General features: G+C 45.3%; 2 protein-coding genes across 6 annotated transcripts; one reads left to right on the top strand and one right to left on the bottom strand.

Annotated features, from left to right (window-relative positions):
* Window positions 1-1,663: 1,663 nt before the first annotated feature.
* On the top strand, window positions 1,664-69,948 carry CLTCL1 (clathrin heavy chain like 1). Of its 2 annotated transcripts, none has more exons than XM_032229347.1 (32): window positions 1,664-1,863; window positions 7,105-7,312; window positions 16,233-16,501; window positions 17,328-17,489; window positions 17,620-17,733; window positions 19,663-19,836; window positions 21,340-21,537; window positions 23,392-23,592; window positions 25,515-25,667; window positions 27,153-27,275; window positions 29,140-29,277; window positions 30,879-31,043; window positions 32,091-32,271; window positions 33,328-33,491; window positions 34,934-35,059; window positions 37,298-37,440; window positions 38,161-38,395; window positions 39,547-39,669; window positions 39,900-40,045; window positions 42,103-42,286; window positions 43,038-43,230; window positions 43,989-44,146; window positions 45,096-45,260; window positions 48,189-48,296; window positions 49,600-49,767; window positions 50,862-51,011; window positions 52,410-52,541; window positions 53,838-53,948; window positions 56,088-56,258; window positions 57,254-57,475; window positions 64,270-64,345; window positions 69,744-69,948. In XM_032229347.1, exons 1-32 carry the CDS (start codon window positions 1,822-1,824, stop codon window positions 69,860-69,862), a joined length of 5,022 nt encoding a protein of 1,673 aa, XP_032085238.1. In that variant the 5' UTR covers window positions 1,664-1,821; the 3' UTR covers window positions 69,863-69,948. The 2 variants fall into 2 exon arrangements, with proteins under 2 accessions (XP_032085238.1, XP_032085239.1); XM_032229348.1 differs by lacking the exon at window positions 69,744-69,948 and adding an exon at window positions 65,610-65,645.
* Window positions 69,949-70,317: 369 nt separating this feature from the next.
* On the bottom strand, window positions 70,318-79,234 carry LOC116516702. Of its 4 annotated transcripts, none has more exons than XM_032229349.1 (3): window positions 78,164-79,234; window positions 77,406-77,454; window positions 70,318-70,512 (listed from the first exon to the last, which is right to left on the bottom strand). In XM_032229349.1, exons 1-3 carry the CDS (start codon window positions 79,072-79,074, stop codon window positions 70,423-70,425), a joined length of 1,050 nt encoding a protein of 349 aa, XP_032085240.1. In that variant the 5' UTR covers window positions 79,075-79,234; the 3' UTR covers window positions 70,318-70,422. The 4 variants fall into 4 exon arrangements, 1 of the variants encoding a protein (XP_032085240.1); XR_004256391.1 differs by lacking the exon at window positions 70,318-70,512 and adding an exon at window positions 72,302-72,336 and having other exon boundaries at window positions 78,164-78,929; XR_004256390.1 differs by lacking the exon at window positions 70,318-70,512 and adding an exon at window positions 72,515-72,549 and having other exon boundaries at window positions 78,164-78,929.
* Window positions 79,235-101,122: the final 21,888 nt, after the last annotated feature.

Raw genomic sequence — 101,122 nt, 5'->3', positions numbered from 1 at the left:
CTCCACAACAATCCTGTGAGGTGGGCTGGTTTCAGAGGGAAGAACTGGCCCAAAGTCACCCAGCCACTTCCATGCATAAGGTGGGACTAGAACTACAAACCTGAAGTCAAATCTAAGCAGAGTTTTGGTTTCACTTAGCCACAAGTTCCTAGGCCCTCTTGTGGTTGCCGATTGTGGACTCCCTGCATAAACTCAACACAGCCAATAAAACACAAACCAGCCACCCACGTAGCCATAAGGTAAGTGACTGCAATTCCGAGGTCAATCATGTGTGATAGTTGTTGGCACACAGCCACAGCAGCTGCGCTCCACTCTGGATAAACAACACACGTTTCCCAAATATTGATTTTAGAGCCGATGGATGCTTTCACAAAAGATGCAGAAGATGCAATGCTGCCTGTTTCAGCCCCCCACACGTCTCCCACGGCAGACCTAAAACAGCCGTTTGCTGAAGGACCCAAGTTTTGGGTGCTTTCACACATGGCACCCTGCATGTTTCAAAGCTTGAGAGGTGTTGAAAAAAAAAAAGGAAAAAAAAAAGCATCTTTGGGACATAAAAACACTAGGACAGGTCCGGTTGCCTGTGCTTTTGCAATTGAGATAATCATCACTGGAGGTTTTCAAGAAGAGATGGGACAGTCTCTCTCTCTTTTTTTTTTTGGTCCAGAATGGTGTAGGGTTTCCGGCTTGAGGAGGGGGTAGAAGACCTCCAAGGTGCCTTCCCATTCTGTCATTCTGTTAGTTGAGATTAGGTGACTGTGGGCACCAATCTGCCCAGGCTTGGAGGAGGAGGAAGAATGGAAAAGGAAGGAAAAGGAAGAGGAGGAGGAAGAAGAGGAGGGAAGGAAAAGGAAAAGGAGGAAGAAAGGAAAAGGAAGGAAAAAAGGAAAAGGAAGAGGAGGAAAAGGAAGGAAAAGGAGGAGGAGGAAGAAGAGGAGGGAAGGAAAAGGAAAAGGAGGAGGAAGAAAGGAAAAGGAAGGAAAAAAGGAAAAGGAAAAGGAAGGAAAAGGAGGAGGAGGAAGAAGAGGAGGGAAGGAAAAGGAGGAGGAAGAAAGGAAAAAGAAGGAAAAAAGGAAAAGGAAGAGGAGGAAAAGGAAGGAAAAGGAGGAAGAGGAGGGAAGGAAAAGGAAAAGAAGGAGGAGGAAGAAAGGAAAAGAAGGAAAAGGAAGGAAAAGGAGGAGGAGGAGGAGGAAAGAAAAAGGAGGAGGAGGAGGAAAAGAAGGAGGAGGAGGAGGAAAGGAAAAAGAAGGAAAAGGAAAGAAGAAGAAGAAGAAGGAAGGAGGGGAGGAGGAAAAAGGAAAGAAAAGAAAGAAAGACAATAGCAGATCAAAACCTTTGGACTTTACCATCCTCTTGACTCAGGATGTTAGCAATTGGCGTGGGGGGATGTAAGAGGCCCCTCACACATTTCCCCCCCTCCCCTTCAGAGAGAGGGAGAGGGAGAGAGAGAGTCGGGGGGCCAAGGGAAAAAAGACGCCTCCCCCAAAGCCGGCTGGCTCAGGAACTATTTCTTCCTTCGGAGGACCCCTTTGCTTCTCGCGGGAAGGGGTGGGTGGGTCGGCGGGCAGGCGCGGAGGGATCTTCGAATCCTTGAAAAGGAGGAGGGGGGGAGGAAAGAAGAGGGGGGGGGGAGAAGAGAGAGCTCCGCGCCTGCGCAGTGCCGTCCCCACCGGAGAGCGGCTCCCTACCCCTCGCTGCCGGGCCCGCGTGTGGGGCAGCGAAGCGGCAGCCGTTCCCGGACCCCCCCAACCCGGTCTCTCGCCCCCCCTCACGCTTCTCAGCCTCTGGGACCGCAGAGGGCGGCCCCCTTCTCCCACCACCATGGCTCAAATCCTACCCATAAGATTCCAGGAGCATTTTCAGGTGAGGATGGAAATGGGGCTGGGGGCGGCATGGGGAGGGGGTTGCGAGAAGGAGAAGAACCATAGAGATGGGGAGGGGGCTTCCTCTTCCTTTCCTTTCCCCTTCAAGCCCCCCTCTGTAGGAAAAAAGGGGGGATGAGGCCTAGTAAGAGTGGGTGGGGGGCTGGAGAGACCCCTCCTCTTTGGGGTCTTCGGGGTGTGTGTGATTCCCCCTCTTCTTACAAAGGGGGGGTCTGTATCTTTGGGGGAGGGGGCTTCCTCTTTCTGTTCTTCCCCCCAATCCCCCCTTTGGGGGAAAAAAGGGGAATGAGGCCTAGTAAGGGTGGGTAGGGGGCTGGAGAGACAGAGAGACCCCCCTCTGGGGTCTTCAGGGGGGGCTAATTCCCTCCTCTTCTTGCAAAGGAGGTTCTGTCTCTTTGGGGGGCTTCCTCTTTCCTTCCCCCCCCACCAGCCCCCCTCCTTTGAGGAGAAAGGGAGAAAGTTGGGGGGGAATGAGGCCTAGTAAGGGGGAGACTGGAGAGACCCCCCACTCTTTGGGGTCTTCAGGGAGGCTCTTCTTCCAAAGGGGGTCTGTCTCTTTGTGGGGAGGGGTCTTCCTCTTTCCTTTCACCCCCAAGCCACCCTCCTTTGGGGGGGAATGGGGGAAAGTTGTGGGGGCTGGAGAGACCCCCCTCTTTGGGGTCTTCAGGGAGAGCTGACCCCCACTTCTTCCAAAGGGGAGGTCTGTTTTGAGATGGTGATGCAAAGGAAGGGGAAGCACCCCTTAGTTTTGAAGGGAAAGGCGAGGGCTACCCCCTTTTTGGGGGGGTCTCCCTCCTCTTTTTGCCTTGCTTAAAGAAAGGGAGAGCAGAGAGGGATGGGGCAGGGAGATGTGAGTCCTTTTACATCCATGCACCCCTGCCCTTCTTTGCAAAACGGCGGGGGGGGGGGGAGAGAAGGACTTGGGGACCTTGTTAAACATTTTATGGCTTCTCTTAGGGAGGGAAGAGGGGTAGATGAGTGGGGGGGGCGAGCTGTAGTCGGAGAGAACGTCTGCTGACCCGAGATGGGTTTTTTGGGGTGTGGGGGAGTGGGTTTCCTTTAGTTTGGATTGCAGTGATTTGTGCAGAGTCACTGGATGACTGGATCCCTCCCTCTCCTCCTCCTCCTCCTCCCCCCTCTCTTTTTTGGGTGGGGGAGGGAGGAGAGCAGCTCTGGCCTGCATTACTACACCACCAAGAATGATGGGGGGGGGGGAGAAAAGCTAGAGGGAGAGAGAGAGAGAGAGGGAGGAAGAGAGAGAGAGAGGGGGGGTGAGGTGAGGTTCAGTCTGCATGCCCCATCAGTGCCCTTCTGTTTTCTGGATCTGCAAAATGGGGAGGGGTGGTGATGCAGGAGCTCCCTCCCACATCCCTATCCACCCCCCCACCCAGACATGCAAGACCGGGCACTGCCCAGCTCAATCGTGTCCCGTCCCTCCCCCCCTTCCTTGGTGCAGGGCATAATTGGAGGAAGGGGCAGATTATAAAGACTCCTCCTCTCTCTTTCCTCCTAGATGGGTTGGGGGTCTCCCCATGAGCGTTAAAGCAGCCTGGGTTGTCAAAGGAAAGGAAAGGAAATAAAAAATAAAAGAGTTTGTGGCAGGAGTTAAAAAGAATTTGCTGAAATGAATGAGGGAACTGGAAGTGCCTTTCCCAATGACTTTCAGCCTGCCCCTCCCTTGGCCACTGAGTCCATCCATTTCCAACTACACAAACACACACATACAACACACAGCCCTCATGTTTAGGCCATTTTTCTCCTTGATCCTGGCCCGAGTTTTATTTCACCTGTTTTAGGGGGGTCCGTCATGAGATGTTAGCATCGGCAGATGTGGGGGAATCCAGGCGCAGGGGCCTGGGGAATGCTCTGGTTGAGAAGCTGCGTGTTTTAAATGTGAAATTGTTAAGGTGTGATGCACAACCCCCAATCTCTGCTTTTTCGTCCTGAGACTAAAGCTCCTTGATTTGCAAAGAATTGTCCCACCGGGTTCAGAAATGTAGACTTCGTGTTGCAGCCTTAATTCAGTTTATTTTTTTATTGTTTTCTCTTGCAAATTTCTATAGAGTCTAATTTACACAGGGGGAGATTCCGATGGCATACAAAATTCAAAACAGTTTTGAATTTCAGCCAGCTTCAAAGCGTAAACCAGAATTCTAGAAATGTTGCCCCGATCTAGGTTTTTTTTCAGTCTAAAATTCTAGTAAGATTGTGGAACATATCCGTCTTTTGGGATGAAAGCACCAAGCCAAAGTAATTATTTTGTGAAAGAATCATGGCAAGTTTTAATTACAGTTACCCCGTATTTTCTTTTGGGAATATTTGGCTTCTGTGTCATTTTTTCCTATCTCTCTTCCTAAACATTTCCTGCTATGTCAGTTCCAGTTTCTTTTCCCTTAAATATTTTTTTTTATTTGCCTTTTCCCTTGTTTACACAATAATGCAGGGATGATGGACCCCAAATTTATCTGGTGGTTATTTATTTGGTATAGCTGGGGTTGTCCTGCTTGAGCAGGAGGTTGGACTAGAAGACCTCCAAGGTCCCTTCCAACTCTATTCTGATTGATCTCAATAGAGATTCTCCTTACTCTTCATTTGTTAAGGACACACAGAAGGTTGTCCCTTACAGGTAGTCACGACCACAATTGAGCCCAAAATTTCTGTTGTTATGTGAAATGTTTATTAAGTGAATCCTCCCCCCCATTTTACCACCTTTCTTGCCACAGTTGTTAAGTGAAACATTGCGGTTGACAAGTTAGTCATCTGGTTGTTAAGTAAATCTGGCTTCCTCATTGCCTAAGCAGGGGGTTGGACTGGAAGATCTCCAAGGTCCCTTCCAACTTTGTTATTTTGTTCTGTTCTATTCTATTCTATTCTTATTCCTTTTGCTTCTACTTTCATTCTTCTCCTTCCCCTATTTAATTTTATTCTATTTGTATTCTATTCCATTTTATTCTAATTCCATTCCATTCCTTATTCTATTTTCTATTCTATTCTCTATTCTATTCTATTTGCTATTCTATTCTATTCTATTCTATTGATTTTCCTGGTCAGAAGGGCACAAAAGGGGATTGTATGAACCTGGGACACAGTAACAGTCGTAAGTACGAACCAATTGCTAAGCATCTGAATTTGGATCGCGTGACCATGGGGATGCTACAAAGGTCGTAACTGTGAAAAACGGCCCTAAGTCACTTTTTGCAGTGCCATTGTAACTTTCAACAGTCACTAAATGAACTGTTGTAAACCGAGGACTATCTGTACCCTTCATCAATTTAGCTAGGGCTGAATCGGCATTTGTGTATAAGATCGTTACGATGCTGCTATTGCCATATTGTGTTATTTTGGGGGTGCCACTCTGTAATCACTATTTTATAGGTGGCTCAGTGGTTAAGATGCTGAGCTTGTCGATCAGAAAGATTGGCGGTTCGAATCCCTAGCGCCACGTAACGGAGTGAGCTCTGTGACTTGTCCCAGCTTCAGCCAACCTAGTAGTTCGAAAGCACGTAAAAAATGCAAGTAGAAAAATAGGGGCCACCTTTGGTGGGAAGGTAACAGCGTTCCGTGTGACTTCGGCATTGAGTCATGACGGCCACATGACGGCAGAGACATCTTCGGACAGCGCTGGCTCTTCGGCTTTGAAACGGAGATGAGCACCACCCCCTAGAGTTGGAAATGACTAGCACATATGTGTGAGGGCAACCTTCACCTTATGCTTTTGGTAAATCATTGGGTGTTTACAGAGCACTTAATCATTCATGCCTTTTTTTAAAAAAAGCTAAGGGAAGGACCTGATTAGCAAGACATTTGAATGTGAGGCTTCTAGATTAGACTGGGACATTGAAAGACATTCATACAAGAAGTCACTGGCAAGAAAGAGCCAATTTGGTCTAGTGGTTAAGGTGCCAGGCTAAAAAGGAGCCCATGAGTTCAAGTCCCAGCTTAGCCGGTTGGATGACTTTGAGCCGATCACCAGGAGATGGTGAATTCTAGTCCCACCTTAGGCATGAAAGTCAGTTGGGTGACTTTGGGTCAATGACCAGGAGACTGTGAATTCTAGTCCTACCTTAGGCATGAAAGCTAGTTAGGTGTCTTTGGACCAATCACCAGGAGACTGAATTCTAGTCCCACCTTAGGCGTGAAAGCCAGTTGGGTGACTTTGGGCCAATCACCAGGAGAGAGTGAGTTCTAGTCCCGCTTTAGGCATGAAAACTCACGGGGTAACTTGGGGCCAATTGATCTTCCTGAACCCAGCGCAGCTCACAAGGCAGTTGTTGTGGGGAAAATAGGAGGAGGAAGGTATGTTGGATATATCTGCCGCCTTGAATTAGTTGTAAAAATAATAAAGGATATAAAATAAATCTTATCTAAATAAAAACACCTGTGTGTGTGTATGTTCCAGCATAACTCTGGAACGCCTCGAGCAATTTCAACCAAATCTGGTACGCAACTGACTTACTCCCTGGAAACAAATACTGTGGTTGTAAGACACCCCTAACATCTCTCGGGGATGTGTGTGTGCGTGTGTGTGTTCCAGTGTGTTCCAACTCTAGAATGCCTGGCCCGCTGAAATGAAAAGGAATGAATTATATCTATAGTGTTAAATCACAGTACTTTGACAGTGATAGTGTGCTTTTTGGATTCAAGTTTGTGTGTGTGTCTGTCTGTGTCCTCCAGCATAACTCTGGAAGGCCTGGGCTGCTGAAATCAAAAGGAATCAATTATATTTGTAGTGAATTACTTTGACTTGACACTATATATACAATTCATTCCTTTTCCTGTCTAATTCAGGAGTAGGATAAATCGGCTAGTAAATAATAAAAATACACGGACGTGTCCAATAGCTATCAAGAACTTGGCATGAGGGAGCCAAGTTTTTCTTTCTTTTTGGTATATCTGCCGACATTGAACCATTGTAGAAAGAATTGAACTCTTGAAGGATTTCTGCAAGGCATTCATTCTTTCTGAATTCGGCAGCTCCCTGGAATATCACTGAAATCGCCACAATTCCCACCTAGCTTCTCCCCCCCCCCACCCCCCAGTTTGGAATTCATATCTGGCAGAGATCGAGTCTGACATTCCCTTCGCATTAGCTCAGAGGGTTGTTTTCTTCTTCTCCACTCTTCCCCCCCCCACTCAAAAAAAAAAAAAGGTCAAGAAATGAATGGACAGAGGAGGGGAAGTCTTTTAACGAAATGGCTCTTGGTGTGCATTTGTTTTTTAGCTCCAAAATCTCGGAATAAATCCAGCCAACATTGGGTTCAGCACCTTAACGATGGAATCGGACAAATTCATTTGCATCCGGGAAAAAGTTGGGGAGCAAGCGCAGGTGGTTATTGTCGACTTGAGCGACCCAACCACGCCTATCCGGCGTCCCATCTCGGCAGAAAGCGCCATCATGAATCCCGCTTCCAAGGTCATCGCTCTGAAAGGTACGCTGGCTGACTTGTTTTCACCCGAGAGGGAACAAGAGTCACACGAAAGGGAAACTTTGCCTGTTCGTGGTTTTTTTCAATCACAATTTAAAAAAAAATATCCACAGCATTATTTATTCACCTTTGTTTTTGGGAGTTTGTACAGGTACTTCTCGACTTACGACCACAGTTCTGTTGCTAAGCAAGATGTTAAGTGTGCGTTGACACGTTCTCCATCTAGGTGGAGACAGCATCCGAAATGGGTTGACCTCGTCTGCTCGCTAATTGGACTGAGTCTGCCAAAGCTGTTGTTTAGACACGCATTTGTTGCTAGCTTCCTCCAGCGAGGGAGCATACTGCTTCCCTTTTCTGTCTTTCGGCTCACCCTAGGAGCCATCCAGGCAGAAAAACATTTTTTTATGTTGCCTTGTTATATTTGTGTTGCATTTCTGTGTATTTGTGGTTTAGTGGTTAATACAACTGCCTAATACGTAATACAGCCCAGGTTCAATTTCCAGTAAGGGTATGGCTAGCTGATGAGAGCTAAATAGCTTGAAATAGATCTATACTAGTCTCCCTTTATTTATCAGCACAAATGCAACACAAATGCAACAAGGCAACATAAAATATGGCTTTCTGCCTGGATGGCTCCTAGGGTGATCCGAAAGACAGAAAAGGGAAGCAGTATGCTTCCTCCCATATTTGGGCATACCAGGAGTTGTGACACAATGCATACCTATTTCCCTGGCTTAGCTGATAAAGGAGGAGAGCCTGTGGCTTAGTGGCTAGTACAACCGCCTAATATGTAATACAGCCCAGGTTCAATTCCCAGTAAGGGTATGGCTAGGTGATGAGAGCTAAATAGCTTGAAATAGATCTATACTAGTCTCCCTTTATTTATCAGCACAAATGCAACACACACACACACACACACACACACAAATATGAATGAATGACAGACATCAAATTTAGTTAAATATTGTAAGTGATACCAGTTGACTCCCTCTCCTAGGTAGAGTCATTGGGTTGGACTGCCTTTGTGGCACAGCCGACCACAATTCTGTTGCTAAGCAAGATGTTAAGTGAGCATTGATGTGTTTTATGACTTTTCAAGCCACTGTTGCTAAGTGAATCACTGCAGCTGTTCAATTAGTAGCACGGCTGTTAAGTCCGGCTTCCCCCATTGATTTTGCTTGTCAGAAAGTCGCAAAAGGAGTTCATGTGACCCTGCCGTCATAAATGAGAGTCAGTTGCCAAGCGCCTCCGTTTTGATCCCTCAACCATGGGGATGCTGCGACTGTCATAAGTGTGATCATGTCATTGTTTTCAGGGCTGTGGTCACTAAACAAATGTACTACCTGTATAAACTCCCCCCCCCCCCAAATAAAAGGGAAAAGAAAAAAATATAAGAACACAACGACACTAAACAAGACATTTCTAAAAAGTGCACAGGGAGAAGAAACACACACGGAGATCTCTTTAAAAAATGAAACTTAAGCCTGTTAATTGTTGACAGTAAATGGCAAGGCTGAAAACGGCAGCAATTTAATTTGAATTGCGAGGAAAGGATTGCGGCCGTCTGCGCAAAATAGCTTTCCAAAGGGAATGATAAGAAATTAATTTTGAGATTAGAAAATCGATATTCCAGGCCACTGAGAATTTCAGATACTGCCATTTCCATGTTCCCAGAAAGTTTTGCCCTGTCAATAATCACTTCTGTAGCTTAATCTTCCTCGACAGCAATGATGACCTAGTTGGACAAATCTTAAGATTTGGTTAATGAAAATGTACCGTATTTTTCGGACTATAAGATGCACCGGAGTATAAAACGCACCAAGATTTTGAAGAAGTAAACAAGAACAAAATGTTTTTGCCTCCCCAGCCGCCAGGAGCACTCTGCAGGCCTCCCAAATCTTTTGCGTGCCCCATTTTTGCGAAAAACAACCCTGTTTTTGGTGAAAACAGGATGTGCGGGGCAGGTTTTCTGGAGGCAAAAAAAAAAAAGGCTGTATTCAGTGTATAAGACGCACCAACATTTCCACCCTCTTTTGTGGTGGGGGGAGTGCGTCTTATACTCCGAAAAGTACGGTACTTGGTTTATTAAAGAAATTTAGATTATGCAGTAGTTCTAGCTATAGCAAATAAAAGTGATATTTCTGTGGGAGTGCAGTTTTAGCTCTCACAGCAATCTGTAATCTAGAGGTTACCTGATCAGTACATTTAAATGCCCTTCCGCAGATAGGCACACAAACTCTTTAGATTTAAAATAATTCCACTGTCAACTGACTGTATACTTTTCTTCCTGCATTCTTGTCTTAATACAGACGGTGAGTTCATTTTATCCTAGCAAACTTGTATGTTTAACAGTATGGAATGGTCTAATCTCATAAAAAGTACTGAAATCTGGAAAATAAATATGTATATCTAAGCAATTGGGCATCTCAATGGAGAATTCCATTAAATTCAGTGGAATTAATTGAGATCTAGACGAAATGGTTTGAATTTTGCGGGGGGAAAATTGTCGTCTTCCTTTGTGATATTACACCGATTCACGACTTGCTGGTTATAACTGTACCAAGGGAATGGCTCCTGAGCAAATCCATCCCATCGCCGTACAGTTAATGAATAGCAAGGAACTGAGCCACACATACTTTTATGAGAGACCTTTGCTAGCATGGTGTTTTGTGCGCTAGTCATCGACTTGATTCTAAATGTGGTTAATACTATCCAGAAAGTCATGACAAAACTCGCAGGGGTCCACGATTGTATACATAATCAGTTATATTGGGAATTGATGAGCCTGAGCCTGCTGTTTGCAGGGCTTGCTAAAAATTGCTTGGTATAAGTAAGAATACATGGCATGGGCAAATAGCCCTACTAAAAGCCGTGATCAAAAGATTCAGCATTCATCAAGATCGAACTGCTGGCAGTTGGCAGAATTATCCGGCAATTCTTCATTCTAACCACTGCGCCACCACAGCTCTTAATAGCAACAGCGCTTCGATTTATATACCGCTTCACAGTGCTTTGCAGCCCTGTCTAAGCGGTTTTCAGAGTCGGCCTCTTGCCCTCAACAATCTGGGTCCTCCTTTTACCGACCTCGGAAAGGATGGAAGCCTGAGTCAACCTTGAGCCACTCGGGATCGAACTCCTGGAGTGAGCAGTGAGTTAACCTGCAATGCTGCGTTCTAACCACTGCGCCACCACGGCTCTTATTGCACTTTAGTTCCAGTTATCTTGGCCCCCTGCGAATCGGTGCATTGACCAAGAAAGCTAACACTGATTGACAACCTGAAATGCAGCTCGAACTAACATATTAGTTTGTAGGTACACTGCAGTAACTAAGCGGAGAAATGTAAGTGCTGTCTGTGCGCCCCCACCACTTAAAGCAGGAGCAACTTTAAGACAATTTTTAAGACTTGTGGACTTCAATTCCCAGAATTCCCTAGCCAGCACAGTTTAGGGCCGACAGAGGAATTCTGGGAGTTGAAGTCCACAGGTCTGAAAATGGCCCAGTTTAGAAACCCCTGACTTATAATACTATCATATCCTCTCTGGGGTTTTTTTTTTTTTTTTGGTCTCTTTTCTTAAATATACAAAGCCCTGGGAAATAGGTATGATAGCTTTTCGGTAGTCGCAGAATGTAGTTTGTCCCAAACCATTAAAGTCGGAGAGACCCATAGCAATAGCAGTTAGACTTATATACCACTTCATAGGACTTTCAGCCCTCTCTAAGTGGTTTACAGAGTCAGCATATTGCCCCCAACAACAATCCGGATCCTCATTTTACCCACCTCGGAAGGATGGAAGGCTGAGTCAACCCTGAGCCGGTGAGATTTGAACAGCCGAACTGCAGTCAGCTGAAGTAGCCTGCAGTGCTGCATTTAACCACTGCAGCACCTCGGCTCAAAGTCTGTTCTAAAAATTTCCCCAAAATAAGACCTCCCCGGATAATGAGCCCATTTGGGCTTTTGAGCGCATGTGCTGAAATAAGCCCTCCCCAAAAATATTGCAACACAGCAGCAGCCATGAGGTGGCCATGCTCGCCGCCTCCTGCACCCCCAAAATAATAATAAGACCACCCCAAAAATAGGGCCAGGTGCTTATTTCAGGGGGTCAAAAGAAAATAAGACCCTGTCTTATTTTTGGGGAAACATGGTAATGAACTGCAGATGTTCCTCGGTTGCTAAGAGACTGGGGTGAGCTCACCTTTCGTGTTTTGCTCGAAGCTTTGCCCCCCCCCCCCTACAAGCAACGGGGTAATAAATGTCAGAAAGGTAACGGCTTCCCTGAACAGGAAACTACCGGACGACTGCATGTGACATTTCCCATTCTCCCCATATTTATCTCCCCTACTTTGTGCCGTAGCCCCAGCAGCACTTCCTGGTCTCTGTACCGTCTTGTAAAAGCGCCTCTGTGTGTTAATGCAAAAACGGGGAAACGTAGCACTTCACGCGAGCCATTTCCATACACACAGCATGGGAATGCAGCAGCCACCGTTTTTGCGCTCTCTGTTGCGCAGACGTAAAGTGTTCAGAGCTTTTCTTGTCCCCAATCACCCCACCCCCCACCCCCACCTTTCTTGGATGTGACCCACCAGTTCAGGCTTGTATATGTGTCGGTGTTGCTTTTGTTTTAAATTTTATTTTTAGTTCACCTGAATGGAGAACAGATGCCTGCCTGCCGAAGATAAGTGGTTATTGTTCAATTGTGTTACTCGCAGCTTTAGGTTAATCCTGGTTAGAGGCTAGAATCAATTGTGGTCTAAGCTCCCGTGATGTGACGGCCACTGGAACAGCACAATCTGCTGGAGGGGACCTTGCCGAAAGGCTGGGTAAAATTGCCTCGCTTTGCTGACCCTTAAATTCGGTTGAAACACTCTGGTCCTTGACTTAACCAAATCTCAGGGCTGCTTTGCTTGTGGGAAGGATTTCTATCGCTAGCCCAAAAGTTGAACAGGTGATGGATATAAATACGGTCACATCTATTTCATGGTATCTTGGCCTCTGCCAGTTATCTATCTATCTATCTATCTATCTATCTATCTATCTATCTATCTATCTATCTATCTATCTATCTATCTATCTATCATCTATCATCCATCCATCCATCCATCCATCCATCATATCTACCTAATGTAAGTATCTCCATCCACCATTTGTCCCCCTTCTCCATCTATCATCTATCTTTTTATCTATCCAGCCATCCATCTATCATACTTATCTATCTACTGAATCTATCTCCATCCACCATTCGTTCTCTCCTCTCTCTCCATCCATCCATCCATTCTATCTATCTATCTATCTATCTATCTATCTATCTATCTATCTATCTATCTATCTATCTACCTACCTACCTACCTACCTACCTACCTACCTACCTACCTACCTACCTAATCTAAGTATCTCCATCCACCATTCATCCCTGTCTCCCTCCATCCATTATCTATCTATCTATCTATCTATCTATCTATCTATCTATCATCCGTCCCTCCCTCCCTCCATCCATCCATCCATCTATCATATCTACCTACCTAATGTATCTCCATCCACCATTTGTTCCCCCTCCATCTATCATCTATCTATCTTTTTATCTATCCATCCATCTTCTATCATACCTATCTATCTACTGAATAAGTATCTCCATCCACCATTCGTTCTCTCCCTCTCTCTCTATCCATCCATCCAACCATCCTTCCATCCAACCATCCATTCATCATATCTGCCTATCTACCTAATCTATGTATCTCCATCCACCATTCATCCCCCCTATCTATCTATCTATCTATCTATCTATCTATCTATCTATCATCTATCTATGTCCAATTATTGATCAGTTATCTCTCTCTAGGTTAGCTATCATCCATCCATCCATCCACCCATCTGACAAATGTATATAGCCACCCAATTCATTTTGTGATTCTTATGGAGCAAAAAAGTTTAGGTAAAAAGGTGGGCTGAAGGAGAGGGTCCCCCCCCCCCCCCCACAATTGATCCTCAGCTGGGGATTTCCTCTTAAAATCTTCTCTCCTGAATAAAAACCTTCCAAGCTTGGAAGTTGCACCTTCTATTATTTTTTTCCTACTTTTAAGAAAGCCCCGTTAGCTTTTACAACTGGCCGTTTTTCCATTCTGATCTGATTTGCCTGCTTTATCTTGTAAATAACCCAATGCAGAAATGGATGGGGATTTGAAATTCAGTCATAACCGCTTCATTTATGGGTTAAGGCCTTGGGGAATTGCTTTTCACGAGGCCTTTGTTTTTTCTTTTTCTCGAGGCGTTAAAGCAATCTGCAATCTGTCTCCCCCGATTCCTGCTCTTGCCTGTTTCTTTCTCTTGCTGTCCCAGTCTTTCCCACTGCTTTGCAGTCTTAACAGAGAGAAAGCAGGGAGCTCATAGCATGGAGATTATTTCATTGAGATCTCTTTTTCTTACGGAAGCGGACACTTTTATACCGCAAAGCGGTTTCGCTTAGAAGCGGTCAGGCCACAGAACTGAAGCAAGCATCATTCACGAACTTCCATTCTTGCAGCATGCAGACCAAAGAGGGTCTGCGTGAAAAGACCACAGAGGCATCAAGCTAAATGTGTGTGTGTGGGGAGGGGGGGGGGAGATGGACGGAGACGAAGCCGAAGGATGAAAACAACTGCTAGTAACCTTCCAGCTACTCAGCCAGTTGGCCTGCTACAGCTCTTTCTGCCTTGCAGCCACTGGGTTGCCTAACTTAGTGTTTTTCAACCTTTTTTGTGCAAAGGCACATTTTTTTCATGAAAAAAATCACGAGGCACACCACCATTAGAAAATGTTAAAAAAATTTAACTCTGTGCCTATATTGACTATATATAAAGTAATTCTCCCACGGCACACTTTACACTATGTCACGGCACACTAGTGTGCCGCGGCACAGTGGTTGAAAAACACTGGCCTAATTAATTAATTAACTAATTAAACACTTTTCAGACCATTTATGGATGTTGCTTAATAAATGCGTTCCATTTGGGGGGAGTTTACAGCTAGAGAGAAATGGAAGAAGAAAATCGAGGTGAAAAGAAGGCGTTTTAAAATTGTTGGAAGAAATCTGTTTTAAGCCACTGATACATTACAAAAAATATTCCCCCCCCCCCTAGTGTTCATTCCCCAGAAGGCTTTGTGAAAAGGGCAGAGTTGGTAGTTAAAGAGGTCTATTATCTTTCCCTAAAGCTCTTTCTTTCAAAAGTTTGGAAGTAGGTCCCTTCACCAGGTTACAGAATTACAGAATAATAACAGAGTTGGAAGGGACCTTGGAGGTCCTCTAGTCCACCCCCCCCTGCTCAGGCGGGAAGCCCTATACCATTTCAGACAAATGGTTGTCCAATCTCTTCTTAAAAGCCTCCATTGATGGAGCGCCCACAACTTCTTGGAGGCAAGACTCTCCACTGATTGATTGTTCTCACCATCAGAAAATATTCTCCTTAATGCTAAATTGATTATTTTTCACCTGTTACTTCTTGTCCTGCCTAACTGGAGAATAGTTCTCCCCTCCTCACGCCCACCCTTCCCTCTGTGACAACCTCCTCAAATATTGGATCGGATATTGGAAATAATTGTTTATATATTCCTCTTAACCGCCTGTCCTTGACTTTCTCTCTTTGAGCCCTGAAATATATCTACTTGTTGTTAGTTGCAAAGTTGTGTCCAACCCATCGCAGCCCCATGGACAATGTTCCTCCAGGCCTTCCTGTCCTCTACCATCCTCTGGAGTCCATTGAAGCTCACGCCAACTGCTTCGGTGACTCCATCCAGCCACCTCCTTCTCTGCCGTCCCATTCCTCTTTTGCCCTCAATCGTTCCCAGCATGAGGCTCCAGGGAGTCCTTCCTTCTCATTAGGTGGCCAAAGTACTTGAGTTCCCTCTTCAGGATCTGGCCTTCTAAAGAGCAGTCAGGGTTGATCTCCTCTAGGACTGACCGGTTGGATAGCCTTGCAATCCAAGGGGCTTGCAGGAGTCTTCTCCAGCACCAGAGTTCAAAGGCCTCCATTCTTTGGTGCTCAGCCTTCCTTATGGTCCAACCTTCACATCCATAGAAGCAGACAGCTCCATATACAAATCTTAAGCCCACCGACGGAGATGATCTTGGGGTTGAAGTACTTTCCCATTAGGAAGGGTTGATCATCCCAATTCATGTTTTGAATCGTGTGAGCTCTGCACATTGAGTAGTAAGATGAACTGATCCGTTTAACACTGTGCGGCGAGAGCATTCATCCTTGTTTCAAGCTGCTGTCTGAAGTGAGTTGACTTCCTTTTTCTCAATATTTCGTTTTTTCTGCCTCTGTGGCCAAGACTGTTGAGCAATCTTAACCCTCTTTAGATGGGACAAAGAGGGCCGAGGTGCAGGAGAATTAAATCATCATCATCATCATCATCATCTTTTAACAACCCCATAATTCCTTGTTGGGTGGAGTCCGGCAAACTGAATGGAGCTGAGTGTATACTGGTCGGATGCCCTTCCTGTTGCCAATGCAGAGTTTTGTTCGGCAGAGAGAGAGAAATAACTGCCTCTACCAAGGATCGAACTCAGCCTCCCGAATGTGGGGTGAGAGCTTTACCTCTAGGTCCCGCATCACTCAGCCATAGAAACTAATCATCTTCTTTTAATGCCCCCATAATTCCTTGCAGGGTGGAGTATGGGCAACTGAATGGAGCTGAGTATTTACTGGCCGGATTCCCTTCCTGTCACCAGGGTGGAGTTTTGTTCGGCAGATACATTCTCAGTGTGCCTAGAGAGAGAGAAAAATCTGCCTCTGCCTAGGATTGAACTCACAGACCTCCTGATTGTGAGGCGGGAGCTCCACCCCTAGGCCACCACACCACTCCTATGCCGGAGAATTAAATCCGGGTGGGATATTTGGGAGATCTGTGATTCTTCTTTTTGTTGTTGTCTTTTCTGTCTTGCCAACCAGCGGGGAAAACCCTCCAGATCTTTAACATTGAGATGAAAAGTAAAGTGAAAGCACACACCATGGCTGAAGAGGTCATTTTCTGGAAGTGGATCTCGGTGAACACCGTGGCTTTAGTGACGGAGACGGCCGTCTATCACTGGAGCATGGAAGGAGATTCTTCACCCCAAAAAATGTTCGACCGACACGCCAGCCTTGCCGGCTGCCAAATCATCAACTACCGGACGGATGAGAATCAGAAATGGTTACTCTTAATTGGCATCTCTGCCCAGGTAGGGCAAAACCTCTGGAATTCTGTTTTATTTCTTAGATGTTTATTCCACCTTTATTATTTTATAATTAATTCAGGGAGGGGTGAACATACACGATACTCCTCCCTCCTTTCCCCTCCAAAAAACAACCTTCCCGCGGACTATGAATACGATCTGCCTAATGACCGGCTGGGTGGCCGTGGCTAGGTGGTCATGTGACTGAGTGGGCGTGGCCAACTCGATATCACTCACGCCAAGGGGCGCCTCACCAACCTTTACTCGCCCCTCCCCTCCCAGCCACTCCTTGTCTGCCCGCCTGGGCTCCTTAGGGCCCCAATAGGAAGCAGTGGTTGGAGCTAAGCAGCCACCATGAGAAAGAGTTGGCAAAACAGCTCAGTTCAAATTGGATCTGGCTGAGAAGGAGGCTCAGCAGAAGCACCTCACTGAGGACTACGAGCATAGGCTTTCCAAGCAGAGGGAAGGCCTGCGGGAGTGCAAGGCCAAGTGCCGGCGCCTGGAGGCTCAGTGGGCTGAGATGGTCAGCCAGTTCCAGGCCATGATGCAGTCCCACTGGAACGAGGCCCTCCCGCTCTTTGCCACCAGCGGTGTTTCCCTCCAGCCTTCGCCCAAAGCCCCCCACCAGGAGGCCGAAGCAGACCCCAAGTCGGAATTTCTGCCCCCCTCCGCCCCACACAAAAAGACCCCGAAGGGGAAGACTCTCTCCAGCAACACAAGCGTTCATTGCATGTAACTGTCCCAGGGGCCGTAGTTTGAGGAACCCCTGATTTAGCACTATGTAAAAAATGCAAATAACCTTTGTCCCATGACGCGTCTGGCTTTGTTCTAGCAAAACCGGGTGGTGGGCGCCATGCAGCTGTACTCCGTGGATCGCAAAGTCTCCCAGCCCATCGAGGGCCACGCGGCAGCCTTTGCCGAGTTCAAAGTCGAAGGAAACGCCAAACCGTCCACCCTCTTCTGCTTCGCTGTCCGCGGCCCCGCAGGAGGCAAGGTAATGAAAGAGAAGCCAGGCCTTACATAAATTTAGCAAGGCCCCCCTTCTCCCCCCCCCCCGCAAGTTTTCCCTCGGCTTTCCTGCTTTGAGCCAAATGGCGGATTGTCCTTTCACGGTTCCTTTTCAGCTTCATATCATCGAAGTGGGTCAGCCTGCGGCGGGGAACCAGCCCTTCGTCAAAAAAGCGGTGGATGTCTTTTTCCCTCCGGAAGCCCAGACGGATTTCCCAGTTGCAATGCAGGTAAATGAACAGGGGGAAGCAGGTTTGCGCCCTCTCCAGCCAGTGGTGGGTTGCAGGCGGTACGCCCCGAAGAGCTTAAAAACAGGTAAGGAGCTCGGGCGTACCGGTGCCTGCCGGGAACCCTGGGTACCGTTCTGGTACGGTGCTCCGGAGGGCCCACACGCCCGCCCAAGCTCCTTACCTGTATTTGAGCTCTTTGGCATTTCCGCTCACACGCACGGAGTGTATGGTGCCTCTACCAAGCAGATGGAGCGTCGCGGAGGCGTCACGGAGATAAGGATGCATGCGTACACTGCGCGTGTGCATGTGGGAGACGCCGGGCCCCGTTGCACTGTACCAGTTGCCCCGGGATCCGGAACCCACCACTGTCTCCAGCCCTTTATACCAGGGGTGGGTTCCAGCCACCATTACTACCAGTTTGGCAGCTGAAAAATTGTGTGCGTATGCACTTGCTTCGTTTGCGTGTGCGCCAGCCAGGCACGCGCGCATTTTCATTAAAACGATCTGTGCATACACACCACATTAAAATCATGTTTTTCCAATGAAGATGTTCTGCACATGCGCAGAACAGAAAATCAAGATTAGCACCACCGAGGATAAAACCGGTACGGTCACGTGTCCACTGGAGTTACTACCTATTCTGCCGAACTGGACAGAATAGGTGGGAACTCACCTCTGCTTTATACCTCCCTGGGCAGGTAGAGAGTTATTCCTTGACTTGACTTAACAGTAAGAAGAGAGTGGAAGTCACTTGTCTGAGATTGTCTTGAGAGATAGATAGATAGATAGATAGATAGATAGATAGATAGATAGATAGATAGATAGATAGATAGATAGATAGATAGATAGATAGATGATAGATAGATACAGAGATAGATAGATAATGATAGATGATAGATAGATAGATGATAGATAGATAGATATATGATTGATAGATAGATGATAGATAGATATAGATAGAAAGATAGCTAGATATATGATATATAGATAGATGATAGATAGATACAAGATAGATAGAAGATAGATATATATAGACGATAGATAGATAGATAGATAGATAGATGATATATAGATAGATGATAGATAGATAGATAGATGATAGATAGATGATATAGATAGATAGAAGATAGAGATGATAGATAGATAGATAGATAGATAGATAGATAGATAGATAGATAGATAGATAGATAGATAGATAGATAAGTTTAATTGGGCCTTCCCATGTGGATCTGATCTTTGAGGTCTGATTTCCAATAAGTACCTCTGGCTGCTGTTCTGATCAAGGTTTCCCAAGATCGTGAAGCTGACTCCTTGTCTCGATAAAACCCCTTTTATTTAGTTGAAAGGGAATTCCTCTCCAGCAAAGTCCCGGCCAACAGTCTTTCATGAGATTTCACCTTGGTCAGGCTTGGAGAGCTGCCAGGCCGATATCTTCTAAACACCATGCTGTAGCAGCAATTCTGGAGTCAGGAACAGATCTTCACCCTAATGAATTGAACTCATTGTCTCCTGCAAACTCCACTCCCCTTTTGTTCCTCTTTTATTTCCTCTGGGAGGGGCCATTCACCCTCTACCCGTGCCTTTACTCCCGAGTCGGCCCTTGTTCCTTAAATGTTCCCTTCTCCTGGCAGCTCTGTGCATATGCACACCGGGAACAGGCTCCAGCTGTTCTTCTGCCCCTCTGATCTCTGACTCCGATGGCAGCTGATAACTGGCATACAGCTCTGACCCCCTCTCTGCCTCTGACACAGAGCCCTCATCAGAGCCTTCCCCAGACTCCAGGACTGGCCCACGTTCCTTCCCAACCTCCTCCTTGTCTTGAGTCTGCCACCAGCTCCACTGGCGGGCCACAACAGGACTGGACTAGAAGACCTCGAAGGTCCCTTTCCTGCTCCGTTCTGATTAATATCGATTAATCCGTTTTCACAGATTGGAACAAAGCACGGCGTGATCTACTTGATCACAAAATACGGCTACATACACATGTACGATCTGGAATCCGGGGTCTGCATCTACATGAACCGAATCAGCGCCGAAACGATATTTGTAACATCGCCGCACGAACCCACCTCTGGAATTATTGGAGTGAATAAGAAGGGGCAGGTAAGACGGTTGCTGGAAGTTTAGAAATGCATGGAAGTCCGTGTAGCGGGATCCAGAAGCGGGGCCTTTTCCGTGGTGGCTCCCTCCCTGCAGAACATCATCCCTGCAGAGGTATAGGTTGGTCCCCACTTGGAGACTCTTTTGCAAGTCACCGAAGGCCTGGTTTTACCAACGGGCCCGCAGACTCCAGAGTTGTATGGAGCCCATGAAATGGCTCATTTGATTGTTGTCAATAGGGAGTGGTAGCATGTCATTGCCTGATAAAAGGAAGATAGATGAGAAAGGAAAGAAGGAAAATATGTGATAAAGGAAGGAAGATCATGGAAGGAAGGAAAGAAGGAAGATGATAAAGGGAAGGAGGGAGGGAAGGAAGGAAGGGCAATAGCACTTAGATTTATATACCGCTTCACAGTGCTTTATACCCTTCTCTAAGTGGTTCATAGAGTCAGCCTCTGTTGGGCTTTTATCCTTGTAAGCTGCCTAGAGTCACAGAGTAAATTTTCATAAAAGATGGATGGATGGATGGAAGGATGGAAGGAAGGAAGGACATTATGTGCTGCTTCACGGTGCTTTAGGGCCCTCTCTAAGCGGTTTACAGAGTCAACCTCTTGACCCCCAACAATCGGGCTCCTCATTTTACCCACCTCGGAAGGATGGAAGGCTGAGTCAACCTTGAGCCTGGTGAGAATCGAACTGCCAAAGTGAAGGCAGCTGGCAGTCAACAGAAGTAGCCTGCAGTACTGCACTCTAACCACTGCACCACCGTGGCTCTTATGATGCAACCAGATTTTGTTCTTTCCCTGCAGTTTGCTAGTTGTTAAACATTTTAACAATCTGTAAATCGCCCGGATTCTCTTGGGAGTCAGGCGACTGATGCATATAATCATTTATTATCATGATGAACTGCTACACCATGTCATTTCTTAGAAATGATGTTTAATGAATTGTGTTCGAAGTTTAAACTCCCTAATAAAATTAAAGATAGATAGATAGATAGATAGATAGATAGATAGATTGATAGATAGATAGATAGATAGATAGATAGATAGATAGATAGATAGATAGATAGATAGATAGATAGAGGAAATAGGGAATGAATGGAGAAAAAGAGATACATATTGATGGATGGATGGATGGATGGATGGAGATAGATAGATAGATAGATAGATAGATAGATAGATAGATAGATAGATGGATGGATGGATGGATGATAGATGATGAGAAGAAAAAGAAGAGAGAGATAAGGTAGGTAGCAGGGAGGGGGCAGGACAGAGGGAGAGAGCTGATGGATCTATCCATCCATCCATCCATTTTCTATCTGTCTACAGTATCTATCTATCTATCATCTATCTATCTATCTATCTATCTATCTATCTATCTATCTATCTATCTATCTATCTATCTATCTATCTATCTATCTATCTATCATCTATCAGGAATATATCTGTTGGCCGTAGCTGTCACGTTTCATCACATGCTCTCTCTCTCTCTCTCTCTCAATAGGTCCTCTCGGTTTGCGTGGAAGAAGACAATATTGTAAACTACGCCACCAACGTCCTTCAGAATCCGGATCTGGGTCTGCGGATGGCCATCCGGAGCAACTTAGCCGGGGCGGAAGAGCTTTTTGCCAGAAAATTCAATACCCTTTTTGCCCAGGGAAGCTACGCGGAGGCGGCTAAAGTGGCCGCGTCTGCACCTAAGGTAAACCATTTTTGAAGATATCTATGCCTTCAGAATATTTATCTACTAAATTCCCGTTCAATTCCTGGGAGTTCCCACAACTTCCGAAAGCAACTTCTATTCCATGGGTTGATTGTTCTCACTGTCAGAAAGTTCCTCTTTATTTCCAGGTTGAATCTCTCCTTGGTCAGTTTCCATCTATTATTCCTTGTCTGGCCTTCGGGTGCTTTGGAGAATACCTTGACCCCCCTCCTCTCTATGGCAGCCCCTCAAATATTGGAAGACTGCTATCCTGTCTCCCCTGGTTCTTCTCTTCACTAGTCTAGCCATGCCCAGTTCCTGCAACCGTTCATTGTATGTTTTAGCCTCCAGGCCTTTGACCATCTTAGATAGATTCAGATTAACAGAGTTGGAAGGGACCTTGGAGGTCATCTAGTCTAACCCTCTGCCCAATGCCTACACCATTTCTGACCGATGGCAGTCCAAACTCTTCTTGAAAGCCTCCAGTGAAGAAGTTCCCATAACTTCTGAAGGCAACTTCTGTTCCGTGGGTTGATTGTTCTCACTGTCAGAAAATTTCTCCTTATTTCTAGGTTGAATCTCCTTGTTCAGTTTCCATCCATTGTTCCTTGTCTGGCCTTTGGGTGCTTTGGAAAATAACTTGACCCCCTCCTCTCTGTGGCAGCCCCTCAAATATTGGAAGACTGCTGTCATGTCTCCCATGGTCCTTCTCTTCACTAGACTAGCCAGGCCCAGTTTCTGCAACCATTCTTCGTATGTTTTAGTCTCCAGATCTTTGATCATGTTGGATAGATTCAGATTAAGAGAGTTTGAAAGGAGCTTATAAGAAGCCCGGGCTTTAGTTAACAACGTATTGACAGTGGCGCAAATAATCTGTGTGCAGCATTGGGAAAAAGAAAGTATCCCGTTAGAGTTAGACACAATTAGAAAAATTTTGGCCTGGGAGGAAGCAGATAGGCTCACCCTAGAATTAAAAAATAAAGGGGAGTCGGAATATTATGCAGTTTGGAACAGATTTTATTATTGGTATCAGACAAGGTGACAAGACTGGAACAAACTTTAAATAATGTGATTGGACAGAAGGATAGATAATATACTAAGTAGACTGACAATTAATGGATGAGATTATGTGTGCCGTATTTTTTGGAGTATAAGACACACCCTCAAAAAAGAGGCTGAGAATCTGGGTGCATCTTGTGCACTGAATACAGCATTTTTGGCCTCCCAAAACCCCGCTGCCTTTGCCAAAATGGCCATGCATAGCCTCTAGGAGGCTTCCAGAGGGTTCCTGGGGGCTGGGGAGGGCAGAAATAAGTGAAAAACTGGCCTCAATTTTGCCCCAGCTCCCAGGAGCATTCTATAAGCCTCCTAAAGGCTATACATGCCCTTTTTTTGACAAAAAGCAGGCCCATTTTTGTGAAAAACGGGCCATGTTTTGCACGCTTTTGGTCCCTCCCATCCTCCAGGAGCACTCTACAAGCCTCCTAAAGGCTATTCATGCCCTTTTTTTGGGGGAAAAAAGTGGCTTCACAAAAAACTGGCCGTTTTTGGGAGGTCTGCAGAGTGCAAAAACTTTTTTTTTTAAAATTTGCCTCTTCAAAATCTTGGTGCATCTTATACTCCAGTGCATCTTATGCTCCAAAAAATACGGTATATACTGTGGTCGTATCATAACGGCTTCCCTGGGCTGCACTATTTTAAATGCAAAAACAATAAAAAATATATTTTTTAAAAAAAGAATTGGAAAGGAGCTTGTAGGTCATTTAGTCCAAGCAGGAGACCCTACACCTCTTCTGACAGATGGCAGTCCAGTCTCTCCATGAAAGCATTTAACCATCCGGTTCTGACATCCAGGGCATCCTGCGTACCAGCGATACCATCCGGAAGTTCCAGAGTGTCCCGGCTCAACCCGGGCAAGCTTCGCCCTTACTACAGTACTTCGGTATCCTCCTGGACCAAGGGCAGCTCAACAGATTTGAATCTCTGGAACTCTGCCGTCCCGTCCTTCAGCAGGGCCGCAAGCAGCTGCTTGAGAAATGGCTGAAAGAAGACAAGGTGAGCCTCCCATCGCCATTCGTTAGGGCGGTCCTGCTATACCGTAAAGCCACAAGCGAGAATGCCTCGTTGAGGCCTAACCATGACCTGTGGTGAGGTCCCCCTGAGACTCAGAATAACTTTATTGTCACTTGGGATGCACACGAATCGGCATACATTGAAATGAAATTTCGTTGGCATACAGCTTTCAAAGGGTCTCCACTTCTAATATGCACTACATAAACATGACAACATAGATAGACTGACAGACAGACAGAAAGAGAGAGGAGGGGGGAGATAGATAGATAGATAGATAGATAGATAGATAGATAGATAGATAGATAGATAGATAGATAGATAGAAGGATAAAGGCGATGGATGGATGGATGGATGGATGGATGGATGGATGGATGGATGGATAGAGATGGATGGATGGATGGACGGACATAGAGAGAGGGGGGAGATAGATTGGTAGGTAGATAGATGAGATGGATGGATCGAGAGAGAGAGAGTGATGAGATGGGTGGATGGATGGATAGATCAAGAGAGAGATGGATGGATGGACGGACAGATGGGGGAGATAGGTAGGTAGATAGATGAGATGGATGGATGGATTGAGAGAGTGATGAGATGAGTGGATGGATGGATAGATCAAGAGAGAGATGGATGGACTGATAGATGGACGGACACATAAAGAGGGGGGGAGATAGGTAGGTAGATAGATGAGATGGATAGATAGATCGAGAGAGAGAGAGAGTGATGAGATGGGTGGATGAATGAAGATAGAGATAGATGAGATGGATGGATAGACAACAGACAGACAGATACTATACATACATACATACATAGAAAATTATGCATATACCCACATATATTATATCACATGAAGAAACAAGACAGTTTAGTTTGAATGTACACATGTACATGGCGAGAGAAACAAATCTTGCCAATTTGTCTCCTGTCTGCGCATAGGTGAGATTCATTCTTCTCTCTCTTCAGGTCTCACTCTCCATTTGCGACTGGAAGTCCGGTTTCCCCTCCCCCCCCCAAGAGTCTCCTCCTAGTGCGGTGTCCTTTTTCCTCTGCCGGTCCTAACCGAAAGCCCTATCAATTGTGGAGCCAACCGGCAACAGGGAGCCGCAGCAGAGGGATGAAAGAGCCACATGCGGCTCCAGAGCCGTGGTTTGCCGATCCCTGATGTAGTGTATATTGGAGGCAGTGATCCTTTTGAGACCTGTATGCAATGAAATTTCATATTAATGTGTGCCGATTAGGGTACGTTTAAAGTGACAATAAAGTTAGCCGTAAGTTCGTACAGGTAAAATTCAGCTTGAAAGCAGAGTGGCTTCACCCAAGGCTTTGGATACGTCAGACTCGGAGCACTGAGAAGGATCACATGGAATTACTTCTGAGTAGTTCCTATATTGTTCTGAACTTAGAGACAGAATCTTGCCAGACTAAAGCAATTATCTGCCATAACAATAGATAAATTTCATGAATTGCTAGGGAGGGTCCAACCTTTGCCCTCTTCCTGCCCACCAGACATTCTAAGCTCTTTGCCTTCTGGGGGGGAGGAAACCCCCTCCATCCTCCTACCTACATCCCACCACACTGTGTGTGTGTGTGTGTGTGTGTGCGCGCGCGCGCGTGCGTGCGTGCGCACGTGTCCTGCTTTAGATGAAGTTGGCACAGTTGTCCAGCTCACAGTAGCAATCATCTTTTCCTTGGGCAGCATAGTCGGCCCCTGAAATTCAAGTCGCCCTCTCGTGCCAAACAGTAACAGTTGTGGTATTTGGACGTGGCTGGGGCGTGAAAGTATTTTCGGAGGCCGGCACGATGTCAGTAAACTGCTGATCCAGTTGCCCCCGTCTGTCAAGCAGCCGGGAGTTTTTTAAACCCTTGGGTTGGCGTTGATTTCCGAAACCGAACTTTTTTTGTTTCAGCTGGAGTGCTCCGAAGAGCTGGGAGACTTGGTGAAGGCGGCTGACCCAACCCTCGCCTTGAGTGTTTATCTCCGGGCAAACGTCCCCAATAAAGTCATCCAGTGTTTTGCAGAAACGAGTCAATTCCAGAAAATTGTTCTTTATGCCAAAAAGGTAATCTTATCTCTTCTGAAAAATGCCTGCTTGGGCAATGCTCACCTTCTAACTTAACACATTTTTTTTTAAAAAAAAACAACAAACCTCTGCTAAGGTAACGCAAAGTCTTGGAACATTCCAAGTATGTTAGAAGTGTGAGTTGGGATTGTCTCAACTGGCTGAATTTCTGTTTGGCTTACAGCAGGGGTGTCAAACTCGATGTCAAGGTTTCCAAGTGACACCCCCAACGAAAGAAGACTCCGAGGCTTGAGTTTCTTCAAAGTTCCATTTTATTAGAGATGTCCTATTGGCACATCTGGGAAAACCCGAATCTGAAAGCTTCCAGGTTTTCCCCACCCAAATGAAAGTCCCAAGTCCCTGCCCAGCACCCACATGTCCATCCCATGGCCCAATCAGGCTCCATCCAAAGCTGGAGATGCCTCCCAATCACACCAATCCAGGTGCAGGGCAAGATGTCCTTGACACTCTGAGAAAGGAATGTTATTTTGACTATATCTCACACGTATTCCATATAATCCCCCCTTCCCAGTTTCCCACAGTAGAAAACGTGGCAGGCTGGAAAGGGCTAATGTAAAAGATGTCATCCAGGCCTCACACTCGATTTCATTGAAGGCCGCATCAGGGTTAGGTTTGACCTTGGAGGGGGGGCAGGGGGCATGGCCAGTTTGCCATTGCTTGTGTCAGGGGCATCTGTGGTGGGCTGAGCCCTCTGCCAGCGAAAATGGGTTCCCGAGCTCTGTTTTCACTGGCAGAGGGCAGCAGGAGGCCCTCGCAGCCGAAAACAGAGTCTGATTTTCACTGGCAGAGGCACCGCAGGCTGGCCCTTTGCTGTGTCAGGATTCCAAATAGCATCCAAAATAAATCAGAGTCCAAGGGAAGGTATTGCTCAAAGTTCCAATTTATGAAGAGAGCCATGTTGGCACAGCTGGAAAAGCTTCCCGGTTTTCCCCACCCAGTTGAAAGTTCCAAGATCTTGCCCCCCCACCCCCACCAGCCCATCACATGGTCCAATATTCCTCTGCCATCCTGGCAGTTCCACCCCTCCAGTTCTGGTCAGGTGCAGAAGTGCAGACACAAAGGATGACCTTGGCTTTTTAGAAAGAATGTTGTTATGGCTACATAGCATCTAACTCCGTACAATTCCCCCCTCCCATTTTCCCACAATAGAAAAAGGCATAGTAGAATAATAGAAAGTGTAGTAGGCCTGACATGCTGTTTTTTGGGCGGCCCCACAGGCTAGACCTAACCACCCCGCAGGCCAGATCTGGCCTCCGGGCCTTGAATTTGACACCCTTGGCTTACGAGCTAGAACAGGACTACTCAATACTTATTTTGCCGTATAGGGAATCCTCGACTTACGATCACAATGGAGCAAAAAATTCTGTCGCTAAGCAAGGCAAGTCAATTAAAGACCCAACTAGGTAGCCATCCTCAATGCTAGTGATTTATCACTGCTTAGTAACTTGATCTCTTCTTTTAAAGGTGGGCTATACCCCTGACTGGATTTTCTTATTGAGAAGCGTAATGAGAGTCAACCCAGATCAAGGTCTTCAGTTTGCTCAAATGCTGATTCAGGATGAAGAGCCTTTGGCCAACATCAACCAGGTAAAGGGCCCTCTAAAGGCTCCGGTGGTTCTAGAAAACGGGGGAATCCTGGGAGTTGAAGTCCACCAGTCTTAAAGTTGTGTTCTGACCTAGGCTTCCCAAAAGCCCCGAAGCCAACTCCTCGTCCCAATAAAACCCCTTTTATTTAGGTTAAAGGGAATTCCTCTCCAGCAAAGTCCCGGCCAACAGTCTTTCATGAGATTTCACAACTACAGACCTTTATCAGACTTGGAGAGCTGCCAGGCTGATATTTTCCAAACTTCACGCTGTAGCAGCAATTCCTTGGCAAGAAGTCAGGAACAGATCTTCACTCTAATGAATTGAATTTATTGTCTCCCGCAAAGTTTTTCAAAGGAGGATTTATAGTCACAGACCTTATCTGGCTTGGAGAGCTGCCAGGCCGAGATCTGCAGAACTTGGCAAGGAGTCTCAGAGAGTCACGAACCAATGAAGCGAACTAATTGTCTCCTGCAAACTCCACTTCCTTTTCGCTCCTCTTTTATTTCCTCTGGGAGGGGCCATCCACTGTTCACCTGTGGCCTTACTCCCAAGTCGACCCCTGTTCTTTAGCTGTTCCCTTCGTCTGGCAACTCTGCACATGTGCACACTGGGAAGAGGCTCCAGCTGTTCGTCTGCCTCACTGATGTCTGACTCTGAAGGCAGCTGATAACTGGCATATGGCCCTGGCCTCCTCTCTGCCTCCGACACAGAGCCCTCATCAGCCTTCCCCAGACTCCAAGACTGGCCCAGGTTCCTCCCCAACCTCCTCGTTGTCCAAATCTGTTGCCAGATTTGCTGGCGGGCCACAAGTTGCCCAGTTTGGAGATCCCTGTTCTAGTGGATAACTTGAAATCTAACATGGTGTCATCAGAGACGTGTTGAACTGTAACGTTTGTGTATCTTGTATCTGAAGCAAGCAAACCTAGGGTCTTCTATAATTGTCGTTAAGAAGGGATAGATCTTAGTGGAAAGTGCAGTGAAGTAATAAAGATGCCGGCACTTTCATAGGAAAATCTCATCTCAGTGGTTCAACTCTGAAGGGAGAGAGAACTGTTTTTAATCATACATCTTTCTGACAATGGAAGCAGGGTCATTTCCAGGATGCAGAAGACGAAAGTAATGTAATTGTAACCTTTGGTGGTGTGATGGTTGCCATAACTGAAAGATAGGTGCTATGTGCTTAGAATGCAGTATTGTAGGCTAATTCTGCCGACTGCCAGCAGTTCGATCCTGAGCGGCTCAAGGTTGACTCAGCCTTCCATCCTTCCGAGGTGGGTAAAATGACCCAGATTGTTGGGGGTCAAGAGGCTGACTCTGTAAACCGCTTAGAGAGGGCTCTAAAGCACTGTGAAGCAGCACATAATGTCCATCCATCCATCCATCCATCCATCTTTTATGCAAAATTACTCTGTGACTCTAGACAGCTTACAAGGATAAAAGCCCAACAGAGAATGACTCTGTGAACCACTTAAAGAAGGGTGTAAAGCACTGTGAAGTGGTATATAAATCTAAGTGCTATTGCCCTTCCTTCCTTCCTTCCTTCCTTCATCATCTTCCTTCTTTCATTCCTTCCATGATCTTCCTTCCTCTATCATATATTTTCCTTCTTTCCTTTCTCATCTATCTTCCTTCTATCACTTTCCTCCCTCCTTTCCTCCCTCTCTCCCTCCTTCTCTCCCTTCCTTCCCAATGGTTAGAATGCAGTATTGCAGGATAATTCTGACTGCCAGCAGTCTTATGAGGTCAGTAAAACGAAAGCCCAGATATGCAATATGCTGACTCTAAACCCCTTAGAGAAGGTTGTAAAAGCATTATGAAGCGGTATATAAGTCTTCAGTGCCCTTGATATGTTCTTCTGCTGCAGATTGTCGACGTGTTCATGGAGAACAGTTTAATTCAGCAGTGTACTTCCTTCTTGCTGGATGCCTTGAAGAACAATCGTCCCGCTGAAGGCCACCTTCAGACCCGTCTGCTCGAGATGAATCTCATTCATGCTCCCCAGGTAACTACTTCCCCTTCCCGCCACGGTTTCCTCTTGAGAAGAACAGTTGTCCCTCTTCTAGATACAACGTCAACTTCTCACGGCCGGTCCGAACGGGCACAAACTCGACACGTGGGGACAATTCCACGCTGGATGACAACGCGAAAAAATGTTGTCCACCACGATTTCTTCAACCTTATTTCCATTGACAAAAATTGTTTGGAGAAACAGTGGCGGATAATGCTGATTGCATTGATGTCAGAGTTCCAAGTAATAGACCCACTGGTTCCCAAGAGAAAGTACATTGTTTTGAGTACACAGCCTCAGCTATCTCTAATCCCCTCTCCCTATCCCTCTGCTCCAGTGCAGCACTGAAGCACCAAGATGGTTTCAGCCAGGCCAGCTTCAGGATTGACAGTTGAGTTATCACCCATGGAATTCTTCCGCGGCAAGTTGATCGCGGCGAGATAGGCGTGAAGAATTGTCCTAGACACCGGCCGGTCAATTTCTCTCTCTCTGTTTTTTTTTTAAATAAAATTTTTATTTTCAGCCAAACACAAACACACAACACATATAACATAAAAGCCTCCTCAGTCTCCGAAGTGGGGCATGGGAGGAGTCACAGCTGGGTATTGTCATGGCCCATCTGCCTGGAGACTGAGGTAAATCTTGAGGCCACACCTCTACCCCTCCTCTGACTCTCCAGATTAAACTCAGTCTCTGGTCCAGAAGGAGCTAAATACCTGGCTCTCCTAGGCGTGAGATTTTTTTTTTCTCTTTTTCTTTTTCTCTCTTTTGTGTTTTACCTTCGGAAAATTTTCCCTTTGGACGGACCTTTTAGCATTGATAACATTCTCTAATAGTTTCCGATTCCATTTTTTTTACCCATTATTAGTATCATCAATCTAATATACATGTATACAAATAGTTATATTTATTAAACATCCATTAAGCCCAGCTATTATTACATCCTTTCAACATAAGGCATATTAAATTTGAAGTAAATTTATATTATAACATTTTATTACATTATCCTGAAATCATCCAATGATATTACATCTTTCTAATCTATTCTATATAGAATTGTTTATCTTTTATAAAAAGGCTTTTCAACATCACCTCCATAATCCTCACTTACAGTTTGTATAAGATTTCATATTATCAATCTAGTATATATAAATGCTTTGTTATCATTATTAATCATTTATTTGACTACAGCTGTTATTACGTTGTGCATTGCACTCAAAATTTAACTATATTTAACTAAATTTATTGTGACATCATTCTATTATTTTAGCATTGGTAACATTGTCTAGTAATTTTCAATTCCATGTTTTTTCCCCATTTTTAGTATCTAATAATGGGGAAATCTAATATACTTGTATACAAATCTAATTGTATACTTGTATACAAATCTAATTGTATACTTGTATACAGTCTAATATACTTGTATACAAATTGATATAATTATTAAACATCCATTAAGCCTAGCTATTGCATCCTTTCAACTTAAAGCATATTAAATGTAAATTTATATTATGAATATATTATTTTTTAAAGGTTCCTTATAGAATCCGTATGTGATGTTGTAAGACGTGCTGCTTTTGTTAATTTTCTTTTAGGTTGCCGATGCCATCTTGGGAAACCAGATGTTCACCCACTACGACCGAGCCCACATTGCTCAGCTGTGTGAAAAGGCCGGCCTGCTGCAGAGAGCTTTGGAACACTACACGGATCTCTACGATATCAAGCGTGCTGTCGTGCATACTCACCTTCTGAATCCAGAGGTAAAACAAATGATGATGTTAGTTGCGAAGCTGTGTCTGACCCATCGCGACCCCATGGACAACGTTCCTCCAGGCCTTCCTGTCCTCTACCATCCTCTGGAGTCCATTTAAGCTCACGCCGACTGCTTCAGTGACTCCATCCAGCCACCTCCTTCTCTGCCGTCCCCTTCTTCTTCTTTTGCCCTCCATCGTTCCCAGCATGAGGCTCTTCTCCAGGGAGTCCTTCCTTCTCATCAGGTGGCCAAAGTCTTTGAGTGTCCTCTTCAGGATCTGGCCTTCTAAAGAGCAGTCAGGGTTGATCTCCTCTAGGACTGACCGGTTGGATGGCCTTGCAGTCCAAGGGACTCGCAGGAGTCTTCTCCAGCACCAGAGTTCAAAGGCCTCCATTCTTTGGCACTCAGCCTTTCTTATGATCCACAGCCATCCATTGCCACTGGGAAAACCACAGCCTTGACTATACACACTTTTGTTGGCAGGATGATGTCTCTGCTTTTTAGTATGCTGTCTAGATTTGCTATAGCTTTCCTCCCCAGGAGCAGATGTCTTCTAATTTCTTGGCTGCAGTCAGATTTTAGTTCTTTAATTATTAAGGTAAAGGTAAGGGTTCCCTTCGCACATATGTGCTAATCGTACCTGACTCTAGGGGGAGGTGCTCATCGTTTCAAAGCCAAAGAGCCAGCGCTGTCTGAAGACGTCTCCATGACTGGCATGACTAAACGTCGAAGGCGCACGTAACGCTGTTACCTTCTGTTGTGGTCCTTATTGTTCTACTTGCATTTTTTTTAAACCTGCTTTCCAACTGCTAGGTTGGCGGAAGCTGGAAGAAGTTAACAGGAGCTCACTCCGTTATGTGGCACTAGGGATTCGAACTTCCGGCTTTTCCGATCAACCAGCTCAGCGTCATAGCCAATGAGCCATCGCGTCCCTTTATTAATCCTTACTTGTTCCTAATGCAGTTTGGTCGGGTTGCCAGCTATAGATTATATATGCATCTATTTACATATTTAACTTTGGTGGGATTTCTCTCTCTCTCCCCCTCCTCCCCAGTGGCTGGTGAATTTCTTTGGCTCCCTGTCTGTTGAAGATTCCGTTGAGTGCCTGCGAGCAATGTTGTCTGCCAACATCCGCCAAAATCTTCAGCTGTGCGTCCAGGTGGCTTCCAAGTATCACGAACAGTTGGGCACACAGTCTCTTGTGGAACTGTTCGAGTCCTTCAAAAGCTACGAAGGTACGTTTAGGACACGGGCGGCCCCAACACACACACACGCGCACACACACACATACACAACACACACACACACACGGTCCGTGGACTTGACACTGGCATGGCAGAGTGTAAAGTCATTGAGTTGAAAACTGGTGGACAGATTAAAGAGGATGAGTGGAATCCCATGATTAACCTGATAGGATTAATTTACTCCATATTACGTGGAGAGCAATTATCCTATCCTCGGCTTAATGGAATCAGAATCAAAGTCTTGTATTTAATGCTGTTGTCTAAACTGCTGAAATGCCCGTGTTGAGTTTTGAAAAATGTTTTCGATGTATTTGGTTTATTTTTCTTTTTTTTTATTTTCTTTTATTTAGTTATCTGATTGATTGATTGATTAGCCCTTGGGCCATATCAAAGTGCAGAGTTCCAGGAACAAATTATTACCGATAAAGGCAATTTAAACTGGGAATTGGATAAAATATGATTTCAAATGAAATTGAGGTTTGTTTTTGTAACCCAAATGTAAAGCCATCAACAACGGAAAGGACTTGATGCAGAGTATTTGATGAAAGGGTTCCTGTCAAGAGTTTGTTGCAAAAATCAAATCCAGAAAGCACAGACAGATGACTGATTCAGCAGGATTCATTAACTTCTTTATATACATAATAACACATGAATAAATGTACAATACCAACAGCAGATTCTTCCAACGTGGTAGAGAGGTTTCCAGTTTCAATTGAGAGAGCAGACTAGATTAGTTCTCTTGCACAGACTCAGAGTTGCATAGGTAAGCCACACCCAGGCTCCAAGTTGTCTGGCATGGCTCTCATTCACCAAATAGTTCCCATTGGCGACCCAGTTGCCATGCCTATACATTGGCTGACCTCGTTACCATGTCCTATTCCAGCCAGTCCCCAGTGGCTGACCTGTTGCTATGTCCTATTGCAGTTCATGAATATTCTGACAGTTCCTAATAATTTTCTGACTCGTGCCAAAAAAAAAGGACTTTTAACTCTTTGAATTAATTCATCCCCACACCTCCTCTAACCTCTTGTTTCTCTGCCTGTCTAGGACTCTTCTATTTCTTGGGTTCTATTGTCAACTTCAGCCAAGACCCGGATGTCCATTTTAAATACATCCAGGCGGCCTGCAAGACCGGCCAAATCAAAGAGGTCGAAAGGATCTGCCGCGAAAGCAACTGTTACAATCCAGAACGAGTGAAAAATTTCCTGAAGGTAGAATTTCTGGGCGCAGCAGCTTTTAGACTGCTGTTTCTCAGCCTCATCCCGTTTTAAGATGGGTGGACTCCAACTCCCAGAATTCCTGGGATGCTGGCTGGAGAATTCTGGGAGTTGAAGTCCCCCCATCTCCAAACCACTGAAGTTGAGAAACACTGTTTTAGGCTGTTTGTTTGTATCTTACCCTTATTATTTTTACAAATAACTCTGACAGTGAACATATCCAACACACCTTCCTCATCCTATTTTCCCCAGAACAACCCTGTGAGGTGGGATGAGCCGACAGAGAAGGACTGGCCCAAAGTCACCCAGCTGGCTTTCATGTCTAAGGCAGGGCAAGAATCCCCAGTCACCTGAAGATTGGCCCAAAGTCACCCTGCCAGCTTATATCTCTAAAGTGGGACTACAACTCCCAGTCTCCTGGAGGTTGGCCCAATGTCACCCAATTACTTTTCACGCCTAAGGTGGACCTAGAATTCACCGTCTCCTGGTGAATGGCTCAAAGTCAATCAACTGGCTTTCATGCCTAAAGTGGGACTAGAACTCCCACCTATACATTCGGTGTATAAGGCACACCCAAATTTTCACCCTCTTTTAGGGGTGGAAAGTATGTCTTATACTCTGGAAAATATGGTAAATATACGTCGCAAACCGTAACCCTAAAATTAGGAGCAAGTCTTGTTTTTCCACAAATTAAAATATATTTCCTTCTGGTGTGTCACTATCGCAAAAAGCTTGGTGGTTAAAAAGAGTTTTCTTGGGAATTGAATCGAGTCTGCTTCAAATGATGGCCTCTTTCCAGCTTGAATTCAGGACAGAATAACAGAGTTGGAAGGGACCTTGGAGGTCTTCTAGTCCAACCCCATGCTCTGACAGGAAACCCTACACCATTTCAGACAAATGGATATCCAACATCATCTTAAAACCTTCCAGTGTTGGAGCATTCACAACCTCTGGAGGCAAGCTGTTCCACTGATTAATTGTTCTCACTGTCAGGAAATTTCTCCTTAGTTCTAAGTTGCTTCTCTCCTTGGTTAATTTCCATCTGTTGCTTCTTGTTCTGCCTTCAGGTGCTTTGGGGAATAGGTTGAGCCCCTCTTCTCCTGTGCGCTGCTTGGAGAGTCCAAGCATGGGTTAAATTAGTCTGGTTGCCCTAGGACTGAATTAAATTCTTTAGCCACGCCTCCTGTTCCTCCTTAAGACCAGTTTTTAAATTCCGTCTGGCCCATAAAGACGCAATTTCTGGGTACCACCTGCATCCCAACATTCAGTCCCCGCTTACATAATTCATGTTACCCTCTTGATATGGCAAATTACAGCTTTCCTCACCCCATTCAGTGGGGTTCACAAGTAAAAGAAGAAGAAAACGTATTAGTGTACTTCTCTCCTTAATAATCTCTGATTTATGTTTTGTCTCTTTCTTTTTTCTGCCGATGTAGGAAGCCAAGCTCACAGACCAGCTTCCCTTGATCATCGTCTGTGACAGATTTGACTTTGTTCACGACTTGGTTCTTTACTTGTACCGCAACAACTTACAGAAGTACATTGAGATCTATGTTCAGAAGGTACATTGTGCATTGCCTTTCCATTTAAGGCTATTTTAAGAGCCATTTAAAGTATCGTATTTTTCTTTTTCTTTTTTTTAGCAGATTTTTTTAAAATTATTTTTTCCCTTCTACAACACCTTATAGTCATTATATCAATATTGTTATGTCATCATACCTGTACATGTATATAAGATTTCGCTTCTGTATTTACACACCTTTATACACAGTTATATATATATATATATATATATATATATATATATATATATATATATATATATATATATATATATATATATATATATATATAGTTTTTTTGGCTGAATTAATTTTATTCTTGTTTTGCAGCCATTTGTACCAATTGTTCCAAATTTCATAATTTCCGACTCTTCTTTATCTTTTAATTTCAGTGTTAATTTGTCCATCTCTGCACAATCCAAAGGTTTTTTTTATGACTAATTTGTCCGAGGGGGTATTATTTTGCTTCCAGCATTGGGCAAATGCTATTCTAGCTGTAGTTAGCAGATGTGTTAATATGTACTTAATTTTCTTTGTATATTTCCCTTTGATTATTCCCAGTAGAAAGATTTCGGGTTTGTATTTTATCTGTTCTCCTGTAATTTTTTGCACCCATTTCCAAATTTTTGTCCAATATTTTTGCATTTCCGGGCATGTCCACCATATGTGATAATAAGTCCCTTGTACTTTTTTACACTTCCAGCAGGTCGGCTTCATGTTTGGGTACAATATATAAATAAATAAAGTATCGTATTTTTCAGTGTATAAGACGCACCACACACACACACACACACACACACACACACACACACATATCAAAAGAAGGTGAAAATTTGGGTGCATCTTACACACCGGATGTAGCCCCACCCCACCAGAGGCCAAAAACGCGAAGCATGGAGGCAGCAATGGTCTGTGGCAATCCCTGCAGCATGGAACAGCTGATTGGGGGGGTATTCCGGCAGTCCCATCCACCCGCCAATCAGCTGTGCTGAATCAGGCTGTAATAAGTGCTGCAACTTTAAAAAAAGTGCTAAAGCTGACGTGGCTGGTCAGAGTTTGCAGCAACAATCACATTCAGAAGGCACCGTAACTAATTCAGCAGGAGTCAAAGTCATAATATACAATACATTACCAAAAGCAGGTGTTCCAAGGCAGCAGTAAATGCAAGCAAAACACAAGCAGTTTCACTTTCAGTTCTGGGCTAAGCCAGGCTCCTTCCTGTCTCCTTGTTGCTCACATAGCAAAGACTGTTTCAGAGTCCAAATAGCCCTCCTTGGCTGACTTAGTTGCTACACCTATTCATTGGCTGACCTTGTTACCATGTGTCATGTGAATACCATGGATGCTAGTAGGCAGAGGCAGAATTTTTCTTATTATTATTTCCCTCCCCAAAAACCAAGGTGCGTTTTATACTCCGGAAAATACGGTAGATCCTTCTAGTAGCAGTGCATCTCAACTGTAGCAACTTTAAGATAACTGTATTTTTCGGAGTATAAGACACACCGGAGTATAAGATGCACCAAGATTTTGAAGAGGCATTTTTTTAAAAAAAAAGTTTTTGCACTCTGCAGACATTCCAAAAAGGCCCTTTTAAAAAAAGGTATGAATAGCCTTTAGGAGGCTAGTAGAGTGCTCTTGGGGGGGGGGTGTCCCCCCAATGAGCAAAAAACGGTCCATTTTTTGTCCAAAACAAGGGGCATGAATAGCTTTTAAGAGGCTTGTAGAGTGCTCCTGGGGGCTGGGCTGGGACCAAAAATGAGCAAAAAACAGCTTGTTTTTCGTGAAAACAGGCCTGGGTTTTTCCCCCCAAAAAAGGGCATGCATAGTCTTTAGGAGGCTTATAGAGTGCTCCTGGGGACTGGGGAGGCAAAATTGAGCAATAAATGTGCCCTTTTTTTACTTATTTCTACCCTCTCCAGCCCCCAGGAGCACTCTGGAAGCCTCCTAAAGGCTATGCATGGCCGTTTTTGCAAAGGGGGTGGGGTTTTGGGAGACCAAAAATGCTTTATTCAGTGTATAAGACGCACCCAGATTTTCACCCCCTTTTTTAAGGGAAAATGGTGCGTCCTATACTCTATAAAAATACAGTGTGGACTTCAACTCCCAGAATTCCTGGAGCATGGGTATAGAGCAGGAGTGTCAAACTCAAGGTTGGTTGGAAGTTTGCCTTCCTAAGACTGGCTTGTGCGATGGTAGGATTGCAAGCCCTTGAAACGCAACAATTTTGTCCCATTTCAGGTCAATCCCAGCCGCATCCCTGCCGTCGTGGGAGGTCTCTTAGACGTGGACTGCTCGGAAGATGTCATTAAGAACTTGATCATGGTGGTGAGAGGTCAGTTCTCGACCGACGAATTGGTGGCCGAAGTTGAGAAGAGGAACAGGTGAGACCCACAGGGACCTTCAGAATATTTTATTCCCCAAGAAGGATTAAATTAGCTTCCCCCTACATCAGCACGGGATGCGGTGGCTAAGACGCTGAGCTTGTCCTTCAGGAAGGTCAGCAGTTCGGCGGTTCGAATCCCTAGCGCAGCATAACGGAGGGAGCTCCCATGACTTGTCCCAGCTTCTGCCAACCTAGTGGTTTGAAAGCATGTAAAAATGCAAGTAGAAAAATAGGAGCCACCTTTGGTGGGAAGGGAACAGCGTTCCGTGCGCCTTCGACGTTGAGTCATGCCGGCCATATGACCACGGAGACGTCTTCGGACAGCACTGGCTCTTCGGCTTTGAAACGGAGATGGGAACCAGGAATGACTAGCACATATGTGCGAGGAGAACCTTTACCTTTACTTACACCAGCAAGTCTGCAGCCTTTGCAGCTTGGTAGCCTGACTGGGTCTAAGTACTATTGCTATTGTTTCCCACAAGAAGCGGTATATAAGTCTTAAGTGCTATTGCTATCTCAGCCATTGCAGCAGCCCCATAGTCATGTGAACAAAATTTGGACGCTTGGCAACCCCCCTGTATTTATAACGGCCGCAGTATCCCAGGGGCCCTGGCAGTTGGCAGCATTAACCTGCAGTGCTGCCTTCTGAGATAACTTGATCAATCGGTTAAATGTTGGCCAGACAAGAGTGAACTAAAGATCCGTGTTCTTCTTCGAGGCTTAAGCTGCTCCTGCCTTGGCTGGAGTCTCGGATTCACGAAGGCTGCGAAGAGCCGGCAACGCACAACGCCCTGGCGAAAATCTACATCGACAGCAACAACAACCCCGAGCGCTTCCTGCGGGAGAATCCCTTTTACGACAGCTGTGTTGTTGGAAAGTATTGTGAAAAGAGAGACCCTCACCTGGCCTGTGTGGCTTATGAAAGGGGGCAGTGTGACCTCGAGCTCATCAAGGTGAGTGAACACTGACATTGGATATGAAGGAGCAAAGGGACGTAGAAAGTAATCATCTTCTTTGAATGACCCCGAAATCCCTTACCGGGTGGAGTCTAAACATCTGGAGCCAAGTGTTTACTGGCTGGATGCCCTTCCTGTTGCCAATGCAGAGTTTTGTTCAGAAAATATACCGTATTTTTCGGAGTATAAGACGCACCTTTTTTCCCTCAAAAAAGAGGGTGAAAATCTGGGTATGTCTTATACCAATTTCGTTGTATTTATTTTGTACAATGACAATAAAGATTATACTTATAGACGGAATACAGCATGTTTGGCCTCCCGAAACCCCCGCCCCTTTTGCAAAAATGGCCATGCATAGCCTTTAGGAGGCTTCCAGGGTGCTCCTGGGGGCTGGGGAGGGCAGAAATAAGTGAAAAACTGGCCTTTTTTTTTGCTCAATTTCCCCCCTCCCCCAGCCTCCAGGAGCACTCTACAAGCCTCCTAAAGGCTATGCATGCCCCCCCTTTTTTTAACCATGAAAAACGGGCCATTTCTGGGAGGTCTGCGGAGTGCAAAACCTTTTTTTTAAAATTTGCCTATTCAAAATCTTGGTGCGTCTTATACTCCGGTGCGTCTTATACTCTGAAAAATACGGTAATCTTATTGTGCCCAGAGAGAGAAATATCTGCCTCTCCCTAGGATCAAACTGACAGCCTCCTGATTGAGAGGCGGGAGCTCCACCTCTAAGCTACCGCACCACTCATCATCATTTTTTAATGCCCCCATACTCCCTTGTCAGGTGGAGTCTGGACAGCTGAATGGAGCCGAGTGTTTACTGGCCAGATGCCCTTCCTGTTGCCAATGCGGAGTTTTTATTCAGCAGATATAATCTCATTGTGCCCCGAGAGAGATCTGTTTCTACCTAGGATCGAATTCACGGCCTCCTGATTGACAGCTGAGAGCTCCACCTCTTAGGTCCCGCACCACTCAGCTATAGAAACTAATATAACAATAATTTTGAAAAATCCACCATGTTTGAAACACGGCTGCCGCTAACTTCAAAGTTGGGAAGAAGTCCTTTTAAACGACAGCCGATCCGAACGCTACTTTTTAAACACCAGCCTCTTCCTTTTCTGTTGCTTTTTTTTTTTTTTTTTTACTTTTCCCAGGTTTGCAATGAGAATTCTTTATTTAAAAGCGAAGCTCGTTACTTGGTGCGAAGGAAAGATCCAGAATTGTGGGTCAGTGTTTTGGAGGAGAACAACCCCTTCAGAAGACCCCTCATTGATCAGGTACGTGAGAGATTTGGAATCTGTTCTGAGCTTGGCTTCCCAAAAGCCCAAAGCCAACTCCTCGTCCCGATAAAACCCCTTTTTTTATTTAATTTAAAGTGAATTCCTCTCCAGCAAAGTCCCGGCTAACAGCCTTTCAAGACACCCCAGTGCGTTTCTGCTTTTCGCCCTTTGCTGGGCCAGGATTGTGCTTAATGATGGTCAGTGGCGTCCTGTTTCCCAAATACCAGGTTGTCCAGACGGCGTTATCGGAAACTCAAGATCCGGAAGAGGTTTCTGTGACTGTGAAAGCATTCATGACAGCCGACCTCCCCAACGAACTGATTGAGCTGCTCGAAAAGATTGTCCTGGATAATTCTGTCTTCAGCGAGCACAGGTAGGGAAGACCGTTTTCTGCCTTCCAAAGGTCACCTTTATATGACATTTTAAAAATCTTTTTATCTAGCCGATAATCTGGCGTTGCCAGGGTATTTATTGATAGGGGGGAAATGTCCGGACCAAACATAATTTCTAATGTTGGGTTTTACCCCTTACCAGAGGAAGCCCCCTTGTGGAGTACTGTGAAGCCGTTACCATGGCAACTCCACTGCGCTGTACAGTAGAAGCCATTTTATGGCAGTACGGTAGAAGCCATTTTAAGGCACAACAGGCTGTATCTTAACAAAACACATACCTCGAGATGTTATCTATCTATCTATCTATCTATCTATCATCTATATATTACGTATATATAAATATATATAATACTTATATATAAAGTAACTTATATTCGAATCTTATTACAGATGGCCCTTGACTTATGGCCACAATTGAGCCCTTTTCTAAGCAAGACAGTTGCTAAGAGACTTTTGCCCCATTCTACAACCTTTCTTCCCCGGTCGTTCAGTGAATCTCTGCAGTTGTTAAGTTAGTAGCACCGTTGTTAAGTGAATCTGGCTTCCCCCTTGACATTGCTGAACAAGTCGCAAATGGCAATCAAATGGCACCCCTCACCCCCAGGTCAGTACAACCATCACAAACACATGCCAGTTGCCGAGCATCCAAATTTTGACCATGTGACTGTTGGGATTCTGCAATGGTTATAAGCGTGGAAAACCGGTCCTAAGTCCCTTTGTTCAGTTGTAACTTTGAATGGTCACTAATCGGATGCAGGATACAAACTGGGTCGGTCAGCGGGACCAGAGGTTTTGTCTTCCAAGCTTTCGGACATGTGCTGGAGCCCATCCTTCGGGAACGTCTCTGCAGACCAATCTAATCCAAACTATCCTAATGTAAACCTAACCTAAGATCAAACTAAACCCAAACTAAGCCCAATTTTAGCCCGAACTAAACCCAAACTAAGACCAAACTAAGACCAAATTATCCCAAACTAAGCCCAATTTTAGCCCGAACTAAACCCAAACTAAGACCAAATTAAGACCAAATTATCCCAAACTAAGCCCAATTTTAGCCCGAACTAAACCCGAACTAAGACCAAATTATCCCAAACTAAGCCCAATTTTAACCCAAACTAAACCCGAACTAAGACCAAACTAAACCCAATCTAAGACCAAACTAAACCTGAACTAAGACCAAACTAAACCCAATATAAGCAAGCCCAATTTTATCCCAAACTAAACCTGAACTAAGACCAATTTTAGCCCGAACTAAACCCGAATTAAGACCAAACTAAGACCAAATTATCCCAAACTAAGACCAAATTATCCCAAACTAAGACCAATTTTAGCCCAAACTAAACCCAAACTAAGACCAAATTAAGACCAAATTATCCCAAACTAAGCCCAATTTTAGCCCGAACTAAACCCAAACTAAGACCAAATTAAGACCAAATTATCCCAAACTAAGCCCAATTTTAGTCCGAACTAAACCCGAACTAAGACCAATCAGACCAAAGTAAACCCAATCTAAGACCAAACTAAACCTGAACTAAGACCAAACTAAACCCAATATAAGCAAGCCCAATTTTATCCCAAACTAAACCTGAACTAGGGCCAATTTTAGCCCGAACTAAACTCGAACTAAGACCAAACTAAGACCAAATTATCCCAAACTAAGACCAATTTTAGCCCAAACTAAACCCGAACTAAGACCAAACTAAGACCAAATTATCCCAAACTAAGACCAATTTTAGCCCAAACTAAACCCAAACTAAGACCAATCAGACCAAACTAAACCCAATCTAAGACCAAACTAAACCCAATATAAGCAAGCCCAATTTTAGCCCAAACTAAACCCGAACTAAGCCCAATCTAAGCCCAAACTAATCCCAATTTTATCCCAAACTAAACCTGAACTAAGCCCAATTTTAGCCCGAACTAAACCCAAACTAAGACCAAACTAAGCCCAATTTAAGCCCAAACTAATTGAATGGTTGTAAATTCTACTGCTGGACCATGCTGGCTTAACCCTTGTCCTCGTGAACTCTCTCGCAAGGAATCTGCAGAACCTCTTGATCTTGACGGCCATCAAAGCCGACCGCACTCGGGTGATGGAGTACATCAACCGGCTGGATAACTACGATGCTCCCGATATTGCCAACATCGCCATCAGCAACGAGCTCTATGAGGAAGCCTTTGCTATCTTCAGGAAGTTCGACGTCAACACTTCCGCCATTCAGGTGGGGGCCAAAATTGGCAGCTGGCCGATCTTCAAAGGGAGCTTCCACACACCCCACACCCCTTTTCTTCCTAGTGTTGGTTCACATTTGGGATCTCCCAAGTTGGGTACTTTTAAGACTTGTGGACTTCAACTCCCAGAATTCCTCAGCCAGGAATTCTGGGAGTTGATGTGCACAAAGTCTTCAACTTGGCCATCTGGTTGGGCATGCCTCACCCCTTCCTGGCTGAGGAATTCTGGGAGTTGGAGTCCACAAAGTCTTCAACTTGACCAACTTGGCCATCTGGTTTAGATGGTTGGCCTGGCTCCTCCCTTCCTGGCTGAGGAATGCTGAGAGTTGGAGGCCTCAAAGTCGCCAACTTGGCCAACGTGGCCATCTGGTTTGGCCTGCCTCCTTCCTTCCTGGCTGAGGAATTCTGGGAGTTGGAGTCCACAAAGTCTTCAGCTTGGCCAACTTGGCCATCTGGTTTAGATGGTTGGCCTGCCTCCTCCCTTCCTGGCTGAGGAATTCTGGGAGTTTAAAGTCTTCAACTTGGCCATCTGATTTGCCTTCCTCCTTCCTTACTGGCTGAGGAATGCTGGGAGTTGGAGTCCACAAAGTCTTAAACTTGGCCAGCTGGGCCATCTGGTTTAGATGGTTGGCCTGCCTACTCCCTTGAAAAACCTGGACCCCTTTCTACCCCCCCCCCCAGGCCACTTTATTTTTCCTAAGGGGGGTTTTCTGAAGACTCACCTTGCACCCTTTTTTATAGGTGTTGATAGAACACATCGGCAATTTGGACCGTGCCTATGAATTTGCCGAGAGGTGTAACGAGCCGGCTGTGTGGAGTCAGCTGGGCAGAGCCCAGCTTCAGAAGGATCTGGTTAAGGAAGCGATAGATTCCTACATAAAGGCGGATGATCCTTCTGCCTATATGGAGGTGGTGGAGGCAGCCAACAGAAACGGTAAGCCCAATTTTTGATTTAAGTATTAATCTTTATTGTCATTGTACTTAAATACATTGGTTTTGCACTTGAATATCAGAACAGTTTTGTCCCTTAGCTAAGCCACCATTTGATAGTCACGGATTCTATCAGTCTCTTGTTTTTTTTCCAACACCGTGTAAGAATATACATGACTTCTTTTATTTCTCTTCACTTAGCGGCTCAGTGGCTAAGAAGCTGAGCTTGTCGATCAGAAAGGTCGGCAGTTCGGCGGTTCGAATCCCTAGCGCCGCATAACGGAGTGAGCTCCCGTGACTTGTCCCAGCTTCGCCAATCTAACAGTTCCAAAGCATGTAAAAATGCAAGTAGAAAAATAGGGACCACCTTTGGGTGGGAAGGGAACAGCGTTCCGTGCTCCTATCGGCATTGAATCATGTCGGCCACATAACCACGGAGACGTCTTCGGACAGCGCTGGCTCTTCAGCTTTGAAACGGAGATGAGCACCACCCCCTAGAATCAGAAACGACTAGCACATAGAGTATGTGCGATTGGAAACCTTAGGAATGTTCATATCACCGCAGTGTACAGATTTTGATAGGTATATCTATTTAAAATACACAAAAAATGGGACTGGCCCATGTTCCTCCCCAACCTCTTCCCTGTCCGACTCTGCTGCCAACTCCACTGGCCACAACACATTGCTGTTTTTTGCAAATTCCTGACATCCTGAAAATGTAATTGTAAAATAAATTATTTGTTGTCTCTTTTTGTGTTCAAGATAACTGGGAGGACCTAGTCAAATTCTTGCAAATGGCCCAGAAGAAAGCCAGAGAATCTTATGTTGAGACCGAACTGATTTTTGCCTTAGCCAAAACAAACCGACTTTCAGAGCTAGAAGAATTCGTCAGTGGCCCTAACAACGCACACATACAGCAGGTAATTTTACGTGTTTATTGATCCAATTAATTGGCCGCTTATCTAAACGCAGGTTAACCCTGGGCGGCTTTCAATATTAAATTTTATTGGGGGTTTTAAACTTCAAGCACAATTCATTAAACATCATTTCTAAGAAATGACATGGTGTAGCAGTTCATCATGATAATAACTGATTAAATGCATCAGTCACCTGACTCCCAAGAGAATCCGGGCGATTTACAGATTGTTAAAATGTTTAACAACTAGCAAACTGCAGGGAAAGAACAATCTGGTTGCGTCCTAAGAGCCATGGTGGCACAGTGGTTAGAGTGCAGTACTGCAGGCTACTTCTGCTGACTGCCGGCTGCCTTCAATTTGGCAGTTCGATTCTCACCAGGCTCAAGGTTGACTCAGCCTTCCATCCTTCCGAGGTGGGTAAAATGAGGAGCCCGATTGTTGGGGGCAAGAGGCTGACTCTGTAAACTGCTTAGAGAGGGCTGTAAAGTACTGTGAAGCAGTATATATTGTCCGTCCTTCCATCCATCCATCCATCCATCCATCCATCCATCCATCCATGGTGTACAGTAGTTAGAATGCAGCATTCCAGACTAATTCTGCCCATTGTTGGGAGTTCAATCCTGAACCGCTCAAGGTAGACACAGCCTTCCATCCTTCCAGGTTGGGTAAAATGAGGACCCAGATTGTTGGGGGCAAGAGGCTGACTCTGTAAACCACTTAGAGAGGTCTGGAAAGCACTGTGAAGCGGTATATAAGTGCTTTTGCTATTGCTATCATGCATTGTTAGCGCATAGCCAAACAAGCAGGCCTTGTAACTAGGTTGGGTGCAAACCCTAAGAAGAATAACAAAAAACTAATTCTAATTTGTTGTTTGTTACTTAGCACCCTGATGTTGGCACTCAACATTCTGCACTTTTTCATTGGTTGGTTTTGTCCTCGGTTTTCCTTTCAGGTCGGCGACCGATGCTACGAGGAAGGGATGTACGATGCGGCCAAGCTGCTCTACAATAACGTGTCGAATTTTGCGCGCCTGGCCTCCACCTTGGTACACCTAGGGGAGTACCAAGTAGCTGTCGACAGCGCCCGCAAAGCCAACAGCACCAGGACGTGGAAGGAGGTGACTTGCTTAGCATTGTTCAAGGGGAGAAAGACACAGGAAGTCCTTACGACCATCATTGAGCCTGGAGACAAGTTGTGCCGGTCGTTAAACAGGTCATCATGTGACCATACATACATACATACATACATATATATTTAAGATCCCTTTTGCAGTGGTCAATGTGCAAATACAGTACAGGTAGTGCTCGACTTACAACAGTTTGATTAGAGATTATTCGAAGTTACAGCAGCACCAAAAATGTGTTCTCCTGTGCGCTGCTTGGGGAACCCAAGCATGGGTTAACTTTGTCCATTAGCCTTGAGACTGAGTTACGCAAATTGCTGGCCACGTCTCCTCTGACTGGATTGGTTCAGTTTTTTAACTCAGTCCAGCCTAAAGAGACGCAAAATAATTCTCTCTAGGTTACTAGACAGATTCATCATTATTATTTCCACAAATTCATCATTATTATTTCAGAAATTCATCATCATTATTTCACAAATTCATCATCATTATTTCACAAATTCACCATTATTATTTTACAAATTCATCATTATTATTTCACAAATTCTTCATTATTATTTCAGCTTGGTTACTTGACCAATTCATCATTATTTCGGCTGCGTGCTAGGCAAATTCATCATTATTTCAGCTTGGATTCCACTTCACCGGATTGAGTTCCCTTCAGGGTAAAATCCCCTTTGGCGATCTTTTGACGAGCAAAGTTGATAGGGAAGCCAGATTCACTTAACAACTGTGCTGCCAACTTAACAACTGCAGGGATTCACTGAACAACGGTGGCAAGAAAAGTTGTAAAAGGGGGGCAACGCTCATTGAACAAATGCGTCACTTGTCAACAAAAACTTTGGGCTCAATGATGGTCGTAAGTGGAGGAGTACCTGCAACGATGTTAATATCCATTCAGTCGTGTCCGACTTTTGGCGATTCTATGGGGCGAGTCTCCGAAGTGGGGCGTGGGATGAGTCACAGCTGGGTGTTGTCACGGCCCATCTGCCTGGAGACTGAGGTAAATCTTGAGGCCACACCTCTACCCCTCCTCTGACTCCACAGATTAAACTCAGTCTTCGGCCCAGAAGGAGCTAAATACCTGGCTCTCCTCGGCGCGAAGTTTTTTCCTTTTTTTCCCTTTTGAGTTTTACCTTTGGCGGCTTGGTTTCATTTTACCGCTAATCCTTCCAAACATAATTTATTTCTCTAGTGAATTCCCCTGCATGACACGACTATCAAGTTTCCAAGTAATACATCCCATTCAATAAGAAATCAGAAGCAGGCAAATTCCTCAAAGAACATTTTATTGGGACGTATCTAATTGGCACCGATTTGGTGAAAAACCAGCTCCAAGTTCCTGTTGATTTTACGCCCAATTAAAAGTAAAACTTCGTCACTTCCCCCAGAGTCTGGTCCAATCAGCATACAGTCCAGTTGCTAGGTGACCTCACTCTCCTCCTTTTGAACATCTGCACCAATGTCCTTGATTCCCAGGGGAAAGAATTTTATTTAGGCTATAACACCCCAGCTATCTCTACATCCTCTCCCATATCCCTTTGCTCCAGGCTGTGTAGCCCGAAGCATTGAGAAGAGAAACCTCCCTAGAGAAAACTTAACAAAAAAAATGGCCACAGTTTGGCCAACTTTAGGGTTAACAACGGCCAAAGTCAGTTGAGATGCAGTTTTGTGATTTAGGGGAACTTATAATAATTCTATAATAACACCAATGCAAAGATAATACCAATAGTTAAGGCTGTTGGTTTGAGCTCTGGGCTTGGCAATTTGGTTGCAAACGTTTCATCAATGTTTGAGGAGACCTCATCAGTTCTATGAGTTGTGCTCGTCTGTCAGAATACGGGCCTTTAAGTGTCTTCGTGAGATGCAAATTAGCGTTGGTCTGAACAAACAACACCAACACCAATTAGTGTCACACAAAGGTACTTAAAGGCCAGTGCACTGGCAGATGAGCACAACTCAAAGCAAGCTGACGATGTCTTCATGAACGGTGACGAAACGTTTGCAACCAAATTGCCAAGCTCGGAGCTCAAACTCAACAGCCTAACTAACCAACCCGAGCTACTGATATTCAAATATATCTCACTACCAATAGTGGTAGATGCCTGGAGTGCGATCGCAAAACATGTGGAGCATCACTTGTACACTATTGGCATTGACAAAATCGCCATTGGTCAATTTCACTTTGCGACAATACAACTTAACACCATCACATAGCCACCTCTGCCTATCCCAGGCCCATGGGAAGGGCTCGTGTTCTGACCCCCCCTCTGACCGGTGAGTCACGCCGACACAAGCTTACTGTTAGCCCTGCTTTATTCATAGTAATTACTCACAGACAAGACATTGGCAGCAATCCAGACTCCCACAGATAAGAAATACACACAAGAGCTTCTCCAGCCTAGTATAACAGTTGTGTCCTGCAAAAGGTCTCCTCCCAAAGTCTCTTCTTATATACTCTCTTGGGAGGAGCCAAATCACAACCACCTGGGCCTGACTATCTCCTATGAGTCTGACTCAGTAATTGCTGCCTTCGCTTCTCTGCCCTTTTCTGCCTGGTGTCAGGGACCAACTCCCTTTGCTCCTCCCCACTGCTCCAGTGCCTGACATCAGGGACAAACTCCCTTTGACTTTCACCGCTGCTTCATGCCTCAGGCACCTCCTAGTGGCCAACCAGCCTCTCTGGTCCCTGCTCGGAGTCTGAACCCTGCCCAGGGTCCTCCACATCTTCCAGAGCCGACTCATAGGGTCCCTCGCTATCGGAGTCTGTCGGCAGCTCCAACAGCTCCTGCTGGACCACAACAGGCTTGGTAGGTGGACAAAAATGCCAAATCCAGTCTGAACATCTGGCTAACTGTGCGACAGACTGTAGTAACTGAATCACTGGGTTTGATTGTTCACTTTTTGTCTCTTTGTTTGCAGGTGTGTTTTGCCTGCGTGAATGGAAAGGAGTTCCGCCTTGCGCAGATATGCGGCTTGCACATCGTCATTCACGCGGATGAACTGGAAGAACTGATAAGCTACTACCAGGTGGGATTCCTTTGACAATGGCGTAAAAGTTATTAAAGATACTTCGGTTGCGCTTCCTCCCACTGAACTGCTAAAGTTAAAACAACAGCTGTCGTATTTGTGATTCAAATGAGCCGCAAACCAGCTTCGCTTTCGACAATAGCATTAAAATAATCCCAGCAGAGGACCAGGAAGACATATACATTTAGCTGAATTTTTAATTTGCATTTTAGAATGAAATTTGGCATGCCGTATTCCGTTTTTAATCTCCCTGATGAATAAGTCCCTGTTGCTCATTGTTAGTTCTGTCCAAATACGATTAGCTTTAATTGGAACGCGTGCAAACCACTGCTTCAAGCAGTTGGTGGCGCAGTGGTTAGAGTGCACTTCTGCAGGCTAATTCTGCTGACTGCTGGCTGCCTGCAATCTGGCCCTTCAAATCTCACCACTTCAAGGTTGACTCAGCCTTCCCTCCTTCCGAGGTGGGTAAAATGAGGACCCAGATTGTTGGGGGCAAGAGGCTGTAACTCTGTAAACCGCTTAGAGAGGACTGTGAAGCAGTGTAAAGTGGTATTATAAATCTAAGTGCTATTGCTTTAAGCTTAAAGTAAACTGTTCTAAACTCAACTGTAAAAAATTCAATTTTTCTCAAGAGTTTGGAAATATCTTACCTGATTCCATTGTCTCAGCCATTAATTTTCACCTTTTTTATTCTGTTAACTTCTGCGAACCTCACACTATATTTAAGAGGTCCCTAAGGATGTGCGGGTGTAACATGTCTACCATCCCTCTCACATGTTAATTTTCTTAACGTTGCTTGTTCGAATTTGTAATTATTGTTCGACGAATAACATTTAAATAAAAAAACATTTGGATTTCTCCTCTGTGAGCAGAGTTGCCCCTTTCTTAAGATGTTTCCTTCCTAGGTTGTGGGAACACAGGTAGTTCAGGGGATTTTAATAACAGGGAATACTCGGGTGTTAGATTTTGCCAGTGGTCTTGCTCTCTGTGCTTGTTTGAATTTAGTTCCTGGACGTTTCGTGACCAGATTAGATAACGTCATCCGTAGGACTTCCTTGTCCTGTTCCTCTTTAGCTTCTATATGTCTTGGGTGGTCCAGTTGGTCATGTGATTGGTTGTTCGTTTGAAGTTGTTAAATTCTAAGCAGCTGATTGGTTCTCTGGATGACTGGATGTTCGAATGGTCCGGTTTCTTATGCATTCATATGCCGGAATGGACGTTCAGTGGATTATCTTCTCTTCTTGTTCATTTGCTAATGTCATCCATCCAAGCTGCTTAAACCTGTTGTGTTCTTGACTCACAGGGCCGCGGATATTTTGAGGAGCTGATTGGTCTCTTGGAAGCCGCTCTCGGTCTGGAACGGGCCCACATGGGAATGTTTACCGAGCTTGCTATTTTATATTCCAAATATAAACCCCAGAAGATGAGAGAACATCTGGAACTGTTCTGGTCCAGAGTCAACATCCCAAAGGTATTTGAAGTTCCCGAAGTCAAGCAATTATTGATATTGTTCTGTTTTTTTCCAGCCAGCTTCTTCGACTAAATGTTTAAAACTGCCATCCTGGCCTCATGGTTCCTGGCAACCTAGCAGTTTGAAAGCATGAAAATGCAAGTAGATCAATAGGTACCACTTCGGTGGGAAGGTGTTCTGACCCCCCTCGTCCTACACCAAAGCACGCCGATACAGAGATACTTCAAGGATTTATTAACACACAGACAGGGCCTTGGCAGCACTCCAGCACAGTCCAGGCCTTGACAGCAATTCAGCACAGACTAACCTTGGCAGCAGTCCAGCCTGCCAAGCTAGCCATGAGAGTTCTCCAACTTTAATTGAATACGTTGACTCCTGAAAAGGGCGAATGCACACTCATTCCTTTTATAGTCTTGAGAGGAGCCTAATTACCACCAGCTGAGTGCAATTATCTCCTGTAACTGCGTAACTGCTCCTTACGCCTATTAGCTCTTTGGTGCCGGGCATCCAGGAGCAACTCCCTTGGCTCCTCCCCACTGCTCCAAATCATGACATCGGGATCACACTCCCTTGTCTCCTCCCCACTGGTCCAAGGCTCAGGTGCCTCCTGGTGGCCAACCAGCCTCTCTGCGCCCTGCTCGGAGTCGGCACCCTGTCCAGGGTCCTCCACCTCCTCCAGAGCCGACTCATAGGGTCACTCGCTGTCGGAGTCTGGTGGCAGCTCCAACGGCTCCTGCTGGGCCACAACAGGAAGGTAACACCGCTCCGTGATGTCATGCTGGCAAGATGACCACGGAAATGTCTTTGGACAGCGCAGGGTCAACGGTCTTGAAAGAGAAATGTCCATCACCCCTTAGAGTCGGAAACAAGTAAAATACGCAGGGACTCCTTTCCAATTTTTTTTCCAATTTTTTTTTATTAATTATATTTCTTAGTGCTTAATAAATATTTTCAGCCTCTTAGGAAGGAAAAAAGTGTGGCTTATACTCCGAAAAAATACAGTAGTTTGCATACCAGTAACTTCCTGGGGTCCATACTGTGCCTTGGGGGGGTCTTCCTTTTCACTCTTTCTGACTTCATTTTTTTTTTTCAAGGTCCTTCGAGCAGCAGAACATGCCCACCTCTGGGGAGAGCTTGTCTTCCTCTACGATAAATACGAAGAATATGACAACGCAATCATGACCATGATGAACCATCCCACGGATGCTTGGAAGGAAGTACAGTTCAAGGACATCATTGCAAAGGTGAGCGGCCAACCATGGTGATGTGTTCTGACCCCCTCCTCCGTCCAGTAATGAATGCCGAGACAAGCTTAACTGGAATGTACTTTAATAGCAAGACACCAAAACCTTGGTGGCTGAAAGCCAAGCATAACAAACAGATAAGGACCTTGGCAGCAATCCAGCCTGCCAAGCTCCCAGTAATGTCCTCCGACATTCAGTTCCTGCGTTGACCTCTGCAAAGAGGGCGGTGTGCACAAGTAGCTTTTTATAGTCTGGAGAGGAGCCTAATGACCATCAGCTGAGTACAATCACCTCCTGTAATTGCGTAATTGTTCCTGACGCCTATTAGCTCTTCGATGGCGTGCATTCAGGAACAACTCACTACTGGCCTCCGGCTCACTCTCCCTTGTCTCCTCCCCACTGGTCCAAGGCTCAGGTGCCTCCTGGTGGCCAATCAGCCTTTCTGCGCCCTGCTCAGAGTCGGAACCCTGTCCAGGGTCCTCCACATCCTCCAGAGCCGACTCATAGGGCCCCTCGCTGTCGGAATCTGGTGGCAGCTCCAACGGCACGTATTGGGCCACAACACTGATGTGCACTGTAGCTTGACTTGCTCCCTGGACCAGTTGAAGTTGCTAGGGAGGGCCTTCAAGATTGACACAAGGACATTCCTTTTTAAAAAAAAAATTTTTTATACATTTTTCTTTTACAGGTCTAAGTATTTAGTAAACAGTGTATTATCTGGGTCATTTTACATATGCATAATAATAGTAGTAATAACAATCTTTACTTGCGTGACTCTGAGATGAAAGAAGAACAGCTGACAGAGAGCGGGAGAGTAGCTTCATTGGCTGTGGAGGAATCTGGGGAAGGGCAAAGACAGGCTGGGCAGAGCAGGGGAGAGGTAGAACAAGGGAGAGGGGGTTCAGAGGAAGACCCAAGGCCCACCACCACCACCCCTCCTCATCCTAGGGCGCGCCGGGAAGTACGCAGAAGAGAGCAACGTGGGTTGTGTGGGTTACGAAGAAGGAAAGGGCCCCGATTCCCTTCACAAGGCACACCTGGGGATGGAGTTTAAAGGAGAGGCAGTTGGGAGGGGCATTTGTCGGGAACAAATGCTGAAATCATCTAGAGTTGTGCCTTGCATTTCTCCCGACTGTTTGAATTCCCGCTGTCCTGTGTGTTTATCTTGCCTTGCTGAAATTATTCTGGGACTCATTATCTTATTCCGCTGGAGTGATTGATTGCAATCATTCTGCTTACAGCGTTTGGACTGGAGTATCTTCAGGTTTGTGGAAGAGCTGCTCTCCAGGCCGGAAAGAACCACAACACTCAATGTGGTTGAGTCTTGGAAATGGATTCTTCAATATTGGGTTGTTCAATGTATGTCCCTGTTTTCTCCACTCATTCTTCACCCTCCAGGTTGCCAATGTGGAGTTGTATTATAGAGCCCTTCAATTTTATTTGGATTACAAGCCGCTGCTGATCAACGACCTCCTCCTCGTATTATCTCCACGGCTGGATCACACCAGGACGGTCAGCTTCTTCGCCAAGGTGACTGAAAAAGACCCACTTCTGGGAAAGAATTCTCCAATCACTCCATTCAGGTGGAATGCTCTTAAGGCACTTTGGCACCAGGGACTGGTTTCGTGGAAGACAAATTTTATATTTATTCTTTATTTTTATTCCTTCTCCATCATGTTTTTTTTTTCTTGTTTAAGTTTTTTATTAGACACCCATTAAAACATCGGACACGGCGTAACCGTCCTGGCAATGTCTTTGCCATACGTGCTAAAATATAAAGTTAAATATCATAACCACCATGCTTATTTACAATTGGTCTATTCAGTATTACAAATATAAAAAATACCATACTTCCATCCTTGTTCCTTTGTTCTTGTCTTATACATTTTTCATACGTAATTCTAATCTCCGTTCTATAAACCTAGTCATTTCTTATATTGGGTCTCTCCCTTTTTGTTCCAACCATTGATAAAATTTATCCCAGATCTTATAATATTCTGATTCTAATTTCCTGACAGTTAGAACAATGAATCAGTGGAACAGAAGTTGCCTCCAGAAGTTGTGAATGTCCCAACACTGGAAGTCTTTAAGAAGATGTTGGATAGCCATTTGTCTGAAATGGTGTAGGGTTTCCTGCCTAGGCAGGAGATTAGACTAGATGACCTCCAAGATCCCTTCCAACTCTCTCATTCTGCACTAGCTGACCATATCTTTCCTCCATCTGGAGATTTATGTAGATCAGGATAATTTCACCCACAATTTGGCCCTTCAAAGTCTTCAAAGTAAACATTGAAACCAATACATTCATACAGTCTCTTTTGATACACACAGAGACAGACAGACAGACAGACAGACAGAGAAAAAGAGATAGACAGAGAGAGAGGAGGAGAGAAACAGAGAGAAAAAGTCTTTAAGAAGATGTTGGATAGCCATTTGTCTGAAACGGTATAGGGTTTCCTGCTTAGGCAGGGGGTTGGACTAGAAGACCTCCAAGGTCCCTTCCAACTCTGCTATTGTATTGTATTGATTCGTCTTCGTTCTTCAATTCCCACATCAATTTATCCATTGCAGCACAAATCAGAATTTTCCTAATCACTTCCTCTTCTTGTGGAATTTCTCTGTTTTTCCAGTTTTGGACAAAGACCGTTCTTGCTGTTGCAGTAATATGTTGTTATTGCACATTATTATGTTTTCATTTTCTGTAAGCCGCATAGAGTCTCCGGAAGCGAGGAGGCAGCTTTTATGAGTTTTATAAATAAACAAAACGTTCATCGTCTTTTTTTTTTTTTTTCCTTTGGCCTTAAAACGTTTGCTTTGCTTCCATAGGTTAACCAGCTACCTCTCGTGAAACCTTATTTGCGCTCGGTCCAGAATCACAACAACAAAGGCGTCAACGAGGCACTGAACAACCTTCTGACGAAGGAGGAAGATTACCAAGTGAGTTTTGGAAGGGTACCTTGCACACTTAACGACGGTTGCAGATACAGCATGGATCTCAACCGACCCCCCGATTCGCAGCTTGCTGCGGCATATGTGATGGTTTAGTAGCAATAGCAATAGCAGTTTGACTTATATACCGCTTCATAGGGCTTTCAACCCTCTCTAAGCGGTTTACAGAGTCAGCGTATCGCCCCCACAGTCTAGGTCCTCATTTCACCCACCTCGGAAGGATGAAATGCTGAGTCAACCCTGAGCCGGTGAGATTTGAACCGCCGAACTGCAGATAACAGTCAGCTGAAGTGGCTGCAGTACAGCACTCTAACCACTGCGCCACCTCGGCTCTCTGCAGTACAGTGGGTCTCAATCTTCCTAACGCTGCGACCCTTTAATACAGTTCCTCATGTTGTGGTGACCCCCAACCGTAAAATTATTTTTATGTTTTCTGTATTTTTTCAAAAATATATGTTTTCCGATGGTCTTAGGCGACCCCTGCGAAAGGGTCGTTCGACCCCTGAAAGGGCTCCTGACCCACAGGTTTAGAACCACTGGTTTAGTATAAGAAATAGCTCCTCTGTTCTTGTGGGTGGACCCCATAGATGTCTCAAGATTCCCTTAATCAACAGGAGTCATCTAAAACTGTTGGAATAACCATTTGCAGAATTCATAGTTCCTTTTGCATGAGATAACATTACCACTTCACGATGCTTCCCAGCCTTCTCTAAGCAGTCTATAGAGTCAGCCTCTTGCCCCCAACAATCTGGGTCCTCATTTTACCCACCTCGGAAGGATGGAAGGCTGAGTCAACCTTGAGCCTGGTGACATTCGCACTGCCAAATTGCAGGCAGCCAGCAGTCAGCAGAAGTAGCCTGCAGTACTGTACTTTAACCACTGGCGCCACTGTGGCTCCTAATTAATTCAGCAAGATAATGAATGTAACAATCACATCAGGGGTCATAACAATTGTAGTGCTCTTTTTGTCCCTTTGTCCTAAGAAGAAGAAGGGGGGAGAAATTTTGTTTTTCCCCCTTATGTATCATTTACCAATCAGCCTTGGACTAGTCTTGGATCCCAGCTTCTTATAGGTGTGGAAAACTTTAGATGTTGTGCAAATAAGTTTCGAATTTCTTGAGCCGGTCAGGATTGAACTCCTGGCAGTGAGCTAGCTTGCAATGCTGTATTCTAACAGAGGGAGAGAGGGAAGGAAGGAGGGAGGGGAAGGAAGGAAGGAAGGAAGGAAGGGCAATAGCACTTAGACTTATATATCACTTCACAGTGCTTTCCAGCCCTCTCTAAGCAGTTTACAGAGTCAGCCTCTTGCCCCCAACAATCTGGGTCCTCATTTACCCACCTCGGAAGGATGGAAGGCTGAGTCAACCTTGAGCCGGTCAGGATTGAACTCCTGGCAGTGAGCTAGCCTGCAATGCTGTATTCTAATAGAGGGAGAGAGGGAAGGAAGGAGGGAGGGAAGGAAGGAAGGAAGGAAGGAAGGGCAATAGCACTTAGACTTATATATCACTTCACAGTGCTTTCCAGCCCTCTCTAAGCAGTTTACAGAGTCAGCCTTTTGCCCCCAACAATCTGGGTCCTCATTTTACCCACCTCGGAAGGATGGAAGGCTGAGTCAACCTTGAGCCGGTCAGGATTGAACTCCTGGCAGTGAGCTAGCCTGCAATGCTGTATTCTAACAGAGGGAGAGAGGGAAGGAAGGAGGGAGGGAGGGAAGGAAGGAAGGAAGGAAGGAAGGAAGGAAGGGCAATAGCACTTAGACTTATATATCACTTCACAGTGCTTTCCAGCCCTCTCTAAGTGGTTTACAGAGTCAGCCTATATGAGTCAGTTATCAAGCATCTGAATTTTGATCATGTGACTGCAGGGATGCCACAATGGTTTTCACTGTGAAAAACGGTCCTAAGTCATTTTTTTCGTGCCGTTGTAGCTTGGAACAGTCACTAAACAAACTGTTGTCAAGTCGAGGACTTCCTGCAAATGTTTTTACTTGGCGGGGCCACCCAGAGTTATTGGGAATCAGGTGGCATGCAGATTTAATAATAATTATAAAAAAAAAACCCACAGGACCTCTGGTTCTTTTCAGCAAAGCCCCTAACTCCTGCCTGGACCTTTTCTGTCTCCTAACAGGGCCTGCGAGCGTCTATCGATGCCTACGATAACTTCGATAACATCACCTTGGCTCAGCGTCTTGAAAAGCACAAACTAATTGAGTTCCGGCGCATCGCCGCTTATTTGTACAAAGGCAACAACCGGTGGAAGCAGAGTGTGGAACTTTGCAAGAAAGATCGGCTTTATAAGGTCAGTTCTTGATGTTCCGAATTACAGCTTCCTCTTGTAGCCCGCTAGCAGAGCTGGCAGCAGATCCGGACAGTGAGGAGGGTTGGGGAGGAACCTGGGCCAGTCCTGGAGTCTGGGGAAGGCTCTGATGAGGGCTCTGTGTCGGAGACAGAGAGGGGGCCAGGGCTGTATGCCAGTTATCAGCTGCCTTCAGAGTCAGACATCAGTGGGGCAGAAGAACAGCTGGAGCCTGTTCTCAGTGTGTGCATGCACAGAGTTGCCAGATGAAGGGAAGAGCTAAAGAACAGGGGTCAACTTGGGAGTAAGGCCACAGGCGGACAATGAATGGCCCCACCCATAGGAAATAAAAGGGGAGTGGAGTTTGCAGGAGACCATTAGTTTGCTTCATTGGTTTGGAAACTCCTTGCCAAGTTTTGCAGATATCAGCCTGGCAGCTCTCCAAGCCAGATAATGTCTGGGACCGTAAATCCTCCCTCGAAAGACTTTGCTGGATGTGAATGAGCAGAATTCACAGTCAAATTAATCAAAGGGGTTTTTGTGGGGACAAGGAGTTTGCTTCATGCCCTCAGAAAGCCTGGGTCAGAACAGTTAGTATCTTTTGCAAAATGGGCGTGGGAGGGTGTGGTTCTGGGGTTTTGATTCCGGGTCATAAGGAGTACCTTTTATTGAGGTAACTTTGAACGGTCACTTAACAAGCTCAACAGAACAGAATGGAATGGAATGAAATAGAATAGAATACCTTTATTGTCACTGAATGTATACTAACTGGCATACGTTAAAAATGAAATTTCATTGCATACAGCTCTTAAAGGGGTTACCACCTCCAATGTTACACTACCTAAACATGACAAAAATAAGTAAGTAAATAAATAAATAAATAAATAAATAAATAAATAAAGACAAAATTAGGTATATACTCATATTGACGAAGGACGGAGGTTTTTGCAGTAAAAATAACGAAGAGCTATTTTAAGTGCCACGTTGGTTTTCATTAGGATGCCATGCAATATGCAGCCGAGTCCAAAGACCCCGAACTGGCTGAGAAGCTCCTTCAGTGGTTCCTGGAGGAAGACAAGAAAGAGTGCTTTGCAGCCTCTCTCTTCACGTGTTACGACTTGCTGCATCCAGATGTGGTCCTGGAGTTGGCATGGCGACACAACATTATGGACTTTGCGATGCCTTACTTCATTCAGGTGATGAGGGAGTACCTTACCAAAGTAAGTACAGCTTTCTCTGCAAGGAAGGGTCTTGCCCCAATCCAAAGGAAAGGCTTCCCCAAAAATAGACAGACATAGAGAGAGAGAGACATAAAGATAGGTACATAGATACTTAGATATAAATATAGACAGACAGACATAAATCTATAAAGAGATAGATAGATAGATAGATAGATAGATAGATAGATAGATGATAGATAGATAGATAGATAGATAGATAGATAGATAGATAGATAGATAGATAGAGATAGATAGATAGAATGTTTCCCCAAAATTTGACCCCCAAAATAAATACTTGGCCTTATTTTCAGGGAGTTCTTATTGTTTTTGAGGTGCAGGAGGCGCCTGTGTGGTCACCTCATGGCTGCTACTGTGTTGCAATATTTTGGGGAGGGCTTATTTTTTGGGGGGGAAATATCATTTTAGCGCATGCGGTCAAAAGTCTAATTGGGTTTATTATCCAGGTAGGTCTTATTTTTGGGAAAAACAGGGTAGATATAGCTAGATAGAGATATAGAGATAGATTGATAGGGAGAGGGAGGAAGAGAGAAAGAATGAAAGGGGGAGAGAGAGAGGAAAGGAGAGAGAAAGAATGAAAGAGAGTGGGAGGAAGAGAGAAAATGAAAGAGGGAGAGAGGGAGGAAGAGATAATGAAAGGGAGAGAGAGGGGGGGAGGAAGAGAGAATGAAAGGGAGAGAGAGAGAGGGAGGAAGAGAGAGAATGAAAGAGGGAGAGAGGGGGGAGGAAGAGAGAGAATGAAAGAGGGAGAGAGGGTGGAAGAGAGAAAGAGAATGAAAGAGAGAGAGAGAGAAAAACTGAGACTTGTCAAAAACTTGCTGGATGACTTAAGACTTCTTGAGTGCCACGGGGCCACCAGCACCATTGCCTCATTCGCTTAATTAAAGCTGTTGATTGCTGATCACTCTTTGGAGAGGTGGATTGCTTAATGCCTGTAATTAAACCTTGATCTCAGCCTGGCAGACACGATTTCAGCAGCGAGTGGGACCTGCGTTAGTTGCCTGGAGCTGGTTTTTTTTTTTAAAAAAAAAAAATTGAGAAGCACCATGGCCTGGAAATACAAGTAGCCCTCAGCTTACGACTACGATAGAGCCCCAAATTTCTGTTTGCCAAGCGAGGCAGTTGTTAAGAGAGCTCGCCAGCACCCCGTTAAATCAGAGTCCAAGGCAGAGTTTTCCTCAAACTTCCAATTTATTAAGAGAGACATGTTGGCACACCTTGGAAACCTCTGTCCTGGACTCTGATTTCATTCTGGATGATGTATGAAACACTGACGAGAGCTTGGCTCTGTTTTTACTATATTCCACCGCTATTAAGTGAATCACGGCAGTCATTAAGTTGGTCACACTTAAGCCTTAATCACCTGACCCCGGGACACTGCGACCGTCATAAATATGAAACAGTTGCCCAAGCGACCAGAATTTTGTTCATGTGACCTTTCAACCGTGGAGAGTTTGAAAAATGGTCCTATGTCCCATCCCCTTTTTTTGTTCCAGTGCAGTTGTAACTTCAGACGGTCACTAAACAAAACAGTTGTAAGTCAAGGACTGCATGTAATAATAACGTTGCATCTAAAAAAAATGCAGTGTTTTCATCAGTAACATTATTCCAAGGCTGTTGCACCATCATAGCAAACTCGTTGTTCCTAGTTTCAGCTCTGTCTTGATTACTCTGTTGTTCTAATTTTCAGATTTGTTAGTGCAGCTGAAGCCTTTTCAGTCTCCAAAGCACAAAGACATTTAATACACTGTCCACAAAGATAAATCAGCTAATTATCATTACTGCGTTTCTCCGAAAATAAGACAATAGCAATAGCAATAGCAGTTAGACTTATATACCGCTTCATAGGGCTTTCAGCCCTCTCTAAGCGGTTTACAGAGTCAGCATATTGCCCCCAACAACAATCCGGGTCCTCATTTTACCCACCTCGGAAGGATGGAAGGCTGAGTCAACCTTGAGCCGGTGAGATTTGAACAGCCGAACTGCAGAACTGCAGTCAGCTGAAGTAGCCTGGAGTGCTGCATTTAACCACTGCGCCACCTCGGCTCCTGGTCTTATATTATTTTTCTTGCTCCAAAAGATGCATTTGGTCTTAGTTTCTGGTTAGGTCTTATTTTGGGGAAACTACAGTACTAATTGCGCCCCTCTGTCTGATGATCTTAACTGGGGCTTCTTTTGGGAGAGGGCTTATATTGTGAACATCCTGAAAAATCATGCTAGGGTTTATTTTCCGGTGGGGTCTTATTTTTGGAGAAACAGGGTATTATTATTATATACTTTATTCATTAACTCAGCCAACTGAACATTTAAAAATGCATCATAAATACCATTGGCTAGTGCTAGTGATTGATACGGGTTGCTGCCAGCGTCCTAGGATGATTATTATTATTGTTGTTGTTGTTTTTATTGTTTTTATTGTTGATATTATTTACTTTATTCATTAAACATGAAACTCAGCCAACTGAACATTCAAAAATGCATTACAAATACCATTGACTGGTGCTAATGGTTGATATGGTTTGCTGCCAGCGTCCTAGGTATCAACCAAGTACTTTCTTAAAATATACGATTATTATTTCTTTTATTCATTAAACATGAAACTAAGTCAAGTGAACATTTAAAGATGTGTCACAAATATCATTGACTGGTGCTAATAGTTGATACAGGTTCTGCCAGTGTCCTAGGATGATGATGATGATGGTGATGATGATGATGATGATTTATTTTATTCATTAAACATGAAACTCAGCCAACTGAACATTCAAAAATGCATCACAAATATCAGTGACTGATGCTAATGGTTGATACGGTTTGCTGCCAGTATCCTAGGTATCAACCAAGTATCTTCTTAAAATTTATTATTATTATAATGTACTTTATTCATTAAACATGAAACTCAGCCAACTGAACATTCAAAATTGCATCACAAATACCAGTGACTAGTGCTAATGGTTGATACGGTTTGCTGCCAGCGTCCTAGGTATCAACCAAGTACCTTCTTAAAATATAAGATGCTCCAAGTAGCACAGTTTTTTGCAGTTCCACTGGTGTTATTGCAGGAAGCTACAATTTCTTTATGTTTTGCAAAATTCTTGGACATGGTACCAAGTGCCCTAATGCCAATGGGTTTCATTGTTGTTTTTTTTAATTATTATTGTTATTATTTCTTTTATTATTATTATTATCATCATCATATCTATAAATTGACATTAAACATTGAGTAAAAGACAGGGTTTGCCAATCCTCACAGCTCATGTCCCTCTTTCTTCTCCTTTCCTAACTCCGTTCTTCTGTTTCTCCCCCAATGTTACCTTTCCTTTTGCGTTTGTCTTAAACTTGGATTTTGTGACCTTTTTTTGATTTTAAATACTCCCCTCTTTAATTTTCTTTACAGGTTGATGGTCTGTTTAATAAGGTGACCGTTCTCTCTAGTTTTACCTGCTCGTTTTTGTTGTTTTTAATTGGTGTCCTTAAAAGTAGATTGAAAGATCCAGCCATCGCGCTGTAGCTTGCAACCAAAAGCAGAATAATTTAGCTTCATCTAAACTAATATCATAGTGAATATCACTTCATAAAGAACTTGGGAAAATCCAGCCCGACTTTTATCTGCTTCATTGGGAAGGAAAACCCCAAATATTTACTTATTTGTAACAACGTCTAGTTTTCATTGAAGACTAAGAAAGGTGTTCAGTGGTATAATATATGTTCAATACATACCGTATTTTTCAGAGTATAAGACACTCCAAAGTATAAGAAGCACCTAGTTTTGGGGGAGGAAAACAAGGGGGAAAAATCTGCTTCTGCCTTCCAGCAAGTTGCCTCCTTGCAACAAACAGCAAACAGTACAGATGATGTACACTGTGGTGTTACATTTCAGATTATACTTGTACAGATGCTGTTAAATTGCTGTGCTTTATGGAAGTATAGTTATTCTCTGCTATTTAAAAGAAGATACAATAGCACTGGGCCTCTTCAGATCAAGCATTTATTCTAAAAAGCTTCTTCATTTTGCTAAGCTGTCTAGAACAATAATAAAGCAGTCTTTAAAAAATAAGTCTAATAATAAGAACCTTCTATAGGCATTTATAGTTATTGATTTACCTTCTTGCAAGCAGCCTGATTAGCAGAAGAAAACAGCAAACAGCCTGATTAGCAGAAGAAAAAAATATCTGCTTCTGCCTCTCAGCAATTTGCCTCCTTGCAGCAAACAGCAAGTTTCACTTTCAATTTCAGTTTAAGCCCAGGCCTCCCAATGATCAGCTGTTTCAGGCTGCAGGGATTGCTATAGCCTATTGCAGCCTCTGTAAGCCCCATTTTCCCTGTTTGTTGCAAGGAGGTAAATTGCTGGGAGGCAGAGGCCAAAAGGACTGGGGCCAGTGAGTCGGTGGGGCTACATTCAGTGTATAAGACGCACCCAAATTTTCACCCTCTTTTAGGGGGGAGAAAGGTGAGTCTTATATTCTAAAAAATACGGTATCTGATAGACTGGATCATTCTTGAAGGATTCTTAATCCCACGGTCATCTTTCCTAATCCTGGAATTACAGATCTACCTAAAGTACTTCTGGCTATTGGTGGGGGGAAAAACCTAGCTACTTATTCTGTGGAACATATCAAAAATACATACAGGTAGTCCCTGATTTATATTCACAATTTTTTGTTGCTTTGCAAGACTGTCGTTCAGTGAGCTTTGACCCATTCTGTGACCTTCCTCGCCACAGTTTTAAGTCAATCTCTGCCGTTGTCAGAAGGTCGCAAAATGTGACCCTGGGAAACTGCCACCGTCATAAATATGAATCCATTATCAAGCATCCAAATGGTAAATCACGCGACCATGGGTGCGTGTGTGTGTGCTGCAAGGGTTGTAAGTATGAAAAATGGTCAAAAGTGGCTTTTTCCAGTGCTGTTGTAACTTCAAACAGTCACTAAGTGAAACAATAGTCGAGGACTATCTGTATACCCCTCCCCCCATCTGTTCACTAAATAAATGATAAGATTTACTCCAAAGTGTCCATTGTGGGCCTTCTCAGGTTGAAGTCTGGTTGGGTTTTGCAAGTGATCAGTGTCTACTAAGCCTTCAGTCTTCAAGAAACTGCATGCACCATAAGCCTGGTTTTAAAATAAGAACTAATTTAGTACACGGAACTTAGTTATAAACTTTTCCTCCTCTGACTCTTTAAGTTTAACGCCCATCACTCAAACCTCCACCTAACAGTTAGTTCCCGAAAGACATTTCCTCCTATTAACAAAGCCTGAACGCTTTTGGCCGTACCGTGGGAATGCCTGCCCTAGATTGGCGGCCGATAAGGGCCAGTGGAATTCAAGAGAGGGCGGGCTTAGACCGTTTGTGAGAACGTAACGATTCTAGGCTGAGGACTCACTTCACTCCACCTCTGGTTCTGCCTGCTAGATTCTTAACTCTTCCCATTCGAAAGTGCTCAAACCTGTGGCCAGTTTACCTGTTGATAAATAAATAAATGAGTGGTTTGGGATCAGTCATGTGCATGATATAGATTGGTAGAAGCAGGTTTAATTTACCCAGCTGCCATTTGGCGAGAACACCCACCGCTGTTGTGGCCTGCCAGCAGAGCTGGCAGCAGATTCAGACAGTGAAGAGGTTGGGGAGGAACATGGGCCAGTCCTGGAATCTGGGGAAGGGTCTGATGAGGGCTCTGTGTCAGAGGCAGAGAGGGGTCCAGGGCCGTCTTGACAGTTGAGAGACCGCCTTCTGCCAATTACCTCCCTGCGACCAATTAGATCTCATAGATTGGGCCTCCTCCGAATTCCATCGGCCAGCCAGTGCCGGCTGGCAACTACAAGGAGGAGGGCCTTCTCAGTAGTAGCCCCGACCCTTTGGAACGAGCTCCCCGTGGAGATTCGTACCCTCACCACCGTCCAGGCCTTCCGCACAGCCCTTAAGAACTGGCTAGCCCGTCAGGCCTGGGGACAAGGATGATGAATGATGAATGAATGTTGCTTATTACTTTTATTATGTGTGTCTACGTCATTGTTTGCATTCCCCTTCCTGATTTTATGTGAGCCGCCCTGAGTCCCCTCAGGGAAAAGGGCGGCCTACAAATGTTAATAAACATTCCAAACATTCCAAACAGTTATCAGCTGCCTTCAGAGACAGACATCAGTGAGGCAGAGGAACAGCTGGAGCCTGTTCCCAGTGTGCACATGCACAGAGTTGCCAGATGAAGGGAACAGCTAAAGAACAGGGGTCGACTTGGGAGTAAGGCCACAGGTGGACAATGAATGTCCCCTCCCAGAGGAAATAAAAGAGGAACGAAAGGGGAGTGGAGTTTGCAGGAGACAATTAGTTCGCTTCATTGGTTCGTGATTCTCTGAGACTCCTTGCCAAGTTCTGCAGATATTCATGCTCTTGGGAAGCCTTGATCAGACCTGCTCTCTACCTTATTTATAGGTGCTCCCTCACCCCACAAATTTTCCCTCTCTTTGGGACCCACGGATAGCTTTGAAAGGAAATCTAATCCACGGCTCTCTCTGGTTAATCCTGCCCTATTGATTTATCCCATCCTTGCTCGCCTCTTGGTCCAAATCTTTAGCAAATTCCACCCCTTAGCAGTTGGCTCCCAAATGGGCAACGTGTCCACCAGTCTATCCCATCTCAGAGACCTCTAAAACCGAAGCGGTTGGCAACTTGAAACTGCCTTAAGAGTTTGGAATTTACCTGGGGAAAGGTAAGGTTAAGGATGGCCATCAGGCTGCCTTGGGGCCTTTCCTGAACGTATCCTGTTTCCTTTTGTAACTTAGGTGGATAAACTCGATGCTTCGGAAAGTCTAAGGAAAGACGAGGAGCAAGTAGCAGAACCTACTCCTATAGTATTTGGTAAGTAGCTATTTTTTAAAAAAATTGTTTCCTGGGCCTTCCATAAATTTTGATGACTTCATTTAATCTTAAACTCTTCTGCTCCCTTCCTGATTCCTACGAATAAGTCAGTGGTGGTTTTCAAAAAAATTTGGAACCTCTTCTGTAGGGGTGGCCTGCTTTCCGGGTCCACTGGTGGAACCTCTTCTAAGCGGTTCGGTAGATTTGACGAACCGGCTCTACCGAATAGGTGCGAACTGGTAGGAACCCACCTCTGGAATAAGTATTCTAGAGGAAATTTAGCTCGCTCGTTTTATTTTTTTCCCCCTAAGGTTTTAAGACACAGTCATTGATAAACGTCTGGCTTACTTTGCATAAGTCTTGCAACATTTCTCGGGGTTTACAACCTCAAGAGGTTTTTTTTGAGCCAGTTCCTTGGCTCTAGTCCTCTGTCCACTTTACCTTTTTTGTCAAAGAACCAGCTTGTAATTCAGGGAGAGAGGGAGAGAGAGGAAGAAGGAGAAAGAAAAAAGAGGAAAAAAGAGGAAGAGAGAAAGAGAGAGAGCGGATCTGTAATTACATAGGGAGCTTCCATGTTTGAATGTGGATAAGGTTTGGGGTGTCATTGTTCCTAATAGCAATAGCCCTTAGATTTATATACAGTTTCCCAGCTCTTTCCAGCTCTCTCTGAGCAGTTTCCAGAATCAGCCTATTGCTGATTCCCTATCTGGGTCCTCCTTTTACCGACCTCTGAAGGATGAGTCAATTTTGAGCCCATTGGGATTGAACTGCAGACTGTGGCAGAGTTAGCCTGCAATACTCCATTCTAGCCACTGCACCACCAGGGGAGGGGAGGGAGGGAAAGAAGGAAGGACTAAAGGAGCACTAAGACTTGTATACCGCTTCACGATACTTTACAGCACACTCAAAACAAGTTTATAATGTCAGGATATTTTCCCCAACAATCTGGGTCCTCCTTTTACCGACCTCGGAAGGATGGAAGGCTGAGTCAACTTTGAGCCGGTCAGGATTGATGGAATCGAACTCCTGGCAGTAGGCAGAGTTAGCCTGCAATAGCGCACTTTCATGGCTTTTCTGTGGGGGGGGGGGACGGGGAGAAATTTCCTTCCAAAAGGAATAAGAAGTTGTGGGATGTAATCTTGGGCGAGGGGCGAAAGGGAGTAGATTTTTGCTTGAGACATGAAATCGTGTTTCTCAACCAACCTAAAATCTCGCTTGAGCCGCATTTGGCAAAAGGTAGATTTTACTGACCATTACCTTCTAGGTCCCCATTAAAGGAAGCTCCAGATGGCGAGGTCAGTTTGCCTGCGGGCATAGCATTGACACGGGGGGGGGGGGGAGGTGTCCCTGCATGAGGCATGTGTACTGTTAACCTCCCCTTGTGTGTTTGACGTTTGGCGAAATTAATTCTTTGCTTAGGCTGGGGACGAAAAACTAACAGATCTAACTCCAGTTTTGTTCCAGCGGATGTTCTTTCTACAGTAATGGCCAAAATTGGGGAAAACTTTTGGGGAAAGTGTATTTTTGAGGTTTGATGGCTAATAACACCACTTTTTTTCGGGGGGGGGGGGGGGGGGAGAGTTTCAAGATAATGATATTCCACTGCTGGAATGACCTGGGAATAGCCCAGACCTGCTTGACTCAATTGAAAATCTACGGAGCCGACTAAAGAAACTTGTTAAGTCAGTTGAATGAAACCCAGTTAATAGAAGCAATCATTCAATCATGGTGTCACATTATAACAGCTGCAGAACTAAAAGACTTGGTTCTCTCCATAGGAAGACATTGTAAAGCCATAATTCATGCTAAAGGTGACCCAACTACTCTGTTTCCCTGAAAATAAGACCTCCCCAGATAATAAGCCCAATCAGGCTTTTGAGCGCATGTGCTAAAATAAGCCCTCACCTAAAAATAAGCCCTTCTCAAAAATATTGTAACACAGGCAGCAGCCATGAGGTGACCACGTTCGCCGCCTCCTGCACCTCAAAAATAATTAGACCTCCCCAAAAATAAGGACCAAGTGCTTATTTTGGCGGTCAAAAGAAAATAAGACCCTGTCTTATTTTTGGGAAAACACAGTAAGTACCATGTTTCCCCAAAAATAAGACACGGTCTCATTTTCTTTTGACCCCCAAAATGTTGCTTGGGCCTTATTATCGGGGGGGAGAGAGCGCTTATTGGTTTGAGGTTGCCGGGTGGCTGTTCTCTTGCGAGTGGGTGCCCGAAGAGCAAAGAGCCTCAGGGGCAAACAGCTGTGTTGTGCTGTCGCAGCAACGCAACACAGCAGCCATGAGATGACCACGCTCATGAGCAGCTGCCCAGCAACCCCCCTTTCCAGCCGGGCAGAGCACCACTCACCGATCCAGTAATATCCCAAAGGTGCTAAGCCGCGTAGCGCTCTGCCGGGCTGGAAAGGCAGGTTGCGCGAGCACCTGTTCCGCCCCAGCTCACCTCCCTCCCAGCCTCACCATGCCCTGGCCCAGCTCTCACTGCAGGGCCATGGTGCCGCCACCACCGCCGCGCTCCGAGCATAACCGGCCTCACCATGCCGTGGCCCAGGTCTCCCTGCAGGGCCAGGGTGCCGCTGCCATCGCCCTGCCACCGCCGCAGTGCTCCGAGCATAACCGGCTTCCAAACTCCGGAGATCTGCTGCTGAGTCTTTCAGCAGCAGCTGCTCTGGGACTATGCTCTATGGTTGTAGACCCGGCTGTTGGTAGACTCTTTTCCGGCAGCCGTCCCACAACCATAGAGGGTTGTCCCAGAGCGGCCACTGCTGGAAGACTCAGCAGCGGATCTCCGGATTTTGGAAGCTGGTTATGTTCAGAGCGCCGCAGCGGTGGCAGGGCGATGGCAGCGGCACCCTGGCTCTGCAGGGAGACCTGGGCCACGGCATGGTGAGGCTGGGAGGCACGTAAGCTGGGAGCAGAACAGGCACTTATGCAACCTCCCTTTCTAGCCGGGCACAGCGCCACGCGGCTTAGCACCTTTGGGATATTACTGGGTCGGTGAGTGGCGCTCTGCCCGGCTGGAAAGAGGGGTTGCCGGGTGGCTGCTTGTGAGAGCAGCCGCCCGACAACCCTCCGCTTTAATTGGTCACAGCGCCACTCACCAACCAAGCGGTATCCCGAAGGCGGCAAGCAACATGAGCGCCTTTGCCCTCCCTTTCCCCCGGCTCCTGCGGCTTGGCACTTTTGGGATATCACTAGGTTGGTGAGTGGCGCTCTGCCTGGCTTGAGGTGGGGTTGTCCAGGGGGCTTATTTTTTAGCCCACCCCAAAAATATGGCATGGCCTTATTATCAGGACATGTCGTAGTTTCGGGGAAACATGGTATTAACTGACATAATTTTTGTATACCTCATTTTTTCTATGGTGATAACTTTTGTATATCTCCTTTTACTTTTCTTCTTTATAACGGCTATTCTACTAGCAAATCCTTCATAAAAGTTATCGCATTACATTCTTGATTAAATTATCTTTCTCTTGATCTACAATTTTATGGTACTACTAAAAAAAAAAAAGCGGTGTTATTAGCCACCAAACCTCAAAAATACACTTCCCCCCCCCAAAAGGTTTCCACAATTTTGGCCACTTCTGTATATTGTATCTTAACATTAAAAAGATTCCCTTAATCTAGATTTCCTTCTGTGGTAGGCCTCACCTTAGATGCTCAAAGTAAACCCTACTTGCTCACTGTGCCAACTGAAGAGAAGGAGGCCCTGGTACGTCAAGAGTGGTTTCCCCGTGCTATTCTATAAATATTCCCCCCCATCTGCTATATTGGTGACGCCCTCCTGTCGTTTGTCCCATGGACTTTCTTGGCCCTCCCCCCCCCCTTTGAAAAACCTTTGCCTTCTCATCCAAAAGCGTCTTCAGCTTCTTTGGAGAGTAGGTCAATTCTCTCTTCTCGGTGGACTGCCCCTCAAGTCTCGGAAGACAGCGACGAATGTCCCTTCACCCCATCCCAGTCCTTCTCTTCGAAAACCTAGATCAGGGGTGTCAAACTGACTCACCAAACTGTGGTGGTGGCGGATCCCATCCTGGAAACAGTAAAGGACCAGCCCCACGTGGCACGACAAAACCGCGCTCGTCTAAGCCGCGCCCGATTAAACCGCGTCGCTGACGTCATCAACAGGGCAACAACAGCGAGCGCGGAGAAAGAAGGGCCCTTTAAATAGCGCTTTGAAAGCAAGCCGATTCAACTTAAGGTAAGGGTTAGGTTTAGGGTTAGGTTTAGGGTTAGGTTTAGGGTTAGGTTTAGGTTAAGGGTTAGGTTTAGGGTTAGGTTAAGGGTTAGGTTTAGGGTTAGGTTTAGGGTTAGGTTTAGGGGTGTTAGGTTTAGGGGTTAATTTTACGTTTAGTGTTTACAGCGTGCTTCTGTCTCCACGCTCTTTTCGCCCTGTTGATGATGTCAGCTACGCGGTTTCGTCGAGCGCGGTTTAGTCAAACGCGGTTTTGTGGTGGAACCCCAGCCCCACAGTGCTTCTGCCAGCTAAAAAGGGACGCAGGGAGGTCACAGCCCTCCTGAGCTCCGTTTTCGCTGCAGGAGGTCATCGCGGCTCAAAACAGAGCTTGGATGCGCCGATTGTTCTCACCTAGGCTTCCCCAGCAGCACGAAGCCGAGTCCGAGTCCTGATAAACCCCTTTTATTTAATTTACAGTGAATTCCTCTCCAGCAAAGTCTTTCTTCTCCCAAAGTCTTTCAAGATATATTCACAATTACCCACCTTGATCAGGCTTGGAGAGTGGCCAGGCCAATATCTTTCAGATGCCAACATACTTGGCAGGAATGCAGGAAAGAAATAATTGCCTCCTGCAAACTCCACTCCCCTTTCACTCCTCTTTTATTTATTTCCTTTGGGAGGGGCCATGCACAGTCCACCTATGGCCTTACTCCCAAGTCGACCCCTGTTCTTTAGCTCTTCCCTTCGTCTCGCAGCTCTGCGCATGCGCAAAATGGGAACAGGCTCCAGCTGTTCTTCTGCCCCACTGATGTCTGACTCCGAAGGCAGCTGATAACTGGCATACGGCCCTGGCCCCCTCTCTGCCTTCGACACAGAGCCCTCATCAGAGCCTTCCCCAGACTCCAGGACTGGCCATGTTCCTCCCCAACCTCCTCACTGTCCGAATCTGCTGCCGGCTCTGCTGGTGGGCCACAACACCGACATGGCTGAAAATGAAACCTCGATGAGTGACATCAAGCTGGCTACACCCCAGAGGTCAAACACAGCCCTGACGCGCCCCTCGATGAAATGAAGTTTGACACCCCTGATCTAGACCTCCCCAGCTCCCTCCACCATTCACCCTCCGATTTATGCTTCCAGGCCCCAAATGCCCAAAGGGTTTGTCCAGGTGAGTTGGCTTGTTCTTGTCTAACCAACCTCTCTGCCTCCTTTCCAGGCCAGCAACTGATGCTCACGGCCGGCCCCAATGCCGTTCCTCCCCAGGCCAACTTTCCGTACGCCTACCCGACAGCACCCGGATTCAGCCAGACGCCGGTTTATGGATTCAACATGTAACTTGCACTGCGGCCGAACCTTTTCACCGGTCACCTCTTCTTCTCTTTCCGTCCCATCTTCCTTTTTTTTAAAAAAAAATTTTGGTCCCAGAAGGCACCAGATAACCTTTTCCGTCGGGCTTGACCGCCTTCCTTCTGCCCTCCCTGGCTCAGAGACCTCAAAAAGGGCGCTGTTATTTATTGCTAAGTCCTGTTACATTTCAAATTTCCACGAGCCGGCTCCCCGGTCCCGTCCCCGTTCCCCCCCCCCTCCGTTTTATTTTTGGTACCGGCCCCGCGAAAGCTTCTGTCTATATCGTAGGTGGCATCTCTGCTCCGTTAGGACAGCAATAACTACTACTTCTGGCCAGAGGAGATTTGGGGTTTTTGGGTGGGAGACGGGGAGAAGATGTCCAAGAAATGACGAAGGACTTTTGCTGTTGCTTTTTTTTTTTTTAATTCTTCTGCAGAATCTGGTTTTTTTTTTTTTGCCTAATCCAGTTGTTTCTGGACAGCATCCAGCGGTTAATGCTTAACAAAGTTACTCTTAAGCAACGCCGCGGTCGGGCGAATAAGGTGAAATTAGTTTTGGGGACTTCCTGGTGGGAGGGATGCGTTTTTTAAAATCGTATGTAACGCCCCTCCTCTTCCTCCATTCCTCGTTTGTAATACCTGGCCAAAAAAACAAAAAAAAAAGGGAATTTGAGTATGTAGCGTGGGAAGAGAGTCGTAGATTTGATAGAAGGCCACCGAGAGAGAGAGAGAAAGGGAGGGGTGGGAAATGCTTCTATGCTTCTTGGAGTAGTTTTTGAAAGTCTTTGATTGGAGAATAAATCGGATCCTATTCTCGGCGCAGGTTATTTCCCCGATGTCTTTTTCTGTAGTAACGTAGGATGAGTACCACAAATGGGGGGTGTTGTGTTACTGCAGGGGTGAAATGCTCCCGGTTCAAGCGAACCGGTAGTCAGCTGTGTTGCAATCAACGCAATTTATATTTGCTAGAAATCGCGTGGCACAGCTGGTTGTCACGCAGCTGATCGGCGGAATTGATTGTTTTTCCCCCCACTTTCTTAAGCTTTTTTTTTTTTTTTACTATTGGTTCAGATGAACCGGTAGTAAAAAAAAAAAATGCTAAAAAAAAGTTTAAAAACTGTTCCGTCGATCAGCTGCGTGACCCGTCAAAACCGCGGAGGACAAAATCGCGCTTGACGAAAGCGTGCATTTGACGTCATCACAGCGCGACGAAAAAAATTAAAAATTGAAATAAAATTTAAATTAAAGCAAGCCGATTCACATAAAGGTTAGGGTTAGGGTTAGGTTAAGGGTTAGGTTTAGGGTTAGGTTTGGGGGGGTTAGGGTAAGGTTTTCGCTTCATTTTTACATTTTTCGATCACAGCGCGATGTTTTCATCGCGCTGTGATGTCAAATGCGCGCTTTCGTCGAGCGCGATTTTGTCCTCCGCGGTTTTGTGGTGAAACTGATCAGCTGTGCTGCGCGATTTATATTTGCCAAAAAGCAGGAAATTCTGCTTTCCGGACAATCTAACTCATGTGGCACAGCTGTCCTCCCCCCTCCCCACCCCTCGCTGTTCTACTTTGCAGACTCCGAAAAGGCTTCTTAGCGCCTGTAGGTGCGCACGAGCGCGAAGCAAAGCAAACTGGTAGCAGACTTCAGAGCATTTCACCCCTGGGTGACTGGTATTTAAAAGGGGGACGAAAACCCTCATAAATGCAGCGACCAAGGTTTGCAAGCTAACCTCGGTGTATCCATGTTCCTGGGGGAGCCGTAAATGTTGGGAAAAGGCATGGATGAACTAGGACGCTAAGGAGAACCCTAGCAAAAATGTAAGATTTTGCTTATTTGTATCTCAACCCCGAATGTTTTGCTTCTGGTTGCATCTGAACAGAGTCTCAAACCTGTCGGGGCTCCTGAACTCACCCCAGCAGGTCATATTTTTATTATGATTATTATTTTTCCCGGCTTTGCCAGATTTCTGCCCGACGAAGCCACCTGTGTTCTTGCATTCTTCTCTCCCCCCCCCCCCGATAAGAGAATGGTGACTGAACCCCGCTATACTTTGTTGCCACTTCTTCCGAGAACGTATATTGTTAACGTTTTATGTACTTAAAACGAGAACAGCTACAACAACAAATTAGATAACCATGTATAATTTATGGCTATGGATCTTGTGCTAATCATGACTATTATGGAAGTTCAATTATAAACATAAACCAAACCGGTGTCGCTGTGTGGTTCACAACGGTAGGAGCGCAAGGGATCAGAGGATCCGGCGGCCGGTAAAGGTAGCGTTTAAGACTTAGATACCGCTTCACAGTGCTTTTACAGCCCCCTCTAAGCAGTTTACAGAGTCAGCATATTGTCCCCAACAGTCTGGGTCCTCGTTTTACCCACCTCGGAAGGATGGGAGGCTGAGTCAACCTTGAGCCACTCAGGATCAAACTCCTGGCTGTGGGCAGAAGTCTGCAGTGCTGCATTCTAACCAGAAGGAAGGAAGGAAGGAATAGCACTTAGACTTATATACCGCTTCCCAGTGCTTTCCAGCACTCTAAGAGGTTTACAGAGTCAGCCTCTTGACCCCCAACAATCTGGGTCCTCATTTTACCCACCTCAAAAGGACGGAAGTCTGAGTCAACCTTGAGCCGGTCAGGATCAAACCCCTGGCAGTGAGCTAGCCTGCAATGCTGTATTCTAACAGAGGGAGAGAGGGAAGGAAGGAAAGAAGGAAGGAGAAAAGGAAGAGCAATAGCACTTAGACTTATATACCGCTTCACAGTGCTCTCCAACCCTCTGGTGAGATTCGAACTGCCAAATTGCAGGCAGCTAGCAGTCAGCAGAAGTAGCCTGCAGTACTTACTTTAACCACTGGCGCCACTGTGGCTCCTAATTAATTCAGCAAGTTAATGAATGTAACAATCACATCAGGGGTCATAACAATTGCAGTGCTCTTTTTGTCTCTTTGTCCTAAGAAGAAGGGGGGGGAGAAATTTTGTTCCCCCCCCCCCCAATGTATCATTTACCAATCAGCCTTGGACTAGTCTTGGATCCCAGCTTCTTATAGGTGTGGAAAACTTCAGATGTTGTGCAAATAAGTTTCGAATTTCTTATATTTCACAAAGAATCGGGAGTACTACACCTGTATTTAAAAACTTCCTGGTTGAAAACCAAAAAGTAAAACAATGTTTGCATTGGTCAATACTCGCATTAAATCTCTCAAAACCCATTTGGTTCTGATAGTAGCTCTGGATAAGGTAAAGGTTCCCTTCGAACATATGTGCTGGTCGTTCCTGACTCTAGGGGGCGGTGCTCATCTCTTTCAAAGCCGAAGAGCCAGCGCTGTCCGAAGATGTCTCCGTGGTCATGTGACCAGCATGACTCAATGCCGAAGGCGCATGGAACGCTGTTCCCTTCCCACCAAAGGTGGTTCCTATTTTTCTACTTGCATTTTTTACCTGCTTTCGAACTGCTAGGTTGGCAGAAGCTGGGACAAGTCACGGGAGCTCCCTCCGTTACGCGGCGCTAGGGAATTGAACTGCCGACCTTTCTGATTGACAAGCTCAGCGTCTGAGCCACCGTGTCCCCACTAAGCTCTGAATAGGCCAGCTTAAAAGCGGTTGGGAGTGCTGCAGTCTGACAGTATAACAGCCTAACAGTATAAGGGCTTGCTTTAAACATAGAAAAATTCTCAAGGTCTGTCTTGGTGGCAGAGCTCAAGACGTTGCACTCAGCCATTGGAGGGGGGGGACACTTGTTGTGGGTTGCAGATATTATCATGTTATGTGAATCCAACCCGTTAATTTAAAGAAGGGGAGGGAATAGAATAGAATATGGAATAAAATAAGAGAATGGAATGGAATAGAATATTAACAGAATCAAGAATGGAATAGAATAAGAGTGGAATAGAATTAACAGAATAGAGAATGGAATAGAGAATAGAATAGAGTGGAATAGAATAGAGAATGGAATAGAATTAACAATAGAGAATGGAATAGAATTAACAGATTAGAGAATGGAATAGAGAATAGAATAGAGTGGAATAGAATAGATAATGGAATAGAATGAACAGAATAGAGAATGGAATAGAACAGAGAGGAATAGAATAGAATAGAGAATGGAATAGAATTAACAGAATAGAGAATGGAATAGAATTAACAGATTAGAGAATGGAATAGAATTAACAGAATAGAGAATAGAATAGAGAATCGAATTGAATTAACAGAATGGAATAGAATCAACAGAATAGAGAATGGAATAGAATTAACAGAATAGAGAATAGAACAGAACAGAGTTGGAAGAGAGCTTGGAGGTCTTCTAGTCCAACCCCCTGCTCAGGTTGGAAACCCTATACCATTTCAAGACAAAAGGGTTATCCAAAATGGTATAGGGTTGAACTAGAAGACCTCCAAGATTCCTTCCAACTTTGTTAAAAAAAAAAAAAAAGACATGGCTTTTATATACAGTATGTGAACTGAGCTGAAGCGGATGGAATCTTCTTTTTGTTTTTGATTCTACTTAGGCTACATTGTTTTTGTTCTAGTGTTAAGTCCGTGCCAGTTTCACGATTAAGACATCCGGCTAAAAAACCAGGAGACCACGAGTTCTAGTCCTGCCGTCGGCACAGGCTGACCTTGGGCCAGTCCTCTCAACCCAAGGAAAGGGCAATGAGAAACGGCTTCTGAAATCTTGCCAAGAAACCAGAACGTTTTAAGTAGATGTAATTTCTTACTTTTTCCGCAGCCTCCTTTTTTTTTCTGTTAAGGACAGGTTGTCCTTAAATTGTGCCAATGTGGCATAGAACCAAGCTCAAAATGCAGTGTCTGGTTTAAGCTTCCAGCTGCAAGCAAGCTGGTTTTTTTTTTTTGCAACAACAGTTTGGTTGCAATTCATGCATTGGTTCTGGAGCTGAGAAAATGTGTGCCAGCCAGCGAGCTGACATCACACACTCCATTCCGTTGGGGGCACAGCAAAACAACTGGAAGATGCTCCATGCAGTAGACCAAGCCCGTGAAAAATTGAACAATGTGAAGTTAAAAGAAAGTAACCTCTTTAGAAACTGTTTTGGAGAATCCTTGATTTTCAGCCACCAACCAAGATCAAAATTTCTATTGCTAAGCAAGGCAGCTAAGTGAGGTTTGCCCCATCCTATGACCTTTGTTATAGGGACGCAATGGCTCAGTGGCTAAGACGCTGAGCTTGCAGATCCAAAGTTCGGCAGTTCGAATCCCTAGTGCCGCATAACGGAGGGAGCTCCCATTATTTGTCCCAAGTTCTGCCAACCTAGCAGTTCAAAAGCATGTAAAAAATGCAAATAGAAAAATAGGAACCACCTTTGGTGGGAAGGTAACAGCGGTCAGATGTAGCAAAACGACATAGAAGGTCTGTTGTGATAACGGACGAATGGACATGGTTAAGAAATCTTCACTCTGGATTGCAAATTGTCTGGAATGGTAGAGGGGGTTGGACTAGAAGACCTCCAAGGTCCCTTCCAAATCTTCTGTTTTGTTAAACGATGAAAGCCTATTAGTTAGTTTAATTTATTGTCATTGCACCTCGTATAGCGAAATTAAATGCCATCTTCAGTGTACATTATAACTATAAAAGTAAAACACAAACACGAATCCTTCACATTCTACACAATTGAATCGAAAACCCCTGATATTGCATTCATATTGCACTATATAGTAGAATCCAACATAGTTACTGCCCTGGGATAGAAGCTATTTTTCAGCCTATTTGTCCTTGTTTTTATTTCCCTGTACCGGCTGCCAGATGGTAAAAGTTCAAAAAAAATGTACCCAGAATGAGATGGATTTTTAAGAATGTTTTGAGGTTTCTTAAGCCAGCAGCAGCTATAAAGCTCTTCCAAAGAGGGGAGAGGGCAACCCTTGATCCTCTGGACAATGATGTTGAGCCTCTGGAGCCTGTCCTATCTGCCACACAATGGATAGGGGGAAATAAAGAGATGGGGCAACCTTTTGCCGTCTTTAAAGATTTGAGTAGGAGAGAGGGATGGAATAGAGTGAAAACAACCCATAATCCCTCAAAAGAGGTGCAGGAAGATCCACAGCTCCCAGAGAACATTAACCGTGTTCCATCAAGACACTGTTGATTCCACGCAAACATAGATTTTTTTTCCCTCCTCGATTGTCTATCTGGTTCTTCTTCCAACTGTCCATCACCACCACAAAAACTCTGTCCATCTTCCTGTTGATCATCCTGTTCTTTTACCTTCCATCTTCCCCATCTTTATGGACTTTTCAAGAAAGTTTTGAGTCTTCCCATCGATGGAGTAGTTGTATGCTCTCAAGTCAGGAGCAGCTCTGGGAAGACCACGTAGATGGTCTCCAAGCTGGTCCTTCAGGTGCTCCAACTGTGTCCCCAGCATCACTCTACCCAACTCCATCTCCCTTGCCGGTGGCGGTCTTCAGCTTCCTTCCACCGTCTCCCTTCCACTCCCAAAGAGTTGGACGTTTTCTACTCATTGATGGTGCATCTTCAAGGGTTAACTCTCAACTGCATAGATGGGTTTTCTCCATGGTGATATTGCCCAATTGGTCCTTCCGGTCTTCCAAACGTGCCCCTGACGTCCTTCTAAAGGTAACCCTTGACTTACAACGGTTCATTTAGTGACCGTTCAAAGTTACAACGGCACTGAAGTGATGTTCCGACCGAGGCTTCCCAAGAGCAGGAAGCAAACTCCTTGGCCCGACAAAAAAACCTTGTATTAATTGACTGTGATTTCTGCTCATTCACATCCAGCAAAGTCTTTCGAGGGAGGATTTACAGTCACAGACCTTCTCTGGCTCGGAGAGCTGCCAGGCCGATCTCTGCAGAACTTGGCAAGGAGAGTCAAGAACCAATGAATTGAATTAATTGTCTCCTGCAAACTCCACTCCCCTTTCGCTCCTCTTTTATTTCCTCTGGGAGGGGCCCTTCATCGTCCACCTGGGGCCTTACTCCCAAGTTGACCCCTGTTCTTTAGCCATTCCCTAACTGGCAACTCTGCGCATGCGCACACTGGGAACAGGCTCCACCTGTTCTTCTGCCTCACTGATGTCTGACTCTGAAGGCAGCTGATAAGTGTCGGATGGCCCTGGCCCCCTCTCTGCCTCCGACACAGAGCCCTCATCAGAGCCTTCCCCAGACTCCAGGACTGGCCCATGTCCCTCCCCTAACTCCTCACTGTCTGACTCTGCTGGCAGCCCACAAGTCACGTGACTGTTGTTCACTCTTAGTGACCTTCACAGCCTTCCCAGGGTCATCCAATTTACATTCGGATGCTTGATAACTGGTTCGTATTTACGGCGGTTCCAGTGTCCGCCAGCTGACGTGATTCCCCTTTGGTGACTACCTGACAAGCAAAAGTCGGTGGGGACGCCAGTTTCACTTAACAACCGTGTTACTCATTTAGTAACTGCCAGTGATTCACTTCCCAGATCAGTCAAGAAGTTGTAAAATGGGGCACTTAGCACATTTCTCACTTAGCAACTTCAATTCTGGGTTCAACTGCGGTCGCAATTAGAGGACTACCTGTACCTGAGACTCACCTTTCCTAGCTTAGGAGGCTTCCCCAGAGAGCTAGTCTTCGGGTCACACCTGGGGAACAAGGAAGAGGTAAATAAATGCTCAGGTGACTGGGGGAGTCCCGGGTGACATTCTCTTAGGGACCACTAGAGGGCCACACGCGCTTAAAACCTGAGCCCCTGAAATTCCCTTGGTCACCACTAGGGGACGCATCTGTCCCGCACAGGTAGCAGTGCGGAAGCAGAGAGCAAAACGCCCTCCTTCCTCGCCTTTAAACGGAACTTGGATTGGATTGTTTATTTCCTTTGAACCTCTTGTGCAGAAGCCTCCCCTCACGTTAAGAACAACCCCTTCCCCAAATAACCCCATTTGATAGTTGGGTTGCACAGGAAGTGCCTGGCAGAGACTTTCCCCGTGTAAGGGAGCACGAGAAAACCCACACAAAGCCAGGGACAGGCTGGCCACAAACTTGTGCAAAACGGGGTCGTGTGAATGCAATCCCCTCCACTCCCGTGCAGGGTTCCCGGGAGTGGGGGGGGGCAGCGCCCACTCCTCTCCACGCAGCAAGGTACAGGCCGCCACCAGCTTTCACCTCCGTGCAAAGCGGGGGGGGGGTCGTGTGAATGCAACCCCTCCACCCCGTGCACGCTGCCAAGGGGTTGGGGGGGCGTTGCCCACTTCGCTCCACGCAGCCAGGAACAGGCTGGCATCCACACCACCAGCTTTGGGGAAAGTGGGGTCGCGTGAATGCAACCCAACCGTGCTGGCTGCCAACTTTTACCTGCGTGCAAAGCGTGGGTCGTGTGAATGCAAGCCCTTCACTCCCACGCACACTGCCAAGCGGTTGGAAGCAGCGCCGACTCCGCTCCACGCAGCGACCACCTTTCCCCTTCCATGCAAAGCGGGGAGGTCGTGTGAACGCAACCCCTCCACTCCCGTGCACGCTTCCCAGGGGTTGGGGTCGGCGCCCGCTCCACACAGCCACCGTCCACGCCACCAGCTTCCCCCTCCTTGCAAAGCAGGGTGGGTGGGTCGTGTGAACGCAACCCCTCCACTCCCGTGCACACTTCCCAGGGGTTGGTGGGGGGGGGGGCGGCGCCCACTTCGCTCCATGCATCCACCAGCTTTCCAACGCGTGCAAAGCGGGGCGGTCGTGTGAACGCAACCCCTCCTCCACCGCCGTGCACGCTGCCAGCCGGCTCCACCTTCCCCGCGGCTGGCCGCGCCTCCCGAGCCCGGGCGAGCCGTGACGCCTGGCTGCCCCGCCTGCCCGTGGGGTGGGAAGGGAAGAAAGGGGGCGGCGGCGATCACGCCCCCGGAGGGGTATATCCGAGCAGCGGGCCGCTTGCTTGGCACCAGCCGCCTCCTCCTCCTCCTCCTCTTCCTCCCGCAGCCGCGATGTCTTCCACCCCGCCGGCCGCGGGCTTCGTCAGCCCCTTCGCCCGACCCCGCTGCCTGGCCGCCGCAGCCCCGGCCGGCAAAGTCAAGCTGACGCACCCGGGCAAGGCGATCCTGGCAGGTGAGGATGGGCAATTGCGCCTCCCCCCCCCCTTTTTTTTGGCATGGCTGGCTTTGGAAACCCACGCACGCCAAAAGGCTGCGGGGTTGCATGCATGCAGAAATGCAATGCATGCATGCATGCATGGGCGGGGCTGCTTTGCTGCTTCTTTCTCCACCCCCCCTTCCATGCATCGGGGGTGGAACTTTTCTAGTTGGGTGGGGAAAGAAACACGCGTGGACAGTCTTGGCTGGTGCCACGTTTAACTCAGCCTTGGTGATTTGCTGGAGAGGGGGAGGACTCCTTCTCCCATCATCCCCAACCGATGAAAGCACTTTACCTCCGCCTGAAGCCTTTCTTTCTTTCTTTCTTTCTTTCTTTCTTTCTTTCTTTCTTTCTTTGCCTTCCTTCCTTCCTTCCTTCCTTTCTTTCTTTCTTTTTCTTTCCCTTTCTTTTTTATTTCCTTCTTTCCCTTTCTTTCCTTTCTTTCTTTCTTTCATTCTCTTTCTTTCCCTTTTTTCTTTCTTTCTTTCCCTTTCTTTTCCCTTTCCTTTCCCTTTCTTTCTTTCTTTCTTTCTTTCTTTCTTTCTTTCTTTCTTTCTTTCTTTCTTTCTCCTTCGTTTTGCAACCGGTAGTAAGCTGCACACACAAAAAGAGGCAGGCGATTCAAACAACTCCGCCCTCCCCCCCCCCATCTCTCTCTCTCACCATCGGCTGCTGTGGCTGCCGCTTTGGGATTGGTGGGCTGGCGACATCCCTCCCTTTTTGTGTGGTCAGAGATCATTGGCTTGTTACGAAGAGTTCAAGTTCCTAGTCCCTGGGGTTTGTCGTCACGAGGGAGGGGGAGAGGAAACAAAGCTGTTTTGAAGAGAGAGAGGCCTGACGTTCCTTCTTCTCCGGCGGCTCCTTTAAATCCACTCACAGTCATATAGCGATTAATATTGTGCCACAGTGATATCAAATTAGATTAACAGAGTTGGAAGGACCTTGGAGGTCTTCTAGTCCAACCCCCATGGCTCAAGCAGGAGATCCTACACCATTTCTGACAAATGGCAGTCCAGTCTCTTCTTGAAAGCCTCCAGTTATGAAGCTCCCACAACTTCCAAAGACAACTTCTGTTCCATGGGTTGATTGCTCTCACTGTCAGGAAATTTCTCCTTATTTCCAGGTTGAATCTCTCCTTGTTCAGTTTCTATCCATTATTCCTTGTCTGGCCTTCGGGTGCTTTGGAAAATAGCTTGACCCCCTCCTCTCTGTGGCAGCCCCTCAAATATTAAGGGGCTTAAAGTCACAAAGATGGGGGGGGAAAGATGTTGAGACGCTGGAAAGAGTGCAGAGAAGAGCAACCAAGATGATTAAGGGACTGGAAGTTAAAACATATGAAGAACGGTTGTGGGAACTGGGTATGTCTAGTTTAATTAAAAGAAGGACTAGGGGAGACATGATATCAGTGTTCCAATATCTCAGGGGTTGCCCCAAAGAAGAGGGAGTCAAGCTATTCTCCAAAGCACCTGAAGGCAGGACAAGAAGCAATGGGTGGAAACTAATCAAGGAGAGAAGCAACTTCGAACTGAGGAGAAATTTCCTGACAGTGAAAACAATTAATCAGTGGAACAACTGGCTTCCAGAAGTTGTGGGTGATCCATCACTGGAGGCTTTCAAGAAGAGACTGGACAATCATTTGAATGGGATGGTATAGCATCTCCTAACTTGGGCAAGAGGTTGGACTGGAAGACCTCCAAGGTCCCTTCCAACCCTATCAATTGCCCCAAATGTGCTCCCCCCCCCCCCCAAGTTTGGCTAGGGTTGGAAGAATCTTCTTGGAGCTAATGAAGCTTCTTGAATGAGAATGAAAAGCTGGGCCAAGTCACTCCGTTTACGTGGCGCTAGGGATTCGAACCGCCGAACTGCCGACCTTTCTGATCGACAAACTCAACTGTCTTAGCCACTGAGCCACCTCATCCCTTACACAAATACTAGGAAGAGCTTATTTAGTTTTACGCTGCCATTGGTTGGATTTTTTCACCAGCTAAATCTGGAAGAGCAACACAGCGCGTCGCCAATCCTTGGTTTGATGGTCACACAAACCATGTTTGGCTTGGTTTATGGCAGTCTCAGCAAGGAAGGAATCCATTTCAAATCCCCATGTTCTTACTGTTTGTTTTTTGGGGAAAGAATTCAGGATTTTGCAGCGTTGGGCCTTCAAATCTAGCAAAATCATTTAACAGTCAGCCTCGGCTGTTGTTCCTTGTGGTTGTTTGGTATTCCTTGTTCTTGCTCCTGAATGTTGATTGTTTATTTTTAAAATAATATTTTTTATTTATTTTTTTCAAAACAAACACAACACATCCTTCTTTACATGCTGTAGAAAGTTTATCAGTTGGTTACAAAAAGACTTCCGTGCATCTCTTCCACAGTCAACAAACATAATTCATATTAACTCAAGTATTTTAACTCAGATATTTATACATGTTACCATCATCATATCTCCATTTTCTTTTGACTATAATTATTTAAATGTCATTCATCATAAAATATGCCAAGGTTTAATACATAACAGCATACTGGCATTGCATTTAATATTTCTAAAATCCTCCATTAACACTGAATCCTTATGTCCTATTCTAGCTAAACTTCTATAATATTTAATAACAAAATTTTCTAATCCTCCTTTCCAAATCGTTGTTTATAATTTACATCCAGTTTCCTTATGTTATACCCATAGCAGTTAGACTTATATATCGCTTCATAGGGCTTTCAGCCCTCTCTAAGCGGTTTACAGAGTCAGCATATTGCCCCCAGCAATCCGGATCCTCATTTTACCCACCTTGGAAGGATGGAAGGCTGAGTCAACCTTGAGCCGGTGAGATTTGAACCGCCGAACTGCAGCTAACAGTCAGCGGAAGTGGCCTGCAGTACTGCACCCTAACCACTGCGCCATCTCGGCTCTATCTATCTATCTATCTATCTATCTATCTATCTATCTATCTATCTATCTATACGTTGTTATCCTTATCCTTCCTTTATTTAACTACATCCTGTATCATAACATTTCCCCCCCTAATAATCAAAGCTTTAACTGAATCTAACTTAGTTCTTTTTTTTATTAACCTTTATATATAATCCAAAGGGATTTCTAATCTTCCTTTCATGGGTACAATATTCATGTCCAATTATTACTCATCATGACACTACACGTTGTATACAATAGTAACATTATCAATTATTTATTTGACTATATCTATTATCACTAAATTTCACTTAAGTTTAACTAGTTTTAAATTATACTCTTCCATCTATCAACCTGTATCTTTCCAATGTCAAAACAGTCTCATGTCTTTTGCCATTTGTGGTTTTTGATAGTTGTTGTTACTCCGGTCTTGCTTGTAGCAAAAAAAAAAGTATCTTGCAAGTTTGTTTGGACAGGAATGTTATGAATGAAGACTTTGTTTTTGGCAGATAGCGAATAACAAAAAAAAAAAAGTATATTTCCATAAGAAGCCTGGTTAGCATCTTCCCCTGACCTTAATTGCATTAAAGAAATGGATTTCGTACGCATTTTAATAAGCAGCTATATTGGTGGCACAGAGTCATCAATCCTCTTAAGTTTCTTCCAGAACAAAGACGTCTTGTTACTTTTAAAATATGCCAGGGGGCGGGGGGGCAATTTGTTTTCCTGGCCTTAGTGGAGCTGGGTTTTGCAAGCTAATCCCTGTCGTTATTTTACTGTTCCCTGGGTTTTGCAAAGCCAGGAAAGTAGATCGATTCAGTCAAACCGAGGTTGACTTGTCCACGGTGAACATTCCCAGGGGAAAACCAAGGTCTGTGGGGCTCCCCCATCTTGGTTTTTTCCCTTGTAGACGTTTTGCTACCTGACTAGGTAACATCATCAGTTCTAGAAGAGAATGAGGTTTGCGGAGAGGAGGAGGAGGAGGAGGACTGCGGGGTCCTTGGCGCTCTCTGAGCTTGGTAGTTTTCTTGCAGACATTTCACTACCCAACTAGGTAACATCATCAGTGCTAGAAGAGAATGAGGTTGGCAGAGAGGAGGAGGAGGAGGAGGACTGTGGGGTCCCTGGTGCTCTCTGAGCTTGGTAGTTTTCTTGCAGACGTTTCACTACCCAACTAGGTAACATCATCAGTGCTAGAAGAGAATGAGGTTGGCAGAGAGGAGGAGGAGCAAGGCAAGAAACAACGATTGGAAACTTAAGCAAGGAAAGAAGCAACCTAGAACAGTGATGGCAAAGCTTTTCAGCACTAAGTGCCGAAACCGCACTGTAGCACACAAATGTACACGCTGGTCTTCGGATTTCCGGCGCTCTGGAACACACAAAAAATCAGCCGGCTGACACGCACGTTTCTGTGCTCCGATGTGCGTGTCCGTTCCAGTTTTGGCACTCTTCCACGCCGGAGCCCGGAAGAGCAGCTGGTGATGGCCCATGTGCCCACAGAGAGGGCTCTGCTTGCCACCTCTGGCACGCGGGCCATAGGTTCGGCATCGCGGATCTAGAATAAGGGAAAAAATTCCCGACAGTGAGAGGAATTCATCAGTGGAACGGCTTGCCTTTGGAAGCTGTGGGTGCTCCATCATTGGAGGTTTTTAAGAAGGGACTGAAGCGGTTGTCCAGCAGAGGGATGGACTAGAAGGCCTCCAAGGTCCCTTCCAGCTCTGTTATTCTGTGATTCATTGTCTCGGGAATCGGCCATTTTGCTCCCTCCGGATTCCGTGGCTGGTACATTATTCTTTCCACGCCTGAAGATCTCACTGCCAGGAGCTGTTCTGCTCCAGTGTGTTTGCTCCCTGGGAACCTCATGCTGACAGCTGGCTGATGTTACAAGCGCACGTCATTTTTCCTGCCACGGACAGGTCTTGCGCTGCGCATGTTAAAAAGGAGGCTGGTTTTCAGGGCCTTTAAAACAGGCAGAACTGTCGCTCAACGACAAATCAGGTGTGCATCACCCAAATCCCTTGAGTTCCATCAGATCTTGCCTGGGTGTAGTTGGAAGGCTGGGAAGCCACCTCCAAACCTCAAAGAGAAGGCATACTAGACCAGCGGTTACCAACTGGGGGGTCTGTGGACCACTGGGGGTCCGTGACGAAAACAACCCAGTTCAGAGAGCACCAAGGACCATCCCCTTCTCCTCCTAACTCCCATCCCCCTCTAAAACTGATAGTTAGCTAGTTTGGGTTATGAAACATCTGCAAGAAAACCACCCAACTCACAGACCACAGTCCATCTCTGAGCTACAATTATTCTCTTCTAAATGATGTTGAGACTCGAGAAAGAGGGCAGAGAAGAGCAACCAAGATGATGAGGGGACTGGAGGCTCAAAACATAGGTTCCACCACAGAACCGCGCTCGACTAAACCGCGCCCAACTAAACCGCGTCGCTGACGTCATCAACAGGGCGACAACAGCGCGGAGACAGAAGCACGCTGTAAACCCTAAACCTAAAATTAACCCCTAAACCTAAACCTAACCCCCCTAAACCTAACCCTAAACCTAACCCTTAACCTAACCCTAAACCGAACCCTTAACCTAACCCTAAACCTAATCCTAACCCTTAACCTAACCCTAACCCTAACCCTTAACCTAACCCTAAACCTAACCCTAACCCTTAACCTAACCCTAAACCTAACCCTAAACCTAATCCTAACCCTTAACCTAACCCTAAACCTAACCCTAAACCTTAACCTAACCCTAAACCTAACCCTTACCTTAAGTTGAATCGGCTTGCTTTCAAAGCGCTATTTAAAGCGCCCCTCTTTCTCCGCGCTGGCTGTTGTCGCTCTGTTGATGACATCAGCGACGCGGTTTAATCAGGCGCAGCTTACGGTAGTCGAGCGCGGTTTTGACGGGTCACGCAAAACACATGATGGGCGGTTGCAGGAACTGGGCATGGCTAGTCTAGTGAAGAGAAGAGAAGAACCAGGGGAGACATGAGAGCATTCTTCCAATATTTGAGAAGCTGCCCCAGAGAGGAAGGGGGTCAAACTACTCTCCAAAGCACCTGAAGGCCAGACAAGGAAGAATGGATGGAGAGATTCAATCTGGAAATAAGGAGAAATTTTCTGACCGTGAGAACAATCAACCAATGGAACAGAAATTGTCTTCGGAAGTTGTGGGAGCTTCATCACTGGAGGCTTTCAAGAAGAGACTGCCATCTTTCAGAAATGGTGTAGGGTCTCTTGCTTGAGCAGGGGGGTTGGATTAGATGACCTGCAAGGTCCCTTCCTATCTAAGATGATCAAAGGCTTGGAGGCTAAAACATACGATGAACAGTTTCAGGAACTGGGCCTGGCTAGTCTAGGGAAGAGAAGGACCAGGGGAGACAGGATAGCAGTCTTCCAATATTTGAGGGGCTGCCACAGAGAGGAAGGGGGTCAAGCTATTTTCCAAAGCACCCGAAGGCCAGACAACAGGAATAATGGATGGAAACTGAACAAGGAGACATTCAAGTTGGAAATAAGGAGGAATTTTCTGCCAGTGAGAACAATCAACCCATGGAACAGAAGTTGCCTTCGGAAGTTGTGGGACTTTCAAGAAGAGACTGGACTGTCCTCTGTCAGAAATGGTGTAAGGTCTCCTACTTGGGCCGGGGGGGGGGGGGTTGGACTAGACGACCTCCAAGTTCCCTTCCAACTCTGTAAGGTAACTGTAACTGAGGAATTAGCAAGACATGACTTTCTAGCAGACTGGTTCGCCTGTGCACCCCTGTTAAAAATTGTCTGCTTTCTTGAAGAAGACCTAATTGTTAGTTCGTCTATCATTGTAAGCTGTAAACCACTGTTTACGGACTATGATAAACAAGTTAAGACATCACCCTGAGCAGAAACCACAAAGAACATCGCGAATGGAATATTCCCACCGGTACATATTGTGGATTTTGACCCGTAGCAGGGTGGATGATGTAATACGGGCAGATCTCGACTTACGACCCCCCCTCATTGGCCCCCAACATGACTGTTGTTAAGTGACACATTTGTTAAGTGAGTTGTGTCCTGTTTTACGACTTTTCTTGCCGCAATTGTTAAGTGAATCCCTGCAGTGGTTAAGCGAGCCACACAGTTGTTAAGTGAATCTCTCTTTCCCATTGACTTTGCTAATCAGGAGGTTGTAAATGTGAGACACAGCACCCGTCGTAAATGCGAGTCAGTTCCCAAACATCTGAATTTTGATTGCATGATCGCGGGGATGTTGCGACAATCCTAAGTGTGGAAAACGGTCATAAGTCACTTTTTTTTCCAGGCCCCTTGTAAGTTCGGGCAGTCCCTAAACGAACTGATTGTTTTTAAATTTTCTTAATTTTATTTTAATATAAACAATCCATTTTCCATTAAGCAGTGTGTCAACTGGATTTATTGAATAGAGTTAAATAAATCACGAAAGAGGATCGCTAACAGTATTAGATATATAAAGTATTGGAAATTAAACTAAGACTAGATTAAATAATGAAGACGATTGTCAGTTTTAATGGTTGGCACTAAATGAACTGTCGTAAGTCGAGGACTGCCTTGTGATGGTTATCCACGACTTTCCACCCAAGCCACAAGATCTTGGCTAGGATCCCTGGGAGTTTTATTCCCCGTTTTTTTGTTGCAATGGAAAGAGGTATGATTTTGAAATCACAGGCAATGTTTCAGATTTCTACCAAGCATTTCCTCTTGGGTGGCTGGAAATCTTTGCTCCCAAGGCACACCGTCGGCCGCGACTCGGTTACCCCAGAAAAAAGCACCTTGTCATACTCCAAAATCAGATTTTTGGGGGAGTGTTGACGCCATAGGATTGTGAAAGACACACATCCGTGTATGTGTATGTGTAAGAACCTGTAAAATGAAGGCCGGTGTGTTGCCTCACTCTCTTTGTTCAGCTTTCATCTGCAACCTTTGTTGACATATAGTGTTTACCGGCCTGACCACATGCCCCCCGAGGGCTAAAGCTTCCCCATTTACTCTTCTCATTGAAGCATCAAATGGAGAGGGGGAGGCGCTTTCATCTTCCAGAAAATGTGATTTTTTTAATGGGCCCCAAAGCAGCCACTAACCGGTGAAATGTGAAGATTAAAATCCATCGATCAACGGTTACTTTTCTGTAAATGAAAATACTCCTGGTTTCAACCGAGGCAGCTGGGGAGGACAAAACTCGGTCTCTTCCGAAGGATGAATAGAAGAAGAATAGATGAACACAGTTGGAAAGTACCTTTGGAGGTCTTCTAGTCCAACCCCCTACTCAGGCGGGGGGACCCTAGACGGTTTGAGGCAAACGGTTGCCTAATCTCTTGTTTAAAAACTTCCAGTGTTGGAGCCACCCACAACTTCTGGAGGCAAGTTGTTCCACTGGTTAATTGTTCTCACCATCAGGAAATTTCTCCCTTCGTTCTAGGTTGCTTCTCTCCTTGATGAGTTCTCCTGCCTTCAGGTGCTTTGGAGAATGGGTTGATCCATTCTTCTCAACGACAGCCCCTAAAAAACCGGATGACAGCTATTCTGTCACCTTTGGTCCTTCTTTTCATTTAGACTCTGATCCTTAATTTTGGAAGCTTCAATTTGGAAACAGCTTCCAGAACTAGACATTAATTTGGTCATTCATTCCAACCCCCCTTCACTAGCACAAATTCCAGAAATGATATTAGAATAGAATTAGAATTAGAATAGAATATGGAAGGGAAGGGAAGATAAGGGAAGAGAAAATAGAATGGGATGGAATGGAATAGGAATAGAATAGAATAGAATAGATGGAAGGGAAGGGAAGAGAAAATAGAATAGGATGGAATGGAATAGGAATAGAATAGGAATAGAATAGAATAAGGAATAGAATAGAATAGAATATGGAAGCGAAGGGAAGGGAAGATAAGGGAAGAGAAAATAGAATGGGATGGAATGGAATAGAATAGAATAGATGGAAGGGAAGAGAAAATAGAATAGGATGGAATAGGAATAGAATAGGAATAGAATAGGAATAGAATAGAATAAGGAATAGAATAGAATATGGAAGGGAAGAGAAAATAGAATGGGATGGAATGGAATAGGAATAGAATAGAATAGATGGAAGGGAAGGGAAGAGAAAATAGAATAGGATGGAATAGGAATAGAATAGGAATAGAATAGAATAAGGAATAGAATAGAATATGGAAGCGAAGGGAAGGGAAGATAAGGGAAGAGAAAATAGAATGGAATGGAATAGAATAGAATAGAATAGATGGAAGGGAAGAGAAAATAGAATAGGATGGAATAGAATAGGAATAGAATAGGAATAGAATAGAATAAGGAATAGAATAGAATATGGAAGGGAAGGGAAGATAAGGGAAGAGAAAATAGAATGGTATAGGAATAGAATAGGAATAGAATAGGAATAGAATAGAATTCTTTATTGGCCAAGTTTGGTTGGACACACAAGGAATTTGTCTTTGGTGCAGATGCTCTCAGTGTACATAAGGAGAATAAAACACATTCATCAAGAGTAAAAAGATACAACACTTAGGGATAGTCAAGGTTACTAATAAGCTATCAAATCATACTAGTAATAAGAGCATATTTTCCTCTTTAAATAAAGTATTCAATTTTGGCTTTGTTGATGGGAAAGATTTGGTGTTAATGGAAATGGCTAGTTACATATTAATGTGTAAAAAGCTAAAGAGTTGAGGTTGGAGTCTATTTATCTTGTACTGTGCTAGGAAGAGTTGGAAATCAATGTCCCCTTTCCTTTCTTTTTCTCTTCCTCCTTGTATCTCATGCTCCTTTTCCTCCACTCCTTCTCCCTCCCTTAATTTCCTCTCTTTTCTTTTTTTGTATTTTATACACTAAAAAAAAGGGACGAGGTGGCTCATTGGCTAAGACGCTGAGCTTGTCTATCAGAAAGGTCGGTAGTTGGACAGTTCGAATCCCTTGTGCTGCGTAATGGAGTGAGCTCCCGTGACTTTTCCCAGCTTCTGCCAACCTAGCAGTTCAAAAGCACGTACAAAATGCAAGTAGAAAAAGAGGGACCACCTTTGGTGGGAAGGTAACAGCGTTCCTTGCGCCTTCGGCATTGAGTCATGCCGGCCACATGACCACGGAAACGTCTTCGGACAGCGCTGGCTCTTTGGCTTTGAAACAGAGATCAGCACCGCCCCCTAGAGTCGGGAACCGCTAGCACGTATGTGTGAGGGGAACCGTTACCTTTTTGCAATAAAAGCATAAAATGAAGATACTGTGAGCGATCTTAAAATTATGCTTAATGAGCCTCAAATGGTTGTGGACCAACCTGTTTGCACAGCTCAAAAGCCAAAAGCTGCTAAACCACATTCTGGCCTCTGGCAAAATCTGATCTCCGCTACTGTGCTTGTTCTGTCTCAACCTTAGCAGAAAGAAGAGACAGACTCCTTGTTACAAAAAAACCCTCTTTATTTACCTCTTGTGATTTAATGGCATTCACATACCAAAAAGTCCAGGCAGTAACAGACCTTATCAGTTCCTTGGGATAATATAATTGCAAGGCCATGAGCTCCCAGCCGAGAGGCTGCAAATTAAGTTCTGGCAAGCAATCACTGTGGCACGAAACACTAGGAGCAAAATCTTCAGAAATACGAACTGTTGTCTCCTACGACAACCACTCCCCTTTTCTTCTATTTATTCCGCAATCGGGGAGGGACCCTTCAGCGTCCACATGTGCTTTGCTTCCCGAGTTGACTCCTTGTCCTCTATTGTTCTCCTCTCCTCTAACAGTTCTGTGCATTCGTACATCTGGAACAGGCCCCAGCTTCTTCCTTCTCACTCATAGCAGCCTCCAACGGCAGCTGCCTCTCTGGTGGCTGGGAATTACTGGACAGCACTGTCTCTGTCTTTGTGTCCGATGTTGAGCATCCATCAGAACCTTCCCTAAGCCCCAGAACTGGCCCAAGTTCTTCCCCAACCTCCTGCTCCTCCAAGTCTGTCGCCAGCTTGGCTGGCAGCTGGCAGGCCACAAGAGTGCTTTTCAAACCTTGATTGATATCTTAGTGGGTTGTGTGAACCCAGGAAAAGTTAATAAAGCATTCTTAAGCACATTTTGGATGCGGTATAGAAGCCCTGGTAATTCTAACCTGGACCTGTTTTTCTGCTGTGTGTATATTTCTTTTATTTATTAGTACCCCACACCACATCTAGAAATTGTCCATTAGGCCATTAGGCTCCTCTCCAGACTATAAAGGACGGCTTGTGCACACACCCTTTTTGCAGGTCAACACATTAACTAATGTTTGATGAACAGTATTGTGAGCTTGGCAGGCTGGATTGCTGCCAGGGCTTATCTGTGCTGGATTGCTGCCAAGGACCTGTCTGTCTCTAAATAAATTCCGTAAAGTATCTTTGGCTTGGAGTGTTTTGGTGTGGGACGAGGGGGGTCAGAACAGGTTATTATTACTAGTAGCTGGATATCTGTGCTTCACGGCGAAGTTATGTGATTGGGCTGTGCAGGACAAATTCTGTTCTCAATCCATTGACTCGGAGTCGGTGATTGAAACACGTAAAGGAATATTGTTCTCACCGCCTTGAGTTCGGAAGCAGTTCCATAGTGGAAGGTGTAGACATTTTGGTGAGGTACCGCCGGTTAGTACTGTAAGGAGCCCCAGAGTGCTCCTGAGTGAAGGAGTGGAACGTCTGCCAGTTTGAACTGAGGTAACGGAATGTGAGGCAACTGGCAGTTGGAACAGAGTTCTTTTCAGGGGGGAGGGGGAGTAGAACTCCTTAGCATCAGAACGTGTTAATTGTTGTATAAGAAATACTAAGGATGGTCATTTCAAAAAATACTTTCTTAGCGAGCACCTAGAAGCCGAGAGGAACATACGTGCCAAATTTCAAGTTTGTAGGCTTTACGGTTCTGCAGATTCATGATGAGTGAATGGTATTTGGCTTTTATATATATAGAAGAGTATGTACTGGTGGTGCCGATGCATTAAATCACCGGTTTTTTTAGAATAATGAGTTTTTCACAGTTGCGACCGTTGCAACATCCCCATGGTTACGTGATCAAAATTCAGTCACTTGGCACCTGACTCGTATTTATGACGGCTGCAGTATCCCGGGGTCAGGTGATTTCCCTCTTGCGACCTTCTGACCAGCAAACTCAATGCGGGAAGCCGGATTCAGTATGCTGGCAGTTCCACCCATCCAGTTCCGGTCAAGTGCAGAGGTGCAAAGAGAAAGGATGACCTTGGCTTTCTAGAAAGAATGTTGTTATGGCTACATAGGATCTAACAATCCCCCCTTCCATTTTCCCACCATAGAAAAATGCATAGTAGAATAACAGAAAGTGTGGCAGGCCAACGATCAAAAAGAAAAGATGGCTGCAGGCCTGACTTAACCGACTGCGGCAGGAAGGTCATAAAACGGGGCGACATAAACACTGGCCTTGCTTCACAACAGAAATTGTGGGGCTCAAAGGGTGGTCAGGAGTCGAGAACTACTCATCATTGGGACAGCCGTCCCTTCTTGCCATGATTTTAAGCCAGGAGATTCCAGGACGGTGGCATGATTCGTAACGCAAGGACTTTAAAGTCATAGTTTGATATATTTTCTCCCCCCTCCCTCCCCCCGAGGCTGCCCTCTGTCCCCTCCCAGCTTAAAGCCCTCCTCTGCGGTTAGAGGAAAAGAATGACGTTTAATATCGTTTTCAGCCTTGAGCCAAGAAAGAGCTGCCAAGCATTTCTTGCTGAAGGTCATTGCCAACGGTCACTCGGGGAAAAGGGTCCTATCGACTTCCCTTTTCCCCTACCTGGCGAGTTGGCTGTCAACTCTACTTTTGGGAGGGGGCTGGAGGGATTTTTGCTTAGCTCAACACAACGGTGGCGAATTGCACGCCTACCCTTCTGGCACACGCCGGTGTCTTCTACTAATTTGATTTCCACACCGCCAGGTCTAAATTCTGGGTTTGAATTCCCACATTGCACAAAGGCGTGGCTTGTTTCCCTGTGGCGGGGTGGAGGTGGGTTGGAGGAAACTACGGTTGGGTGAGTTGGGCCAGGAGACGGAGCCAAACGTTGCAGCCCACAAAGGCAAAGGAGGTGGATTTGCAAAGGCATGTTGAGCCACGCACTTTTGGGGAGGTGGAAATTGCTTCATCCTTCCTTCCACAAATGGATTGTTTTTTGTGGTGTATAAGCTGTGGGAAAACTCTGAAGCAGTGTTTAGCAACTTTAAAATGGACTTCGATTCCCCAGCTAGCATGCTTTAAGATGGGTGGACTTCAGCTCCCAGAATTACCCAACCAGCATGTTTTAAGATGGGTGGACGTCAACTCTCAAAATTCTCCAACCAGAATGCTTTAAGATGCGTGGACTTCAACTCCCAGAATTGCCCAACAAGCATGCTTTAAGATGGGTGGACTTCAACTCCCAGAATTCTCCAACTAGAATGCTTTAAGCTGGGTGGACTTCAACTCCCAGAATTCTCCAACCAGAATGCTTTAAGATGGGTGGACTTCAACTCCCAGAATTCCCCATCCTTCCCAAAGGATGACATAATAGTAGTGTTTAGGGGGCTGCTACAAAGAAGAGGGAGTCAAGCTATTCTCCAAAGCACCTGGGGACAGGACAAGAAGCAATGGGTGGAAACTCATCAAGGAGAGGAGCAACCTAGAACTAAGGAGAAATTTCCTGGCAGTGAGAACAATGAACCAGTGGAACTCCAGAAGTCGTGAATGCTCCATCACAGGAGGGCAGACATTTGTCTGAAGTGGAATAGGGTCTCCTGCTTGAGCAGGGGGTTGGACTAGAAGACCTTCAAAGTCCTTCCCAACTCTTATTCTGTTACCTTTGCTAGTCCTTAGGAGCACTCGTTGGCGAAGGACGGAAGGGAGGCTGTGTTTTCTGCTAGAAGATTTGCAAACGTGCTCAGAAGTTTAATGGTGGCTTTTGCTGTGTCTCTATTTTTTCCTCCATGCTGAATAGTTTGAGCTGTCTCTTGAGTTTGCTAAATAGCCGGCTCGGTGCCAAAGGAGGCACATTAGACATGGCCAGTTGAATGGGAGGGAGGCCCAGGCAAATCTACCTCCAAGGCGCATTTATCTTTTCACATGCCAGATGGCTCTGCAAAGAAAATTCCAGCTTGGACTGTTTTAGACACACACAAACAACAATACCCCTCCCTCCCATTTTCTTCAGGACCGTATTGGGAAAAGAAGCCGCCTCAGAAGCGACTCGGATGCAACTGCCTCCTCAGAAGCGACTCTTCTACTCGGGTGCAACTGCCTCCTCAGAAGTGACTCTTCTACTGGGGCGCAACTGCCTCCTCAGAAGCGACTCTTCTACTGGGGCGCAACTGCCTCCTCAGAAGCGACTCTTCTACTGAGGTGCAACTGCCTCCTCAGAAGCGACTCTTCTACTGGGGCACAACTGCCTCCTCAGAAGCGACTCTTCTACTGGGGTGCAACTGCCTCCTCAGAAGCGACTCTTCTACTGAGGCGCAACTGCCTCCTCAGAAGCGACTCTTCTACTGGGGCGCAACTGCCTCCTCAGAAGCGACTCTTCTACTGGGGCGCAACTGCCTCCTCAGAAGCGACTCTTCTACTGGGGCGCAACTGCCTCCTCAGAAGCGACTCTTCTACTGGGGCGCAACTGCCTCCTCAGAAGCGACTCTTCTACTGGGGTGCAACTGCCTCCTCAGAAGCGACTCTTCTACTGGGCGCAACTGCCTCCTCAGAAGCGACTCTTCTACTGGGGCGCAACTGCCTCCTCAGAAGCGACTCTTCTACTGGGGCGCAACTGCCTCCTCAGAAGCGACTCTTCTACTGGGGCGCAACTGCCTCCTCAGAAGCGACTCTTCTACTGGGGCGCAACTGCCTCCTCAGAAGCGACTCTTCTACTGGGGCGCAACTGCCTCCTCAGAAGCGACTCTTCTACTGGGGCGCAACTGCCTCCTCAGAAGCGACTCTTCTACTGGGGCGCAACTGCCTCCTCAGAAGCGACTCTTCTACTGGGGCGCAACTGCCTCCTCAGAAGCGACTCTTCTACTGGGGCGCAACTGCCTCCTCAGAAGCGACTCTTCTACTGGGGCGCAACTGCCTCCTCAGAAGCGACTCTTCTACTGGGGCGCAACTGCCTCCTCAGAAGCGACTCTTCTACTGGGGCGCAACTGCCTCCTCAGAAGCGACTCTTCTACTGGGGCGCAACTGCCTCCTCAGAAGCGACTCTTCTACTGGGGCGCAACTGCCTCCTCAGAAGCGACTCTTCTACTGGGGCGCAACTGCCTCCTCAGAAGCGACTCTTCTACTGGGGCGCAACTGCCTCCTCAGAAGCGACTCTTCTACTGGGGCGCAACTGCCTCCTCAGAAGCGACTCTTCTACTGGGGCGCAACTGCCTCCTCAGAAGTGACTCTTCTACTGGGGCGCAACTGCCTCCTCAGAAGCGACTCTTCTACTGGGGCGCAACTGCCTCCTCAGAAGTGACTCTTCTACTGGGGTGCAACTGCCTCCTCAGAAGCGACTCTTCTACTGGGGCGCAACTGCCTCCTCAGAAGTGACTCTTCTACTGAGGTGCAACTGCCTCCTCAGAAGTGACTCTTCTACTGGGGCGCAACTGCCTCCTCAGAAGTGACTCTTCTGCTTGGATCTGGCTAACCAGGAAGGAGGCTATGATGACACTGGGGGTGTGAGGGGTGTGTGGCTGAGGGTCATGGTGATTGGTGGTGGTGGTTGGGTATCATCTGGATGGAGTTGTGCATGGAGCTGGGTGAGGTGATGGTATATATATGAGCGATGGTGTTAACTTGGTTAGAACTGACTTGGATTTGCTTACCTTTGTATCATTGTCATTTAATGCTGGTTATCTCGTAATATTAGATAGAGATAAAGTTTTTCACCAAACAAACTGACTCTCTGTTTGCATTCAACGTGAACACTGGAACGTGACAATATATATATATTTATTTTCCCTTCAAAGCATATATTGTTGTCTTGTTTGCGATGCCCCTTTAAAAAAAAGCTTTTGCTTGCTTGAACAAACAGAAATGGGTAAAGGATGATTCATTTCTCTCAACCCTTTGCCTGCTGTAAGGACAGTGATGCTTCTTCCTCTTCTTTATTTATCCAGTAAATGCATTTCTCTCTTGCCGCAGTCATCAATCAGCGGTGTGCGTGATTCCCAGAACCAGAGAGAAAATACACAAGGAAAAATCTTCACGCTTCAAATCCACATGTGATACTGAGCCGTGGTGTGTTTAACCCGGTTTGTAGAATAAGCCACCATTTGTGCACCGGGCTAAGCAATCAAAGATGGTTTTGATTGAGTTCATGGAGCGTACAGGTCCATGATAGTGAGCCCATGGCACGCGTGGCAGAGGTGGCACGCAGAGCCCTCTCTGCTGGCACGCGTGCCGTCATCCTAGGTCAGGTCTCCGTGGCGTTTCTTTCGTGAGCATCTGCTTCCCTGCAAACGATGAAACAGAAGCTCACGAAAGAAAAAGATCTTCCCTCTTGCTGCGCTGCTGGTCTTTGGGTCTCTACTGCGAATGTGTGCATGTTTGTGCATGCATGCATGTATGTTCGTGCATGTCTGCATGCACGTTTGCACACACAGCTTTTAGTTTGGAGATGCTTATGTGCCGTTTGGGCACTCAGAGCCCCAGAGCACTCCTGGCTGAAGGAGTGGAACATCTGCCAGTTTAAACTGAGGTAACGGAACGTGAGGCAACTGGCAGTTGGAACAGAGTTCTTTTCAGGTGGGGAGGGGGAGTAGAACTCCTTAGCATCAGAGTGTGTTAATTACTGTATAATAATTACTAATGATGGTCATTTCAAAAAATCCTTTCTTAGGAGCACCTAGAGGAACATACACGTCAAATTTCAAGTTTGTAGGCTTTATGGTTCTGCAGATTCGGGATGAGTGAGTGGTATTTGGCTTTTGGCACTGAATTTGGGCACTCAGTGTCTAAAAGGTTCGCCATCACTGGTATAGGTAATCCTCGACTTACGTCCATTTTTTTAGTGACCGTTCAAAGTGAAAAAAAGGGACCTGATCCTCGAATAACCATCTCGAGAACAGAAGCCTGCGGAAGATGGATTTTTAAAAGGTTACTTAATATAACCTTTGAAGTTGAGAACTACTTGAAGTGATATGGAAAGGAGAAATGTTGCAGGGGAGGAAAATTAGTTTTTGGTTCTGACTTGGGGGGGGGGGGGCTGGAAAATTCGGAAAGAATAACAGGAGGTTCCAGATCAGAGAACATCTGCAAGTCAAAAAAGGATTGAGTCATAAATTAGCTCTAATCACCGAGGGTTTTAAAGTAGGACTTTAATAGCTGTGCAGGAAGAGACATAATTGAATCAACAAGGAACAATTGAAAAAAACAGGAATCCACAGTTCTTGTAATGCCAGAGTTTAAAAAAAAAACAAGCAGAGATTGTTCAATTGATTAAAATTCAAAAGTTTGGAACTTGGAAGGGTTTTTTTAAAACTCTAGCATACATGATGTCACATTGAATAGAAAACCCGTGATTTGACCGTTTTTTTCTTTCTTCTTGGTGGGAAGAAGAATTGGATAACTATTTGCCTGAAGTGGTGTACGGTTTCCTGCCTGAGCAGGGGGCTGGACTAGAAGACCTGCAAGGTCCCTTCCAGCTCTGTTATTTCTGTTTCTGTTCTATTCTCCTTCTTTCCTTATTCTATTCTATTCTCTTTCCTTCTTATTCTATTCTATTCTTCCTTCTTTCCTTATTCTATTCTATTCTCCTTCCTTTCTTATTCTATTCTATTCTTCCTTCTTTCCTTATTCTATTCTATTCTCCTTCCTTCTTATCGATTCTATTCTTCCTTCTTTCCTTATTCTATTCTATTCTCTTCCTTCTTATTCTATCTTCCTTCGTTCTATTCTATTCTATTCTTCCTTCTTGCCTTATTCTATTCTATTCTCCTTCCTCCCTATTCTATTTTCCTTCCTTCCTATTCTATTCTATTCTCCTTCCTCCCTATTCTATTCTATTTTATTCTCCTTCCTATTCTATTCTATTCTATTCTCCTTCCTTCCTATTCTATTCTATTCTCCTTCCTTCCTATTCTATTCTATTCTCCTTCCTCCCTATTCTATTTTCCTTCCTTCCTATTCTATTCTATTCTCCTTCCTCCCTATTCTATTCTATTCTCCTTCCTTCCTATTCTATGTCTTCCTTCTTTCCTTATTCTATTCTATTCTTCCTTCCTTCTTATTCTATTCTATTCTCCTTCCTTATTCTATTCTATTTTCCTTCCTCCCTATTCTATTTTCCTTCTTTCCTATTCTATTCTATTCTCCTTCCTCTCCTTCCATTCTATTCTATTCTCCTTCCTTCCTATTCTATTCTATTCTATTCTCCTTCCTTCCTATTCTATTCTATTTTATTCTCCTTCCTTCCTATTCTATTCTATTCTCCTTCCTTCCTATTCTATTCTATTTTCCTTCCTTCCTATTCTATTCTATTTTCCTTCCTTCCTATTCTATTCTATTATATTATATTCTCCTTCCATTCTATTCTATTCTCCTTCCTTCCTATTCTATTCTATTCTCCTTCCTTCCTATTCTATTCTATTTTCCTTCCTTCCTATTCTATTCTATTCTCCTTCCTCCCTATTCTATTCTCCTTCCTTCCTATTCTATTCTATTCTCCTTCCTTCTTATTCTATTCTATTCTTCCTTCCTTCTTATTCTATCTATTCTTCCTTCTTTCCTTATTCTATTCTATCTCCTTCCTTCTTATTCTATTCTATTCTATTCATTCTATTCTCCTTCTTTCCTTATTCTATTCTATATAGTCTATTCTCCTTCCTTCTTATTCTATTCTATTCTTCTTCCTTCTTCCTTATTCTATTCTATTCTCCTTCCTTCTCTCCTTATTATATTCTATTCCATTCTATTCTATTTTCTTTCATTCTATTCTATTCTGTTCTATTCTATTCACTGTGGCAAGGCTAGATGACCTACAAGGTCCCTTTCAACTCTGTTAATCTGTCAATTGAATTGATTGCAGTGCATTTAAGCATACCAAGAAAGGTCGTAAAACGGGGCAAATTCCCTTAACAAATATTTTCTTGTAGCAACAGGAATTTTGGACTGAATGGCGGTCGTTAAGTCCAAGGACGACCTGTATTCCCATTTTACATCTGCTGGGAGAGTCTGAAGGACCTTCTCCTCTTCCTTCCTAAGGCATCTTGTCTTCCCTTGATGGGGTCGAGCAATGCAGCTACCAGACGTTTTTTTAAATCTTCCAGTGTCAGAACGGTGATATATGGCATAGATAAAAGGGCCAGCTGTCAACTTGAGTCACACTGAGAAAATTCGGAGTTCTATATTTTCTTAGTGCTGGAGCCCAAGTTATTTTAGGGTGTGAGGTTCAGTAGGACGCCGTGGCTCAGTGGCTAAGACGCCGAGCTTGTCGATCAGAAAGGTCGGCAGTTCGAATCCCTTGCACCGCGTAACAGAGGGAGCTCCTGTTACTTGTCCCAGCTTCTGCCAACCTAGAATTTGGTTTAAAGAGGAACTAGAACTCACCATCTCCTGGCGATTGGTCCCAGAATCACCCAGCTTGGTTTACATGTCTAAAGCAGAAACTAGAACTTGCCATCTCCTGGGGACTGGCCCAAAGTCATCCAGTTGGCTTCCATGTCTAAGGCAAGACTACGAACTCACCATCCCTGGCGATTGTCCCAGAATCACCCAGCTTGGTTTACATGTTCTAAAGCAGAACTAGAACTCGCCATCTCCTGGGGACTGGCCCAAAGTCATCCAGTTGGCTCCATGACTAAAGCAGGACTAGAACTCACCATCTCCTGGGGACTGGCCCAAGGTCACCCAACTGTCTTTCACGCCTAAAGTGGGACTAGAACTCATCGTCTCCTACTTTTTAACCCGGTGCCTTAACCACCAGGACTAAATTGGCTCTCAATAATAGCAGGACTTAAAGCAGGCCTTTTTTTCAAGCATGGGGAATTTATTTATTTTTCTCTTCTTCGAAATGCATTAGCTTCCCCTCCTTCAACAACAACAACAGCAACAAAATCCGAAGCGACAGCTTTTGTTGTGATGTCGCCAAGGGACCAACCGGGGCAGGAATAAATCAGCTTTAGTCGAATGCGGAGTAGGTTGTTTTTTTCATCCTTGGAGGGGGGACGAGAGAGAAATCTGCCCCTACCCTTCTTCTCTACACCAGCTACTTTGTCATGGTTGAGGATTGCTGCTGTTGACAAGATCCCGATCTAGTTTCTCGTAAATCCTCATTGTGGGTGTTTCCCTGGGTTGTGTCTCCGGCCAGCCAATGACGCCCGAGTGTGTGTTTCCTTTACACCGTCATGCTGAGCTGGTGCTCCGAGGAAAAGAATAGAGATAATCAAAAATGTAATGAGAATTGGATTAATCTGAATGATATCTAGTTAACTTCGTTCCTACTGTTAATTGGGAATTGGATTAGATAAGAATTGAAGCACTAAAGAGGGAGACGCTACTATAATGAGGATTAAATAAACTTGATAAACGGGATGGAGATTATTAGCAATGTTAGCGTAAACTGGATCAAAATAAGGAAACGTAGTTACATTTGTTCATGTATAATAGAGAAATGTTTAGATAGAACAAGAAAGATAGAGATGAAGGTGGAGATAAAGATGGGTAGTTGGGCATTTTTTTAAAACAATTTTTTTTTTTTACTAAACAAACAACACACACAAAAACAATCTTACATTACATCTTGTAGAAAGTGTGTCAATTGGTTACAATTAGCTTTTGTTCATCTCTTCCAAAGTCATTACTTACATTCATATCGAATATCAAAGTTCTTAATGAGTCTTACTTTCACATATTCTCATTTAACTGAAATGTTTTAATGTCCTTTTGCCTAGAATAATGCATAGTTAAAAAAACACAACCACCTAATGCTATTTCATTAATTATTAGTTGACAAAATATCTAAGCCCTTTTCTCCCCTCAATCACTGTTTACAATTTGTGTCCACGTTCCTTTTGTTATGTAGTACATGTATGTATCATTAACTGTATCCCTTATCCTCATCATTCCATTATTAGTTGTATAATTAATATTGGTTAACAAAAAGACCTTTACTGTTATATTTATTTTCTTCTCATCAACCAATTGGATTAATATGAATGATACCAGGGGTGGGTTGCTAATCCCGTTCCAACCGGTTGGAACGGGGCCGGCAGCGTCCTCATGCACGCGCGCAGTTCACTCATGCGTCTTAGCGCCTGCGTGATGCTCCAGCTGCTCGTGGAGACTCGCGCAGGCGCTGTATGTGCCCTCTAGCTGCTTGCGGAGAATCGCGCAGGCGCTGTATGTGCCATGCGCCTGCGTGGAAGCGCAGAAGCCTTCAAAGACCGGTAAGGAGTGCGGGCGGGCGGGTGGGCCCTTCGCCGTTCCCGGAAGTTACTTACTTCTGGGTTCACCGACCAACCGGTTCGCGGGGACCGCCGCGAACCGGTTGAAATCCACCCCTGCTTTCAGTGTACGTAAAAGACAAGATACCTTCGCCAAGAATCATAAGGTACAACACTTAATGATACTCATAGGATACAAATAAGCAATTAGGAAACAATCAATTTCAATATAAGTAGAATAGAATAGAATTCTTGATCGGCCAAGTGTGATTGGACACACAAGGAATTTGTCTTCGGTGCATAAACTCTCAGTGTACATAAAAAAATACATCCTGAATCATAAGATGCAACACTTAGTGATAGTCATGGGATACTAAATAAGCAATCAACGTAATCATGCTAGAAAACTAAATAAAACTATAAAGCGTAAAGATACAAGCAGCAAGATTATAGTGATAAATGGAAATTCGGCATCGTGTGATAACAGCTGAATGTTTGGATGGTCTGGGCCATAAACTAGCTATTTAACCTGTGCTAGGTGCATAGAATAGAATAAAATAGAATAGAAAATAGAATAGAATAGAATTCTTTATTGGCCAAGTGTGATTGGGCATACAAGGAGTTTGTGCATATGCTTTCAGTGTACATAAGAAGAAAAAAATATATTCAAGAATCATAAGATACAACACTTAAGGATAGTCAAAGTTACTACTAAGCAATCAAATTGTACTAGGAAACAAATAAAACAATATAAATTGTAAAGATAGAAGCAACATGGTTATAGTCACAAGTGGGAAGAGATAGGTACTAGGAAGGAAGAGATGAATAATAGTAATACAGTCTTAGTAAATAGTTTGACAGTGTTGTGGGAATTAGTTGTTTAGCAGAGTGATGGCGTTCGGGGAAAAAACTGTCCTTGTGTCTAGTTGTCAT

The sequence above is a fragment of the Thamnophis elegans genome, chromosome 13, assembly GCF_009769535.1.
Source record: "Thamnophis elegans isolate rThaEle1 chromosome 13, rThaEle1.pri, whole genome shotgun sequence".
Taxonomy (NCBI): Eukaryota; Metazoa; Chordata; class Lepidosauria; order Squamata; family Colubridae; genus Thamnophis; species Thamnophis elegans.
Note: the sequence above shows the minus strand (reverse complement) of the source record. Positions and strands in the feature narration are given on the sequence as shown.

Excerpts from the sequence above, each read along its gene's own strand:
- CLTCL1 (XM_032229347.1), top strand. The coding sequence starts at position 1,822 with ATGGCTCAAATCCTACCCATAAGATTCCAGGAGCATTTTCAG. Across the intron at positions 17,490-17,619 it reads GCGGCCCCGCAGGAGGCAAG|CTTCATATCATCGAAGTGGG; the intron begins GTAATGAAAGAG and ends GTTCCTTTTCAG. Across the intron at positions 52,542-53,837 it reads CGGTCAGCTTCTTCGCCAAG|GTTAACCAGCTACCTCTCGT; the intron begins GTGACTGAAAAA and ends TTGCTTCCATAG.
- LOC116516702 (XM_032229349.1), bottom strand. The coding sequence starts at position 79,074 with ATGCATGGAAGGGGGGGTGGAGAAAGAAGCAGCAAAGCAGCCCCGCCC. Across the intron at positions 77,455-78,163 it reads GACCCACGCTTTGCACGCAG|GTGTGACCCGAAGACTAGCT; the intron begins GTAAAAGTTGGC and ends CTTGTTCCCCAG. Across the intron at positions 70,513-77,405 it reads AGCCTCCTAAGCTAGGAAAG|GTATTACAAACGAGGAATGG; the intron begins GTGAGTCTCAGG and ends TTTTTTGGCCAG.